The sequence below is a fragment of the Loxodonta africana genome, chromosome 24 (assembly GCF_030014295.1).
Source record: "Loxodonta africana isolate mLoxAfr1 chromosome 24, mLoxAfr1.hap2, whole genome shotgun sequence".
In the NCBI taxonomy this organism is placed as follows: Eukaryota; Metazoa; Chordata; class Mammalia; order Proboscidea; family Elephantidae; genus Loxodonta; species Loxodonta africana.
Window position 1 is genome coordinate 27,412,878 of NC_087365.1, and position 114,211 is coordinate 27,527,088.

The 114,211-nt window shown below is 46.4% G+C and overlaps 3 protein-coding genes and 5 non-coding genes across 11 annotated transcripts; 1 reads left to right on the forward strand and 7 right to left on the reverse strand.

Moving 5' to 3' along the window:
• Positions 1 to 8,803: 8,803 nt before the first annotated feature.
• EBF4 (EBF family member 4) lies at positions 8,804 to 68,459 on the reverse strand. Of its 2 annotated transcripts, XM_064275866.1 has the most exons (17): positions 68,323 to 68,459; positions 56,488 to 56,644; positions 56,203 to 56,266; positions 55,955 to 56,010; positions 53,952 to 54,025; positions 52,837 to 52,905; positions 17,629 to 17,710; positions 16,688 to 16,805; positions 16,463 to 16,596; positions 16,235 to 16,361; positions 14,549 to 14,637; positions 14,355 to 14,420; positions 14,065 to 14,242; positions 13,785 to 13,973; positions 10,188 to 10,385; positions 9,768 to 9,843; positions 8,804 to 9,532 (listed from the first exon to the last, which is right to left on the reverse strand). In XM_064275866.1, exons 1-16 carry the CDS (start codon positions 68,457 to 68,459, stop codon positions 9,773 to 9,775), a joined length of 1,809 nt encoding a protein of 602 aa, XP_064131936.1. In that variant the 3' UTR covers positions 8,804 to 9,532; positions 9,768 to 9,772. The 2 variants fall into 2 exon arrangements, with proteins under 2 accessions (XP_064131936.1, XP_064131937.1); XM_064275867.1 differs by lacking the exons at positions 8,804 to 9,532; positions 9,768 to 9,843 and having other exon boundaries at positions 10,184 to 10,269.
• A 17,867-nt stretch (positions 68,460 to 86,326) lies between these two features.
• IDH3B (isocitrate dehydrogenase (NAD(+)) 3 non-catalytic subunit beta) lies at positions 86,327 to 91,805 on the forward strand. 3 transcript variants are annotated; one of them, XM_010591570.3, is made up of 12 exons: positions 86,327 to 86,388; positions 86,498 to 86,578; positions 86,743 to 86,841; positions 86,940 to 87,060; positions 89,057 to 89,117; positions 89,194 to 89,326; positions 89,432 to 89,565; positions 89,659 to 89,761; positions 90,062 to 90,208; positions 90,459 to 90,553; positions 90,637 to 90,697; positions 91,678 to 91,805. In XM_010591570.3, the coding sequence occupies exons 1-12, from the start codon at positions 86,353 to 86,355 to the stop codon at positions 91,777 to 91,779; spliced, it is 1,173 nt and encodes a 390-aa protein (XP_010589872.1). In that variant the 5' UTR covers positions 86,327 to 86,352; the 3' UTR covers positions 91,780 to 91,805. The 3 variants fall into 3 exon arrangements, with proteins under 3 accessions (XP_010589872.1, XP_003411667.1, XP_023405854.1); XM_003411619.4 differs by having other exon boundaries at positions 86,328 to 86,388; positions 91,377 to 91,805; XM_023550086.2 differs by lacking the exon at positions 86,327 to 86,388 and having other exon boundaries at positions 86,401 to 86,578.
• Position 91,806: 1 nt separating this feature from the next.
• On the reverse strand, positions 91,807 to 97,179 carry NOP56 (NOP56 ribonucleoprotein). Its single transcript, XM_010591574.3, has 12 exons — positions 97,107 to 97,179; positions 96,863 to 96,952; positions 96,355 to 96,469; positions 95,517 to 95,678; positions 95,153 to 95,351; positions 94,626 to 94,813; positions 94,392 to 94,543; positions 94,125 to 94,225; positions 93,613 to 93,761; positions 93,266 to 93,387; positions 92,944 to 93,081; positions 91,807 to 92,269 (listed from the first exon to the last, which is right to left on the reverse strand). The coding sequence occupies exons 1-12, from the start codon at positions 97,107 to 97,109 to the stop codon at positions 91,889 to 91,891; spliced, it is 1,800 nt and encodes a 599-aa protein (XP_010589876.1). The 5' UTR covers positions 97,110 to 97,179; the 3' UTR covers positions 91,807 to 91,888.
• LOC111751152 (small nucleolar RNA SNORD57) lies at positions 93,151 to 93,221 on the reverse strand. Its single transcript, XR_002786239.1, has one exon. It is a non-coding gene; the product is annotated as a small nucleolar RNA SNORD57 (small nucleolar RNA).
• LOC111751153 (small nucleolar RNA SNORD56) lies at positions 93,475 to 93,545 on the reverse strand. Its single transcript, XR_002786240.1, has one exon. It is a non-coding gene; the product is annotated as a small nucleolar RNA SNORD56 (small nucleolar RNA).
• Positions 93,979 to 94,063, reverse strand: LOC111751161 (small nucleolar RNA SNORD86). Its single transcript, XR_002786248.1, has one exon. It is a non-coding gene; the product is annotated as a small nucleolar RNA SNORD86 (small nucleolar RNA).
• On the reverse strand, positions 94,918 to 95,047 carry LOC111751154 (small nucleolar RNA SNORA51). The gene has a single exon (XR_002786241.1). It is a non-coding gene; the product is annotated as a small nucleolar RNA SNORA51 (small nucleolar RNA).
• Positions 95,839 to 95,906, reverse strand: LOC111751162 (small nucleolar RNA SNORD110). Its single transcript, XR_002786249.1, has one exon. It is a non-coding gene; the product is annotated as a small nucleolar RNA SNORD110 (small nucleolar RNA).
• Positions 97,180 to 114,211: the final 17,032 nt, after the last annotated feature.

A 114,211-nucleotide genomic window follows, 5' to 3' on the forward strand; every position in this document is an offset into this window, starting at 1 on the left:
CTTTCAGGCTGGCAGGGGAGGGGGTGGAAAACTCTCTGGAGAAATGAGATGCTAGGATGCTGGAAGGAGAACTGGCAGCACAGTGGTTAAGTGCTTGGCTGCTAACCAAAAGATTGACAGTTTGAACCCACCAGCTGCTCCACAGAATAAAAATGTGGCAGTTTGCTTTTGTAAAGATTTACAGTCCTGGAAACCCTATGGGGCAGTTCTACTCTGCGCTATCGGATCACTATAAGGTGGAATCAACTCAAGAGCAATGGATTTGGTTTTTTGGGTAGGATGCTGAGCCTCAAAGAACAACAAACCTGCTACTTGAAGGCGTTTTTCCTTTCCGTTTTAAACATTTGGCTCCTTCTCTCTCAAGGAATAGAATAGTCAAAAGGAATGTGCAAAAACTGTTTTTACTGCCCAGCTTTTCTGCATCTTTAGAGTCATGAAATCTCTTTCTGTTCTGTCTCCAGTGGGCACCTGGGCACTCAGAGCCCTTCCACGGTTCCCCTTGGCAGTCCCTGCAGCTCCAAATCCAGAAACTCCCGCTCACCTGGAGGCTGCCACTCTGTGCTCCCTTTCAGGGAGGCTGAGCCAAGGAGGGGGAGGTTTGGAAACCTTGGCCTTTGGGAAGTGAGTGGAGGCAGCAGTTCCTGGATGAATGACCCACCGGTACACTTCTAGAATTCCAACAGAGAGGACCCAGAGCTAAGAGTTCAGCTGGGGAGAGACAGGTTACCACTGAGGTGGAATGGCTTAGTGAGAAATTCATTTGTTTGTCCTTTTTGTGTTTTTCCCTTTCCCACTTCAAGAAAGTTGCAGAGAGGCTGAATGGCAGGGTGAAGTGCTGAGGTGGTCTGCAGAGCTCTGGGGTTTGTTTCACAGAAGCCTAGCTTCTTGGGAAGAGATGGGAGGTGAGAAAGGGCGAGGGCCAGTGGGGTACCTTTGGGAGACAGAGAGAGAATGTGGCTACATGTTAACAATTGGTATAACTGGTATAGCCTGGGTAAAGAGTATACAAGAGTTTATCATTAAGCACATAATTAACCAGTTAATGCAATGGTTTAACATTAATGTAATTCAGTACATAAAAAAAAAAATGGAGAAAGTTATATGATCATCTCAATATATGCAGAAAAGCATTTCATAACATTCAGTTTACAATTAAAAAAACTTTTAGAAAATTAGGAATAGAAAGATAGTTATAAAATCAAACATGGTACTTAATGGTGAAGTGTTAAAAGTTTGCCTTCTGAGATCAGGAAGAAAATGAAGATGCCCACTATCACCACTTCTATTCAGCATTCTACTGGAGGTTCCAAACAGTGCATTTAGGCAAAAAAAAAAGAAACTCTTGAAGTGAAGAAATAAAACTGCCCTTATTTTTAGATGACATGATTGTTTACTTAAGAAAATCCAAGACAATCTATGGATAAATATCACTAAAGGGAGCTAATCAAGGTTCCTGTATACAAGTGAGACAGATAGGGTTAACTGTACTGGAGGAATAAAAACAGCTGTTAAAAGATTACCATCTAGAAGTTGGGAAAACAGGAATCACATCCTGTCAACATGAGATAAGGTTGAAACAACCCATGAATTACTGTCTCCTTCTTAGTGTTTTTCTAGTCCCTTCCCCTTTTAAGGAAACCCTGGTGGCATAGAGTTTAAGTGCTATGGCTGCTAACCAAAAGGTCGGCAGTTTGAATCTGCCAGGCGCTCCTTGGATACTCTATGGGACAGTTCTACTCTGTCCTATAGGGTCGCTGTGAGTCAGAATCCGACTGGACGGCACTGGGTTTGATTTTGTTTTTTTCCCCTTTTACAGGTTCCACATATGCAGAAGAACAAAGTGTGACCGCTGTTTAACCTTCCTTAGTTTGCCAAAGATGGCAATGTAGTGCCGAAGATCAGTGCGAAAGGGCTGCCGAGAGGACTCCAACTTGAGTATCAGCAGGCTCCGTCTTGGATTCCAGATGCACAAGCAACCTAGTTAGTATGTGTCGCCATTCTGAGAAGTACCCACCCCTTGAAAGAAACCCACTAAATATTCATTACTCTACTGTCTCCACCGAACCCATGTAAGCCCTAGCCTTGCTTCCCTTTTCGAGTCAGTCTTTTGGAGAGGCATAAGCCCCCACCGACTCCTTTTACTTGTCATAAGTAAAATAAACCTGTTAGAGCTAAATCCAAAGTTGTCTCCTCTGTGTATTCTTGCAAGAGAAACACAAGGACCTATTGAGTCCGGAAGGCCTCTGTTCCCTCAGCCCACAAGGTCGTTGTACAAAAAATCAATTGTATTTCTTTATACCTGCAACAAACAGAAAATGATATTAAGAAAATGATACCATTTACAACAGCATAAAGTAATAAAATACTTAGGAATAAATCCAATAAAAGATGTGCAAGACTTCCACATACTTATAAAATGCTATTAAGAGAAATTTTGAAAGATCTAAATAAATGGGGGGATCTACAATATTCATAGATTGAACTACTCAGTACTTTAAAGAAGTCAATTCTCCATTAATTGATCTATAAATTTGATACAATTCCAGTTAAATTCCAATGAGTTTTTAAAGAAATGAATGTTAATAAAGCATGTATGAAATTTGTTTGGAAATGCAAAGGCTCTAATGAAGCCAAGATAAACACGAAGTAGAATTAAGTTGGAGGATTTACCTTACTGGATATAAAAACTTACTAAAAATCTAAGATAGTTAAGATAGTGTAGTACCGGTATAAGGAGAAACAAAAAGCGCAATGGATCAGAGTAGAAAATCCAGAGCAGATCCACACATATATGCACATTTGACTTATGACCAAGGTGTTACTGCAGTGCAGTGGAGAAAAGATGGTCATGTCAATAAATGTTGCTGGGTCAATTGGCTACCCATATGAAAAAAAAAAAAATTAAACTTGACCCCTAGCTCACATCATACACAAAAATCAATTCCAGGTGGGTTGTGGATCTAAATATAAAAGCTAAAAACAATAAAGCTTCTAAAATATCTTCTTGATTGTGAGGTAGGTAAAGATTTTTTAAACAAGATATGAGCAGCACTAATCATAAAGAAAAGATTGATAACTTGGGCTATACTCAATTAGGAAGTCCTATTCATCAGGAATCCTATAATGAGAGTGAAGAAAAGGGGAATATTAAAGAAGTGATGGGGCAGATCTAAAGTCTACAGGAATGCTTAATGACCCATACCCATCAGGACCCTCATGCTGGGGGTCTTCTTGTGAACACCAGACTTGGCTTAAAGGAGGTGGCTCATTCCCTGCCATTACCCAGTAGGTGTTGTTACTGTCACTGAAGTGTTATCAGAAGAAGCAAGCTTGAGGGTGTAAGTGCAAAGGAGTGGATGGAGGTGGGCAAGGTGGCCGCTCTAAGCGCATTAGCTAGGAGCTTCAGAGAATCACCAACTGTGAACAGCCTATCTCTTCTTGGAGAGAAAGACACTATGATCTGTGATCTTTTTCCTATCTAGAAAAGTTATTTTAGGGAAGAGAAAAGAGAATTTAGGGTCCACTGGAACATTCTACTGTTGCCTTATTCTACACTTGGAGGTGTGGGTGGGGAAATAGACCTTAGAGGTCATTCTGGCACAAGGCTTCTAGACTATCTTCAAGAGCATGAAGCTTCATTGTTTTAGCTTTCACATTTAGATCCACAGTCTACCTGGAATTGATTTATTTTATTTTATCACTGTTGAAAATATACACAGCAAAACCCATACCAATCTGGAATTGATTTTTGTGTATGGTGTGAAGTAGAGGTCAAGTTTAATTTTTTTTTATATGAATGTCCAATTGACACAAACACCAGTTATTGAGAAGACCACCATTGCCTCACTGCACACAATTTCCATTTTTCTGGGAAATTTTTGTTTTTGAGAGAAGGTAAGAGCCCCACCAATATGGGTATGGATGAGGAGAAGGACCTCCTACAGGACAGTCAGCTGGCCTGTCTCCCCTTGACCAATGAGGCCTGTCCACAGTGGGCCCTGTCTGAGCCAAATGGAGCCTCAGAAGTTGCCCAACCCCCAGGGTGCGATGCAGAACACAGTGGCTTATTCTGCTGGGAAACTTTTGAGAAAGAAAAGCAGAGGATTTCCTGGAGATGCTCTCTCTGAAGGGTGAGAGGCCAAGTGTCTGACTCCCATCATGCTCATCTGCCACCTGGCCCTGTGGAAAAAAAACCCTGGAGGTGAGCTGACACTGAGAGGGTTTCCTTTGTCACCTGAAGATCTTGGTGCCTCAACTAGAAATAGCCTGGGCAGAATTTCTGTCACCTGGTCCCAGGAGAGGTGGAATCCACAGATAAAGGAAAACTCGTGACCACTATAAACTTCTTCCACTGGATGACTTCCAGAGGCCACCTCCAGGGAAGACTCTGGTGCACTCCACATATATCCCTCACCTTTACCTCTTCCGTGTACACTTGCCTGACCTTCAGCTGCCAGCACCTGCATCTCTTTGCCTGAGGACTTCCTCTAGCCACTGGGGGCTGTTTTGCCACCCACAGAGCAGACTGGAAGTGCCAAAAAGTTAGTGTTCCCTTTCCATTCCTCTCAGAAGCCTTCAACCACTGACTGACAGGAGTTGGTGTATAAATACCCCAGCTCTCTCACCTTTCAGGCGGGAAATCTCCAAAGCATGTGTTTTATACTGTCACTCAGGGCTCCCCAGTGGGATTAAGCTCTAGAAAACCCACAGTAGTAACTTTCTCAACAATACACTCTTCCCTTTCCTGTCTCACTTCCCTGCTTCCTTAATGATGCTTCCTGGGGTCGCCTCCCAAGTAAACTATCGGACTCAAATTCTTGTCTCAAGATCTGTTCTTGGGGGAATCTAAACTAAGGCAACTTCCATTCCAATGTGACTGGCACCATCGCGACCAATATAAACTCAGGCATTGGAGTTAGGACTAGGATATGTATCACAAGTCTGAGATGCTCAGCACCTATACAGATCAGTCTTGATGAGCCAATCAGTTCTATCTTGTGTACAAGGCCTCAAGGCTGTATCTAACCTAAAACCTGGCTCTCTGATAGCAACTGTTGGGTAGCGGGGTCTCTTCTATAGATTTATATAAGATCAAGGTTGAACTTCTGCCACTTAGCTTAACATCGTCCTCAGACTCAAGTTTGCTGGAACCACCATTTAAAATGGAACTCCATTTAACTAATGGGTGTGGGGAGTCCAGGAAGGTGTTCTACCTGTGAAGGCCAGAAAATGCCCCAGTTGTTTTGTTAGAGATGCCAGAGACCCAAACAGTTGCCCAGACTTTGCTAATGAGCTGATGTGTGACCCATGGTTTATGGTCCAGTTTGACTCACTTCTCAGTGATTTTTTTTTTTTTTTTTTTTGGCCACAAAAGGCCTGGTGTGATATTTACCCAATTTGGTTGACAGTTTTGATCTCAAGTGACAGCTGTGATCAGTGGGTGGTAGCTGTGTTGAAAAGGACTCTGTAATCCTGGTGGTTTTGTGACATAGCAGAGGCTGTTGGTGCCCTCCCCATGTGCCATTGGATTTGCTGTTCCAGTATTTGCTTCTGATATCCCATGGCAAGCATTGTGACTATCTAACTGGTGACTTTTTTCTCTATGCAGGTGGAAGGGACAGGGCAGAAGTGCCAGAGAATTAATTTAGGGTAACAGCCCTTACCCAATGACAGATGAGGGCTGGAGGTTCAATATCCCAGGTCTCTTCCCCTTGGGTGGGAAAATTCTGAGGTGTGTTCTACACTGTCTTCCAGAGTTCTCCAGCAGGGAACTTGTCTCTGGCTGTTTCTACGGGAACTGAAATGAAGAAACGTGGGAAAGAACATCATTGATTATGTCTACTGTGGTGAGGCAGAGGTCAGGGGTGACTCGAGTGGTGGCTTGAACACAGTGTTGTAAGATCTCTGAGGACAGATATCATATCTCATGTATATCAATCATATTATCTGACCCATCCCAGGAAACAGGGTGTGACCACCTGTCCCAAGAATAGACGTTCAAGTTACCACCTGGACCCAGCACAGAGCTTTCCAAGTGTTCAGACCGGGAGGGCCTGCTTGGAGCCTGAATGGAACAGGTCTTGGGCACATAGGCTTTGGGTTCTGTAAGAAGACAGGCTGGAAGCAGAAACTAAGCAGAAGGGCGGGGGAGCACTGAGAATCAGGCAGGATGCCCAGGAGGTTACCCCTGTGTGATGGTTAATGTTATGTGCCAGCTTGGCTAGGCTATGACTCTCCAGTATATAAATGGATGTTCTGGCAAGGCTCACTCTCTCTTGACCTTTTACTCCTCTTATTGTCTGATCTCCGGTTCTTGCAGAAGGCTTCAGCCTGAACACCAACAATAACCAAAAAAACGAGTGTATGGTCACATATGTATGTGTGTATGGATAGATGCAGGTGTGTACCTATGTGTGCACAGATATAAGTATCTGTATGTGCACATACAGATATGTGTGAGTTTGCATATATACTCATAGAGGACACAGTTATAGATACTTCTCAGACATAACCAAACATCTTGCGAGATTGGTTTTCTGGGTTAAGGCTTAAGACATCAGTCTCATAGGACAGCTCTGTCAACTGGCATAACATAGTTCACAGAGTTCATGTTCCGCATCCTAGTGAGGTGAACAGCATCTGGGCTCTTAAAAGCTTGCGAGCAGCCATCTAAAATACAACTATTGATCTCTACTTGTCAGTAGCAAAAGAGAAAGAAGGAGACCAAAGTCTCAGAAAAGAAACTAGTCTACAGGGCTAATAGACTACACGAGCCATGGTCTCATCTACACTGAGACAGAAGAACTAGATGGTGCCAGGCTTTCACTATTGACTGTTTTGATCAGGACCACAATAGATGGATCCTGACAGAATGAGAGAAAAACGCAGAAGAGAACTCAAATTCTTAAAGAGTCCAGACTTACCGGATCAGTTGAGAATAGAGGACTCCCTGAGATTATCACCCTGACATACTCTTTAAACCTTGAACTAAAACTATGTATCCTCTGAGGTCACCTTTTAGTAAAATAACAGATTGGCACACAAAATGAAACATATTACCCATGAGCACAGTGCTTCATTAAAAAAACATCTATATGAGACCAAAAGGTCAACGATCACTCTAAAGCAAAGAGGGGAAGATAGGGGGCAGCGAAACCAGAGCACTAGAAATGGAACAACCAGAACAGAATTAATGAGAATGTTGGCACATTGTATAAAATGTAACTAATGTCACTTAGAAATTTGTATACAAATTGTCAAATGGGAACATAGTTTGCTGTATAAACTTTCACCAAAAACACCAGTTTTTTTCTTTTATTGTGCTTTAGGTGAAGATCTACAGAACAAATTAGTTTCTCGTTAAACAATTAATACACATATTGTTTTGTGACATTGGTTGCCAATGCCATGACATGTCAACACTCTCCCCTTCTTGACCTTGGGTTTCCCATTTCCATTCATCCAGCTTTCCTGCTTCCTCCTGCCTTCTCATCCTTTCCTCTGGGCTGGTGTGCCCATTGAGTCTTGTATATGTGGTTGAACTATGTGTATTATTGTTTGTTTTATGGGCCTGACTAATCTTTGGCTGAAGAGTGAACCTCAGGAGTGGCTTCAGTACTGAGTTAAAAGGGTGTCCGGGGGCCATACTCTCGGGGTCTCTCCAGTCTGTCAGACCAGTAAGTCTGGTCTTCTTTTGTGAGTTTGAATTTTGTTCTACATTTTCCTCCAGCTCTGACAATAATAATAATAATATTAAAAAAAAAACGAACTCCAGCCTGCCACTTGAGCTGCAGATTTTGGCTTAGCCCACCTCTGTAACCCTGTGAGCCAGCAGAGGTCTCCAGCTTGCTGGCTCACCCACGAATTTGGGACTTGCTGGCCCCCACAATTGCATGAGCCATTTCACTGGCTTTGCTCCTCTAGAGAACCCAGACTAAAACACCCTGTCATGGGTCCCAGGTGAGTCCCAGGTGTTACCCAAGAACACAAGAGAAGGACCTGGAAGCCTCTGAAGGACAGGATCAGCCTTGGCAGGTGTTTGCCCAGAGGGCTTCAGGGCATGAACACACGGATCAGGGAAGCACAGGTTCTGAAGGCCAGAGCCAGGCAGCGCTGCCAGGAGGAGGAAGAGGAAAGCCTGAGGCCTGTGGCTGGACATCGGTCTCCCCAGAGTGTGGGCCAGACAAGTGGCTTCCAGGGTCAGACAGCCAGACTTTTGGGGTCCAGGGGAAATGTCTCAGAGGGATGACTCAGATTAAGTGCAGGGGGGGTGAATGGGTCTGGGAATCTCGCCTCTTCACCACCCTTCCTCCTAAACTCTGAGGTGGCTCAGCAAGAAGGTGCCTAGTCCTGAGGAGAGGGTGGTTGGAAGACGGCTCAGACAGACAGCCAAAAGCTGCCTGCTCACCCAGGTGAGGCTCAGCCTACATTTGGAACTGGACCTCACTTCTGGGTCTCTGCGCATCTGGGTAGTGTGTTCCCTGGTTCCCAGCAATGTCCTTCTGACAACCCCCACCTTGGCCCTGGCCAGACAGCTGGGACACTGAAGCCTCCTCAGCAGCCAGATCGTGCTCCACGGTCCCAGAGCTTCAGGGCCTAGCCCATCTCCTGGGTCCTCAGGCCTGGGGCCTGCCCCATCTCTGCCCCCCTAGTACCCAAGAACAGACACAGGACAGAGTATAGCTGCTCAGGTGAAGGTACAAGATGGCTGTCCAGCGGGCATGGTTTGGAGTGGCCCCATAAGAGCTGCAGAACCACTGAGAGACGAAGGCCCACGCCAAAAAAGCAGGCAAGACAAACCTAGTGGCCACCTGCAACTGTGTTTATTGTTCTGATTTCTCCAAACTCTGAAGAGCCAAGCATGAGGCCACCTGGGGGTCATCTTGGTCCATTCCATCCAAACTGAGTCAGTGTGTGTGGGCCGGATGCTCCCTCTTCTGCGCCCTCCAGGCCCAAAGTTCCCACTGGGAGTTATGATGTGGCAAGCATGAATGTTCAGGACTCAAAGAGAGTGGAGGCAGCCACAGAGTCAAGCGGCCTTGGGAAGCTCCATGGGAGCCTGGGCAGGCCTCCTAAGGCTGCTGGGCACCACCCTTTGCCCTGGAGAGAAGTTGGGATGCTGGGCCTGTTGAGATGGGTCAGATGCAAACAGGACCTTCCTAGGCCACCTCTCCCTGAGCTGTTCCATCCCATGCTCCCCTCACCCAATGGCCCTGGTCTGTATGAGATCCATCTCTTCCAGAGGAACCAACCCAGTAAGTGAGGCCCGACATCCCGGCTCCTCCTCCAGGATGCTCTCCTGCCAAGAGCATCAGCACAGTGTTGGGGCTTCCAACCAGCCCAGAGAAAGGGAGGTGAGAGAAGCCTGTGGAGCTGGTGGGACTTTGGGCATGGTGAGGAGGTCTCTCCAGGTCAGGCCCGGGGGTTGAGGTTGGCCCACGGTCCTGCATCTGCCTGTGCTGCCATCCAGGACATAGGTGTGAGTCCTGGAGGAACCTCTAGCCCAGGCTCAGCGGAGACAACACCTGCAGACCTGTTGGCGAGAGGGAGAGGAGGCCCTGGAGGAAGGCTGGCCAAGGAGGGGACAGGAAGCTACTTCTCTCCATCTGTTCAGCTTGGGCCACTCGCATGGGCTATGTGGCTCAGACAGTTGCCTGGATGAGCCCTGGAGAGGGAAACCTGGACCCCCAACCCCCATCCCTGCTAAGGCCTTTTGGATAGAGGGCCAATCCCAGGGCCAGGGGAAGTGGCAAGACTCAGAGACCTACCGTGATTAGGAGTATGCCAGGCCCTGAAGTCCCCGGGCTGGGGAGTGGAACTTTTCAGAATCCTCAAAAGGCTGGTCTGTCGTAACCAAGCAGAGAGGAACCATAAGCCATGTGCAGCCTGGGGACCTTACCTACCTGCCCCTCTCTGGGGTTGGGGCCAGTGGTCAGTTGGTAGCATCCCATCCAGAGTGCTGAGCACCCCAAGCTGTGAGACCCAAGAAAGCAGTGTCCAGATGGACTTCCCTTGGACCCCTATGGGGCTACCTGCTATGTACCCCCCAGGTTCTTCAAGGAGAACTGGTCAACCAGCATGAGTACTGGTGACATATGGTTGTTCCATCCCCATCCTTCCCCAAGCTCAGCTGCTCCCTTAGGGCTCCCCCCTCTGGCCACTGGAGAGGGGCAGTATGGGTCACTTACCTGGAAGTCCCTCTCCATGGGTTCTGGGGCAGGCCTGGGGCGGGGAGCCAGGTGGGCGCAGCACGGGGGCAAAGGCGCTCCTCTGTTTGACAGCGGAGATCATGTTGACAGGCGAGAAGGAGAAGACGCTGGTGGTGGGGGCAGCGGCCGGGAGGGACATGGAGGAGGCAGCGGCCAGCGGGGGGCTAGAGGGCATGACTCCGGAGCGGGGCGGGGAGGGGCAGGCGCAGCAGGGAAGGCGGTGGGAGACACAACAGGGAAACAGCACCAGAGTGAGCAACTCGGTTGGGGCCCTAACATGGACAGTGGGCCCCACATGGGCTGCTGACCTGGGCACCAGGCTCAGACCTCACTAGGGGCTGGTAGGGCTCTGGGGAGACCAGGACAGGAATGGGTCTGGAGGCAGGCTGGGAGCCTCAGGGGTCCTGGGAGGTTGTCCTTGGCTAACCCTCACCTTCTTGAGAGTTCTGTAGATCCTTCCTAGCCAGGTAAAAACAAAGCTAAAAGGCTCAACAAAACCAAATACTTGAGATGTCCCTGAGATGAGGGATGAGCAAGAAATGGAATAGGTTAGGATTTCTGCTGAAAACCATTGGGATTCTGAGATGCTAAGAAATATTTAAGGATCCTGGGGTTCAAGTCAAGGATCAAAATTCAGAGAGCTAGGGCAAGTGGTTCAGGTTGAAGTCTGGGGTACATACAGGCTCCTGTTATAAGGCCTCTCTATCCAGGACCACAGCCCACACAATGGCATCCTAACGTCCTTCACAAACATGTTTCCCTTACCAATATCCTCCACACTCTGTCCATCACCCTCCCCCTGACACTTTGTTCCCTTCCAGCTTAATAGCTTAAGGCAGGGTCTTGTCATCTTCAGCCTGGGACCTAGAGCTCTCCTTACCTTCCTCCTCCAGCTGGTCAATTAAAAAAAAAAAAAATAGTGCAGAGATCCAAATCATCTTCTCCAACCCTCTAGCTACCCAGGGCTGTGGATTCCCTCCTGGGCATCAGCAAGGAGCCTCCTGCACACATGTTTTGTCTGCCTCTCCTTCCTGTAGCCCCCTCTCCTGGAGGCTTCTGCCCAGGGCATCTCTGGATCCCACCTTTCTACACCCTTATCAAAACCAACTCCCTGCCTCTCTTCTAAATACCACTAAGGCTATGATTTGAGTGTTGCCAGCACTGGGGAGGAGGCGGGGGACACATGAGTTCCTGGAGGAAACCAACAGCCTGAGGGGACTGCCTTTGGCATCAGAACACTTCCCCATCCTGACACAATGGTGATTTCAACAGCTGCCCTTGTTGCAAATATCCTCACCCCCATGGATGGCCACCAGGAGGACAGAGCCTTTAAGACATTCTCACCACGGGTTGGTGAGGCCCATGCAGCCCCATGGAGGGCTTGAGCTTAAAAGTCAGAAAATGTACCACATCCCTGCAGGCTCAGGGATCACAGCCACATTTTACAGCTGCGATAGCCCTGGGAGTTGTGGGTTAATCCAGGAGGGGCCATTTGAGACCAGGCCAGAGATCCAAAGGGGCTAGAAGAGCTCGGGGCTGAGTGGCAGGGCTGCTGGTGGCCAAAGCAGAAGGCTGAAAGGAGGCCCAAGCAGACAGCCCCAGGTCCTCTGGCTGGGACAGTTCTGGATGTCATCTCAGGCACACCTTGGCAAATGAAATGGGAATGGCACCCTCTGGAGTTGTGCAAAAAAGCACTCTGCATACAGGGAGTTGAAGAGCTGGGTGAGCAGTGGTCAAGACAATTTCATGAAATGGGACTGACCCTTGGGTGAGTCCAGGGCATCTCCAGCCTAGGTAGGCACCAGCTCCAGCTGATGCTGGAACTGTGGATTAAGAGCTCTAGAATTGATGTCTCGTTGAGTAGGGAGGCCCTAGGTGAGCTGGCTTCTGCACTTTGGGGTACACACACTGTTCCTCCACTGCAGTGAGTAAATGGACTGGTGTTACAGACTGTACAAGTGTTGGTCCAAGAAAGCTTCTGTTTCTCTGCCCTGGGGAGGGCCCAGGGTGTGAGAGGCACCCAGAGGGAGGTTGTGAGTGTGCTCTCCCAGAGCTGAAGGGAAGTGGGGAGCAGTGAAGTCTGGCCTGAGCAAACGGCCAGGAGAGAGAGGCCTAAGAGGGACACCAAAGGGTCATGTCTAGGTGGATGCCAGTACAGTAGTCTGCGGGACCCAGAAGTTGATCCCAGGCCAGGAGGAAGGAGCCAGGCTCAAACCTGAAGCCAGGAAGAACAGCACCTAGGAGTCAGGAAGACTAGGCAGGTGGCCAGATCTTTTCATCCTCAGCAGTGGCAGAGGACAGGGGAGAGATGAGGAACTGCAGGCAAAGCCACACCCAGCTCTATTGCTCTGGCTCCATGGGTCTCCCAGAACTTGAGGGACACCCTCGCATATGACTGATAGGGAGACCCCTTGCAGGTGAGCAAAGGTGGAGTTACCCCTGCAACCCAGTGCTTTACACAGTCCAGAAAATAAACAAACCAAATCCATTGCCCTTGAGTTGATTCTGACTCATAGCAACCCTATAGGACAGAGTTGAACTGCCCCCATAGGGTTTCCAAGGAGGGACTGGTGGATTTGAACCGCTGACCTTTTGGTTAGCAGCCCTAGCTCTTAACCACTGCACCACCCAGGACTCCTTACACACAGTAGGTGCTTTATAAATGTCTGCTGAATAGTTTAACTTAAGGGTTGTAAACATGCTCTTCTGGAAGGTAGCGTGGGAAGGAGTGGCTAGCTAAAATGTAAAAGCATAAAAGCCCTGTTGCCCATCAGCCTAGTTCCGAGCTGCCCCACCCCAAGAAGCCAGATGGAGGGTGGTCAGCGACTGCAAAGTCACACGCTCTTTCTGAATTTTGTCTGGATCCCTTGCCCACAGCGGCACATTCTGACTTGAGAACAACCCTAGGTGGGGGTGGTATTAATGCCATTTTACAGAGAAGAAACTAAGGTTCAAAAAAGTACAGTAACTTGCTGAAGGCCACACAGCTCCCGATGTGGATAAGCACACTCTGTCTGACAACAGAGGACTCGTTTGGTCGGCCCTGTCATATCACAGGGAACCGTGCCTCTCTTATCGCGGACCCTGGCTCCTCGGACCAGGGCTACTGGGGGGAGTGGGTGCAGGAGGAAGCCGGCTTCTCTTAAACCTTGAGTTCCCAAAGGTTTCCGGCAGGGGGCGCTAGCCTCCACCCGAAACCCAGGCTTAAGACGGAAAGGTGGCGGTCAGCCGGGTTCCTGCCGGACGTCGCTCCATAAAGTCAGTTACAGGAGAATGGGAGGGCTAGAAGCTATGTGTACAACAGGGGTCAGCAAAAAGGACTAAAGGTGCGAAAACGACTCTGGCCCCAGGGCCCCAGAGTGTGCAGCCTCAGGGTGGGGTTGAGGGCAGGCGCCCAATGGCAGGGAGAGGTCGCAAGCTGGCAGGGCTGGGCTTGTGCCTGTGGGCAGGTCGGGTCGATCCCCATGGGGCAGGCGACGGAAGCCCACCCCTCGGGATGGCCTGGGGGACAGGGATGAGCCCCATTCTGATCCCCAGGGCCCGGATCCCCACTCCCCGCGGGCAGGGGACACTCACTGGCGAAGGGCGAAGTGGCAGTGGAGCCATTGAGGAAGCTAGGGGACCCGGGCACGCCGAGGCCGGCCACGCCCGGCGCCCCGTAGCCGCCGAGGCCAGCCCCGAGGCCGCCGCCGTAGCCGCTCTGCTGCGAGCTGGGGCTGGGCGCGAACCCGTGAGGGGACGCGCTGCTGCAGCTGCGCGCGTAGCCTGCGAGAGAGCGGCGGTCAGCGGTGCAGTGCAGGCAGGGAAGGGGCCGTTGGGGCGCCTAGAGGCTGCGGGGAGGGGCGGCGGGACGCACCCGGCTGGGGCCCCGACGTGGCGTCGCCGACGGCTATGGCCAGCGGGCTGCTGAAGGCGTTGATGCCCACGACGGCAGGGTGCGGGTGGCTCGGGGCCAGGGGTCCGAGAGGCGCAGGCGCCCGGGGTGCGCTGTACAGAGCCTCGGCCACATCGGCCGCACGCTTCAGGAGGAGCTCCTGCGAAGACAAGAGCAGGGCAAGGACCCGGCAGGCGCCGGGCCTGGGAAAGCCCCAGGTCGGGGAGAGCCTCGGGCCGGGCTGTGCGAGGAAGCGGACAGGGGCGCCATACCTGGTTACCGCTGGGCACTCCGTACAGGGCCTCCGCCAAGTCGGCCGCCCGCTTCAGCAGCACTTCCTGGGGGCAGGGAGGAGACAGCGGGACGGCAGGGCAGCCCCTGGGAGCGGCAGAGGGCCGGAAGCCCCTGCTCACCCCCTCCGCCCCAGGACACCTTCCCCTCCGCCCGGGTGCGCCCCTCAGAGTACCTTGGGCAGCCTCTCGGGGTCTCCAGGGTGTCTGGGAATGACTTTCTGTAGCCTCTGGAATCCGTAGTCAATGGTGGGCTCATTCAGGGCTGGAGAGAGGGGTGGTGTTTTCAGGACGCCTTCTCCCAGCGCCGAGACAGGGCACAAAATACGCAAAGGACTCCAGCAGCTAGTCCAGGAACCTCGCAGCACACCTCCTTTCCCGGGAGCCCAGCCCAAATCCCCGGGAAGACTGCCTCAGGGCGTATGGGTCAGCGAGACTCAGGGACGTTGCCTCGGTTCCTTCCTTCGTGCATTCATTCAACAAACATGCAGCATTCAGTCAACAAAAATGCACTGTGCCGGGCGCTTGGAGTTAACACACATGTAACTATATGATCTCATTTGTGGTTAGAAAAAAGGAAGCCTTATATACATACTAGCTTCTCCATTCCTACGGGCAGGACTGGAGGGAGAGTGTTCTATTTGGACTGGGTCTTACGGCGTGTTTAAAGTGCTTACTATGACAAAACAAACAAACCTATCAAACTCCATTTATTTCAGCTCAGGTGGACTCGGCAGCACATCTAATGGTCAGAGGTTTGCCAGCGTCCCGGGAAAAGGAATGGCTCACACCCAGGGCTCCAGGGAGGACGTAGCAGGCTCCAGACCCGGCCTGTCTCCTCCTCCTCCTTCTCAGCATGGCCCCGACTTAATTCACTAGCCTCGTAGACCAACTCCAACTCCAGATTCAGTGCATTTTCTTTAGTTTTCCCCAAAGCTAACATACTTCCGTTATCTGTGCACTTGCCCTTCCTTCTCCCTGGACTTCCCTTCCTCCCCATCTTTACCTTTCTAACTTCTATTCACCCCTCCAGTCCCAGTTTAGCCGACACCCCCTCCAGGCGGTTTTCTGTGCCCACCATTCGCCTCCACCGTGTCTCTCCACCACCCCACAGTGTGTTCACTGCTCAGCCTCCCCATCATAGGCTGGCGCACCCGACCTACAGGGTGTCCAGTGCCCCGCGAGCGGTTCGGTGAATATCCTTTGGGGACGGGGAGAAGTGGGTGGCTTGGGCTGGGGCAGGGCAGGAAGACGAAGGGGGCGAGATCCGGACCAGTGGCCAAATGAGCCGGGGATGGGGGAGATTCTACGCTGCCACCTCCAGGGACTGTTTCTCACGCATGTCTTGTGTAACGACTCGCCCTGGAGTCAAGCAAAGGATGCGTGGGGGGGGGGGTGTGGGGAGGGTGGGGGGGGGCACCGCGGGGTGCCTGGGGAAACCAAAAGACCTAGGGAAGATTTGTGGGCAGCGAGTCCATTTTGGGGCAGCTTTGGAAACAAACATCCCCCTAGATGTATGGCGGTGGGGATGAGAGGCCCTGGAGAGAAGGCCGGAGGCAGAGAAAACTTTGGAGCTGGGAGGGGATCTCGCGGCGCCCTGGGGAACCGAGGAGCGCTAGACCAGGAAAAGAAAGGTGAAGTCCCTGAAGAGAAGGTCCCGCGTGAGGAGGGGTCTTAGGGTTCCGGGTAGAGGTGGGCCGAGCAGCCGCCTCGGGGGGCGTGGCCAGGCCGTGGATTTTGCTCTCCGCGCACGTGGGGCGGAGCTGACTCCCAGGCCCCGGCGCCCTCCGGCGAGCCGAGCCAGGATGGGGCTTTCTCTGCCGACCCTAGGCCTCCCTCCCCTCCTCCGCCGGACCCTTTACCTGTGTAGACGAAGCGGCCGGGGGCTCCCTTGCAAAACTGCTTGGACTTGTAGGAAAGCGTCACTTCCACCACCCCTGGGATGTGCCGCGGGGGCGTCTGCACACGGATGGCGTGGGGCGTGATGAGCTGCGAGGGGAGAGGGGAGGCCTGTGGGTCCCGTCCTGGAGAGGGGAGGGCTCAGCCTTGAGGCCCAGAAGGCCCGGAAGAGACTGGTGGGGGTGGCCCACCTCGCTCCACACGAGCACGTTCCCGAACACGACCTGCAGCCCGTCGAAAAAGTTGTCACCGATGACAATGACGGTGGCTCCGCCCGTGGTCCAGCCCTCCCCGGGGCTGATGGCTTTAATGCAGGGGGTGGCAGCTGGGAAGCAGGAGAAGAGCCAGGTCAGATGCCCGCACCGAGGTCAGAACTGGGGGCTGGCGACGGCCGGGGCTGGGTTGGGGGTCCTGACCTTCGGAGGGGTCCAGGCGGCGCGCCCTGCGGCCATGCTTGGAGTTGTTGTGCACAAACATGTTGTCAGACACTGCCAGCACGTGTCCGTCCACGCTTACCGTCGTGGACACCACCACCTGCGGAGAGAGCCGAAGACAGCCTGGCTGGGGCCCTCAGGGGCTCCTGGCATGGGACTGTGGCAGGGAACCAGCAACTTGAGGCCATTGGCTGGATGCTGGAGTTCATCCAGCGCAGGGTTGCGGGTGGGGGTTGGGGGTTGGGGAAGAAGGGAAAAACTGGGCTTCAGGCCCTCAGGACTGGCCACCCTGATAGGATGGAAGGGGACTACCTGGGTCAGGCAACACCCCCAGGCTGCCCAGGGGAACTGACCCCCACCCCCCCCAGCAATAAAAATCAGGAAACCTGGGGAAAAAAATCTCTGGCTCCTTGGGCAAAGAGGGGCTATTATTTTTGCACACAGCTCCCTAGGCTGTATCCATGGGGCTCCAAGGCAGAAATAGAGTCTTAAAATGAGGGTCTGGATGGAGAAAGCCAGGGTGGGCAGCCTAGGGACCCTTCAGCTGGAACCCCCACCTAGTTCTGGGAAGGAGATTGGGGGTGCCTCCTTCTCCCTCCTCCCCCTGCACAAGGAGGGGTGTGCCGGTTGGGGAAGTGCTAAGGGCAGCTGCTCTCCGCTTCACGCTATGCAAATTACCTGGGTCGTTAATCATGTAAAAATGTCACAATTAGCATCTCCTTAAGTAGGACTCTAATGAAGCCTCCCTTGGCAGCCGGCATAAGGTTGAGAAGAAGCTGCCCCACCCCCAGCAGACACCAGGCCCTGGAGGCACTTGGCTGGGCAGAGACCTGCCCTCAGGCCCACAAACTTCTCCTCCCCTGGACTCCCCTCTACTGTAGGAAAGCACAAGTTTGCAGGGGGAGCCCTCTTCCCAAGCCCACCTGGAAGCGGCGCATGTCTCGGGGATTCCCTGCATTCTTTAGGCAGTTCTGGTTGCATTTGAGGAAGAACTTGAGGAAGAATCTGAAACAGGGTGGTCAGTGAGCTCAGAAGTCTGGGGGTTCTGGAAACAGATGAAAATCCCACTGCCCCCCACCATGCCCCTTCCAGGAAGGCGACTCCATCCGCCTGCTCTCACTCAGGCACACAGCCCATACTTCCATCACACTCTGCATATACTCATATACATGCCTGATACATGTGGAGTAGGTCCCTCACGCAAAGACTACGCTACACAGTGTGCGGACCACACAGTGCGTACTTGTCCAACAAAGTATACTCGTCACACACACGACATACATTCATCATAAAGAGTATATCACTATATATACTGTATATACTATTACTCACAAATTATACCCAACACACTGTATACTCATCACATACAATGTGTACTCCACAGATAGCATGTACTCACATATACCCAATGTAAAGTTATCACACAGTGAGTATATTTGTCTCACATAGCATATACCTATCACACTTATAACACAGCTATCACAGCATATCCCTCCCCTAGAGCATACCCATCACCTACACAATGGGTGGGTATGACGGCAATCTGCTGTGTGCCAGGGGGATCTTATCATAAAGTATATATAGGAACTAATCATTATATACACTGTGTGTGCCTTATATATTATTGCTCACAAAATATACCCACCACACACAGTGCATATCCACCACACTCAGTATACCTTTCACACAAGCGTATACAGTATGTACTCCACATATACAGTGTACTCATCACACTTATATAGCATACTAATTGCACACAGTGTTTACACCCATCATGCACAGTGTCCATGCCCATTACTCATAGTATATATGCAGAAACAATATGGAACAGAGTGTCCCATTAATACACCATTTTATGTTGTATGGGATTACCCAACCATAGAGTCATTGTAGGAGCCCTGGTGGTGTGGTGGTTAAGTGCTATGGCTGCCAACCAAATGGTCAGCAGTTTGAATCCACCAGCTGCTCCTTGGAAACCCTATGGGGCAGCTCTACTATGTCCTATAGGGTTAGAATCGACTCCATAGTAACTTTTTTTTTTCAAATAGTCATTGCAAGCACTGCACAGCCATCACACACAGCAGAGCCTCCTCCCATATAGCAGATTCTTCTCCCCCACACCAGATCCCCCCACATAGCAGATCCCTCCCCTCCACAACAGATCCAGTTCCACATAATAAAGCCCTCCCCTCCACAACAGATACTCCTCCCACACAGTAGATCTCTCTCCCACAGCAGATCCCCTCCCACAGCAGATCTCTCCTACAGCAGATACCTCTCCCACAGTGGATCCCCTCCCACAGCAGATCCCCTCCCACAGCAGATCCCCCTCCCACAGATCTCCTCCCACAACAGATCCCCCTCCAACAGCAGATTCCCTCCCACAGCAGATTCCTGTCCCACAACAGATCCCCTCCCACAGCAGATCCCCTCTTACAGCAGATCTCCCTCCCACAGCAGATCCCCCCCACGGCAGATCCCTTTGCACACATACATCCCCCTGCACAAGTAGATCCCTTTTCCTTCACATACTGCAGATCTCCCCCCCACATATTTTATCTATTATACACATAGCAAAAACCTAATCATCCATAGCTTGTACCCACTATGAGGGGTACATGTCAGACACACCTTACAGATACACAGTGAGTATCTTCTTTTCCCCATATGGTAATTGGAAAAAAGCACAGTATATGAGGTATGACTGCTTTTTAGATAAACCCTTGAGCACTTGAGCAGTCCTTCCAGGCAGTTGGCTGGGGTGGTGGGCCTTGGCCTGGCCACCCACCAGTAAGGTAACCACTGATGATGCTCTGGCTGTTGTACTATTAGTAAATGCAGGATAATATCAGTATCTGCCTTAGGCCCCTACAGCACTCACCCAGGGAAATGCCTGTTACAAACTGTGAGTGTGATGGGTCCTGGCATGTGGCTTTCTGGGAGCTCCTCCAGTCAGTTTCCTCATTTCACCAGCCCTCTTTGGTTTTAGACCTCAACTGTGAATGCCCATTTGATTCATCAGAATTGCCTCCAAAGTCTACAAACATGAAATTCACTTTCAGAGGAAGATTTGCACAGGCTCTGAAAGCCCAGTTCTCCAAGAGGAGGTCCCCAAGTGCTGGAGGACCAGGCACCACCCCTAGAACAGAGGTGTGCTAAGGGGGCAACCATTTATTGGGAGCTAGTAGCAGTCCTGCTCCTGGAGATACACCTCCCAGGGGACCCTGCCCCTGTCTACACTGCTGATCCCTCAGCACCTGTTATATTCCACAACACAATGGGCTCCCTCTGCAAACTCCCTTTACTTCTCTTTCCACAGAGATGTTACAGCAGTAAACATTTTCGTCTATAGGTAGATAAAACCTCCAGAAAATACTTCCATGTAGTACAGACATTCTATATATTCCTACAGGGCATTCTAAGGTGCAGACACCCCACAGGAACCCAAACAGAGCACACCCACAGTGTAGATACCCAAGATACTCCTACATGTTACTCTGACATGCAGACAGCTCATATGGCTCCAAACAGTAGTCATCACAGTGTAGGTGTCCTATAGGTCACCCCCAGGTGTGGACACCTCACATGCTTCCAGATAGGACACCCACACAGTGTAGACATCCATTCATCTAACAGTGTATGCTATAGTGGTCACCGACATGCAAATACTCCCTACAGGAAGGACATCCCATGACAGACACCTCTACACCCATAGTAGTCACCTCATACATATCCCTCATTTATATGACTTCTAATATAGACACCCTAATCATACACATGTCACAGACCAGTTCATTTAAATTCAGTATTCATGTGCTCAGGGCTTTACAAGGTGCTAGAAGGATGGCAAAGACCAGGATAGGACACGGTCCCTGTTCTTAAGAGGATTCATGTTAACTCTTGGAGACCACTAGTGATGCAACAAGCATGGGAATGCACCCTAAAATGACACACACTTCTCTGACATGTGCCCACTGCTCTCAACCCTACTCCCAAACCTACAGAATCAAGAGGAAGTGTCCGTGGATAGGGCTGGAGATGTGGGCTGACTCACTGTGTGGCCTGGGTAAATCCTTCTGCATCCCTGGGATCTGTCCTCATCCATAAACTGGGAGGGTAGCAGTGGGAGCGTGCGGAGGTGCCTTGCAGGGAAGCCTTGGGGACATCCTTTACTGCAAACTCCTGAAGCCTTCAGGCTGCTCTTTCTTGACAGGGTCCCAGCTTGCCCCAGGTGAGCCCTCTCATTGCCCCTTCCCTAAGCCCTTGCTTGTCCTTTGGATCCAGCACCAATTCCCACATCCTGTCTGGCCAGCCTTTTTGGGCCATTCCAGACTTCAGGGACTGCTTCTCCCTGAAAGCCCCAGGGCCCTGCCAGCACCTCCATCTGTGCAGATGTACCTCAGGACAGCTGTTTCTGAGCCTAGTTGCCATTACCTAAAAAGTGGTGAAGAATAAGAAGCAGCTAGAACAAGGCCTGGCCCTCCATGGGGGGTGTTGAGTCAGTTCCCTTTTCCCTCCCCTCTGAGTCTCTAGGTCAATGGTGCTGCTGCAGAAATCTCTCCCATTTTCACGAGGTTGCTCCCATGCAGCAGCCTGCCCAGTCAGACGCGGAGCCGATGTGAACGCTCTCCAGGAAGCCCACTGCCTACCCTGCCAGCCTGAAAGGTGTTAAGAAAAATCACCCCAATCTTGGAAATAAGGCAAAAAGATGGCTGTGTATCCTTCCAAACTCTCTAGAATAGTGGTTTTCAAAGCATCATTATCACCCGGGACTTGCTAGAAATGCAGGATCTCAGGCCCCACCTCAGACTTGCTGGATCAAGAGCTCTTCAGGTGGGGCCCAGCTACCTGTGTTTTCACAAGCCCCCCAGGCGAGTCTGATGCACCCTAAAGTTTAAGAAGCACTGCGCTGGAGCTGTGCTATCCAATATGGTAGCTGCTAGCCCCATGTGGCACTGAGCCCTTGAAATGTGGTTAGTCCGAATTGAGATGTGCCGTAAGTGTAAAATACACATCGGAGCTTAAAGACTTAGGAAAAAAGAATGTAAAACATCTTAATATTTTTTGGTATTGATTGCAGGTTGAAATAATATTTTGGATATACTGGGTCAAATAAAATATATTATTAAAATTCATTTTACCAGTTTCTTCTTGCTTTTTGAAATGTGGCTACTAGAAAATTTAAAATTACATATGTGGCTCACATTAAATTTATATTGGACAACACTACTCTAGAGTATGATGTTACAAAGCCACCTACGAGTCATCTGATTCTCTAGAGGAAAGTAACTTTGATTCATATTTACTATTGATTGGGGTCCAGTCTCTGTAAAATTAGGTGTTAATTTGCAGAAAACTGATAGGATGCAAATAATATTTGTCAAGAGGAGTAAATAATTTCTGTTCTGTAGAAATTAGCCCTAAAGTTTACAGCGTTATCATCCTGTGGACTTTAACTAGCATTGTACCTAATTTAGCAATCTTATTCCAGTGTTCTCATCTCATCCCTTCTGTCCTCTTTCGTTCTTTCCTTCCCTTCACTCCCTCCCTCTTCTTCTTTCTAATATATATAAATACAAACATTATATACTTAATAAATACATTCATTTAATATTTAAATTAAATTATATATATATACACACACACATATCTTTTAGGAAACCCTAGTGGTGTAGTGGTTAAGAGCTACAGCTGCTAACCAAAAGGTCTGTAGTTTGAATCCACCAGGCGCTCCTTGGAAACCCTATGGGGCAGTTCTACTCTGTCCTATAGGGTCACTATGATTTGGAATCAACTTGATGGCAACAGAGTTTTTTTTTAATATACATATCTCAGCCTTCTTTGAACCAGCTTTGTCGTTCTGGTTCCTTCATTAACGAGTTACAGAAAACATTGACACATGACCAGTATCAACTTGTATGAGAATTACGATTTTAACATCTTGAAGATTATGCCTTGACAAGGGCTACTGGCACCCAAAGGATCCCGCCCTCAGAGGCCAGTCTCAGAAATGCCACGTCTAGGCCCTGAGGTGGGGGAACCTCTGTTTTTGCCTAGGAGAACCAGGAGCAGTGCCCAACCCTTTCCCTGTCCCAACAGTGCCTCTCTACCCTCACCCTCCGGTCCTGTCTTTCCTCAACCCTGGAGACAAACGCACCTTCCATCACCGCCTGGAGGCTGAGGACCCCGGGGGCTCTTATATGAGGACAGCCCAGGCCAACATCCATGGGGTGACACTTTATTCCACCCTGAAGGTGGAGGAGGGCCTACAGCAACTGGGAAAGGATGAGAATGGAAAGGGAAGAGGAAGGAGGGGCAGCAGGTCCTCCAGGCCATGTCTGCAGCAGCCAGTTATGGGGAATTGGTGGGAAGGGGAACTGTAAGGAGACAAATTCACATGTGGATGTGGAAACTGAGGGACTGTGCTACCCTTGAAAGAGAGTCTGAGCAGAGTCTAGGTAAGTGAGGACAAGGTCCTGTGGCCCTGGACCACCCTACACAGACCTGAGGCACGAAGGAATGTACACATTGTTGATGGGTTGAGAAGCTCTACTGACCACCATGGAAGCAACCCCCCCGCCAAAAAAAAAGCCTGGATGAGCCTGCAGGTGTTCTTCAAGCAGTCCTCCCTGTCCCTGGCCCTCGGGGGCTGGATGAGGAGCCTGGGGAGCCCCTTTTCCACAGGCTGGGGGAAGTGAGGCCAGGCCAAGCCTGCAGCCCTGACTGCCCTGAGTGCCCCCACGGAGGATGAGAGTGTTATAGGATGCCCCTGAGTTGGGGCGGGACCTGTGCCCACTGTCATCCTGTGTAGTGAAGAATTAATCTTGTCCACAGAGAGGTCTAGCCTCTGTCCTCAGTTACTGGGACGTGATCTCTAGGCCTCTAGAATGTCCTGCCTGAGAAAAGGGTCTTTGTTTACCTGTGGGCATTGGGCCATGGCAATATCGGTTCTACCTCCAAAAGGGATTGGAGACTAATGGTCAGCCACATGGGCAATATTTGATCAAGCCCTAATAAAAACTCTGAACACCAAAGTTTGGGTGAGCTTCCCTGGTTGGCAATACTCCATGCATAGCATCACATGTCAATACTGGCAAAGTGATGTGCCCATGGCTCCATGGGGAGAGGACAGTGGAAGCTCTGTATTTGGTACTTTCCTGGACTCTGTCTTCCCTTGGCTGATAGTTCTGTATCCTTTTCCCGTAATAAGCTATAACTGTGAGTTGTATAAGTCCTTATAGTCCATTATCAAACTAAGGGTGATTTTGAGAACCCTCTGAACTTGAAGTTGGTGTCAGATGTTGAGGATGGTCTTGTGTGGACTGCTAGCCCTCTAATGTTGCAGCTGTCTAAGCTCTTGCACTTTCCCATTGATGGCCATGAGGCTCTCTGAAGCATGTCTCCTCATATGTGTCATGGGGAAGGAGGGAAGGAATACTTCTCTCACAGAAAGGGTGGTGACAGAAAAGTCAAGTCCCATGAGCTATCATTAGAATTACTTGAAGAAAACACTATAAATATAAGCACAAGTTACAAATAACATGCACCATGGAGGTAACTATGTAAAAAAAAAAAAAAAAAACGAAACATCTGTTATGGATTGAATTGTGTCCCCCCAAAATATATGTTGAAGTTCCTAACCCTGGTACCTGTGAATGTGACCTTGTTTGAAACAGGGTCCTTGAAGATGTTATCAGTTAACATGAGGTCATACTGGAGTAGGGTGGGTCCTAATCCAATATGAGGGGTGTCCTTATAAAAGGAGAAGAGGCACAGAAACCGAAACCGATATGGACACAGAGGGAAGACAGCCACGTGAAGATGGAGGCAGAGATCGGAGTAACGCAGCTACAAGTTAAGGAATGCCAAGTATTGCTGGGAACATGAAAAGGTAGGAAGAGGAAAGGAAGGACCTTCCCCTAGAGTCTTCAGAGAGAGCGTGGCCCTGTGACACCTTTATTTTAGGCTTCTGGCCTTTAGAACTGTTAGATAATACATTTCTGTTGCTTTAAGCTACCCATTTTGTGGTAATTTGTTCAAGCAATCCTAGGAAACTAATACTACGTCCAATCTACTGAGCACTTAAGTGTCTGGCACTCTGCTGAGCTGCCACTTGCATCATCTTGTTTAATCCTCTCACAATCCTGAGGTGGTATAGGTCTATACTCATTCCCACTTTCAGATGAGTAAACTGAGGATAAGCAAGAATAAACTGCAAAGTCACTGTAAGTGCCAAAGTCACTAACGCTGATAGAAGTCATGAAAAAGCCCCTCTCAGTGGGGACTCCCAGAGTCCAACTCTGCCGAGCCAATGATGTTGTCACTGTGGGCCTTTGTAACAAGTCAATGGGCTCCTTCAAAAGCAGCCCTGAGAGGCAGGCTGTGGAGAGACCAGTATAGCTATTTTATGGGGATTTCCTCAAGTTACAAAGTCCATTGCAAAGGAGAGGCTCAAGTCCCCTTGCTCCTGGTTTTGGGCTTGTGGCTCTTGTGACTGCTCCTCTCAGTCTGAGTAGATTTTCATGATTAATGGCCATTTGAACAGGATGAGCCAAGAGTTAATAATTGTTGAAGCTCAGTGATGAGTACCTGTGGTTCATTATTCTACTCTGCCTATATGGTCAACATTCTCCATAACAAAAAAGTTTAACAAAAGACCAGTTGAAGAACAGTGAATAATATTTAGCCAGCTAACAAAGCATTTAGAGGTGGTAGTTATGTGTCATGACTCTGACGCTTACGATTTATATGAAAGTTATGATAGGAGCAGTTCATCTGCACACCTATCTTCTCATATCCTGAACACAGTCTAACCTCCCTAATTGCTTCTATAAGTGTCTTTATTCTTTCCTGCAAAAACAACTCAAGATTAAATTAAAATGAATCTTCCTGTCAATGAACTATTCCCTACCACAGAAGCAAATGCTGGATTGAATATGACTCAAGTGCAAACATTTGACTTACACACAGCTTCTCAGGGGTGACTCTATTGCATAAAGAAAGCTCCTCTAGCACAGTGTTTTATTCAAGACACACTCGATAGATAAGAAAAACATGGGGTTGATTGATGGTAAGTGAGCCCACTGTTAAAACTCCGGGCTCTTACAGAAAGGGCCACATGAACCACAGACCACATCACCCTGAGACCAGAAGAACTAGATGGTGCCCGGCTACAACCGATGACTGCCCTGACAGGGAACACAACAGAGAACCCCTGAGGGAGCAGGAGGGCAGTGGGATACAGACCCCAAATTCTCATAAAAAGACCAGACTTAATGGTCTGACTGAGACTGGAGGGACCCCGGTGGTCATGGCCCCCAGAACTTCTGTTGGCCCAGGACAGGAACCATTCCCGAAGCCAACTCTTCAAACATGGATTGGACTGGACAATGGGTTGGAGAGGGATGCTGGTGAGGAGTGAGCTTCTTGGATCAGGTGGACACTTGAGACTATGTTGGCATCTCCTGCCTGGAAGGGAGATGAGAGGGTGGAGGGGGTTACGAAATGGACACGAAAAGAGAGAGTGGAGGGAGAGAGCGGGCTGTCTCATTAGCGGGAGAGTAACTGGGAGTGTGTAGCAAGGTGTATATGGGTTTTTGTGTGAGAGACTGACTTGATTTGTAAACTTTGACTTAAAGCATAATAAAAATTATAAAAAAAAAAAAAAAGACTCCGGGCTCTTAAGGGGTGGAGAGCCCGGTGGGATGAGTTACTCTTTGGAAGGCAGTGTTCAGCCTCTAGGTATGGTTGAGTGTTGGCTGTTAAAGAGTTCAAAGCTGCCCCTCTCCTATTGGAGAACTGCCTTCAGCCAAGAGTGTAAGCTCCTCACCAGCAGCCCACAGCCAGTGACAGACTATCACGGGAGTACAAAATCTTGGCTCCCTTGCCTCAAGAGGGACCAATTCTTGCTGGTATTCACACTCCAGAGCTTCCTGTGGAATCAGGCTGAGGCTAGACTCTGGCTGAGTCTACCTCCTAGCTAAGCCCCTTTCCTTGCCCTGTCCTGCTTCCCTTCCTCCCTGTCTTAGTCTCCTAGTGCTGCTGCAGCAGAAATACAAGTGGGTAGCTTTAAAGAACAGAAGTTTATTTTCTCACAGTTCAGGAGGCTAGAAATCCGAATTCAGGGCACCAGCTCTAGAGGAAGGCTCTCTGTCAGCTCTGGGAGAAGATCCTTGTCTCTTTCAGCTTCTGTAGCCCTGGCGTTCCTTGGTTCCTTGGTGATCTTCAAGCAGGATCCTTCCCCAGTATGTGCTTGCTCATCTCTGTGTCTATGCTGCTCCTTATAACTCAGAAGTGATTAGGTTTAGGACACGCCCTTTCCTGATATGGCATCATTAACATAACAAAGAAAACCCTAGGGGTTCAGATTCCAATACACATTTTTTTGTTGACACAATTCAGTCTATAACACTCCCTTTCTGCTGAGAGCTCTGCCTCCAATAAATCACCTTCATAAGAATCCACATCTCAGGCTCTGCTTCCTGTCGTAAATACCAGGTGGCAGAGCTAAGGCTTTCCTTGGCTTTTTCCTCCCTACTGCCCGATGAGGCACTCAGGGCAGAAATTATGTTCCCACTTCCAAAGAGAATGGTGTTAGTAATGGAAAGAGCTGGACTGACAGCTCAAGTGCTGTTTCAACTAAAGAACCATCAGGAGCAAGAAGAGAACGTCTAGATTTGAGTGCTGGCCAACTGGACTTTGTCCAAAACTACATCCATTAACCACACATGTCTATTTGAGCCCTTGAAATGTGGCTAGTGTGACTGAGGAACTAAAATTTTAATTTTATTTAATTTTAATTAATTTAAATTTAAGCTTAAATAGCCACATGTGGCTTGTGGCTACCATATTGGACAGTGCAGACCTAGAAAGAGGGGACAGATGTGAATGGATACATGGGTTAGGGCAGGGTGTTCAAAGCAGCACAGCATCCAGTGAAGGTCTTGGGAAAGAAAGCAGGTTGAGAGCAAAGAGCAGAAGGCAACAAAATTGTGTATTTATTTCCAACAACTAGGTTGCTGCTGAAGCCTGGGGCAGGGAAATATGGGGGTGGTGGTAGAGATTCTTGGCAAATTTTCACCCTAAAATCTTGTCTTTGAGCTCACGAGACTCAGGAGAAACGGAACATCTTCTGGGGCAGGGTCTGTGCTCTTCACTGTTTACATTGGTTGCTGCTCCCTGCCCCCAGGTGAAGAACAAAGGATAAAGATGACTGAATCATTCATTTGTTCACTCACACACACATTTAAAAAGATTTATTAAATACCTTCTAAACCCTGGTGGCATAGTGGTTAAGTGCTATGACTGCTAACCAAAGGGTCGGCAGTTTGAATCCGCCATGTGCTCCTTGGAAACTCTATGGGGCAGTTCTACTCTGTCCTATAGGGTCACTATGAGTTGGAATCAACTCGATGGCACTGGGTTATGAGCACAGGGGGCAGTGGTGGTTCAGTAGTAGAACTGTCACCTTCCATGCAGGAGATCTGGGTCTGATTCCCAGCCAATGGGCCTCATGTGCAGCCACGACCTGTCTGACAGTGGAGGCTTGTGTGTTGCTATGATACTGAACAGATTTCGGCAAAGCTTCCAGACTAGGATGGACTAGGGAGAAAGACTTGGTGATCTACTTCCAAAAATCCGTCAGTGAAAACCCTATGGATCACACTGGTCCGATCTGCAACTGATCATGGGCATGGTGCAGGACTGGGCAGGGTTTTGTTCCCTTGCACAAGGTGATGCCATGAGTCGGGCCTGACTCGATGAAAGCCATCAACAACATGTGCCAGGAAATGTGGAAAGAGAGGTGAAAAAGATCTTAAGGAAATCATAATAAGAAAGAGAAAGTCAAACAGCAACCAGTAAGACAGAGTGGTGGACATGACAGAAGAATTTTCCACGTATAATCTGCAGCAGCGCCTTATTTTGTCTGGGAGAGGTGGAAGGGTTCATAGAAGTCACATTTGATGCTGGGCATTTGGGATCTTGGAGACCAGGGGCATCTTTCCTTGCAGAGAAGTATGAGGCAAGGGCATTCCCTGCAAAGGGAATAACAGCCTCTACTAAGGGGCAGGTGGCATGTACACCCCCCTTGCCTGGTGGTGCCTGGCAAGACTGTGAAGAGGACAGCTGTGGGCCAGGGGCCTGGGGGGTTAGCACCAAATGGTGAGAAATTTGGACTGTGTGAGCAATGAGGAGTCGCAACAGTGTGCCTTACTGGCTTGTCATTTGGAAGAGTCATTTTGTTACCAGGAAAAAAAAGCAGGTACCAAAGGGATGAGGCTGGAGAAGGAAAGTAAATGAAGAGGCTGCTGCAATAGTCTAGGCCCATCTGGGAGTGGCCCAGGCTGCTTCCTGGTCTTGGCCTGGGACAGTAGCCAGGACAGAATGTCTCCAGGGCCAAAGCCACCTGCCAGGCCTGGACTGGGCCTCCCCACCATGATCCCCAACAGGGGCAGAGGTGGCTGCAGTGCAGATGGGCTGGGGGACTATAAATAGCCCAGGCGCATACATTAGCATGCCAATGCTCTCGCACCCCATCCTCTATGCTAATGGCCCACCATGCGCCTGAACACCTTCTGTTCCCCTGCATGCATTTGCATGCACAATTAGCATAATCTTGTATAATTAATGAACAGCGTCAATTTTAGCTCCTAAGTAATTTGATTAACATGTTGATAGGGCACTTACTAGGCTCTCCAAACCTTGGGGCTGGGCATGGGGCCTGAGAAGAGGGGGAGAAGGAGTGGAGAGATGGCTAAGGGGCCCCCAGCTGCCCATGAAGAGTGGTGGTGACTCCACTTCTCCTGAGGGAAGGGGGACTTGTGGGGAGGGGGGCAGAGAGGCTGTTAACAGAGGCCTCTGGGCATCCCCTGTGGAGTGGCAGGGACAGGCTGGAGCCTGGTGACAGAGGCAACCTGAGAATTATGCCATTTATGCCCATATGAACACTGACACACATACACATCCTCTGCATGTCCCCCCAGCCCAGGGATTCTTCTGAGCATGCCAGATATTGGACTCCATGGGAAGAGCAGAAGAGCAGAAGAGATGGAGAAAAAGTGGGAGGGACAGACGGATGGGAGAACAGACAAGCAGATGGAAGCTACAGAGGATGAAGGGTAGAAATGGTGTGCTTGTGAACAGTTTGGGGATGTCAAGGGGGAAGGTAGGGGTCCTGAGACTGAAGGAAAGAAGGTGTGCATCCTTCTGGTCCTGGGTAGAAGAGCTGAGTTCAAAGGCCTTAGACCTTCCTAACTGGTCCTCCTGATTAAGAACCATTTGAGGTGGCAGAGGTGGGGGGTTGACAAGGCCTATCATCTTTTACAATGCACCAAGCAACCCAGCGCAGAAAGAAAGGACAGAGTGGGGGATGGGGGGGAGGTGTTGGCCCCTTCCTATTCAAAGAAAGACCCAGTCCCAGCCCTGGACATCCAAGGGTCCCTGGCAGAGTCACACACTCCTCTCCTGTCCACCTTTGACTGTGGCCAGAGTGAGAAAGTTCTTACTTGGCTCTAACTGAACTTTTCTGCCACTGTCCAGGTTCAGTTGCACTTACTCTCTAAGATGGTCAAAGCGGGTGGAAGAGTGTGGGGTAAGAAATGATGTGGCAGGCACTGTGTTGGGCAGTGCATATATCTTACTTAACTTTGCAACATCTCTATCAGGTGGGGTTATCAGCCGATGACTCCATTTTACAAACGAGAAAACTAAAGCTAAAGGAGATGAGACCTTGCTTGCTCCAAGAACATGTCTAGACATCCCAACTTGGCTTCAGCCCTCAACCCGGAAGAGTCCTTCACTTTCTGAAGAGAGCTTATTCAAGTTGCAAACAGTTCACTTACCAACCAGCCTCCCTCTACCCAATTATGGTCCCTGGGCCTTCCCATGCCTGCATACCCTCTCTTCCTCCAACGTCCTCTGGGGAACGCTGCCCAAAGCTTCTTTCCTGACTCAGCATGGGGGCCACTCTGATTCCAGACTTGTTTCCAACTGCCCAGAAGTCTTTCCATAAGTTCTTGCTTTGAATTAGGAATGGTCACCATAAGCTGGAATTGACTTGACGGCAACCGGTTTGGTTCTTTGGTTTTGCCCTCGTGACTGGCATCCCAGCCCACATGCACCCCCCAGGGCACATGGGGGAATCTCTCCTGAACCCTTCTGCTTCTCCTTTCCTTAAATGCTCTGATCTCTGAAAGGGGGGCGGGGAGCCATTTATTTGGCTGACAAGAGCGAAAACCTTAGTCTCAAGTCAGCACTGGCCCAACAGGAAGGTTCTAGGACCTCACGAGAAATTGCCAAGATGAGGCCTGGAGTGAAATCTATACTTGCAGTATCAATGTAAAAGCAATGAAGATCTACTGGAAGGTGCAGAAGGGAGCTGACTATTGTGGGCTTGTTTTGTAACTGCAGAGAAAAACAGGGAATTTTGCACTGGCCATTGGGTTGGGGAAGGGGGCTGATTCCTTCATAGCCCCCTCAACCCTGTCTCATCAAATTGTATTTGTCAGGTTGTCCCTGACCTTGGGATAGGGGTCTAATTTTGTCCCCAACAGAACATATTAGTGTTTATCTCTGCCAGGTGGCCTAGACATGACCTGGTTCAACGGTGTCACTAAACACTCACTGTGCACCAGGTACAATTACATGCTAGATATGTGCATAGCCCACAGCTCCTGTCCACTCCTGGGAGCCAGAGAAGGAGAACTGTGGGTCTCCCACAGAAGGAAATCTCCCCCATCTACCTCCATTCCAGGGTCATCCTGGCCAATCAAACAAATATTTAAATTCTTAAAGCTGTGTTATCGAAAAAGGTAGTAACATGTGGCTATTTAAACTTGAATTAATTAAAATAAAAATTCAATTCCTTAGTTACAGCAACATTTCAAGTGCCCAATATGACTGGCGACTATATTTACGTATTGGTCAGTGCAGACTATTTCTATTACTGCAGAAAGTTGTTGTCTTAAAGCCTTACACTGCTATTTCCTCGTATTATGTAAAGGCAGACATGATTATGTCTTGTCTCCTCAATTGCTTTTTAAGTTCCCAGAGGGCAGGAATCATTGTTTAAACTTCTCTGTATTCTCCCTAGAATCTGTCACAGTACCTGCCTCACAGCAAGTACTCACTGATTTATGATGGATAAGTGCTGGACCAAAACCCTCAAATTGCTTTTAACAGGAATCAATGTAAAATCCTGTATTCAGGTTTAAATATTAATTGCAGGGTTGGGACTTCCAGAATGGCAGAGTAAGAACCTCCAAAACTCCATTTCTCCATAAAAGCAATGAGAAGAGTGGCAAAATTTGTCAAAATAAACTTTTTCAGAACTCTGAAAATTAACCAGCTTCTTGCAACGATCCAAAGAGTATTTATTCAAGAAAATGACTGAATCTTAGTAAGAATTGAGAGCTTTATGATGTTTTAACCTGCCCTATTCTCATCCTCCTCTCCCTAGCTCTGTGGTAGCCTTGAAAACCAGCAGCCTTGAAACCACGAAAGTTGTGAAGATGAGCAGCCTAGTAGCCAATGGAAGGAGCAGGCAGGGTTTGGAGCTTCTCAAAAGCACCTATCCCAAGGAAACTGTCACTATTTGATCAGTCTGGCAGTGCTCTGGAAAAGCTCCATTTGTAGGACTTCTTGTCATTTGACTTAACTGAGCTCTCGCTCAGTGGGAACACCCTATTCTCAAGGGATTTGTTGAAAACAAACAGTGGCAACTGTTTGATATTGCAGCTCCAGAGACAGCAGTTCTAGTTGGAGCAAACAAGAGATTGGCCACAAAATATAAATGAAAAACTGAGGAATGAAATGTCCATAATCAAAATATCTGCTGCCGTTGAGTTGATTCCAACTCATAGCAGCCCTATGGAACACAGTAAAACTGCCCCAATAGGGTTTCCAAGGAGAGGCTGGTGGATTTGAACTGCCAACCTTTTGGTTAGCAGCTGTGCTCTTGATCACTGCATCATGAGGGCTCCCAAGATGTCCACAGGGGGCTTTAAAGAGCTCCAACATGACCATGCACATGTGTGGGGCTGAGTATATGCCTACAGAAGTCCTGAGAAGGCTGTAATCTCTCACCTCTGTCTGACTCTGAGGCACTGCACAAGCAGGAAGTGAGGCTAAGGCAGAATATAAATTGCCTGAGTACTAAAGGTATGACACAACATGTGCTCACACACACACACAGCCCCTTGGCAAAGGGTGGAAGATTTATTGGTTAAAGGCATTTAAGGCAATCTCTGTCCATTCATGAGATTACCAATAAGCTGACCGAGCATAGACTTCAGTGGCCATGCACGACAAGAAATATAGACTTTACAGTATTTAACCAGGGAAGTCACTAAATAAACAGCAGCAGTAAAAACAGCAACAACAAACCTCGGAGAGGAGTTTCTAATTTCCAGAGTTGCCATATTAGATTATTTTAAAGGTCCAGTTTTCAACAAAATATTATGAGACATTCAAAGGAATAGGAAAATATAGCCCATACACGAGGGAAAAAAACAGTCAGTAGAGACTGTCCCTGAGGAAGCCCAGATGGTAGACTTGCTAGACAAAGGTATTATATCAGCTATTTTAAACATGTTCAAAGAACTAAAGTAAAGCATGTGTAAAGAATTGAAGAAAAGTATGAGAACAATATCTCACCAAATAGAGAGCATCAATAAAGAGATAAAAATTTTATGTACATAAAAGAACTCAATAGCATATTTTAGTTGGCAGAACAAGAAGGAAAAAAAAAAAAAAAAAAACAGTGAACCTGAAGATAGGTCAATTGAGATTATCCAATATGAAGAACAGAAAGAAAAAAGAATGAGGAAAGGTGAACAGAGGCTTAGATCTGTAAGACACCATCAAGTGTATCAATATACACATAAAGGGAGTTGCAGAAGGGGAGGAGAAAGGGAAAGGGGTAGAAAGAATATTAAAAAAAAAAATGGCCAAAATCTTCCCAAATTTGAGAAAAACATTAATCCACACATCAAAGAAGCTCTGTGAACTCCAGATAAGATGAACTCAAAGAGATCCACATCTAGATATATCATAGTTAAACTGTTGAAAGACAAAGACAAAAAAAAAGAATCTTGAAACCAGTAAGAGAAACACAATTCATCACGTACAAGGGAGTTTGAATAAGAACAGTATTAGAAACCAGTGGGGTCAAAAGTCTGTGGGATAACATACAGGCATACCTGGTTTTATTGTACTTTGCGGATACTAACTTTTTTTCTTTTTTTACAAATTGAAGGTTTGTGGCATCCCTGTGTTGAGTAAGTCTATCGGCGCCATTTTTCCAAAAGCATGGGCTCATTTCGTGTCCCTGTGTCACATTTTGGTAATTCTCACAATATTTCAAACTTTATTATTATTATTATATCTGTTATGGGGATCTGTGATCAGTGATCTTTGATGTTACTATTGTAAATGTTTTGGGGCACCATGACCTGTGCCCACATAAGAAGGCAAACTTAATAAATGCTGCGTGTGTTCTGACTGTTCCCCTGACTGGCTATTCCCCTGCCTCTCTTTCTCCCATTGGCTTTCCCTATTCCCTGAGACACGACAACATTGAAATTAGGTCAATTCATAACCCAACAATGGTCTCAAAGTGTTCAACGGAAAGGAAGAGTAGCACATCTCTGATTTTAAATCAAGAGCTAGAAATGATTAAGTTTAGTGAAAAAGGCATGTCAAAAGCTGAGATAGGCCAAAAACCATACCTCTTGCACCAAACAGTTAGCCAAGTCGGGAATGCAAAGGAAAAGTTCTTGAAGGAAATTAAAGTGCTACTCCAGTGAACCTGAGCACGATAAGAAAGTGAAACAGACTTATTGCTGATACGGAGAAAGTTTTAGTGGTCTGGATAGATCAAACCTGTCACAACATTCCCTTGAGTCAAAGCCTAATCCAGAGCAAGGCTCTAACTCTCTTCAATTCTATGATGGCTGAGAGAGGTGAGAAAGCTGCAGAAGAAATTTTGAAGCTAGCAGAGGTTGGTTCATGAGATTTAAGGAAAAAAGGCGCCTCCATAACATAAAAGTGCAAGGTGAAGCAGCAGTGCTGACGTAGAAGCCGCAGCAAGTTCTCCAAAAGCTCTAGCTGAGATAACTGATGAGGGTGGCTACACGGAACAACAGGTTTTCAATGCAGATGAAACAGCCTTAGATTGGAAGGAGATGTAACCTAGGACTTTCATAGCTAAAGAGAAGAAGTCAACGCCTGGCTTCAAAGTTTCAAAGGACAGGCTGATTCTCTTGTTAGGGGCTAATGCAGCTGGTGACTTTAAGCTGAAGCCAATGCTCATTTGCCATTCCGAAAATCCTAGGGCCCTTAAGAATTATGCTAAATTTATTCTGCCTGTGCTGTATAAATGGAACAACAAAGCCTGGATGACAGCACAGCTGTTTACAACATGATTTACTGTTGAGATGAGACCTACTGGTCAGAAAAAAAGATTCCTTTCAAAATATTACTGCACATTGACAATGCACCTGGTCACCCAAGAGCTCTGATGGAGATGTACAAGGAGATTAATGTTGTTTTCATGTCTATTAACACAGCATCCATTCTGCAGCCCATGGATCAAGGAGTAATTTTGACTTTCAAGTCTTATTACTTAAGAAATACATTTTGTAAGGCTATAGCTGCCGTAGATACTGATACCTCTGATGGATCTGGGCAAAGTAAACTGGAAAGGATTCACGATCCTAGATGCCATTAAGAACACTGGTGATTCACGGAAGGCATCAAAATATCAACGTTAACAGCAGTTTGGAAGAAGTTGATTCCAACCCTCGTGGATGACTTTGAGGGGCTCAAGACTTCAGTGGAGAAAGTAACCGCAGATGTAGTAGAAATAACAAAAGAACTAGAATTAGAAGTGGAGTCTGAAGATATGACTGAATTTCTGCACTCTTGTGATAAAACTTTAATGGATGAAGAATTGCTTCTTATGGATGAGCAAAGAAAGTGGTTTCTTGAGATGGGCTCTACTCCTGGTGAAGATGCTGTGAGCACGGCTGAAATGACAACAATGGACTTAGAATATTACATAAACTTAGTTGATAAAAGAGCAGCAGGGTTTGAGAGGATTGGTTCCAATTCTGAAAGAAGTCCTACTGTGGGCAAAATGCTATCAAACAGCATCACATGCTACAGAGAAATCTTTCATGAAAGGAAGAGTCTATCGATGTGGCAAACTTCATTGTTGTCATATTTTAAGAAGTCTCAGCCACCCCAACCTTCAGCAACCACCACCCTGATCAATCTGCAGCTATCCACATCGAGGCAAAACCCTACTTTAGCAAAAAGATTGTGACTTGCTGAAGGCTCAGATGTCAGTTAGCAATAAGGTATTTTTTAATTAAGGTATGTATATATATATATTTTTTAGACATAATGCTATTGCACATTTAATAGACTATAGTATAGTGTAAACACAACTTTTATATGTGCTGGGAAACCAAAAAATTCATGTGACTCACTTTATTGCGATGTTCACTTTATTGCGGTGTTCTGGAACCAAACCTACAATATCTCTGAGGTATGCCTGTATTCAAAGTGCTCAAAGAAAAAGACTGTCAACCAAAAATTCTGTATCCAACAAGCCTATCCTTTAAAAACAAAGAATAAGTTAAAACATTCCCATATAAACAAAATCTCAGAGAATCCATCAGTAGCAGATCTGCCCTATAAAAAATGCTAAAGGAGTCCTTCAGGCTGAAATGAGAGGACACTAGACAGTAACTCAAGTCCACATGAAGAAATAAAGAGCAGTGGTAAAGGTAACTACAAAGGTAAATATAAATTATAAATGTATTTTTTTTTTTGGTAACTCTTTTCCTATCTAATTAAAAAAGACATCTACACAAAATAATTAATGGGCTTATAATATATAAAGATGTAATGTGATTGGCAATGATAACACAAAGGAAAGGAGAAGGAATGGAACTATATAGGATCCATGTTTTTGTATACTATTGAAATTAAGTTGGTGTCCACCTGAACTAGATCGTTTTAAACTAAGGTGTTAATTGTAGCCTGCCAGGGCAACCACAAAGAATATAACTAAAAATATACAGTAAAAGACACAACAAAGGAATTAAAATGGTGCATGACGAAAGATTTATTTAACACAAAAAGGCAGTGATAGAAGAATAGAGAAAAAAAAGATGTAGAAAACAAACAACAAAATGGCACACTTAAATCCTACCTTGTCACTAATTACATTAAATTTAAATGGGTTAAACATTCTAAGTAAAAGGCTGAGAGTGGCAGAATGAATAAAAATGAATTAAAAAAAAATAGCCCACTATATGCTGGAATGGCTATACTAATATCATACGAAATAGACTTTAAGACAAAAATTTTTACTAGACACAAAGGACATTTTTTAACCATGAAAGTGTCAATCCATGAGAAAGAAATAACAATTATAAACATATATGCACCTAACAACAGAGCTCCAAAATACATACAGCAAAAACTGACAGAATTGAAGACAGAAATAGATAATTCAAATGTAATACTTTGAGACTTCAATACCCTATTTTCAATAATGGAAAGAACTACAATGCAGAAGATCAACAAGGAAAGAGAAGACTTGAATACCACTATAAACCAACTAGACCTAACAGGCATATACAGAACACTCCACTCAACAGCAGCAGAATACACGTTCTTCTTGAGTGCACATGAAACATTCTCCAAGATATACCATATGTTATGTCATAAAAAAGCCTCAATATATTTATAAGGATTAAAATCATACAAAGTATCTGTCTTAGTTATCTAGTGCGGCTATAACAGAAATACCACAACTGGGTGGCTTTAACAAACAGAAATTTATTCTCTCACAGTTTAGGAGGCTAGAAATCTGAATTCAAAGTGCCGGCTCTAGGGGAAGACTTTCTGTCTGTCAGCCCTGGAGGAACGTCCTTGTCTCTTCGGCTTCTGCTTCCTGGTTCCTTGGAGATCTCCATGTGTCCTGGCATCTATCTTACTCCACCTGCTTGCTCATTTAATCTCTTTTATATCTCAAAAGAGATTGGCTCAAGATACACCCTACACTAATACTGCTTCATTAATATAACAAACACAACCTATTCCCAAATTAGATTATAACCACAGGCATAGAGGTTAGGATTTACAACACATATTTCTGGGGGGCATAATTCAATCCATAACTGATCACAATGGAATTAAATTAGAAATGAATAACTGAAGGAAATTTTGAAATTCACAAATATGTGGAAATTAGCAAACCATCCCTAAATAAACCATAGGAAAGAAGAAACCACAAGGAAAAATAGGTAATAAAAACACAACATACCAAAACTAGATTTTTGGGTGCAGCTAATGAAGTGCTGAGAGGGAAATTTATACCTGTATAATGCGTAAAAGAAAAAAAGAGTTCAATTCAATAACCTAATCTTCCACCTTGAGAAACTAGAAAAAAAAAAGGAAACTAAACCCAAAGCAAGGAATAAGAAGGAAATAATAAAGTTTAGAGTAGAAATAGAGAATAGAAAAACAATGGAGAAAATCAATGAAATTATAAGCTGACTTTTTGAAAAAATCAACAGAATTGACAAATCTTTAGTTATGTTGAAGAAAAATAAAAGGCTCAGATTACTAAAATTAGGAATGAAAGGAGAAACATCATTACTGATTTTACAGAAATAAAAAGGATTATAAGGGAATACTATGAACAACTGTAAACCAACAAATTGGATAACCTTAGACAAATTCCTAGAAAGACACAAACTACCAAAAATGACTCGAAAAGAAGCAGAAAACATTTATAACAAGAAAAGAAATTAAATTAGTAACATAAAAGCTTCCACTAAGAAAAGCCCAGGCCTAGATGGCTTTGCTGGTTAATTCCACCAAATGTTCAAAGAAGAATTAATACTAATCCTTTACGAATTCTTCCACAAACATTCTATGAGACCAGTATTACACTGATATCAAAACTAGACAAGGAAATCACAAGAAAACTATAGACTAATATTCCTTATGAATATAGACACAAAAATCCTCAAAAAACTACCAAGTCCAGCAAGCTATAAAAAGGGTTATACAGCATGACCAAATGGAATTTATCCTAGGGATTCATGGTCGATTTAATATTTGAAAATCAATCAATCTAATACACCATATGAATAAAGAAAAAAAACTTCACACAATTACCTCAATAGTTGCAGAAAAAACATTTGACAAAAATCCAATACCCTTTCATGATAATAACTCTCAATAAACTAGGAATAGAAAGCAACTTGCTCAATCGGATAAAAGGCATCTATGAAAAATCCAAATGCTTTCCTCCTAAGATCAGGAACAAGACAAGGATGTCCATTTTGGCACTTCTCTTCAACATTGTACTGGAGGTTCTAGCAGGACAATTAGCCAAGAAAAAGAAATAAAAGTCACCCAGAATGGAGAGGAAGAAATACAATGATCTCTATTCTCAGATGACACAATCTTGAACATAGAAAACAGCAAAGAATCTACTAATAAACTATTAAAAAACCAATAAACAAGTTCGGTAAGGTTAAAGGGTGCAAGATAAATATACAGTATTTTTACACACTAGCAATGAATACTCTAAATATGAAATTAAGAAAACAATTCCATTTATAATAGCATGAAAAAGAATAAGATACTTGGGCATAGGCATTTAATAAAATACTTGGGAATAAGTATAAATGGAAAGAAATTAAAGAAGATCTAAATAAATAGAAAAAAAAATCCCATGCTCATTAACTGGAAGATGGCAATACTCCCCAAATTCCACATAGATTCAATGCAATTCCTATCAAAATCCCAGATGCCTTAATTTTTTTTGTAGAAATTAACAAACTGATACTAAATTTTATACAGAAATGCAAGAGACCTAGGATAGCCAAAATAACCTAGGGGAAAAAAAACACAAAGTTAGAGGGCTCATACTTCCTGATTTCAAGATTTACTACAAAGGTGCAGTAGTGGAGACAACGTGGTACTGGTATAAGGATAGATATAGAAATAATGGAATAGAATCAAGATTCCAGAAACAAACCTTTACGTCTACGATCAATCGATTTTTGAAAAGGGTGTCAAGGTAATTCAATGGGGGGATTAATAATCTGTTTAACAAATAGTGTTGTTTCTAGATATTGACATGCAGAAGAATGAGTTTGGACCCCTACACTCATACCACATGCAAAAATTAACTCGAAATATATCATAGACCTAAATATAAGAGCTGAAACTGTAAAACTCTTAGAAGAAAACATAGGAGTATATTTTTGTGACCTTGGATTAGGCAACAATTTCTTAGATATGGTACCAAAAGCACAAGCAATCAAAGGAGAAAAAAGAGAGAGAGAGAAAAGACATGTAATGTACAAATGAACAAAGATAAGTATGACATTAGATTTCTCATTAAAAATGGAAGAGAGAAGCCAGTGGAACAGTATCTTTAAAAAGCAACAACAAAACTGTCAACCTAGAATCTTATACCCAGTGAAAATATCTTTCAAAAATAAAGGTGAAATAAAAACATTTTCAGAAAAAAATTTGAAAGAATTCATCAACAGCAGATCCATACTATGAGAAAAGTTTAAAAACGCCCTTCGGGCATAATGAAAACATATCAGATGGAAATCTGGATCTGCACAAAGGAAAGAAGAACAATGGAAATAGTAACTACATGGGTAAATACATATTTTTCTTATTATTTAAATCTATTTTAAAAATTGATGGTTTAAACGAAAATAATAACAATGTGTTGTGGGTTTTATAATGTATAAAGGTAAAATGTATGACAACATTAACATACTGTATGTGAAGTGGTATAATATCACTTGAAGATAGATTGCAGTAAGTTAAAGATGTATACCATAAGCACACAAAAAAAAGCCCTAAAGCAACCATTAAAATAATAAAATAAAGCATTATAGGTAATAAGCCAACAAAGGAGAAAAACGGGATAATAAAAAATAACTGAGTAATCCAAAAAAGGCAGGAAAAGGAGAACAAAAAGAGACAAAACAAATGGAAAGCAAATATCAAGATGATAGACTCAAACCTAACCATGCCGGTAATCACATTAAATGAAAATGGTGTAAACATTCTAATTTAAAGGCAGAGATTATCAGGTTGGAAAAAAATAAAATAAGACCCAATTATATGCTGTCTACAAAACCAAACCCATCACCGTCGAGTTGATTCCAACTCATAGCAACCCTATAGGACAGAGTAGAACTGCCTCATAGGGTTTCTAAGGCTGTAATTTTTACAGAAGCAGACTGCCACATTTTCTCTGGTGGAGCACCTGGTGGGTTCAAACCTCAGAGCTTTTGGTTAGTAGCCGAATGCTTAACTACTGTGCCACCAGGGCTCCTCACAAGAAACACATTTGAAATATAATGATAAACATAGATTAAAAATTAAAGGGTGGGAAGATATATCATGTTAATACTAGTCAAAAGAAATCTGGACTGACTACATTAATATCAGGCAAAGCATATTTCACAGCAAAGAATATTACCAGGGATAAATAAGGTTATTTCATAAGAATAAAGGGGTCAGTTAAACACTAAACAAAAACACTAGGACACAATAATCCTCAATATCTATGTACCTAATAACAGACCTTCAAATAACATGAAGCAAAAACTGATAACTTAAAGTGATATAGACAAATCCACTATTTTAGCCAGTTATTTCAATACTCCCTCTCTCAACAACAGAATATAAAACCAAAACCCAACCACAACTACCACAGCCTCCACCAGACTGAACCCAGTACAACTAGATGATGCCTGGTTACCACCACTGACTGCTCTGACAGGGATCACAACAGAGGTCCCGGACAGAGCTGGAGAAAAATGTAGAACAAAATTCTAATTCACAAAAAAAGAACAGATTTACCGGCCTGACAGAGACTGGAGAAACCCTGAGAGTACAGCTGCCAGACGCCCTTTTAGCTCAGTAATGAAGTCACTCCCAAGGTTCACCCTTCAGCCAAAGATTACACGGGCCCATCATGCAAAATGAGACTAAATGGGCACATCAGCCCAGGGGCAAGGACTGGAAGGCAAGAGAGGAAAGGATAGCTAGTAATAGGAAACCCAAGGTCAAGAAGGGAGAGTATTGACGTGCTGTGGGGTTATTAACCAATGTCATAAAACAATATGTGTACTAACTGCTTTTTTTAAATTTTGATTGTGCTTTAAGTGAAAGTTTACAAATCAAGTCAGTCTCTCATACTAAAATTTATATACACCTTGCTATATACTCTTAGTTGCTCTCCCCCTAATGAGACAGCACACTGCTTCTCTCCTCCCTGTGTTTCCATGTCCATTCAGCCAGCTTCTGTCTCCCTCTGCCTTCTCATCTCCCCTCCAGACAGGAGCTGCCCACTCTATACTAACTGTTTAATGAGAAATGGGTTTGTTCTGTAAATCTTCACCTAAAGTGCAATAAAGAAAAAAAAAAAAAAACCCAAAACCCAAACCCACTGCAGTCGAGTTGATTCCAACTCCTAGCAACCGAATAGGACAGAGTAGACCTGCCCCATAAAGTTTCCAAGGCTGTAATCTTTATGGAACCAGAGTGCCACATCTTTCTCCTGTGGAGCAGCTGGAGGGTTCAAATTGCCAGCCTTTCAGTCAGCAGCCGAGCTTTTATCCACCGCACCACCAGTAGGCAGATAATAGAAAGAATATATTAGAGTCGAACAACACTATCAACTATCTTGACCTGTTTGATATTTATAGGACACTCCATCCACCAATAACAGAACACACATAAGTGCATATAAAATATTTACCAAGAGAGTCCATATTCTGAGCCATAAAGCAAGTCTCAATAAATTGAAAAGAATTCAAGTCATGCAAAGTGTATGTAGTGTGACCACAATAGAATTAAATTCGAAATCGATAGTGGAACGATCCTAGGAGAATCCTCAAAATTCTGGAAACTAAATAAGACATTTCTAAATAACTCATGGGTTAAAGAATAAATCAAAATTAGGGATAATTTTAAACTGAATGAAAATGAAATCACAACATATCAGAATTTGTGGCATGCCACTGAAGCAAGTACTCGGGGAAAATGTAAAGCACTAAAAGCCTATTTTAGATGAAAAAGAAAGGTCTCAAATCAATGACCTCAGCTTTCACCTTATAAAACTTGAAAAAGGAGAGGAGATTAAACCCAAAGCAAACAGAAGAACGGAAATAATAAAGATCAAAGCGTCAATCAATAAAATAGAAAACAGAAAAACAACGGAGAAAATCAGTGAAACCAAAAGCTGGTTTTTCCAGAAGATCAATAAAGTTGATTAACCTGCAGCCAGACTGATCAGGAAAAAGAGGGAAAAAACAATTTACCGATGTCAGGAATGAGAAAGGTGACATCACTACAGAGTCCACAGATATTAAAAGGGTTATAAGGAATATTATGAAAATTTTCTGCCAAAAAATTTGACAACTTAGAAGAAATGGACAACTTCCTTGAAAGATACAAATTACTAAAGCTTACTCAGGAAGAAATAGATGACCTCCTATATATATTAAAGACATTGAAATTTTACTTTTAAAAACCTTCCCACGAAGAAAACCCCAGGCTCAGATGGCTTCACTGATGAATTCCATCAAAAAATTAAGGAAGAAATAATACCAATTCTGCGCAAACTCTTTGAATAAATTGAAAAGGAGGAATACTTCTCAATTCATTCTATGAAGCCATCATTACTCTAATACTGAAACCAGACAAAGGAATTAGAAGAAAACTAGAGACAAACATTCAACATGAACATAGATGTAAAAATTCTAAACAAAATTTTAGCAAATTGAAACCAACAGGATCTTAAAAAAGTAGTGCATCATGACTAAATGGGGTTTATCCAGGGAAAGCAGGGATGGTTTAACATTAGAAATGCAGTCAACGTAATTCACCATATTAACAAACTAAAAAACAAAAACAAAACCATGATCATCTCAATATGTACAGAAAAAGCATTTGACAAAATCTAATATAAATACATTCCTGATAAAAACTCTCAGCACACTGAAAATAGAAGGGGACTTCCTCCACCTGATAAAGGCACCTATGGAAAACTTACAAGTAACATTGTACATAAGTGAAAGACCGAATGTTTTCCCCCTAACATGAGGAACAAGACAGATGTCTGTTCCCACCACTACTATTCAGCACTCTACTGAAAGTTCCAGACAGTACAATCAGGTAAGAAAAATAAATAAAGACATCTAGATCAGAAAAGAAGAAATAAAACTATCTTTATTTGCAGACAACGTGATTGTCTATGTGGAAAATCCAATGGAATCTAAAAGAGCTACTAGACGGAGTTTGGTATGGCTGCAGGATACAAGAGCAAGATGCAAAAATTATCTGCATTTACGTATAATAGAAACAAACAATTAGAACTAGAAATGTAAAATAGCATTTACAATATCGGCAGAATATAAAACACTTAGGGAAAAATCTCACAAAAGCGTGAAAGATCTGTACATCGAAATCTATAAAATATTGATGAGGGAGATTAACTGAGACCTAAACAAAGAGATATACCTTATTCACAGGTTGGAAGACTCAATATTGTTAAGATGTCAATTTTCCCCAAATTGACCTGTAGATTCAACATAATCAAACTTCCAGTGGGCTACTTTGTGGAAATTGACAAGCTGATCCCAAAATCCAGATGGAAATGCAAAGGACCTAGAATAGTCAAAACAATTTTGGTAAAAAAGAACAAAGTTGGAGGACTTATACTACCTGATTTCAAGAATCATTATAAAGCTACGATAATCAAAACAGTGTGGTTTGGCATAAAGATAGACTAAAAGATCAATGGAACACAACAGAGGGTTAAGAAATAAACCCAAACACATACGGGCAAATGATTTTTGACAAAGGAGCAAAGGCAATGCAGCGAAGAAAGAAAAACTAAAAAAAAAAAAAAAAAAAATGGTGCTGGAAAAATTGAATCTATGTATATGCAAAAACTGACCCCAAAACGGATCACAGACCTAAATATAAAACCTAAAGTTACAAAACTTCTAGAAGAAAACATAGGGGAAAATTTTTGCGATCTTAGGTTAGGCAAAGATTTCTAAGGTACAACACCGAAAACACAATCCACAAAAGAAAAAATCGATAAATTAAACTTCATCAAAATGAAAAACTCAAATGCTTAAAAAGACACATTTAAGACAATGAAAAGACAAGTTATTGAGTGGGAGAAAATTTTTGCAAAGCATGCCCTGGTGGCTCAGTGGTTAAGTGCTCTCCTGCTAACTGAAAAGTTGGAGGTTGGAAACCACCAGCCGCTCTGTGGGAGAAAGACGTGGCAGTCTGCTTCCTTAAAGATTACAGCCTTGGAAACCCTGTGGGGCAGTTCTACTGTGTCATATAGGGTTGCTATGAGTCAGAATCGACTCAATGGCAACAGGTTTTATATCTGATAAAGGACTTGTATCCACAGTATATAAAGAACTTTCAAAACTCAAAAAGAAACAACCCAATTAAAAAACAGGGAAGCGGGAGATTTGAACAGACACTTCACCGAAGAAGATATATAGGTAGCAAATAAGCACATGAAAAGATGCTCAACATCATTAGTCATTTCAAAACCCAAATGTGTTGCTGTCGAGTTGATTCTGACTCATAGAGACCCTATAGGACAGAGTAGAACTGCCCCATAGGGTTTCCCAGGAGTGGCTGGTGGATTCCAGCAGCTGACTTTTTGGTTAGCAGCTGAATCTTAACCACTGTGCCACCAGGGCTCCTCATTAGTCACTAGGGGTATGCAAAATAAAATCACAGTGAGATACCACTACACATCTGTTAGAATGGCTAAAATTAAAGACAGACCATACCAAATGTTGACAAGGATGTGGGGAACTACAACTCTCAGATATTCCTGATGAGAATGTAAAATGGTATAATCACATTGAAAAACATTTTTGGCTGTTTCTTATAACATTTAATAATATATGATCCAACAATTCCACTTCTAGTTATTTATTCAAAGGAAATGAAAGTATACAAAAACTTGTATACAGATGTTTATAAAGCTTTATTTGTAATAACCCAAAACTGAAAACAACCCAAATATCTCTCAACAAATGAATGGATAAACACTTTTTGGTATGTCCATACAAGGGGATACTACTGAGAAATAAAAAGAAATAAACTACTGATGTATGCTCCCAGATGGATGAATCAGAGTGAAAAAAATTATATTGAGTGAAAGAAGCTAGACAAAAAAATAGTACATAGCGTGTGATTCTTTTATATAAAACTCTAGAAAATGCAAACTAGTCTACAGTGACAAGAGGAGAGAGGGAGGGATTGCAAAGGCTTATGAGGAAAGTTTGGGCGGTAGTGCTGAAGGATATGTTTACTACTTTGTGGTCATGGTTTGGTAAGTGTATACATATAACAAAGTTTTTCAATGATATACTTTAAATACGTGCATTTTATTGTATGTCAATTATACTTAAATAAAGCTATTTTTAAAAAGAATAAAAACGCACAGCTCTAAATAGCCCATATGTTAAAGGAGAAATCATAACAGAAACTCCAGTACTTGAAACTGAGTGATAATGAAAATATGAGGTACAAAAATGTAAGATATAGGAAAAGCAGGACTTTATGGAAATGTCATAGCCTTAAATTATATTAGTAAACAAGAAGGGTTAAAAATTAATGAGCTAAGCATCCCACTTAAGAAGGTAGAAATAAAGAACAAATAAACCAAAAAGGAAGAAGAGGGAGATAATAAAGATAAACACAGACCATTAATATAATGCAAAACTAATACACAATAGAAATAGATGAACCAAGCTAAAAGTTGGTTTTTAAAAAGGGCTAAGGAAAGGGACAAAACTCTGGCCAGACTTATCAAGGAAAAAGATAAGATATAAACAATTAATATCAGGAATCAAAAAGGGACACAGCTAAAGATACAGCAGAAATTAGAAAAAAAAAGATAAAAGAATACTATGAACAACTTTACGGAAATGAATTTGAAAACATAGATACAATGTACAAATTCCTCAAAAATATAACTCATCTAAACAGAATCAAGAAGATATAGGAAGCCCAAATAGTCCTACAATCATTAAAACAATTGAATCTATGGTTTAAAAATCTCCCCCTCGAGGCCGGCCCGAGATGGCGGAATAGACAGACGCTTCCAGCAAGCCCTCTTACAACAAAGACCTGAAAAAACAAGTGAAACGAGTATATTTATGACAAGCTAGGAGCCCCGAACATCAAAGGCAAAGTTAGAAAACGAAATGAGCAGCAGAGGAAGGAAGAGATGGTTCGGAAGTGGAGAGGAGTTACCGGACCTGAATCGCCGGGAACCCTCAGGCATCATTGCCGGGAGTGGCTGCAGCGGACTGGTGGTAGCGTTTGGCTGCAGTTTCCTCAGGGAAAAGCAGTCAGCCACACGGCGTACTCACACCTCTGGAACCAGAGAACAGCGCTCTCGGCAAAAGCTAAGTATTTGCGTATATTTTACTACGCGCCCCACCCCTAAGCTGGCTTCAGTGGCTGTTGATTTCCCTGGGTCTGATGTAGGCCCTGTTGAGTGACTAGAGCCATCCTCCTGGCCTTGGAGAAGGAATAAATTTGCAACTGGGGGAAAAGATAATTTGCCAGCTCCACTAACTGGGGGAGCTCAGGACAGAAGCGGCTCCAGTCCACGCATAAATGGTCGATGGACTTTGAGTACCCTTCCCCCCTGCCTGGACCTGTGTGGGTCTATTTCAGGAGAAAAGGCCCATGCTGGCAGACTACAACTGTTTCAGCTGTGCGGTGGAGAGGTGGGTGTTTGATGTTTGACACTGCTTTGCCTATTAAACAGGGTCCTCACCTACCCACATCAGGGGCATAAGGACTGGTGGCTCCACTCAGGTCACTCAGCCACCAGCGATAGGAGTCCAAGGATGACTACTTCCCAGTCCTTACAACCAAAAACATTGGGTGCCCATGGTCTGTCTGCAGAACCCACCCACCTGTATGTTCTAGGGAAGAGGGACATGCTTTCCTCAGAGACACTTGAGGGATGATTCTCAGTCCCCTGCCTTGTTCAGAGTGTGACCCCCTGCTGCAACCAGATACCAGTACCTACACCAATCACCCCTGCCCCTCTAAGACTGTAGGACAGAGCCTGTACCACACATTGATGACCAGTTACCTGGACACCTGAGTTGAATTCATACAAGAAAACTGAATGGACTCCTAGACTGATACACCTGATAACAGCTCTAGTCATCTGGGGACAGAACGTCAGAGCTCCAAAGGCAAAAATAATCAAGCTAGCTCACTCAAGCAACCCATTTGGGCATATCAAAACAAAACAAAGCAAGAAGCTATGATACAGTAAGCAAACATAAACTAATACAATAACTTATAGATGGCTTGGAGACAACAGTCAATATCAAGCCACATAAAGAAACAGACCATGATCGCCTCAACAAGCTCTCAAAACAAAGAATCAAGGGATCTGCTGGATGAAAGTGCTTCCCTGGAATTACCGGACGCAGAATACAAAAGATTAATATACAGAACCCTTCAAGACATCAGGAAGGAAATGAGGCAATACGCAGAACAAGCCAAGGAACACACAGATAAAGTAGTTGAAGAAATTAAAAAGGTTATTCAGGAACATGAAAAAAATCTAATAAGCTGGAAAAATCCATAGACAGGCAGCAATCAGAAATTCAGAAGATAAACACTAAAATTACAGAATTAGACAACGCAATGGAAAGTCAGAGGAGCAGAATTGAGCAAGTGGAAGGCAAAATTTGTGAACGTGAAGATAAAACACTTGGCATCAATATATTTGAAGAAAAATCAGATAAAAGAATTTTAAAAAATGAAGAAATCTTAAGAAACATGTGGGACTCTATCAAAAGAACCTACGAGTGATTGGACTACCAGAACAGGGAGGGATAACAGAAAATATAGAGAGAATTGTTGAAGATTTGTTGGCAGAAAACTTCCCTGATATTGTGAAAGATGAGATGATATCTATCCAAGATGCTCTTCGAACTCCACATAAGGCAGATTTTAAATGAAAGTCACCAAGACATATTACAATCAAACTTGCTAAAACCAAAGATAAAGAGAGAATTTTAAGAGCAGCTAGGGATAAATGAAAAGTCACCTACAAAGAAGAGTCAATAAGAATAAGCTTGGACTTGGACTACTCAGCAGAAACCATGTAGGCAAGAAGGCAGTGAGATGACTTATACAAAGCATTGAAAGAAAAAAATTTCCAACCAAGAAGCATATATCCAGCAAAACTGTCTCTTAAATATGAAGGTGAAATTAGGATGTTTGCAGATAAACAGAAGTTTAGGGAATTCATAAAGACCAAACCAAAACTACAAGAAATCCTAAAGGGAGTTCTTTGGTTAGAAGATCAATAATATCAGGTATCAACCCAAGACTAGAACACTGGACAGAGCAATCAGATGTCAACCCAGACAGCGAAATCACAAAAATAAATCAAGATAAAAAAATGCTCAAAACAGGGAAACAGTGATGTTATTATGTAAAGGAAGATAACATTAAAACAATAAAAAGGGACTGAGAAATGTAGTCGTAGATCTCTCATATGGAGAGGAAGACAAGGTGATACAAAGAAATAAAAATTAGGTTTAAATTTAGAAAAATTGGGGTGAATATTAAGGTAACCACAAAGGAGACAAACTATCCTACTCATCAAAATAAAATACAAGAAAAAAATAGAGACTCAGCAGAAACAAAATCAACAACAACGAATATGAGGAAAAGGTGATATATAAAGATAAACTACTTGGCACAAAAAGTTAAGTGGGAAAAAGAAACTGTCAACAACACAAAAAAAGACATCAAAATGAGAGCACTAAATTCATACGTATCCATGATTATGCTGAATGCAAATAGACTAACTGCACCAATAAAGAGACTGAGAGAGGCAGAATGGATTAAAACACACGATTCATCTATACAAATCTCCCCCTCCCACACACACACCCTCAAAGAAAATCCTAAAAAGCTTTCCAGGAACAAACCATTCCAAACTAATGCAAACTAGTCCAATGAACAGTAAAAGACAGAACATGACCATCCAATTATTGAAGCTGGTATAACACTGATGTTAAATTCATGCAAGGACATTACAAGAAAAAAAAATTTTTTTAAAGAAAAATACAAGCCAATCACTGATGGAATAAATGCGAAAACCATAAACAAATTATTAACAAACCCAATCCTGCAGCACGTGAAACAGACCATCATCAAGTTAGCTTTCTACCAGGAGTAACTCTGCAGTAGAAAACCCATCAGTGTAATTCAGTACATTCATAAATTAAAGGAGAAAAGCTATATGGTTGTCTTAATCCATGGAGAGAAAAGCAACATATGAAATTCAATATCCATTCATGATTTAAAAACAAAACAACAAAAGCAAGACAAAACTAAACTCTTAGCAAACTTTCTTAATCTAAGAAAAAGCAAGACGAGAAAGCACAGCTACCAAATAAAGTTAACAATACTCTTAATAGTGCAATATTGGAAGCATTTTCTTTAAAATCAAGGCAAGATAGGAATACTCATTACCGCTGCTTCTATTCAAGGCTGTACCTGAGGTCCTAGCTAGTGCAATAAAACAAGAAAAAGAAACAAAATGTTTAAGGATTGACTAGGAAGAAGAGTCATGTCTGCAAATAATGGCTATGTGGAAAACAAAACAAATCTAAAGACAAAGATCCACAGGCCAAAATCAATTGCATTTCTCTATGGTACCAATATAGAGTCCCTGGCTGGCACTAACAATTTGCACTTGACTACTAACCTAAATATTGGTGGTTCAAACCCACCCAGCAGCATCTCGGAAGAAAGCCCTGGAGATCTGCTCCCATAAAGATTAGTCGAGAAGACCCTATGCAGCAGTTCTACCTGAAACACATGGGGTCTTCATGCATCAGAATTGGCTTCGTGGCAACAGGTTTGGTTTTTGGCTTATCATACCAATAGAATTAGAAAATATACTAAAAGATATCATTTACAATAGCAACAAAATCTTCCCCCAGGTACATACACGGCTCACTACTCACTTCCCTCAGGTAAATGAGGGGCTCTTTAAGCACTTTATCTAAAATTGTAATACACCCTTCTCTAGCACTTCCTAATCTCCCTTCACGGTTTTATTTTTCTCCTTTGCCCTCATCACCATCTAACGTTCTGTACATTTTATTCACTTAATTAACTTATGCCCATCTCCTTCCTCTACTAGACAGTAAGCACATAAACACAAGGCCATTTATGCATTTTGGTCACTGCAGAGTTCTCAGCATATAGAATAGACCCTGGCACAAAGCAGATGCTCAAAAATTATTTGTTGAATGAATGAATAAACCACTTAATTGGCCAGAGTGTGGGAAGAGACATTCTTACAGTTGCTGGTAGTAATGTCAATGGGTATCACCTTTCCAGAAAGCAAACTGGCATTAACTATCAAAATCACAAATACATGTATCCTCTCACCAATCAGTTCTACTTCTAGGAGATAAATTCACATGTACTTGAAATGACAAAGTTATTCATGGCAGCATTGTTTATCCTTGAAAAGAAAGAAAACAGCCAAAACTCCTATCAATTGGAGACTCTTTCAAGAAATTATGGTCCATCCATACCATATACATAAAAAAGAAAAAGACTCCTTGTGTCCTGATTGAAATTGAGCTTCCAGATGCATACTGTTTAGTGAAAAAAGAAAGGTGTTCAAAGTGTGTTTAGCATGTCACCATTTTTACAAAAATAAAAGTAACCAAAAAACAAACCCAGTGCCATCGAGTCGATTCCAACTCATAGTGACCTTATAGGACAGAGTAGAACTGCCCCACAGAGTTTCCAAGGAGTGCCTGGCGGATTCGAACTGCCGACCCTTATGGTTAGCAGCTGTAGCACTTAACCACTACGCCACCAGGGTTTCCAAAATAAAGGTAAGGGGTACAAAAATAATATATGTCTGTATTTTCTTGTATATGCATAGACGATCTCAGAAAGAACACACAAGGAAGCAGTAACAAAGGCTGCTTATTTGGAGGGGAATGGATGGGGGGGAAGCAGAGGTGTTTTTGCTGTAAATCCTTTTAAATTTCTTCAATTTTTGAACCATGTGTTTTATCTATTAAAAGGATAAGACAGTGGCTTATGTTCTAATACGGAATGGTCTCTAAGATATATTGTTACCCAAAAAAAGTAAGGTGTAAAAGAATGCGTAGAAGGTCCTTAGTTGGCACACGTGGTTTGTGCTTAACTACTAACCTAAAGCTTGGTGGTTGGAACCCACCCAGCAGTGCTGAGGAATAAAGGTCTGGCAGTCTGTTTCTGTTAAGATGACAGCCAAGAAAACCCTTTGGAGCAGTTCTACTCTGTAACACACGGGGTCTCTGTGAGCAGGAATGGACTCCACAGCATTGGGTTTGGTTTGTTGTTGTTGTTTTTTGAAAGAGTGTGTACAGTATGCTACACATAGGAGTGGGAGGCTGGCTTCCTTTTCACTTACTCTTTTGTACCTTTGCAATTTTGTACTTTGTATATGAACCTCCTATTCAAAAAGAAATAACTTAAAAAAATTCTGGTGGGACAATGCATTTTCACATGCATCATCTTGAGAGTCCTATGATTGAAACCTGTCAACTATTTCTCCCCTTTTCAAATGAAGGAAGTGGGCATTCAGAAAAGTCACGTCTAACAGTGTCCGGTGATGGTACCAAAACTAGAACCCAGCTTTCCCTGCCTCCCCAGCCTCTCTCCGTACTCCCGCCCCTCAAATGACCTTCTCCAATCCCTTGCCTTCTCAGAGCTCCCCCATCAGGGGATGCAGCTTCTAAACCCAGGCCAGAAAGTTTGCCACCAGGGGCCTCCCTCAGGGGGCCATGGCTGTTTGCTCCCTGGTCCCTGACAGTTTCCCTCCATTCAGGGCCCACCAACATGGGGCCCTGGTGGATGGTGGGCAGCTCAGCTCCTCCCTGGAGCCACTGTGCTCTGTAGCTGAACCCAGCTGACCTGGGCCCTGCAGCTCCCAGCCTGGCTCACTCCCCCAGTTGTACCTGTCAATAATGACGGGGTCTGAGGGTGTCTCATTCCGGTTGCCACAGCTCTTCCGGTCACAGCACCGACTAAAGGTAGGATGAGGAAGGAGGGAAAGAAGGAAGGCAATGAAGAAGAGATTATTCTGTGTGTGTGTGTATGTGAAAAGGGGGTTAGCCTTTCACCAGGGCAGCCAGGGGTAAGGATGCTGATGTCCTATCTCAAGGTCCAGAATCCTGGGGCCAGGGGGACAAGGACAGTGAGGGTCCCTCACAGGGACTTCAAGAGCCCAGCCCTGGAGATAAGGTTGTCCAGGAAACCCTTGTCCCAAAAGCATGTTTCTCCTGGACGATCCAGGAGGGCAGACCGCAGGCCACTTGCAGGGCCTCTCTCTATACACTTTCGCTGAAGCATGATCTACACAGTAAAGAGAGCAGGTGGCTTGATGACTTATCACAAAGGAATTTCACCCATGTAACTGGTAACCAGATCGAGAAATACCATGTGACCAACACCCCAGAAGCCCCTATGCCCTCTCCCTGCCACTACCCTCTCGAAGGGTAGACACAGTCCCAACCACACATTCAAGAACACTCTTCTCTTTTCTACGCATAAGGAGCTGCCTCTGAGGCTCCTGTGTGCTGGGGAGGCCCTGCAAAACTCTGGGGTGATGGGGATGAGGGAGCCAAGAGCTGTGTCCCCCCGGAGCTGCCCACCTTCTCTGTGCACTGAGGTTCACATGGGAAGCAGCAGCTTCCTTCCTCCTGCTTCTGAGCTAATCCCTGTAGGCAGCGGCCCTGGGGTGTCACTTGGCTCAAGCCCTGCCTCCACCTCCCCAGTGAGCCCCTCCCCCGAGCTTTATTAGTGAAGTTTAACAGTATCAGCAGGAGGTCTCTCTTACAACAACACTTGGAGAAGCCACATAAACAGGCCAGGCTAATGGGGCCTCAAGGACCCTGGCCTCTGCCAGCGCTATGCCCAGGGGCTTACTTCTCTCCTGTGCCCAGTCTTCCCCAGGGAGCAGCAAGGAGCAGAGGCACAGGGCGCAGGGCCTGTGGGAGTCCTTGGCAACATCTTGGCAAAGTGATGAGGTGATCCCTCCCTCCTTCTAAACCCGTGACCCAGCCCATCTCACCTGCACATGATCTCGTGGGTGAGCAGGACTCGGCACATCTCTGGGTTCTTGTCCTGCCCCTCATAGATGATAGCCTGGGAAGGGGGAAGTGCATGGGCTCGAGTGGATGAGCCTAGGGGAAGCCCTGCCCCAGGGGACGATTATGCCTTTCAGCTTGCTGTGGTGGCCCAAGAGAGCAAAGCAGGAGCTTGGAGCTCTCTCCTTAAACCAGGACCACTGCCACTGCGGGCAAGAGTGGCACATGGTCTGCAGATTCTGTTTGTCTGCAGGTAGCTCCTTCCAGGGGCAGCTCTGCGTGGGCACAAAGAGGTTCCCAGATCACAATCACCAAGGTCAGAGTTGTTGGTGGGGTGAACACCCTCCTATTCCCACCCTGCATCATGCTCCTCCCCTCACCCAAGCGTCCTCCTGTGTGTGCAGGCTATTTCCATGTCCCTAGTGGACCTCTGCCTCCTGCTCACAAGTGTGGTCCCTTTCGGCTGTCCCTGGCAGCTAATCAGTCCCTAGAGCTCCCACTACTTCTTTCTTCCTTCCCATCACCTCAGCCCAGGCCAGCACCTCCCTTTTGGACTGTGGATCAGCCTCTTTATGGGCTTTCCAGCCTCCACTTTCTGCTCTGAAGAAAGGAGTTAGCTTCCTAAACTGCGAATTGAACTTCCCAGTTTATAATCCCCTGGGCCTCCCAGCCTTCTCCTATTTGTGTCTCTGCATGGCACAAATGATTAAGTGCTCGAATACTAGCCAAAAGGCTGGTGGTTCGAACCCAGCCAAAGATGCATTGGAAGACAGGCCTGGCGATGCTTCTGAAAGGTCACAGCTTTGAAAACCCTGTGGAGCACAGTACTACCCTGCACACATGGGGTTGCCATGAGTAAGGGCTGACTCGAGGGCAATTAATAGCAAGAATTTTCTCCCTGGACTTGCCCTCCCCACAGAGACCGCAGCTTTTCTGAAAACAAACCATTTCTTCCCTTGTGCTGGGGTTGGGGAGAGGCTGCCAGGAGACCCTGCCTCTCATTCCAGGACGGCTAATCTGGCCCATTGGAGACCCAACCCCCCTCCTTACCAGCATGTGCAACTTCCCTGAAAAGCCCTGAGATTTGGGGCCCTGCCTGGGCAGAATCCATTAGGTCTTACTCAGGTTTCAATTTCCCAGAACTCCTTAGGCTGTGCTTGGCACACTGTAGTGCTCCATAAATGCTTGAGAAGGAAGGAAGGAAGAGAGGAAGCAAGCAAGAAGCTCTGACTGTCCCTAAGACCATCCCAGACCACTGTGATTTCTCCTCCTTTTGAGAGCTGGCCCCCCCGGGCCTCCTTCTTTGGATTTTCCTCATCATCAAGGTGATGAGGGTCTGTAGTAGAAGCTTTTGGGGCCCCACTCAGATTCCCGTACGGGACCAGGGCACCCACCTCTCAGCTGCACTTAGCATGGGCTGCTAAGAGCTTTCTCTTGAGAACTGCTCTCAGCAGATGGGGGCTGCCCTGTCTGAAATGTCTTGGAGGTATACCCTCCCCTTAGGAGTGGTCCCCAGCCAAAGACTGGATTCCTTTCCCCAAGGGGGATGACTGTAATACAACTCCTTCTCCAGAATTCTCACAGAGGCTAGACTCCAACTGAGATCATACCCTTGCTCAGCCCCTTCCCCTGCCCTGTCCCGCTTCCCCCACTCTTCTTTTCCTGAGAGCACTCCAGCCCACCCCAATAAACCATGTGCACCTGAATCCCCATCTCTGGCTGGCTTTTAGGGAACACAAGCTAACACAGGGTCTTTGCTCAAATGCTGTGTGTTTCTAATCTAAAGGGCAAGAGCCACATATCCTCCTGCTGTGGGCTGGGGCAGGAATGGGTGGGAGCTAGATTGGTGGGGATGGAGGGCACAGGGGAGACGAAGGCAGGGACAAGAATGCACACTCGGATCAGGGGTGCTCCCCCGCCCCGACCCTGGAGCCTGGAGTCCAAGCAGAGGGCAGGATGGGCCTGAGCATCCCCCAAGGTGGCTTACCTGTTTGGACATGGAATCGATGAGGCGCACATAGAGGTCTTGTTCTGTCCGAAGTCCTAGCGGGGGAAGGTGGAGAGGGCTTGTTGTGTGGGAAGATCTGTGGCCTCTGAGGGCTGGACCACACTCCCCACCGTACCCACCTGGCACCCCAGGGGGCCTCCTCACCCCTGACCACGGGGACATTATGTGTCACACCAGGTAGCCAGGTTTCCTCTGGGTCAGTGGGAGGGGCAGTGGGCTCCACTCACCGTTGTTGTACACCAGCCGGAGGCGGTAATGGATCCCATTGTTTGTCTTCTCGGCTCCATGCTCCTGTAGGGACAAGATGCAGAGGATGCTCAGGTGCTCCCTGTGACCCTCCATCCTCCGCCACCCCACACCCTCCTCCCTAGCCCGCCCTTCTTCCCTCCGTTCACCCACCCTTCTCCACCCATCCATGCGTCTATCCATTCACCTGGCCTAGTGGAAGGGGGTCCCTCAAGCCCTCCCATCCCACCCTGTGCTCCGTCCCAGCAAGCCCACGAGCCTCTCACTCGGTCCTTCTCCACGAAGTCAATGAAGGCTGTGCGCTCCACCTCCACGGGCTGCCCCTGCCGGTCATACATGGCCAGCACAAAGTGGAAGAAGTTGGATTTCCTGAGGTTGGAGGGGGGCTGCTTCTCAAAATGTGCTCGTGCCAGGCCCACGCCACTGTGAGGAGGAAAGGAGCTGGAAAACCACCCTCTCTGTTGAGGAAGATCCCCAAGCCTCTGGCCAGGTAGGGGGCTGGCCCAGACTTAGCTCTGACATGTGAAGAGTTTGGGCAAGAAATCAAACTAGACAGGCCCTTTTCACCCTGGCCAGCGCCATCTCAATTCCAGCCAGAGACCTCCCAGGACCAAGGTCACTCCCACCCGCTCCCTTGGGAACAGAGCTACAATAGGTAGCGGCAAGGGAGGCATCCCTGCCAGGCCCTTTCCCAAGCCTTTCTCCTGGGTCTCATATTTGGAAAGGCTGATCTCCAAAACCAAATGGATGAAGCAATCCATCAGTTCATGTTCTCATTTCTTGCTGACCAGAGGCTTCTGTGACTGCCCATCGCATACTTTTAGGGCACCAAGGAGTAGCTAAAGGTTACTGGAACAAATATCCCACTGTGCCCCAGCCAAGGCTGAGATTTCCATAAGCCTGTGGTGTGGCCTAGGCAATGATGATGTCCACCAAGCTCTCAGAGACGTTAAGTTGGCTCAGGGCCACTAGTCTATATAACCTGTACCCGGGGCTATGACTGGATGTAGGGAAGACCCTCCCTAGGTAAAGAATCAAACCAAAACCAAACCCATTGCTGTCAAGTCGATTCCGACTCATAGCGACCCTATAGGACAGAGTAGAACCTCCCCATAGAGTTTCCAAAGAGCGGCTGGTGGATTTGAACTGCCAACCTTTCAGCTAACAGCTGTTGCACTTAACCACTGCGCCATTCACAGGTATAGAGGACCCTCCAAAAGACTTGGGGGAAGACAACCATTGTCTCCCTTGGGCAGGAGGACCTTCTATTCTGCTTTGCCCAGGGCTTTCTCCTGGCTCATGAGAAACCATTCCCAGAAGCAAGGCCAGAGTGAAGACAGAAGGAAGAGAAGAAGCAAGGCCCTATTCCACAAATATTTCCTGAACTCCAATGACTTACTAAGCAATCAGGGGGGCTGGAGGTAGATGCCTGGAAGGGGAGGTAAGACAGATACAGAGCTGTAACATAAGACTAAGTAGTAGGTGCTCCCCAAAAGATATTGCTATATAAAAAACTATAGAAGCAAAGGAGGGAAAATTAATTTTTTCTGTGAGCAATGAGGGGAAGGCTTCATGGCTATGGCGGTCTTCTCCTTGGATCTGGAGGAATGAATAGGAGCTCAACAGGTGGAGGACGCGAAAGGGTAGAACAAACAGCGTAAGAAATGGCTCTAAGCGTGAGGAGTTGGTGTCACTGGACCATAGATTTCAAAAAGTGAAATGAGGAGAACAGAGTTTGTATTGGTAAGTTCATGTCAGACCATGCAGGGCCACAAAAGCCAGGCCAAGGAGTTTGGACTTTCTTTGGACTTTCCTCTCTGAGCCAAGGTCTTCCAAAGTGTGTTTCTTAGATCTCTCGTGGCTCCAGATCCTCCTCTACAAAAGAGTGTTGTGACCATAATTATTGGGAAATGTAGATTCATAGCACACATAGGTGTATATAAGGCCCTGGGACACTCTCCAGGATTCGGCCCTGTTGGACTTGGCTCAGGCCAGTGCTCCCCATGTTGGGTAGCCAGCCTCCAGGATGGCTTCTAATGATCCCTTCTAGTATTCATGCCCTTGTATAGTTCCCTCCCATATTGTATCAGGATTGGTCTGTGTGGTTAGTAGAATTTAGCAGAAGTGATAGCATATGACTTCTGATGTTAGATCATAACAGACATGGTGGCTTCTGCCTTGTTCTCTCTCATGAATCACTTGTTCTGGAGGAAGCTAGCTGCCATGTGGTGAGGATCTCAAGCAGTCCTATGGAGAGGTTCACATAGAGAAGAACTGAGGCCTCCTGCCAAGAGCCAGCACCAACTTGCCAGTCATGTTAGTGAGTCATCTTAGAAGCAGATCCACAAGCCTCAGTCAAGCTTTCAGATGACTGCAACCCCAGCTATCATCTTGACTACAGCCTCATGAGAGATCCTGAAGCAGACCACCCGGATAAACTGCTCCCTGATTTCTGACTCGGATGAACTGATATCTATTGTTTTAAGCTGATAGATTATGGGGTAATTTTTTTTTTTTTTTAATAGAGCAATAGATAACTATTACACCATGCTTCTTGACCACAGAGCACTTTTGCTGGGAACATGGTTTGGGGAATATGATGAAAGGCCAAGGGAAACTTCTGAAGCTGGGCAGTGCACAATGTCAGGCTGGGCTTACGAGATTCTGCAGGTGGACAGGGTGTAGTAAAAAGTAGTAGGGTAGGCAAATGAGAGGTGGCTGCAGGGATACTGGGGAGGGGATGAGGACAGCGGAACCAGCTTTCCCAGATTCCCATCGTGGACATGCCCCTGTGACAACTTCTGCCATATTCATCACTATTTAATGTTTTTCTTATATCACTTTAGGTCAACTCACTCTTTTACTTGGCATCATGCTGAGCCCTAATATCTGGGATGTAATGGGCTCGAGGTGCTTATTATGCTTTTACTCACAGAGATTACAGTAAATACAGAAGTCATAATGTGAAAGCTGTTCCTCCCCCTAAAATCTGGCCTTGGAGCTCCACTGGTCCATGGGAAATGCTGATTTACAAGGCAGAGTGATGGGTCTTGCTTGTCGCTGATCAAGATGAGGGGGCGGGGAGGCCCATCCACCCTTTCTCTTCCCCATTAACCAGTTGTGTGAAGTCATCTTCGACTCATGGTGACCCCATGTGTGTCAGAGTAGAATTGGGTGCCACAGGGTTTTCCATGGCTGATTTTTCGGAAATAAACCACCAGGTCTTTCTTCTGAGGTGCCTCTGGGTGGCCTCAAACCCCCAACCTTTTGGTTAGCAGCAGAGTGCATTAACCATTTACACACCCAGAGACACTTCTTTCTCCAGGGACTTCACCCTACGTGCATCCTCTCCCTCATCCTGCTTCCTTCTCCCCCTTAGGCTGCAGGTCTTTCAGTCTAGCCTTGACCAGCTCTACCCCCACTTCCCGTTTGCTGAGTGCCAGGGAAGCCCGAAGAGGGCTTTCATTCACAGCAGGCCCCTGATTACTGTTGATGAATATGCTAACGAGGCATCAGCCCTGTGCTCCTCCCTCCTGCTCCCAGGACAGGCTTAACTTGAACTCCACCAGGGACAGGTTTCAGGACCACCCAGGGGGAGGGAAGACCAGAGAGGGTGGGCTTGTGGAACAATCCTAGATCATTGTTGTCCTTTGTCCTGTCATCTAGCTCAGGAAAGTGCCTGCCTGGACGGCTTTCAGACACCAGGGAGGCAGGAAGAACGCCTTGGCAGAGGAGGGGCTGATCACCAAGGCCTAGCCATTTGGATGCTGAGAAAATGGAACCCTCTAGACCACTCAACGTGCTCCTTCTACACACAGACACCCCACACTCTGGCCAGGCCAAATTCCAAATTCACCTGCCATCGACTCTATTCCGACTCATACAGTTTCCAAAGCTGTAAATCTCTAAGGAAGCAGACTGTCACATCTTTCTCCCGTGGAGCCGTTGGTGGTTTCGAACTGCTGACCTTTTGGTTAGCAGTCAATCACTTTAACCACTGCACCATGAGAGTGCCTCAAAAAATGAGTACCCCGTGAGTAAATCTATGGGGTTGACCTGAGCCGTAGGCAATGCTTCTTCTCCCACCCAGCAGCCCCCCTTGGCAAACATCAGTCTATCCCTGAACCTGGCTGCCTGCCAGTTCCTGCCAGGCTCCTGGGGACTCAGGACCAGACTTGACAAGTTTGGCCTAAGCCCTAAGCCAAGCTCCCTTCACCCTCCCTTCAACTCTGTTCACAGGAGGGGATTCCTGGGGAAGGAGGGCACGGGACCAGAGGAGGGAGAAGAGAGTAGGTACCCCTGGGGTCTGTGGACCAGTCTCAGGTGCTGCCAGCTGAGGGGGCACAGAGGGGCTCCCCTGTCTCTTATGCCTGTGCCCTACCCCAGAGCCAGGTCTGGCTCAGTTCTACGCCCCTGAGCCTTTACCTGCTCTGCCTGCAGACCCTGGAGCATCACCCTGCCCTTCCCTACCATGGCTCACCAGGTCCTACCTGGTTTACAATGAAAGGGAACCCTGGCTGGGGGTGGTCAGAATCTCCCTAAGCCCATCCATGCAAAGCAATGGCTAGTTTTTCACCTCAGAGGCAGAATCACTAGCAAAACAACAGAACAATATTAACATGGCCCAGCCCCTGCTGACACGGCCAGGGCTGCAGGATGGGTGGGACCCATGCTGGGCACACACAGGGGTAGTCATTGTCTGTGGATGTCTCCAGCTTATGCTGTTCATACCCCTGCCCACTGAGGGATTTGGGGGCAAATCAAGGTAAAATGAGAAAAGGTTTTGCTTTAATGACATCCTAGTATTTCCCAAGAACAAGAGACAGAAAATGACATAGGAGCAGCTGGCTGGGAGGGATAGGAGGAGTAAGAAACGAGAGGGAGAGAGAGGTCTGAACTATCCCTTCCTTCTTCTGGTGTCCCCACAAGGCACCTCCACTCCCAACGTGCAGCAGGTGACCAATCAATAGCTGCTGAATGGAACTGCAAACCCCAAAAGGAGGGGAGGGAGGAGACAGTTTTGTTCTTCTCCCCCTTGAGAATAGCTGACGCTGTTGTCATGAGAAAACAAACCAAGATTAAAGAACAGGAAGAAAGCATAACAGAGATGTGCTCAAACAACTGAGGAGATAGGCACAGGGGCTGCCAAGCAGTTGAAGCCCCTGGGTACGTCCTGGGTGCAGAGATGTGTGGGCTACAGGTGGGAGGTGGGGGCCACTGTCTGCTCTCCAGCTGGCTTTGGAGGCAAAGAGATGGATAAAGTCCAATGACTCTGATCCAGTGGTGTCCAAAATGGGCCTCTCCAAGACAGCCACGGGGCTGTGGGGAAAAACTTGGAGGATGTCCACTGATAACATATCTTTTATCCAAAAGAAAGCTGAAGGGCGCAGGAAGAAGAGTCTCTGAAGTCAGGAGAGGCAAGTGTTTTATTTGGTTTGCCCAGAAGCATAACCTGAGACAAGGATTCAAATGCAAGTAGTTTTAAGAAACATTGGTAGGGGCTTGGGGGAAGTGAGGGCGACAGGGAGGCAAATAAAGAGGAAGGGCCTAGTGATCTGCTTCTGAAAGGTTGCCTATGGAGGGTGGTTCTACTCCAAAACACAAGAGGTCACCATGAGTCAGAACAGACTCGATGGCAACTGGTTTGTTTTTTTGTATTTATCAACAAGTTACCACTGTGGGCAACTGGGGTTTGATCCCACTGGGGAACTCAGACAACAGTACAGAACATGTGCCTCAGAGTCATCCCACTCCAGGGAAGGGTGAAGAAGCTGGGGTATTTACCCACCAACTACCTGTTATCCACCAAGTACCTGTTAATTCTCAGATACTCCTGGCCTGACCTGGTGGTGCAGTGGTTAAGAACACGGCTGCTAACCAAAAGGTCAGCAGTTCAAATCCACCAGCCACTCCCTGGAAACCCTATGGAGCAGTTCTATCCTGTCCTATAGGGGTCACTATGAGAACAGCAGTGAGTTTGGTTTTTGGTTTTGGCTCTGGCCTACCTGCAAGTGGGCAGAGCAAGCTCTGGCAACCTGAGAAAGCCCTTAGGCAAAGGGAAACAGATGCTCGCAGTGGAAGCAGGCCCTCTACCAAGGGTCCTGAGGATCCCTGAGTAGTGCTAACCGTTAAGAGCTGCGAAACAAAAAGTTGAAGGTTCTAGTCCACCCAGAGGTACCTCAGAAGAAATGTCTGGCAATCTACTTCTGAAAAATTAGCCATTAAAAACCCCTAAGGAGCACAGATCTACTCTGACACACATGGGGTCCCCAGGAGTCAGAATTGTCTTGACAGCTACTGGTTTTCAGGGATATGGGTAGGGTACCAACTGTACCATCTATCCAGAGGCCTGGCCTACAATGGAAACCAATAAAGGTACAGCCTGGAGGGCCTGAGTGCAACTGGGCAGGTATCAGCTTATGACAAATAAAAGTCAGCTCTGCCCACCTGGCACATGTATTCATGGAGCCCGTAATTCAGAAATACCTCGTTCACTTAGCACCGTTAGTGAACAAAGCAGCCCACAGAAGCACCTTTTTCAGATAAATGCAGGTTACTTCACTGAGTGATGAAAACAGCTACATTTAACCACTTTTGTAAGACTCCAAAATGAGTTACACATTTCCTTGCTTTCTTAAAAAGATTGTTTCTGACAAAATGTTTACACGTTTCCCTGTCAAGTCGGGAGAGTGCTGAGGTGGTGGGCCATTTGCTCCTGAACTAAAGAACACAAATTTTAGAGAAGAGGCTGTTCATTTTCATATCTCCACCACGCCTCACTAGCCCCTTCCCATGGTCTGTTCTGAAATAGACCAAACGTTAAAGGAGACTGTTTGTGACCCAGGTAAGCTTTAGTTTGCACAGATACTTTTTGGTTGGAGAAAAGCTGCCGTGTAGCAAGCACGGTTGTGCGCCGGCTTTGGAGTTCAGGTTCACATGAACATCAAGGGCAAGCTGACCTTCAGAGCCTGGGCCATTCTGGTAGCCTGTGCGCCAGAGTACATGGAGTGCCTGTGGGGACACACTGGGGCAGTAGAGTTGTCCAGCTGCTATTGTTCCTGAAGAGCTTCCTTTGAAAGGCGAGCAGGATGCCCCAGGCCCTTCTCATGGCAGCCACTGGACTCTGCCATACTGTCTAGCAGAGACCAAGCCCCCCTCGGAGCCTCTGCTCTCTCCTCAGAAGACAGCTTGTGTTCTTGACATCCTTGACTACCAAACCAAACCAGACCAGTTACTGTTGAGTTGACTCCGACTCGTGGCAACCCCATATGTGTCAGAGTAGAACTGAGCTCCACAGGGATTTCAAGGCTGTGACCTTTCAGAAACAGACTGCCAGGCCTTTCTTCTGAGGCACCTCTGGGTAGATTTGAAATGCCAACCTTTTGGTTAGTAGTCAAGTGCTTAACCATTTGCACCACTCAGGGGCTTTTCCTTGACTATACACTTACTATAAATAAGATCAACTTAACCAAGAACCATCCCAACTCCCAGAGAGGACAATGGGCAAGGCTGGAAACTTGGAGTCCACCCAGAGGTACCCCCAGGCCTCCCGCCTTCCTCCCTACCTCAAATCCTAACTCTTGACAGCCTTGACGGCCCAAGGTTCTTAGCTTAGGCCTGATCAGTCTAGAGTCTGAGATGCTGGGGAGATGGGGGCAAGCCCTGAGGTCATGGACAATGTTGATGTCCCCTCCCAGCCCATCCCACCCCCACCAGAAGGTGGAAGGAACAAAGAGTGTATGTCTCTTGCATCTCACCCCTTGCCTCTGATTTCTCTAAAGTCTCTCTCTGCTAATCCAGCTCTCCTTTTCCCCCCGTCCTGGTATAACTTCTATGTCCCCTCCTTCTTGGTGCTCCTTCCCTTCCTTTCTTCTATATCCTCCCTTCCTCCAAGCTTCCTGCTGGCACCTGCTCTACTCTGCAGGCATCTCCTGGGCTCCTGGGATGGCTGATAATCAAGCTAGACCTGATGATTCCTACCCCCAGCCAAGACCCATTGGTCTAGCCCTGCCCAGCCCCTGACATGACCAGAGCCTGACTGAGCTGCAGACCAGGGAAGACAAAAGCAGCAGCTAACTGGGGCACACCCATCTCAGCAATGCAGGAGGAGGGAGGGCCTAGTGTTGGGGCAGCTGTCCAGATCCCATATCCAGAGGGTCCTGCCGGAGAGGAGGCTTCAGGGCTTGGGGAGGCTTCATAGTCCCTCTTCCCACTGCTCCAGGAAATGCCTCTGCTCACCTGCCCCAGGAAACAGTCTCAGTGACCAAGGTCCCTGGAGGAGGTGAGGGGGCAAGGGAGAGGGTCTCACTAGCCTGCTCTCCCGCTCTTCCTCTTCCCCTCACAATTGCCCTCCATCCCACCTAAAGACTGACTCCCCACTTCTTTCTGCCCACCCTCCCGCCACCCACTCACAGGCTTGCCTGCCAGGCCCAGGCTGAGGAGCAGCCATTAATTATTAAAGCAAACAAAAGCATTTCCTAGCAGGCAGGCTAGCCTGCAGCTGCTTACAGGAAAGCAGCCCCAGCTGGCTTCCCTCTCAGGGGCCCTGCTCCCGTGCTGGGGCTGGCTCAGAAGGAGGACTGGCCTGGGTCTTCCAGGGGTCTCTTCATGGGGAAGGGCTGGCCTGGGCCCACCAGGGGTCTCCCTAAGCTAAGAAGCACATGGGAAGGAGAAAAGAACTATTTCTGAGCTGAGCCCCCCAGCAGGAGGCTTGGGTCTGCAGGGAAGCCTGGAGAAGGTAGACTGGGACTGGGTATGAGTCACAGAGATAAAGTCCGGTGGCTCAGTGCAGGACAGTCACAGCAATGGCCAGGGGTCCTTTTGCAGGGCACCTTGTCCCTGGCTCCCTATAGGGAGACCCTACTGGCCTTCAACACCAGCTTCTTGTTGCCTCCATTTTAAGAGTATGCAGCCCCCTTCTCTCCCTGCCCCTCTTCTGCTAGAACTTTCCTTCCTGCTGGCAGAGCCTCCCTCACTGATCTCAGGCTCTGGGCCTTCTCCTCCCCACCCACCTTTTGTAAGACCTTGGCATTTTAAAACTGGGCAACAGTAGCTGCTCCAATACCTGGTTCCTGGGGGTCAGGTAAAACCTGGAGAGCACCAAGGTGGTGGGAGAGCCCAACAGAAAGGGATTTCAGGAGTCTTCCAGAAGGTACTCCTGCTTTCTCCAGAAGACATTCACGGACCCCCTACTGACTGCTCAAGCCTGTCCTAGGTGCTGGGAACACCAGGATGAATAAGCCACCACCCTTACCCTAGAGGAAGGCCCAGGCTGGCAGGGCAAGGAAACCAGGACAGGAGACTCTGGCCTGTGGAAAGCATCCTCAGGTAGTACTAAGAACCTTTCCACTGCATAGGAGAGGGGAAGACACAGAGAAGACTGGGGTGGGGTGGGTCCTGAAGGCTGGTAAGACTATTCAGTGGGTGTGTGGGTGCTGGCCATGGGGGACTGGTTCTCGAGAAGATAGGACTTACTATTGCAACAGTTAGTTCTTCACATTGTTGGATTCCAGGTATCACAGAGACGGGGAAGGAAAGTTGGGGTCAGACTGTGATGGGCTTGAATGCTGAATATGTGGGAGGAAGTAAGGAGTCACTGAAGGTTTCAATCAGGGAAGAGACATGATTAGGAAAATTCTCTGGAAATCCTGCTCTGGTCCCAGGTGCATGGAAGATGGATTGGAGGAGGGGTGAGAAGCTGAGGCCCGGCAATAGGCTAGAGGCTTCGGTGGTAAGCCAGGGCAGTTATCCTTTAAGCCAAGGAGGAAGGTAGTGGAGGGCCAGGATGTTTCACTGGTAAAAGCAGTGGCTGTGGGCATTGAGATTGGGAGTAAGATGCAGAGGGAAAATCCATAAGCCTCGACAACGAGACAGCTGTCAGATCCTGAGCAGCATTGGTGATGGTGGTGGAAGGGTGATCCTGTGAAAGTTTCCCAGAGATGAGAGGGAGGGATTGAAGAGGGAGGTGGGGACAAAGAAACGGATTTTTGTTGTTACTGTTTTAGGGTGCAAAGACCTGAGCAGAGGACCGACTGGGGATTAAGATACAAATGGGAGAGACAACAGGCAACAGCAATAAGAATGAGAAAGGATTAGATCGTTCTTCTGTGGAAGAAGGGGGCCCTAGAGTCACCGAAACATGTGGAGGGCCCCATCTGTGTCCTGACACAGAGGAGTCTCTGGATTTGGGGATGAGCAGCTCAGGCCTGAAGAAATTCCTGTATTCAAAATAGTGAAGCCCGCTCTGTCCCAGAGATGGAAACCCAACCCCAGTACTGCCAGCAGCCTGAGCTTCTGGGGTGAACTTCACCTCTACACTCCCTGTACCCCACACAGGCTATCAGGGCACTGCCTCCTTTGCACCTGCTCTGCCCCCCACCCCCATCAAACCTGCTGGCTCAGGGTGGGAATAAATCCTAAAAGCAGCAATGGACCTTCCAACCTATTCTTACCAGGAGCTCTTACCACCTAGCCAGTGATGGGGGTGAAGATGGGGCCATGTTAAGAAAATGACGGTCTCAAATAAAAAACCAGTAGAAAAACAGAACTGGACGCATAGCACAAGGAAAACGTTAATGGAAAGAAAGAGGGGAAGGAAATACACTAAAATGTTGACAGTCCTGTTTTTTTACACAAGTAATGCCTACTTCTACATTCGTTTGCCTACTGCTCCCTCTCCCAGCAAGGTATTCTTAGGGGCTGCTATGCTTTTTTTTTTTTAAAGATGTTGCCGTAAAAAAATTAGCATAGCGCTTATGCAAATACCTCCAGAGGGGAAGGAGCAGTTCGCAAACTAACGTAGAAGGTGCACGTTATTTGCGTAAAAATTACAGTGGTTATGCTAGAGAGATGAGACTTTGTTTTCCATTTTCCAGTTTTCCTGGGATATAGTTATATCATTTGAAAAACTTCTGGAAATCCATTCATTTGTCAGACCCTTCGTGGTCCTGAAGAGATGAGCTCCACACCGAGCCCCTGGGGCACTCCCTGAGACTCAGCCATGAAAGGACATGCGTGCAGGAACACGGTTTCATGAGTATGAAAAAAAGTCTGTGTCTGTGACCAGTAGAAGGTGAGGTGGTGGCTGGACTAAGTGGTTCCCCCGGGCAGGACTGGGGATGTGAACGTGTGGCCCACATTCCCCTCTGATCTGCCCTGGCAACCCCTTACCAGAAGCTGTTCAGGCTGCTGGACAAACAGCTGCTCAGAACTTCTGGAGAGCCTAGTTCCCACCCCGCCCCAGCAGCCTCCAGAGTCAGCATCTCCCTAGTCCTAACCACTATGAACTCCCCATGGGCTGTCTCGACATCCCCCCACTCAGGTTCACAGCTGGGGGTACAAAGGCCCAGAGTCTGGGCACTGTGGGAGCACGGGTCAACAAGCTTTTAAAGTTTCCTTCCAGATGTGGAGCCCATTCTTCCAGAGGCTACCTGGCCCGACTCCCGAAAAGGAGTCAGAGGAAACAGTTGTGACTACTCGGCTCCCAATGACCCCCTGCCTTCAGCAGGACCCACCAGAAACACATCTTGAGGAGACGCTGGACCTGAGCGGCCCTGCCCCATTCCCAACCCAATCACTTCAGCAAAGCCAACTGCCCACCTCATTCCTTCCCCACTCTTCAGCCCCCAACGGCTTCTCTGGCTCCGTGCACCCCCACCCTCCAACTCTGAGGGGCGTGGGAAAGGAAAGAGGAGCCGCGGAATTGGACCAGGGAAGGTAGAGGGACTGCCCAGAAAGGAGGGGTGGCAGTTCCTTCCACGGCTGGTATCTGTGGGTCAAGGCCCACGGGTAGCGGGCAGCGGAGATACCTCCCTCTCCTGTGCCGTGGACGGCCAGAGCAGGTGGCGTTCACGGCAGCGCCCCGGGAGCAACAGTCAGAAGTCAGAGCCCGGACAGCCCCGAGTGGAGGCGGAAGCCCCGCCCCGGCCCGCCCCGCATTCTCAGGAGGAAGCGCAAGCGCTCGGGACAGGGTAGGCGGGAGAGCTTGTCCGGACTGTCCAGAGTTAGGGCTCCCCCCACCCGCCGCCCTACAGCTGAGCAATCCGAGCGAAGGCAGTGAAGAGCCGTCTAACTCGCGCGCCGGGTCCTGTCCGCCCGCTTACCTCTGCGCCGCGGTGCTGGCGTCCAGGATGCCCGCACCCTGCATCCAGGAGCGCACCGAGCCCAGGCCGGCGGGCAGCAGCGGCTCCTCCTTCAGGTTGAGCCCGCCGCGGGGCAGAGCATCCTGCGCGGGGAACATAAGGGCGCGCAGCGGGTGAGCGCCCCCGCCGCTGGGAGCCGGTCCCGCGCAGGCTGCGGGGGGCGCAGCTCAGCCCGACCCGACGGCACCGGGCGCCGCCAGGAGCGCAGCGCAGCGCAGCGCCGAGTCCCGGCGGCTCAGTGCGCGCTAGCCTCTGGGCGCTCCCTCGGAGAAAGCGGGTCCGCAAGCGCCGCTCTGTCCCCTCCCCTCCCGGGGCGCGGGGCGGGGAGGTGGAGGGATTCCCCCGCGGCCTGAGTGACTGCGGGCGCGCGGGCTGCAAGCGGGCGGGAGGGCGGGAGCAAAGCCCGCACCGGGTCCGCGCGGAGGCGCCCCAGAGGCGCGCCCTGGCGGCTGCCCAGGGCCGCGGTCGTCGGAGGGGGGGCCCAAGCGCCCCGGGAGCTGCCTCCGGCAAGGCGGGGGAGCGGGGCCGCCCGCCCTCTCCCCCCGGCCCCCCACCTCCCGCCCGCCCGCCCGCCCGCCCGCGGCGCCGGCGCGGGGCGCTGATTACCATCCGGGAGGCGGAGGCTGCGGGAGCGGAGCTTGGCGGCGGCGGTGGCGACAGCGGCGGCAGCGGCGGCAGGAGCAGCAGCAGCCGCGCGTCCCGGGGAAAGGCTGGGGGAGCGCCGGGCCAGCCGCCGCCGCCCGCGCCCCGTGCGCCCCGGCGCCCCGGCCCTGCCGCAGCCCCGGGCGGCAGCACCTGGAGCAGCAGCAGCAGCAGCCCGGCCGACTCCCCCCGGGGCCCGGTTCCCGCGCTGCCCCGCCGCGGCCGCCGCCGCCCGCCGCTCCCCGGGGCCTGGCCGCGGGCCCGGGCCATCCCGCCGCCGCCGCCGCCGCTCCCGGGGGAGCAGGAGCCGAAGGGAGGGAGCGCGGGAGGGAGGAGGGCTGGCGGGAGCGGGAGGGCCCAGGGGACTGGGGGCCGGGGGAGCGGGGGCGGGGCGGCGCGGCCGGCCGAGGGGCGGCCAGGGACGTGACATCATCGGGGGAGGAGCGGCCGGGCCCGGGCCGCGGCGGCGGGGCGGACCCTGGCGAGTCGGTCGCCGAGGTTGGGGGCTGCGGCCTGCCTGAGGCCGCGGGAGGGAGCTGGAGGGGCCGGCGAGGGCCAGGGAGGCCCGAGCAGGGAGGATCCGGGGCTGCGCGGCCAGGGAGCCCAGCCGCAGCCGGAGGAGCGTGCCACGCCACGCTCTGGAACCTCTACTGCCTCCCCGTCGCCACCGGACGAGGCTCCGGCGTCTTCGTGGCTTAGTCTCCCTTCCCCAAGTGCCTGCCGTACTCTCCACGCTGATGCCTTGTTCCTGGATTTGCTGCTAACTTTGACGCCTTCAACCCTTGACTCTGTGTTCTTCGCCCGCATTTCTCCTGGCGAACTTGACCTCGGTTTAACCGCAGCCTAGGACTCAAACCTTTTCCGGTCGTAGGCTGGGGCCCCAAATAAGCTGAGCAGCTCTCCCCAACCCCCATCCCTATTCACTGCCCCTGGGTTGCCTAAACCTAAAGCCTTTCCGATACTAACATGTGCTCTTCAGAAACCTCTTGATTTCCGGTAGCAAGTGTCCAGTGGGAGCCCAGCTCAGCCCCTCTTCCTCCCCAGCCGTCCCCGCCTTTCGGATCTCATTCCTTTTCTGTTAGTTCCACGTCTGCCCTTGACCATGGGGCAGAGCCATTTCTGCTGCTTCTCTCTCACATTCTGGCCTGGTGTGTCCTGGCCAGGCTTTCAACAAGCCTAGAATGAGTCCAGCACTTTCCTGCCCCTGCCTTCTGCTTTCACTCTCAGCCACCCCTGGAGTATCACTTTCCCTCCCCATCTGACTCCCATCCTCATTTGGGCACCCTCCAAGTGTTCGGTTAGTGTCCTGCCACCAGATGAAGGCTCTCAGGGGTGCTGCCTGGCCTCTTACCACCCTAGAGGTTCCCCTACCTCCTCTCCTGACCTCTTTCCTCTTTACCATCCCTCCTATCTGTCCTCCCCCCACCACCATCACCTGCAGAGAGTGTCACTCCCACCCAGACTCCTCAAGGTCTCAGGTTTTACCCTAAATGGAATTATCAAAGACAGGTCTCTTCTTAAGGTGAATTCTTCCATCAATCACTTTTTCTATCTCCTTATGTTCATCTGACTCTCCAAAACCTTGCTCCTCACAGTGTGGTACCTGCACCAGCAGCACCAGCAGTACCTGGGAACTTTTTAAAAATACAGAATCTCAGGCCCCATCCCAGACCTGCGGAATCAGAACCTGCATTTTAACAAGCTCCCAGGTGATTTGTGTACACATTACATTTGGGAAGCGTTACTCTAGAGAAATTCCTCCAAACTGTTCCACACTTACTCCACCCCTCCCTGCAACCTTAAGACCTACCTCTGGCTTTCTAATTTCCAGCAGCACTCTGCCTTACTTGGTGGAGAGGATACGGGCATCTTGGTAGCACCCTGCCAGCTCTCAGCCCCTTTGTGCCCTTGTCTCAGTCTTGTCACCCAGTCTCCTCTGCCCTGGGAAAGGATTTGGACTCGGGCCTCTTGGGTTGGTCCCAGCTCTAACACTGATGTTGCTCACAATCTTCTGGTTTTATCTTGATCCTCCCTCTTTCCTCTGCTCAGACCTCCCCATTCTTAAAAAGAACCCTTCCCTTGTACCTGCCTCCTTCTTCAATGGCTGCCCCTCCTGAGAAGGTTCACTGGAGATCTCCATCTGAGGATGCCTTGCCAGCATCCAGCGAGCCACTCCCAAACCCTCATGATCAGGCTCCCTTCCAACTCACCTGCTCCTGCTGTCAGATCCCAGGCCAGGCTCTCTGACCTTCCTGCAGCAGTGGGCTCCCCATGCAGCTGGGAAGCCATCCACCACGGTGAGAGCAAACTGTTTCTACCTTACCCTCTGAGCAGACCTTTAGGCTGCTGTGCTCCCTTCTCGCCTCCTTCCCTCAGAGAACTCCTGCTCCATCACAGCCTCAGAGGCCATCTGAGGGGAACAGCTGGTGAGAACAAAACTGGGCTTGACCTTAGGGAAGTGGGGAGCACTTGCCTGGGAGTGGGGAGGGTCCTCATTACAAGTGGCTCTGCCTCTGGACCCAGGGTGGGACCTTTCATCCACATGCCCAGGCCATTTGTCTATCCCTGTGTCTATCCATGGCATCTCTGATAATCTCCTCGCCTTGCCCCCATGCCACCTGTTTGTCAGGTCTTGCACAGATTCTCCTTCCCATGTTCCTCTCCCTATCCCCGTGTCTACAGCTAATATCTTTAACAGTAAAACTGTCATGTCTTCCATTGTGTTCTACTCTGGCTGGGAGGAGAATTCTGCCCCAGTTCTGGCCATTGCCTCCTATCTGTCTCCCTGTCATCCTCCATCCTCCTGCCAAAAGTTTTTAAAAGTATTGCTTGAATTAGGCCATCACCTGCTTAGAAACTTTCAAATGTCTCTCCTGCTTGCGCCCAAAAGAGGACCGGCTCAATTTAGGGGCATTTGAGAACCTTTGATGCCTGATCCAAACCTCCCTTCCCAGCCTGCCCTCCACTCCCTTGCTGTGTGCGTTTCTTGCTCATCTGACAGGGAAACTGTCACCATTTCCCAAACACATCTTCTATGCTCTCAGCTCCATACCTTTACTCTGGCTTTTACCTCCAGCTGGAATGCCTTCACTTTCAGCACACCTTTCTTCCCTGGGAGGCAACGGGGTCTACCTTCCTTTTCATGATGATTGAAGTACTTTGGTGTTGCAAATGATCATGGTTCTGGAAGGCTCTTTCCAAAGTAGATTTGAGGGAGAGGTGCTCAGAATGACCCTAACTGGCCAACCTGGGAAAGTGACATTGAGCTACGGCTCAGTCATAAACTGGAAGGAACTCTGGACTTGTGTGAGTTTCTATTCTCTTCTAACCACATGGGGTAGAAAGAGACACACCAGGATGGTGTTCGAGGCTTCCTGGGGCCTGCAGCCCCGGAGAGCTTCTGGGTTAGAGCCATTGAACCAAGGGGCAAGGCCTCTGGGTGATGAGGGCACCCCTTGGGCCCAGCAGGTAGAAGGCCAATGAGCAAATTCTGGGTCAGCCCTTGGAGTCAGAGGTTAGAATCTCTGCTTTAAACCTAGTCAGAAACCTTTTTCCTGCAACTTTTTGTGCGTGCTTTTATTTTTGCATTATTTAATACCTTTGGTAAATGTCACATTTCAAACTGCTGCAGCTTCTCCCTGAGAAAGGGACTTTAGGGACCTGTTGTGACTATGGCCACAGAGAACTGGAGGAGTGATGGTGACAGATTGAGGTTGAGTCCAAACCGGCCGAGAATGCCAGTCCTGTCTGGTCCAAGCAGGGGCTCACCCCAGATCCCCAGCCAGAGCCTCTGACCTCCTCTTTCTCCTTCATGTGTCATAGGCATTCATGTCCATGCCCTTGGGAAGGGCTCTTGCCATGTGCCCAGTGCTGGAGAATAAGCAAAGAATAAAACACAGGCCATGCCCCTACGGAGCTCACAGCCTGGTGGTGGGAGGCTTGCAGACACTCAATGCTGCTCCAGGGTCCGCTCCAGAGTGACCTGGGTGCTAAAGAAGCAGGGACGAGTACAGAAGGAGAGCCTGAGCCCTAGGGGGAAGGGTGGCTCAGTGGAAGGATCAGCACATGTAAAGCATAGCAGAGTGGGTTGGTGCATTTGCTTCAAGGTGGAAGTTTCTAGCATCTGGAGCATCATGCTGGCACCTAGTATGCCATGCCAAGGGGCTCGGAAGTTTTCTTTAGGCCTTGGCTTTAAAACAATGTTTTTTAATCAGCAAAACTATTCCATTCTTTTGTCTTCCATAAGGGATGCAAGAGCATAGAAAACAAATTCAAAGTGGTGCGTTAGGCTGTGGCGTGCCTGGCCAGGCTGTGTGTTGGGCTGTATCGCCCCCTGAAGGCCCCAGAATGTCAGGCAGGCACTTGACTCCCCTTCCTGTCAAGTCCCCTGATGGGAATTCAAATGTAGAAGGAATAGAAATACTAAAAAAAAAAAAAAAAATTTTTTTAAAGCACACACTAAATACGGCTATTCATATAGTCCCATGAAGAAAAAAAAAGGGGGGGGGAGGACCATTCCAGAAGGTTGCCTGGTGGACACGCCCCAGTCCTTGGCCTTCCTCCCTTTTGACTTCTGAGCTCTCTTCACCTGCATCAGGAAAATCCCACTCCACAGGTGTTAGTCTTGCTTTAGGATCCACCCCATTCCCCGCATCTAGGCTGAGTTACTCAGTTTTGATAGTAACACAATGAGAGCCATAATGGTGGACACTCTGGCAGGAGAGTCATGTTTCAATCTTCTGAAAGACCTATGGGCAAAGGATGGATATGCCCCCTCATTATTTCTGTATGTCCACACCCCTCCCAGCCACAAACATCCTCAAAGGCAGCCAGTCAACTGCATTTTCCTCAGTGCAGCAGGGCCTGTCCATTTCATGCTATTTTGCCTTCTGTGTCCATCCTCCCGCTTTCAAAGAGGATCCTGCAGGTTTGTAACCTGAAGCTGTAACAGCACCCAATGATAGTCCTTCCAGAGCTCCTTGCAGTGTGTTTGCATGGTTCTATATACTTTGTTTTCATAATTTTGTATTTTTTTTTTTTGTAAAAAAAGAACCCTCCCAATTCCTTCTCCTTCCCAACCTAGCATCAAAACTTTAGCGCCTATGCAAGCTGGTTTCAGCAAACTCCTGTATGGGTCCCAGTCGCTGAGGTCCCCCCTCACTTGAACAAGAGTGCTGGACGATGGGGCATCATATTCTGTGCCAAGCTGTATGTGGGTAGTTCTTTTTGCTGGCAAGATTCTTTCACGTGGGTAAAATGTATATGGATGATCAATTTGGCCCAATACCTGTACTTTTTATTCTTTTTAAAAGTTTTCCAACTTATTTATTTGCTTTTATATTGCGGTAAAACTTATATACAGTAAGGTGCACAACTATTGCTTGTACCCACCAATAAATTTTTATAATATGTATATACCCATATGGAGCCCTGGTAGCGTGGTGGTTAAGAGCTCAGCTGCTAACCAAAAGGTCTGCAGTTCCAATCTACCAGCTGCTCTTTGGAAACCCTATGGGGCAGTTACTCTGTCCTATAGGGTTGCTATGAGTTGGAATGGACTCGATGGCAATGGGTTCAGTATACAGCCATATAACTACCATCCAGGTTAAGATACAAGATACATTTATATGTATAAGGTGCTTATCTAATATCCCAACAGCCCCTCTCATGCCTTCTCCCAGTCAATACATGCCCCTCAGAGGTAACGCCTCTCCTTGCTTCTAACACCATAAGTTAGTTCCCATTATTGAAGTTCATATAATTGGCACCATACCCTGTGCAGCTTTTTGTATCTATCTTCTCTCACGCACCATTAAGTCTGTGAGATTTATTCACGTTGTTGTGTATAAGGGCCACAATGGGGTGGCCAGAGTTCTCCTGATCAGACTAGAGCAGCAACGTCACAACCTGAAAATGTGTCGACAGCAGTGAGACATCAACAATAACCCAAAGAATGGGTCAACGGTCTGATATAGTCAATCCTCCAGGAGCAGATGGGGTAATACACTGTGTAATGTGTCCTCCTTTACTGGGAGGCAAATGATCCAACTTTTGGCAGAGTCACAAGTCTGGAATGTTGTGGTGGCTTCTGTCTGCATCAGAAACATATACTTTGGACTATGGACTTGGTGTCCAGTCCCTGATGGTGAATGTGTTGCCATATCTGGTGTGATGATGGATCAGGCAGTGATGGTGATGGTACGGGCAATGCAGTTTGGATTAGAGGCTTGATTTCAGTTGGTCTCAGAGAATTGGTCTTTACCGTAGGCACCTCCATGAGTAACCCAGGCTGTTCAATCGGCAGCTGAATTTGTTTCCATAGTTCACAGCCCCAAAGATGGATGACTTTAATCTGCCAGTCTTGCAGACCAGACAGCTAGACTGTTGGCAACATTCAAGTCAGTGAAATTGTGGCAAGGTTCATCAAGGGGAATATTGGCTAGGGCTCTGCACTGGCTTGAGTCCTGCCCACCGAGCAGAGCGACCATGTCTGCTTTCAGTTCTGCATAGCTGGCACTGAGGTTGAGCATGAATACCACCAGGTGTCAACTTAGCCAACCCACCAGGGAACCAGGCTCAGGCACTTAGGGGCACCTATGTGATTTGAGGGCCCTGTTTAGCCAGCAGCTTTGTTTCTGGTGATGGAGTGAGGAATAAAGTTTCCCATAAAGGGGTTGCCTCCAGTTTTGCATATAAAACAGAATAATATTAGGGCCAAGTCAACATGTTCTTGAATATACCATTTCAATTTGATGAATAAGTCTTTGTGGGCCTTTCCCTTGATCACCACCAAATCCAAGTTGACTTATCCCAAAATAGGGATGTCAGATTGGAGAGTCACAAGTCGTTCCCAAATAAATTCCAACCCATGGTGACCCTGTGTGTGCAGAGTAGAACTGCACTCCATAGGGTTTTCAAGGTTGTGACCTTTCAGAAGCAGATCACCAGGCCTTAGTTCTGAGGTGCCTCTAGGTTGGTTTGTACCACCAACCTTTTGGTTACTAGTCCAGCGCTTAACTACTTGCACCACCCAGGACTCCTTGATAAATAGATTAAAAACAAAAACAACAAACCCATTGCTGTTTAATCGACTTCGACTCATAGCAACCCTATAGGCAGAGTAGAACTGCCCCAAAGAGTTTCCAAGGAGCGTCTGGTGGATTCAAACTGCTGACCTTTTAGGTTAGCAGCCATAGCTCTCACCCACTATGCCACCAAGGTTCCTGATAATAGATTAGTTGGTTGCTTTTTAAAAAAAGGGATGTACTTGGCGACCAGGTCAGGCAGGTGGCGCTGTTGTACCGGAAAATGGCCTTTCTGAGGCCTCCAGCAGTCTAAGTCTTTAATGATCAGATTTCCGTTTCTTCTTTTGAAGTCTCTGCTGTTTCTTTGGAAACCCTGGTGGTGTAGTGGTTAAGTGCTATGGCTGCTACCCTAAAAGGTCGGCAGTTTGAATTCACCAGGCAGTCCTTGGAAACTCTACAGGGCAGTTCTAGTTGGACTTGATGGCAATGGGTACTGATTCTTTTAGACCATCGGAGAGGGTTCAGAAATCACCTTTCTCCATATAAAACCAAAACCAAACCTGTTGCCGTCGAGTCTATTCCAACTCAGAGGACACAGTAGAACTGCCCCACAGGGTTTCTAAGGAGCGGCTGGTGGATTCAAACGGCTGGCCTTTTGGTTAGCGGCCATAGATAGCTCTTAACCACAGCACCACTCGGGCTCCTTTCTACATATAACCCAAACCCAGTGCCTAAGGCAGTTCCTAAATGGGTGAATCCTTTCTGACACTTAAGGACATTCACGGTACAAGCAGATACAGCATCAATACCGCTTACACAGTAACAGTATATTGAATTGGCCCAAGGCCCCACCACCTATAAGGGTACTTTATTTTCCAGAAGAAACCATTTATGATTTAAAAAAAAAAAAAAAAATTGTGTTTTAGGTGAAAGTTTAGTTTCTCAAAATTTATACACAAATGGTTTTGTGACGTTGGTTGCAATCCCAACAATGTATCAGCACTCTTCCTCTTTCCACCTCAGTTCTCCATTTCCATTTGTCCAGTTTTCCTGTCCCTTCCTGTCTTCTCATCTTTACATTTGGGAAGGTGTTGCTCATTTGGTCTCATATACTTTATTGATCTAAGGAGCATGATCCTCATATATGTTATTTCTTGTTTCATAGGCCTGTCTAATCTGGCTGGGAAGACCAAAGATGAATTGATGCCTTTGAATTGTGGTGTTGGCGAAGAATATTGAATACGCTATGGACTGCCAGAAGAATGAACCAATCTGTCTTGGAAGAAGTACAACCAGAATGCTCCTTAGAAGCAAGGATGGTGAGACTGCGTCTTACATACTTTGGTTTTCTTCATTTTTCTTTGCTCTGGATGGAATGAGACCAATAGATGTGTCTTAGATGGCTGCTTGCAAGCTTTTAAGACCCCAGATGCTACTCACCAGAGTAGGATGTAGAACATTGCCTTTATGAACTATGTTATGCCAGTTGAGCTAGTTTTCTCCCGAGATCATGGTACCCAGCCTGTAGCCCCAGTAACTCGGTCCCTTAAGGTGTTTGGATGTGTCTAGGAAGCTTCTATGACTGTGCCCCCTTTGTGCTCTATTATATATGAATATACAATGTACATATATGTGAATATACATGCTGTACCTACAAATATTTATGTAAAAATATGCACAGCCTAACCTATATATGTACATGGGAAACCCTTATTTCCCTATGTATCTTCCTAAGTCTTTGGGCAAGAGCATGCACTAATGAATGGCAGGGAGTCTTTTCATTTCCCGTAATCTGGCCCATGGGACCCTCGTCTCTCCTCTTCCAGAAAGCCGTCTCTGTCAGCATCCCAGCCTTACTGTCAAAACTGTCAGAGTCTGGGATTTAAATTTACCCTACTTATAAGCTATGAGTCAGAATCAACTCGATGGCACTGGGTTTTTTTTTTTTAATAAGTGAATGGGAAACCCTGGTGACGTAGTGGTTAAGTGCTATAGCTGCTAACCAAAGGGTCGATAGTTCGAATCCGCCAGGCACTCCTTGGAAACTCTACAGGGCAGTTCTACTCTGTCCTACAGGGTTGCTATGAGTCGGAATCGACTCTATGGCACTGGGTTTAGTTTGGTATAAGTGAATGTAAATATAGGGTCACTATGAGTCGAAATTGACTTGATGGCAATGTTTTGTTTTTTTTTTTAATAAGTGAATAATTAGCCTTTTACTGTTTCATTGATGCTGGATAAAATGAGACTTCTGGGTCAGAGGTAAAGGGGTTTATTATTCATGACACAGCAATCAGCCTATGCATAATGTTTGCATTGGCTCCCTTGCTCCCTAAGTCCCACAGGGACAATGTGGAGGGGCCCAGTAGATGTTCTATATGCAGTGGACTTGTGTCACAGCTGAGGGACACTGAGCTTGGGGGAACCCACCTCTTCTATAGCAGGAAATAAACAAGCTTGCTCTTTGTCCAGGAGGAAGGTATTACCTCATTCCTCAAGGTTTCTCATTGCAAATGCGAGCCAGAGAAATGGCCTTGCCAAAGAGCACTTACCAAAAGAAACCAAACCTGTTGCCATTGAGTTGATTCTGACTATAGAGAACAGAGTAGAACTGCCCCATAGGGTTTGCAAGGAGCTTCTCCGGATTTTGAACTGCTGGCCTTTTGGTTAGCAGCTAAGCTCTTAACCACTGCAGCACCAGGGCTCAAAAGAGCACTTAGGGCCTTGCATTCTTGGCATTCACAGTGAGAATGTGCAGGGACAGTCTGGGCCAATGGCGGATTGCTTCTCTGAATAATGCCTATCTCAGGGATGTTTCCCATGTCCACTTTGGGCCATAGCTGCTTTTGTCTCTTTTTACAAAGCCCTGCTTCTCACTCCTGATGCCCAAACTGGATGATGGCAGCAAAAGCAAGGAAAAGAAAAGTCCAAGATCTTTTAAGATCTTAGATATGAATGACTTAAATAAAATATTAGCAAATCCAATTTAGCAGTATATTTAAAGAATAATATCTCATGACCAAGCAGGGTTTTCCTAAATATGTAAGGAAGCCTCAACATTAGAAAGTTTATTAATATGTATTAACAAAGTTAAGGATAAATTTTATTCATTCGATTAGAAAATACTTATGAGCCAGGAGATGACAAAAATGACAAAATCCTACCCCTTGTGCATTAGAATAGTCACAGTAGCACTGTTCATAGTAAGCCCAAATTGGGAACTATTGAAATGTTCACGAACAATTGAATGGATAAAGAAGCCATAGTATATTCACGTAACAGAGTATACACAGCAGTGAGAATGAATAAACTGCTACAGGCAGCAATATGGGTGAATCTCACAAGCAACATTGAGTGAAAAAAGTCAGACACAAAAGAAACATATGATTCCCTTGAGATAAAGTTCAAATCAGACAAAACTGATTTCTGATGACAGAAGTCAGGATAGCGGTGACTGATGGGGCACAGTGACTGGAAGAGCACATAGCAGTGGCAGGGGCAAGGGGAGAGGGCTTCTGGAGTGCTGGTTATATTCTTTTTTGATCTGGTTTCTGGTTACAAAGGCATGTTTAATTTCTAAAAATTCAAGGAGCTGTAGAAGTGTGGTATGTGCTCTTTATGTGCTATGTTTCAGTAAAAAGTTCTAAAAATATTACCGATAGTCGTCAGAAGAAGGAAAATAGATGTGGGGTCAGGATGGTGGCCAGAGAATGTGCAGCAGCCAACCCCTCCCTTACCAAGCCAGGGGAAGACCTATCACTTTTTCTTCATCAGAAAGAGAGATATCTGGAGGAGAAAAATGGTGGTGGATGGTAACAGCGATGTGGAGGTGGGGACTACGGAGTAAACAGGGGACAAGATGATGCACTCGGTTTTTGATTTGTTTCGTAGGATAGATGAGTGAAGATGGAGGAGTATGTTATGTTAATATTATATATTAATACATTACATTAACTATAATATTAGTAATAGCCTTACATTTACATAGTACTTTTCATTTGTTCAAGGGTCTTACACACTTTTATCTGATTTAATCTTCTTATTCTACTACTGTCATGGAGAATTCCTCACCTATATGAATACAGAGAAGGAGGCACAAAGTCTGTGCTTGGACCCCAAGATCAGAACCACTGAACCCCCTCCCTTGGTCTGGGAGGATACTCTGCCACCTTTTTGGATTGATGAGGTACACACATGATGTACTTATCACACAGAGAACCTAGCTAGTGGTTCTTAAATTTCAGTGTGTATTATCTGGGAGAGCCTGTTAAAAATATAGGCTCTCCTCAAAAAATTAAACATTGAACTACCATATGACTCCACGATTCCAATTCTAGGTATATACTCAAAAGACCTGACAATAAGTACTCAAACAGATACTTGTACGCCATGTTCACTGCTGCCTTATTCACAATAGCCAAAAGGTAGAAACAACTCAAGTATCCATCAAGAGATGAAGCGATAAATAAAATGTAGTATATTTATACAATGGAATATTATTTAGCCATAAAGAAAAATGAAGTTCTGATACGTACCATGACATGGATGAATCTTGAAGACGTTAGACTGAGTAAAATAAGTCAGGCATGAAAAGATAAACGTCTGATCTCATTTATATGAAATACCCAATCGACTCAATGGCACTGGGTTTAGAACGGGCAAATACATAGAGACAAAAGTTCATTAGCGGTTACCAGGGGCTGGAGTCCCTGGATGGCACAAATGGTTAAGCGCAGTGACTACTAACTAAAAGAGTGGTGGTTCAAACCCACCTAGAGATGCCTTGGAAGAAAGGCCTCGCGATCTGCTTGTGAAAGGTTACATTCTCAAAAACCCTGTGGAGGGCAGTCCTACTCTGACACACATGGGGTTACCATTGAGTCGGAATCCACTGGCTTAGGCCAATCTTTCTGTGGCATTTTGCTTTTAGAGGTGCCACTTGTGAACAGCACCATTCTGGAATTAAAAAAAAAAAAAAAAGATTCGAAATCACCCCTTTAGGCACACTTACATGTTTGAACTAATTTCTGGGCCTCCTCAGGAGACTTCAAGTCTGGGAATCACTAGTAGGGAAACAACCATCACAGCAGGGAATCAGACCATATCCCACCCCTGTGCCGTCGAGTCGATTCCGACTCATAGCGACCCTACAGGACAGGGTAGAACTGTCCCATAGAGTTTCCAAGGACCACCTGGTGGATTCGAACTGCCGGCCCTTTGGTTAGCAGCCGTAGCAGTTAACCACTACGCCACCAGGGTTGGAACAGTAGCTGTAAAAATGGTGTGGCAGCGGCATCTGACTGATTTAGGAGATAAAATTGGAGCCATTATTCCTTGTCCTTGTGTATAAAGAATGTGATCCAGCTGGAGTTGGACTCACAAGAACTCACAAGGACATATCAACTGGGCCCTGAGGTATAAAAATAATAGCTAGGACAATCTTTTTTTTTTTTTTTTTTAGGACAATCTTGGAAAACATCTTTTAGGGAACCTTTCCATGAACAGAGCACAAAAGACCCACATATTTTCCACTCTTATCTTTTTCCTATTAGCATTTCATAAACAGTAAGATTTGCTGGACCAATGAAAACCCTCCTGACTGTCCTTACTGAAATCTGTACCAGTGATTATTAAGACAGTTCAAAATATAGAATCACGGTGATTTAGCAGTTTTTAGCCAATCTGTAAAAAGGTGTAACTTTTAGTGACTTTACCCATTTGCAATGTTAACATATACTGATGATTCTGTAATGTTGCATGGTCTCGGACAGACATGGCTTTGGCAGCATGCTTGTCCATTTTCCACTTTGGCCTCTTGGAACACATGCTGAATAAAATCTTACTTTTTGCTTTGCCGCAACTTTGTGGCGATGTTACCTGAGGTCAGATCTCCTCATCTAACTTCACAAGGGGGAAGGAGAATCAAAATCAGTAACCCAAGGCTGATTCTTACGAGGGAGAGGTTAGACATGCCTCCTTTCTCCGCCATCTTTACCAGTTCTGACACCAACCGTCCCTCCCATGGCACTCTGTACTTCTCTGCTGGGTTCAATAATTTGTTGCAATGGGAATACAGAATTCACAGACCAGACTCACGGTTTTGGGGTTTATTAGGGAAGTAACAGGTTACAACTCAGGTTCAGGAATGCTCAGGATACAGTATTTCGATCAGGACAGCATCTTGTCAGCTGTGCCTGTAGGCAGGTCCCTCCCTGGCCCTCAGCCTGGCCTCTGCCCCACTTGGGCAAGTGTTACAAAGCTCTTTCAGCTCTGCTGATAAGAACCCAGAGGCACCCCACTCCACCAGTAAGCCTTGGCTGGAAGGTGCTCAGGTCTAGCTCTTCATGTTGGCAACCCTAGCTCCACCAAGTGCTTGGAGGCACCCTACTCTGCCAGCAAGCCTTCTGCCCCAAAACACTCAGCTTTCTCCCTCAGTGGGTCGGGAAGCCCACTGCGCTGTCTCTTGCTGGTCTCCTGGTTCTGCTGCCGCTGCTTCTCTGCTGCTGCTTCTTACTATCTGCGGTGTTACAGCTCTCCCTCTCTGTCCTGGTTCTGCTGCTTCTGTCTTCAGTGTTACAGCTCTTCTCCCTCTCTCCGTGTCTCCCTTTAAGCCTAGTGGGATGGCACAACTGACCAGTTCCCTTATTAAGGTTCCATACACCATATTTGCATGGTCCCACCCCCACAAGAAAGAAACAAAAATCCTCACAACTGGGTCAATAAGCAACATCATGATAAATGGAGAAAAGATTGAAGTTGTCGAGGATTTCATTTTACTTGGATCCACAATCAACACCTATGGAAGCAACGGTCAAGAAATCAAAAGACTCTGACCCCAACAAGGCTAGCACTAATCGAAAAAATACAAAATAATAAATGTTGGAGAGGTTGTAGAGGGACTGGAATACTTAGGCACTGCTGGTGGGAATGTAAAATGGTACAACCACTTTGGAAATCGATTTGGTGCTTCCTTAAAAAGTTAGAAATAGAAGTACCATATGATCCAGCAATCCCACTCCTTAGAATATATCCTAGAGAAATAAGAGCCATTACACAAATAGATATATGCATACCCATTTTCATTGCAGCAATGTTCACAATAGCAAAAAGATGGAAACAACCTAGGTGCCCAAAAACAAATAATGGTACATACACACAGTGGAATACTATGCAACAATAAAGAAAAATGATGAATCCGAGAAACATCTCACAACATGGATGAATGTGGAAAGTATTATGCTGAGTGAAATTAGTCAGTCGCAAAGGACAAATATTGTATGAGACCACTATTATAAGAACTCAAGAAAAGGTTTAAACACAGAAGAAAACATTCTTTGATGATTACGAGGGTAACAAGGGAAGAAAAGGGGAATTCACTAACTAGATAGTAAAAAAAATAGTAGGCAAGAATAATTTTAGTTGAAGGGAAGGACAATACACAATACAGGGGAAGTCTGCACAACTGGACTAAACCAAAAGCTAAGAATTTTTCTGAATGCAACCAAACACTTCGAGGGACAGAGTAGCAAGGGCTGGGATCTGGAGACTATATGGCTTCGGGGACATCTAGGTCAATTGGCATAACAAAGTTTATTAAAAAAATGTTCTGCATCCCACTTTGGTGAGTGGTGTCTGGGGTTGTAAAAGCTAGAAGCAGCCATCTAAGATGCATCAATTGGTCCCAGTGGACCTGGAGCAAAGGAGAATGAAGAATACCAAAGACGCAAGGAAAATATTAGGTCAAGAGACAAGAGGGCCACATAAACCAGAGACTCCACCAGTCCGAGACCAGAAGAACTAGATGGTGCCCAGCTACGACCAATGACCATCCTGACAGGGAACAAAACAGAGAGTCCCTGATGGAGCAGGAGAAAAATGTGGAGCAGAACTCAAATAAACATAAAAAGACCAGACTTAATGGTCTGACTGAGAATGGAGGAACCCACAAAGCCATGGCCCCTTGACGCTCTGTTGACCCAGAACTAAAACCATTTCCAAAACCAACTCTTCAAACAAAGATTAGACTGGACTATAAAATATAAAATAATACTTGTGAAGAGTGTGCTTCTTAGTTCAAGCAGATACATGAGACCAAACGGGTGGCTCCAGTCTGGAGGTGGGATGAGAAGGCAGGAAGGGACAGAAGCTGGTTGGAGGGACACAGGAAACCCAGGGTGGAAAGGTGGAATATGCTGTCACATTATAGGGATTGCAACTAGTGTCACATAACAAAATGTGTATAAATTTTTGTATGAGAAATTAACATGAGCTGTAAACTTTCACTTAAAGCACAATTAAAAAAGAAATGAAAAGACGCATTGCATTGGGCAAATCTGCTGCAAAAGACCTCTTTGAAGTGTGCAAAACAAAGATGTCACCTTGAAGACTATGGTGCACCTGACTCAAGCCATGGTGTTTTCAATCACCTCATATGCATGCGAAAGCTGGATGATGAATAAGGAAGACTGAAGAAGAACTGACACTTTTGAACTGTGGTGCTGGTGAAGGATATTGAATATACCATGGACTGCCAGAAGAATGAATAAATCTGTCTTGGGAGAAGTACAACCAGAATACTCCTTAGAAGCAGGGATGGTGAGACTACGCCTCACATACTTTGGACGTGTTATCAAAAGAGATCAGTCCCTGGAGAAGGACATCATGCTTGGTAAAGTAGAGGGTGAGTGAAAAAGAGGAAGACCCTCAACAAGATGGATTGACACACCGGTTGCAACAATTGGCTCCATTGTGAGGATGGCACAGGACCAGGCAGTGTTTCCTTCTGTTGAACATAGGGTCACTATGAGTCAGAACTGACTGGGTGGCACCTAACAACAACAACAACCCCACAAGGGTGCCATGCATCTTATTTACATTATTAGCAAGCTATCTAATCCCCTTGGTGGGCCACGAGCATTTCATTTGTATAGTCCTCCCCAGTCATTTTGTGGGAGTTACAAAGATTATGGCTGGAAGGGCCATATTAAGTAATTCACTGCACCACAGTAGCTAACAACAACAATTGGGCAGGCTAGGCGGTTGAAGGAGAAACCAGACACACACCTTCTCCTATGAACTGTGTAGTGTTACTTAACGCCTCTAGTGCTTGACACATAGTATTAGTAAGTATTAGTTAACAGAATGACAAATATGTAGCAACAAAAACATTAGGAAAAAGCACAGATACTTCAGTATTGTTACTCAACTTCTTACTAAACTGAGGCCCTTGTTTGATAAACATGAAACCTCATATTCTCCTTTTATGTCATTTTTAAGTTTGTTGTAGGAGAAAAACATCACAAAGTACAGTAAAGCAAAAAGAATTTGGCATATATTCAAAAATAGTAAAGCAAAAAGAATTCAGCATATATTTAAAAAGACAAAAGTTGAGAAGCAGGCAAGCATACTGCCAGAGCTAATGTCTGCCCAAGTCCAAGGAAATAATACAGAGTAAGGAAGAATGGGAAAATGGACAAGCACGTTTCACAGCCATGTCTGCCCGAGTCCGAGGAACATTAGAATAAACAAGAATGGGAAAACAGACAAGCATGCTGCCAGACATATCTGTCCAAGTCCAGAGAATATTACAGAATAAACAAGAATGGGAAAACGGACAAGCATGCTGCCACAGCCATGTCTGTCTGTCCAGAGTCCAAGGAATGTTACAGAGTCATCAGTATATATTAACACTACAAATGGGCAAAACCATTGAAAGCTTCAACTTTTCACAGATTGGCTAGAAACTGTCATCCTACATTTTGAGTTGACTTCCTTAAGGATCGCTGGTGCAGGTTTCAGTAACGACAGTCAGGAGGGTCTTCATTGTTCCAACAAACTTCTATTCACTAAATGTTAATAAAAAAAGGTAAGAGTGGAAAGTCTTTTGTGTTCTGGCTTATGTGAAAGGTTCCCTAGAAGATATTTTCTAAGATTATCTATTGTCTTTATCTCAGGGCCCAATTGTTGCGTCCTTTTGAGTCCTTGTGACCTCTTGTGAGCCCAACTCCAGCTGGGTCACATTCTCTACGCTCAAGTACAGGGGATAATGAGTCCAATATTATTTCCTAAATCAAATTTCAGCATAATTAAATATAACTAAAAATAAGCAATGACAAAGTGCTTATGTGTCCCATGACCTTCTCTCTCAGCCTCCAAAGGAGTGGTAAGTAGAAGAAGATGAAAGAGAATGCAAAACAGCCAAGGGCAGATACTTTTGAAATGAGGCAGCAGACCCTCCACGCTCCTGAAGACAGGCCGGAAGTCCGCGTACTGGGCTGCGCCACGCTCTGGCGTCACTTCCCCGCGACTTCCTGCGCCGGAGATCATGGCGGCACTGAGCAGTGTCCGCTGCCTGACCCGAGTGAGGCCCCGGGGGTTTCTAAGAGGGCAGAGTCACTGCAGTATTCGGGGCCTGAGGAGGTGGGGCAGTCTCCGGCCCGACCTCACGGGCTTGTGTGTCTCTGTCGCAGGCGTTGGTCGCCGCACCGAATCCTGGGGTATGGAGGGGCCTGGGCACCTCGACGGCGACTGGTGCTGCTTCGCGGAGCCAGGTAAGCGCGAGTCCGGCTGCGTCTCTCTCACAACCCTCTCATCTCCTCGCGGCTCCCTCTACCAGCTTCTTCCCTACTCTCCCCGCTTTTCTCTCCCACCCCTCCTCTGTCCCCGAGAACCTACGCCCCTGCCGCAGCTTAAGCTTTGCTAACCCCGCCCCCAGGGTGAGGACGTGAGAGTGGAGGGCGCCTTTCCCGTGACCATGCTGCCGGGAGACGGCGTGGGCCCTGAGCTGATGCACGCTGTCAAGGAGGTGTTCAAGGTGAGGGACCTGGGGCATAAGCCAGCAGAGAAAATGGTGTGGGTTGGAAAGGATTTACTCCACCTTGACCCAGCAATTTTTGGGATCTGCCCCTAAAGGCTGCTGCTGTCCCGGTGGAGTTCCAGGAGCACCACCTCAGTGAGGTGCAGAATATAGCGTCTGAGGAGAAGCTGGAGCAGGTGCTGAGTTCCATGAAGGAGAACAAGGTGGCCATCATTGGTATGTGTGCTCCCTTGTAGCCTTCCCTTGTGTCACTTAAAATCAAATGAACAAACGTTCAGTAAACCCCCTTCCTCACATACTAATACATTGACTTCCCAGAGCTCCCCCCACAGATTTGTGCACATTTATCCCTTCCTGTTGGGAGCCCAGGAGTTCAGAGATCATGTCAGCTGAGAATGTAGGAAAGCTCTATGGGTTTGGAGTCTGTCAGGCTACATCATCAGTCTTCAAGCCTTGTTAATTGTTTTTCTAGGCTGCCACTTTTTTTTTTTTTTTATAATTTTTATTGTGCTTTAAGTGAAAGTCTACAAATCAAGTCAGTCTCTCACATAAAAACCTATACACACCTTGGTACATACTCCCACTTACTCTCCCCCTAATGAGACAGCCCGCTCTCTCCCTCCACTCTCTTTTCGTGTCCATTTCGCCAGCTTCTAACCCCCTCTACCCTCTCATCTCCCCTCCAGGCAGGAGATGCCAACATCTAGAATGCCACTTTTAACTACCCTTTTTCTTCCGTCTTCCTTCTGCTGCTCTACTTTAATCTCCTCATTGGATTTCTTGGTTTCCAGTTTTGCTTCTGCAGACCATCTCCCACATCCCTTCTCTTGGAAAGACCAGCTTGACTTTGCTAGGCCCAGCTTTAGCATAGGAAAGTAGGTCCTTTATAAGCTGGCCCTCAGCTTTTTTGCTTTGGTTTCCATGATACTTGTTCTATGCTTTGGCCACACCAGATAGTGTGTTAGTTTCTAAATACATGTACTATTTTGACTCATGCTGTTCCCTTTGCCCAGAATGTTTTTTTTTTTTTTTTTTGCTGCTTCCTGTCAGAATCTAACTCACAGTATTAGTTTTCTAGGGCTGCCATAACAAATTACTGTAAACTAGGTGCCTTGAAATAATTTATTCTCTCATAGTTCTGGAGGCCGGAAATTAGCAAGGCCACACTCCCTCTGAATTTTCTAGAAAGAATCCTTCCTCGCTTCTTCTAAATTCTGGTGGCTCTTCCTTGGCTCTTCCGGCTTATTTTAGATGCATCGCTCCAGTCTCTGTCTATGTCTCTACATGGCTTTCTTCTCTGTGTCTCTGTGTCCCCTTCTTTTCTCTTATAAGGACTTGACCATTGGATTTAGGGTTTATCCTAATCCAGGATGATTTCATCTTGAGATCCTCAACTATATCTGCAAAGACCCCCCCCCCCAAATAATTTCACATTTATAGGTTCTGGGGTTAGGACATAGACATACTATTTTTGGGGGGCCACCATTAAATGCACTACAGTCAGCCCTCTGGTCCCCCAGAATTCATGTCTCCCATGTGCAAAACACATTCACCCTATCCTTATGCCTCCAAAGTCTCAACCCATTATAGCATCAACTCTTGATTTCCTTCTCAGCTGTCACCAGAATTTAGGCTGTGTCTATTCTGTGCCTCAGAATTCTTCCAGTCTCTACCCATTACTCAATTTCAAAGCGGTTTCCACATGTTTAGGTATTTGTTACAGCAGTACCCCACTTCTTGGTACCAAAGTCTGTATTAGTTTCCTGGGCCTGCTGTAACAAATTACCACAAACTTGGTGGCTTAAAACAATAGAATTTTATTCTCTTACAGTTCTGGAGGCCAGAAGTCCAAAATCAAGGTGTTGGCAGGGCCACGTTCCCTCAGAAGGCCCTAGGGAAGATCCTTCCTTGACTGTTTCAACATAGGCTCTGCTGAATAAAAAACCTTATGTCCTCCTTTAGGGTCATTTTGAAGGTTCAACCTAAATAGACATAAAGCAGTAGATGAATTGTTTTTAACTTCATTATTTTCCTGTGCCCCTTGCCCCAGGGGCAATTAATGGTCAGTATTTTTTTTTTAATTTGGAAGTGGGAGATGGGGAGTCGGGGTTGCATTACTCCCCTGAGGGGATTGAATACTGGTCTGGGTTGCCTTGGGTTGGCTTGTGCTGACATGCCCCCTACAGCCCCTGCTCCTGACTCTTTTACACAGGAAAGATCCACACCCCGATGGAGTATAAAGGGGAGCTAGCCTCCTATGACATGAGGCTGAGGTAGGTGGTAGCGGGCAGTGGGTCAAAGGGGCACTGGGGCACTAGGTGCAGTGCCAATGCTCTGTACCACCCACAGGCGTAAGTTGGATTTGTTTGCCAATGTGGTCCATGTGAAGTCACTTCCTGGCTTTAAGACCCGACACAACAATCTAGACTTGGTGATCATTCGAGAACAGACAGAAGGGGAATACAGCTCTCTAGAACATGAGGTGAGGCCCGAGAAATCAGGAGGGTAGGGATGGAGGTTGGAGAGAGGCCTAGCTACTCCACCATGCCCCTCCCAGTCACTCAGATACTTCTGTCTCCTCGCTCAGAGTGCGAAGGGTGTGATTGAGTGCTTGAAGATTGTCACTCGAACGAAGTCTCAGCGGATTGCAAAGTTTGCCTTTGACTATGCCACCAAGAAGGGACGGAACAAGGTCACGGCAGTGCACAAGGCCAACATCATGTGAGGGACATGGCTTTGCTGTGGGTTGGGCTCCTGGGAAAGTAGCTTCCTGCACTCTCTTGGCTGAATCTGTTCCTTTTCACCCATGGACAGGAAGCTTGGGGATGGGTTGTTCCTGCAGTGCTGTAGGGAAGTTGCTGAACTGTACCCCAAAATCAAGTTTGAGACAATGATCATAGACAACTGCTGCATGCAGGTGAGTCTCTTGGTGCTCAGCGAGGGTGTGGAGTGAGTGGAATTCACTTCCTTTCTCTATGCCTGTAAGGAACCCTGGTGGCGCAGTCGTTAAGAGCTTGGCTGCTAACTAAAATGTCAGCAGCTCAAACCCACCAGACACACCATGGGAGAACTATGTGGCAGTTTGCTTCTGTAAAGATTTACAGCTTTAGAAACCTGTGACAGTTCTGCTCTGTCCTGTCGGGTCCCTATGAGTTGGAATTGACTCGATGGCAGTGGCCTTTTTTTTCCCCCCCTCCATGCCTGCGTTTGTCCCCAGCTGGTACAGAATCCTTACCAGTTTGATGTGCTTGTGATGCCCAACCTCTATGGGAACATTATTGACAATCTGGCTGCTGGTCTGGTTGGAGGAGCTGGTGTGGTTCCCGGGGAGAGCTACAGCGCCGAGTATGCAGTCTTTGAGACGGTGAGTGAAGTTACTTCTCCCCTCAACTCTTCCTGCTTGCCCTTCCCTGGCCTCACGTCCCGCCATGCCTCTCGCCAACTCCCTCTGCGGAGTGATCCTTGCCTACTTACCCCCTGCCCCACAGTGCCTCTTCTTAGTGACCCTGGTTTGCCCTCCCTCTGATCCCAGCCTCTCCCATAATGCTTCTCCCTGATCTCAGTCTCTCCATAATGCCTACCCTCATGACTCTGGCCTGCCTCTACCCCCACAGGGCGCCAGGCACCCATTTGCCCAGGCAGTGGGCAGGAATATAGCCAACCCCACGGCCATGCTGCTCTCAGCCTCCAACATGCTGCGGCATCTCAAGTAGGCTCATGGGAGGCTGGGTGCTGTCAGGGAGTTCTGGTTGGGGCCGGGGGTCTCAAGTTTCTTCCTGTCCACATTCACAGTCTCGAGTATCACTCCACTGTAATCGCAGATGCAGTGAAGAAGGTGATCAAAGTTGGCAAGGTATGTTTAGAAAGGCTGCTGGGCTCAGGGTCTTGGCACTGCTCTCTGGGGAACCTGAATTGAGGTCTCCTTTTCCTCCAGGTTCCCAGAATGTCTGTTCTGTGGTCTTTCCCTCCCTTGACTGTTTCATTTTCTGGATCTTCCATCCCCTCTTCCTGCTTCATCCACTGCTCCTTTCATGGGATTTATCTTAACCCAGAACTCGCAGCCATCTTCTGGGGGTCAGGGGGGAGAGGAGGGTATGGGAGGCACTGGATGGGGGGGGACAGGCAGGATGAGACACCAGCTTCAGTTTCTCCATACCAGGGAGTCCCATCTTCATTCCTCTACCACCTTTGCCTTCCACCTGGTCCTTCTCAGAATTTCCTCCAAGGCAGCTTCATCCTGTCCTTGATTTGCATTTTACCATTTCATGGCATGCCCCATCTCTTACCCTCCCCAGGCAGTAGCACAGCTCCAGCAGCTGTTCTGGTCTCCAGGAGGGCAGAGTGGGAGCGTGCTGGCCCACTGTTTGTAAGCAGGTCCATGCTTACAAACTTCTCCTTTCCTGCAGCATCTTTCTGGCCTTCTGTCACCTTCTTGGATCCTTGAAATCAAGGGCTTCCTTCATCACACTATCCTGCACCCCTCTTCATGGGCTCTCTTTTCTTCCCCACTGCTCCACTGGTGGGGGCTGTAGGTACGGACTCGAGACATGGGCGGCTACAGCACCACATCTGACTTCATCAAGTCTGTCATCGGCCACCTGCACCCCCATGGGGGCTAGAGCCCTCTGTTCCTTCCAACTCCCAAGGACCATACTACCTACACATCCCTTCAGTACATTGGACCAGAAACTTACCTCTAAACAGCGGACCATAAAGTCACCTTTCTGGGCAGAGCCTAGGTTGCCCTGGGTCTGGTTTCCTTAGGAACTGTCTGGTGGGGTTTTTAGGGGTAGGGTCCAGGTCACAGATTATGATGACAGTTCTCCCCCACAGGTTCGAACCTCTGACATGGGTGGTTATGCTACCTGCCACGACTTCACTGAGGCTGTCATTGCTGCCCTGCCCCGCCCACAGGTCCCACCTGCACCCATGTAAGGTGCTCAATAAAACATGTGTATCAACTTTTGTGAATTTTTGTTTTTATTGGGAGATGGGTTGGGAAGTCACCTTGGGTATACCCCCCAGGGAATATCCATTGTCCATTCTAATTTTCTTGGGATATTTTTTTGAGTTTTTTCTTTTTCTTGGAGCTACTGCTCTTGCTGCCAGCAGCCTCTTCAAGTCCACTGCTGAGTGGCTCCTCCTTGGAAGAAAGTTTCTTTTTCTTCTTGGGGACGCTGCTACTGTTAACCACCTCTTCAGGATCACTAGCTGGTTCCTCTTTCGGCAAAGATTTCTTCCTCTTGGGGAAACCTGTGCTGACAGCTGTCTCTTCGAGATCACTACTAACCAACTCTGCCTTGGAAAGAGACTTCTTTTTCTTGGGTTTGGGGAGAACTGAGCTAGATGAGTCCTCCATTCCATTTTCCTGTGGAGCCTCCTGGGGCCTTTGCTTTTTCTTCTTTCTGGGTCTTTCAACCGTCTCCTAAAGGGGAGAGAGAACATGAGAACAGTGTCATCCAGTGGATGAACACACCCACCCACACAGGATCAGTGACGAAGGAGTCAGGGCAGGAAGACTTGTAGAAGCACTGCTAGAATCGCTCAGTATTTCTGGGATTTTAAAAACTTGTATGGACATGACTTGCAGATTCACCCCAAAGGCTATCACCACTAGGGAGACCATGTGATGAAAAAATATCTAAACCCACTGTTTATCTTATAGAAGATCCACCATACTCAGTAAAAGAAGCTAGTCAGAACAGAACCTTTTATCATCATGCCAGGTTTCAGAGGAGCCCTTGAAACAAGTTAACAAGCTGGGCACTCACTGGCAATCTCTGGAAGAGGATTCTGCTAGCATGTTGAAAACCTTGCCCCTATCCCCACTGTATAAGGCTACCACCTCTAGACCTGATAACAGGCATAGCAGGACTTCACACTACCCCCTGATTGAGGACTCCCGGGAATAGGTGGGAAATACAACTAACTCTCTGGGCTCTCGAGTAAGTTCTCTCGGCACCTTTGTCTTTTCTATACAACAGAGATGGTTTTAGAAGTTTCAATCCAAAAGCCTGGACTCAAGACCATGGCTTGAGGTATCACACCCTTTGTTTGGCTGCTGAAGGAGCTTCACCTGGGGCTGACCTGCCCACTGACCTCACACTCCTCAGGAGTACTACCGCTGTTTTCTGAAGCCATGAGTGCAATCGCAGCCAGTCGCTTCTTTTCCTTCTTCAAGCGTTTCTTCTCCTGTTTCTCCAGCTTCCTAGCAATCTCCACAGCCACTTCCTCTGCCTGGCCAGAGAAACAGTGCTGAAAAGGACGGGAAGCCCCATCCCTGCAGGCTGCCTTCCCCACCTCGTTGGATCAGGCTCATTAAATCAGTTTTTTGCCTCCACTTTACAAAGTCAGGCTAAGACAGTTCATCACTTCCAACAGTCAGCTGTGGTTCTTCCTGCCCAACAAAGCCCAAACTGACCTGAACCATTGCCTCCTTCATGACATCCAGATTCTTTCGTGGAATCTCTCCAGTCTCATAGAAGGACAGCCGCTCCTCGACTTGCTCTCGAAGCTTTTCCCCAAATACACTCGTGGGCACCTCTGGATGTGTATGGGGGTAAGCAAAGCCTGTCAGCTCTAGAAGGGATGAACTACCCATCTGCCGTAGTATTCCCTCTACCCTCAGCTTTACTCAGACCCAAAGTATCAACACTCACTGGGTGAACTGCTGTTGACGAAAAATATTGCCATCATTGTAGAAGCTAAGGTAGTCAGCCTCCCCTCCCCCCGGGCCCCCTCTCCCAGCCCTCTGTCCCCCACCCATACCGGAGAAACAATCAATTCGGGAGGCAATACTGCATTTGTTTGCCAAGTATCTGGAGATGCGGCCTTTGTTTTTGGCAGCTGCTCGGCCAATGAAGGTGGAGTGGAAAATGAGTCCATATTTGGGAGTGTTTCCCCTTGTCTTCAGGGCTCTGAGAGAAGAATGATCAGCAGAATGTAAAATCAAACTTCAACTGCAATAGTCAGGCCAGCTCCTTATCTCCCGCTTTCCCAAGTCTTCTGAGTGAGTCTCAGGCTGGGATTGGCTCTTCCCCCACCTCACACCAACCCACAGCTCCCAGAGGCAGGGGGTACAAAGGCATCAATGTCGCTGACCTGGAAGCTTGGTCCCTTTTGCTGGGCCCTGGGAATCACTCAGACACCAGGACTGGCCATCACCCCCATAGCAGAGGTCTGTATAGGTCAGGGGCCCTGGTCAGCCATCACTGTGATACCCAAACAAGTAGTGGGCACCAGAAGTGGCACCTGAAGTGGGCAGGTGCCCTCACTGGTACCTGAACAGGGCTTTTTCTGCCCCAAGGATCTGCACTGTGGATGCTGGATACTTGGCCAGGTTGGTGAGGCTGCCAGCATGTGCAATGAGACGTGCACCTACCTGGAGAAAGACACAAAGAAGTCAGAAGCTGAAACTGCTGACCTAAGAATTACATAATCCCTGCTTACCTCCTCCCCATCATGCACAACTAGGGAAGATATGGCAAGTCAGAAAATACAGCAGCGCAGACTTACATGGTAACATTCCCGAGCCCCCCATGACATACCGCTTCCCCAATGAGAGCTGACAAGCTGGGGGCTACTTGGCTCATCTTGGAGCGCAGGTAAGTATGTAAGCTCTGGCGGTATTCTGATAGAGACACCACTCGGCTGGAGAAGCTCTCGATGTTTATCAAGTCGATGGCAGATATGTCCATGCCTAGAGAACACCAAATGTGAATGCAGGAACCAGACATTCAAAGCCCCACACGTTACACCTGGCTGCCAGGCTCTGCACTGACCCATGGAAGACCGTGAGGCATCTAGAATGGCCTTGGCCTTGGCACCGTCCATAGTCAGTTCCTCCAGCTTCTCCAACTTGTCTTCGTTCAGCTCTTTGCGGTTTCCAATGAATTGGGCAAGGCGGCAGTACGTGGCATTGTCATTGACAATCTTCACCAGCTCCGGAAAGTGATAGCCATACCACTCCCTGCAAGGAGCCACAGTCACTCCCTAGACCAGCTACCACATCTCCCCTTATCTACTACATGTCTGAAAAAAATGGGACCAGTCAGATTTAAAGCCTCCTCAATGCCATGTTGCCCCATTCACAATACAAACCAGGCACAAGGCCTGGGCTGAGGTGTATATGGGGTACTTTATCTGCCTCCCCTTTCTATACAGTCAGTGCAAAAACACAGCCTGTGGTAAGCACAAGGAGGCCAAACCCCTACCCCACCTGGTTCTTCCCAGACCTGATCTAAGGATTCAAAATTAGCTAAACTACAGGCCAAAGACCCCACTTTCTGGGACTGCCCCTGTACTTTACCTGACACGCATAGAGAAGGTATTGATGTCTTTATCCAGCTGGTCCAGAAGGCTAATGGACTGAATGATCATATTGTCCACCCGGTTCACATTAAACTTAACTTTGGCACGAGAGTAGCTGTGTCCTAGACCAAGCTGAGCTTTACAAGCAGACAGGTCAGTCAGACCCTTCACCAGATTATGGAAGTGCAGGCGAATTCCTGGAGAAGGGTAGGGCTATGAGCATGGAAAGGGCCTGAGCTAGCTCCGCACCCATCAGGCAAGCAAGGCCTCCAGAAGTAATCTTAAGCACCTTCAGGACGCCACCCCCCCGCCTCCCCGGCCAAGTTTGTCAAGAATGGCATAAGTGCCACAGATGTTCTCACCTCGCAGGATCTCAGCTATCACACCTCCAGTCTGGCAGTTGTACCCTAACTCCTCCTGTATAGCAGCACCAATCTTGGGGTCCCCAACTCCCAAGACTACTTTCTTTTTTTTGGATGGCAGGTATGTCTCCAAGAACAGGCGAAGATCCTCATGAACAACACCTCCGGGTAAAAAAACAGCTCTTACTAACATGCTTTAGGACATTTAAAGTATAGAAGGGATCCTGTCTTGTTACAGAGCTGATTAAGTGATAGCAGATCTTAAACTGGTTCTGCAGAGCATGCTGGGATGCCATGCCTAGGCACCCTCCCCCTTCAGGCATTGCTCAGAGACATGGAGACATCAGTGACTGCACTCAGGGGATTGACAGACACAAGTCATCACTGCAAAGCCTGGCTCAACTAGGGGAGGAACAGGGCTCAGGTCCAACAGCACCAGTTTGGAATATACAAATAAAGCTTAAAACACAAGCTCCAGCATGATAAAAGCAGCAAGTATCTTATTTGTCTCCTGGGACCACAACTGTTTCAGAACAGTCTTCTTGGCTTACATGTATTCAACTACATGAATGATGCAGCAGGGAACCCTTCAGGTGACTGGGTTTAGGCAAGCTTCGGGCACAAATGGGCTTTAAACCGGGGTCCCCCACCCACCCAAGATTTCATTTAAGAATTATTTACCACCCCAATACTCGTAAGAAAACAAAATCTCGATTCTAGAGATAGCTTTAAATATGACAGCATTTCGTTTTTTTTTTTTTATCACAAATCCCCCAAGAGAACTGCAGCAGGAATCACATATCCTATCTCCCCTAAAACTTCGGGGTGGCCAATTCACCTTCGGACACGGCGTTGGCATTTTCCAAGGCAACGTGGGAGGAGGCGAAGGGACAAAAGGCCACGAGACGAACGATGTTGTGGAACTTGCCCAGATTGAGCACGCACTCCTCCACCTGGGGTGGGAGAAACAGGATGAGCGGTTTCCTCCCGACACTCTTTGACTATTTTGACTCTAAACCGCAGTGAAGCCGAGGTTCTCAGCCTTGGACACATCCAAGAACCACCTAGAAAGCGTTTAAAACACAGGGATGCCTGGGCTCCATCTCTCAAGGTTCTGCTTTAGTCCGTAATGGAAAAGAAATGGCTTATCTAAAAAAGCTCCTAAAGTTATTCTTGTCATGAACCAAGGCGAGGACCCTGGCTCTACAGCTCTCCAGGCCCGTTCCCCACCCCCACCCGACACAGCCGACCACGTGGGAACGCGCGGTGCATGCTGGGGCCTGCGCTGGGACTCGCCCGACCGCGCTGCAGCCCCTCCGGCTGCCGAACTCACCGGTTCCACTCACCTGCGGCAGCAGCAAGCTGATCTCCTCCACCTCCTTTACCGCCAACAGCGCGTAGCCGACCGCGTGCTCAAACAGCACGTGCAGCAGCACCTGGAACGGAAGCCGGGGCTCGAGCATCAGCGCGGGCCCAGCGTTCGCCGGGCCCCCGATCCCAAGGCAGACACCGGCTGGGCCTAGGTCCGCGCCAAAGCCTGGGCCCAGGCCACGGCCTTCGCCTCGCCCGCAACCCACAACCAGCCCTCACCATGGCGCTCGCTCCTTGCCCGGCTCGCAATGCGGCGAGCGGGCTCCAGCGCGCGGAACCTGGCCCCGGAGGCCACGCCCTCGCCGAGTCAGCCAATCAGAGGCCGAGGACGGCACCATTTCGGGTCCTCCGGAGGGGTGCATCTGGGATGGTATCGCCTAGAGGGCGAGGGCGGCGTGTGGGGAGAGTGGCGCCAAGGGGTAGCCGGCCTTTTCCGGCCTTGCTGCAGCGGGCTGGCGCGGTTGCCGGGGCTGAGCGGGGTGAGGCCGGGCGCTGCAGGCCGCAAAAGCGCTTTTTTCTGGATAACAGTCCAGGTTCTTCATGTTTTGATCATATAAGTTACAGGCAGCAGAGCTCTGTGAAATAGGTGTGGGCTGCACTGCATGGGGCGTGGCGACCATCCCTACAGAAACGGTGGCGGAGCCCGCTCTGGGCTCCACGGGTGGTCTTGGATCCCATACCCCTCCTTCCACGTCCCGCAGGGTTCTCCGTACCCGCCTGCCCTTCAGGGGCGACTCTCCCTCCCCCAGCCCGCCCCCCAAGCCCCGCAGGCCGCGCACCTTTTCCTCCTTCCCGGGACTGGAACCGGGTTTGGGGCCAGCCGGCGTAGACCCTGCAAGAAACGTGCCTCTTGGGGTTGTTTTTTTTTTTTATGTTTAAAAAGCAATTGTAAACTTATTATTGTTGCTTTTAATGAGGGTGGCAGTAAAGTAGAAAAGACCATACCACTTGTTGCTGGGACGGTTTCCTGCTCCCCAGCTCCTTTTGCAGAGCCACGTGTTGCTCGCCCGCGTGGACGGTCCTAGATTCTTCACATCCGAGTGAGGCGAGCTGCTTTCCCGTACTCCAGGGAGGCTTTGGGGCACGCAGAAGACTGTTTTGAAATTACTCTGGCTTTAATAGTTAATTTTAGAGTTATAAATCGTCCCTTAAGTAGCAAGTTTCCTGGTGAATTTAAATAATAATTTCAAGGGAACTTAATAATTTAAAGTTCCCACAATTAGACTGCATTTATAAATATAAGACATTTATTTTCTTCTTAAGCGATTAAGTTACTTGACAAACAGAACCCATGGAACTTAAAAATATGGGCAGTGATTTTTAAAACTTCATAATCTCAATATTGCTTTTGAAATGTTTGCATTCTGTGTGTTTACCAATTTATCACGAGTCTGAATTAGTTTATTTCACATTTTAGAATGGAGTTGCAAAAATGGATTATTACATAATCCGGTATGTTAAATTCTCTTAAACCGTATAAAAAAAATGTATAAAATAGATACTTAAAATAGCAAATTAAATAGATGATTCCAAAATGTAGTGGAGAATATTAATGCAGTGACTTTAATTTAGTGTATTACTTCTATACTTCATCCAAAATCTTCCTGGAGTTTCAGGTGTTTCTTTACTGGGGCTGAGATTTTCAAACCAGAAGTCAGAGTCCATTAATGGATTGCAGAATTAATTTACTCAGTCATGGCCAGCATTAAAAAAAAAAAAAAAAAGATTAAAGAGAATAGAGTAAGGGATAGTGATTTGGAAAACTTTTGCCTCAGCAGTCATACAAATGTATATATGTGTATATGTATGTATGTGTATACACTTACATGCATACATACAAAGGAGTCCCTGGGTGGTGCAAAGTTTTCAAATATACCTAGAGTGCCTCGGAAGAAAGGCCTGGTGATCTGCTTTTGAAAGATCACAGTAAGTTCTACTCTGAAACACATGGGGTTGCCATGACAACTGGTATATTCTGGTACATATATATATATATATATGCACACATTACTGTGTATTAGGTCAGGATATAAAAAACTAGAGAGTCACCCACTGGGCTCAAAGTTAATTAGTCATATTTGGGTTAGATTCACATCCTCTTGCTGTGAAGTAGCTGTGCTGAAATAGTTTGCTGATGACTGTAGAAAAGTGCACTTCAACTAGTACGTTACGAATGCTAACAATTAAATGTGATTATGGCCTAAATGCCACAAATATTCCTTTGGCTTCCTCTCTCCCATTGCCCTCCCCCGTGCTTCCTAACCCTGCCCCAGATGGCGTCTCCACACCCTGGGACGTTACAGACCACCTGTCCCCTCCCCGCAGACTGCTCACTGAGCCCACCGCTCCTTGCCCGCTTCAGGTCTTCACCACCAAAGTGTACTTTCGCAAAACCTTTGGTTTCCCCTTCTCCTAGCCGTCTTCCTCTCCATTGCCAGAATGATCTTTCCAGACAGAACATCCAGTCATGTTCTGTTTGTGAGTACTCATAGTGGCAGGAAGAAATGGAAATGTTAAGGGCCTTGGTATCATGGAATCACCTATGGTAGCTAGTTTCCAAAGAAGGCCGCTAGTGGTCTGTGCCTCCTCGTATCATGGCCTTGTTAGTCCCCTGCTCTTCCGCACGTTTGACTGGGCTGGTTCTGTGACTTACCCTAAGTGTTCTAAACCAAGCTTTAACCAGAATATGATTCTCTGCCAGCTCTAGGCTTCAGCCTTTTGCATTATTGAGAGCCTTGAGTTGCTTTGGAAGTTCAGCTACTCTGCTGGAGAGACCACATGGAGAGGGGCAGAGGTCTACCTTTCCCAGTGTCCAAGCTGAGCCCATCCTTACAGCCATCTAATATACGTTAAAGTACAAGACCTGCAAGTGAAGCCATTTGGGATGTTCCAGTCCCTCCTGCCATCTATCTGACTGCAGCCCCATGTTGTTGTTGTTGTTAGGTGCTGTTGAGTTGGTTCCAGCTCTTAGCAACCCTACGCACAACAGAACAAAACACTGCCCAGTCCTGCATTGTCTTCACAGTCGTTGCTATGCTTGAGCCCATTGTTGCAGCCACTGTGTCAATCCATCTTGTTGAGAGTCTTCCTCTTTTTCACTGACCCTCTAACAAGCATGATGTGCTTCTCCAGGGACTGATACCTTCTGATAACATGTCCAAAGTGCATGATACGTAGCCTTGCCATCCCTTCTAAGAAGCATTCTGGTTGTACTTCTTCCAAGACAGATCTATTTGTTCTTTTTGCAGTCCATGGTATATTCAATATTCTTCACCAACACCACAATTTAAAAGTGTCAATTCTTCTGTCTTCCTTATTCATTGTCCAGCTTTCCATGCATATGAGGTGATTGAAAACACCATGGCTTGGGTCAGGCACACTTTAGTCCTCAAGGCGACATCTTTGCTTTTCAATACTTTAAAGAGGTCTTTTGCAGCCAGTTTGCCCAATGCAATGCGTCTTTTGATTTCTTGACCACTGCTTCCATGGCTGTTGATTGTGGATCCAAGTAAAATGAAATCCTTGGCAACTTCAAACTTTTCTCCATTTGACATGATGTTACTTTATTTGTCCAGTTGTGAAGATTTTTGTTTTCTTTATGTTGAGGTGTAATCCATACTGTAGGCTGTAGTCTTTCATCTTCATCAGTAAGTGCTTCAAGTCCTCTTCTCTTTCAGCAGGCAAGGTTGTCATCTGCATATCGCAGGTGGCTAATGAGTCTCTAATCCTGATGCCATGTTCTTCTTCATATAACCTGGTTTCTCGGATTATTTGCTCAGCATACAGATTGAAAAAGTATGATGAAAGGGCACAACCCTGACGCACACCTCTCCTGATTTTAAACCACTCAGTATCCTCTTGTTCTGTTGGAATGACTGCCTCTTGGTCTATGCACGGGTTCTGCATGAGCACAATTAAGTGCTCTGGAATTCCCATTCTTCGCAATGTCATCCATAATTTGTTATGATCCACACAGTTGAATGCCTTTGCATAGTCAATAAAATACAGGTAAGCATCTTTCTGGTATTGTCTGCTTTCAGCCAAGATCCATCTGACATCAGCAGTGATAACCCTTGTTCCACATCCTCTTCTGAATCTCACTGGAATTTCTGGCAGTTCCCTATTAAGGTACTGCTGCATTTTTGAATTATCTTCAGCAAAATTTTATTTGCATGTGATATTAATGGTATCGTTTGATAATTTCCACATTCTGTTGGATCACCTTTCTTTGAAATGGGTACAAATATGGATCTCTTCCAGTTCGTTGGCCAGGTAGCTGTCTTCCAAATTTCTTGGCATAGATGAGTGGGCACCTTCAGCGCTCCATCTGTTTGTTGAAACGTCTAAATTGGTATTCCATCAATTCCTGGAGCCTTGTTTTATGCCAGTGTTTTCAGTGCAGCTTGGACTTCTTCCTTCAGTACCATTGATTCTTGATCATATGCTACCTCCTGAAATGGTGGAATGTCAACCAATTCTTTTTGGTACAGTGACTGTGTATTCCTTCCATCTTATGATGCTTCCTGTGTCATTCATTATTTTGGCCATAGAATCCTTCAGTATTTCAACTCGAGGCTTGAATTTTTTTCTTCAGTTCTTTCAGCTTGAGAAATGCCAAGTGTGTTCTTCCTTTTTGGTTTTCTAACTCCAGGTCTTTGTACATTTCATAATATTACTTTATTTTGTCTTCTCGAGCCACCCTTTGAAATCATCTGTTCAGCTCTTTTACTTCCTCATTTCTTCCATTTGCTTTAGCTACTTTATGTTGAAGAGCAAATTTCAGAGTCTCTTCTGACATCTATTTTGGTCTTTTCTTTCTTTCCCGTCTTTTTAATGACCTCATGCTTTCTTCATGTATTATGTTCTTGATGTCATTCCACAGTTCATCTAGTCTTTGGTCGTTAGTGTTCAAAGCATCAAATCTGTTCCTGAAATGGTCTCCAGATGCAGATGGGATATACTCAAGGCTATATTTTGTTTCTTGTGGACTTCTAAAATTTTCTTCAGCTTCAACTTGAACTTGCATGTGAGCAATTGATGATCTGTTCTGCAGTCAGCCCCTGGCATTGTTCCAGCTAATGATATTAAGCTTTTCTATCGTCTCTTCCCACTGTGTAATCAACCTTGTGTTTTCCATCCGGTGAGGTCCATGCATATAATCACCATTTATATTGTTGAAAAAACCTATTTGTAATGAAGAAGTCGTTGGTCTTGCAAAATTCTATCATGTGGTCTCTGGCATTGTTTCTGTCACCAATGCCATGTTTTCCAAACACTGATCCTTCTTCTGTGTTCCCACCTTTCGCATTCCAATAACCAGTAATTATCAATGCACCCTGATGGTATGTTTGATTAATTTCAGACTGCAGAAGTTGGTAAAAATCTTCAGTTTCTTCATCTTTGGCATTAGTGGTTGGTGCATGGATTTGAATAATCGTATTAACTGGTCTTCTTTATAGGAGTATGGCTATTATCCTATCACTGACAGCGTTGTACTTCAGGATGGATCTTGAAATGTTCTTTTTGACGATGAATGCGACACCATTCGTCTTCAATTTGTCATTCTTCGCATAGTAGACCATATGATTTTCCAATTCAGAATGGCCAATACCAGTCTACTGCAGCTCACTAATGCCTAGGATATCGACGTTTATGCATTCCATTTCATTTTGGATGACTTCCAGTTTTCCTAGATTCATACTTCATAAATTCCGAGTTCCTATTATTAATGGATGTTTGCAGCTGTTTTTTCTTGCTTTGAGTTGTGCCACATCAGCAAACGAAGGTCTCGAAAACTTTACTTCATCCATGTCATTAAGGTTGACTTTGAGGAGGCAGCTCTTCCCCAATTGTATTCTGAGTGCTTTCCAACCCGAGGGTCTCATCTTCCAGCACTATATCAGACAATGTTCTGCTGCTATTCATAGGGTTTTCACTGGCCAAAATTTTCAGACGTAGATTTCCGATCCATCTTCTTAGTCTTAGTCTGGAAGCTCTGCTGAAACCTGTCCACCATGAGTGACCCTGCCAGTATTTGAAATACTGGTGGCATAGCTTCCAGCATCACACCAACATGTAAGCCACCACTGTCTGACAAAGTGACAGATGCTGAATTCTGCTCATTGAGAAAAAATAATCATCCCTGCAATTTTGTGGTATATATAATTTATCATGTTAAGGAAGTTCCTTTCTAGTTCTTAAAAATTTTTTCTTTGTTTTTTAAATCATGAAAAGATGCTGAATTTTATCAATAGATTTTTCTGCATCTATTGAGGTGGTGTGATTTTTGTCTTTTAATCTATTAATATGCTGATTTATGTTGACTTATTTTGAATAGTAAACAACTTTGCGTTCCTGGAAAAAATATATCCCTGGGAAGGGTTCAGCCACTCTATATCATCTCTCCTCCTTCACTTAGCTCAGATTATGGCTAGCTGTGTCATTTTGATGTAAGTTAGCCCAGAATTTTTACTTTGGATGCCATCAGTAGGGACTTACAGAAATGGAATGTGCTATTTTAATTCCAGTGAATAGGGAGAGCTTCAAAAAAGGAAAGTATGTAAAAATATAGCCATAATACATTTTTAAATGAATGCTATATGTATTTAGGTAATATTTTACATAGAGTTTTACACTGATGTTCATGAGTGAGATTACCCGTAATTTTCATTTCTCACATTGCCCTGTACTAGTCTTGGTATCAGGGTATCAGGTTCTTAGAGGAACTATTATTTATTTCCTCTTCCATCTCTTTGAAAAAAATCCTGCCACCCACCTCTGTCTGTTAGCACCCAGGTTTGCATTGTAAAGGACATGACTTACCTTTTGGGTGAATAGGCAAGAGGCTATTGAGCAAAACAATTTTGGAGAGCCACAAGCTGGTGAGCTTCCTAGCCTCAGATTTACTATCATGATTATATTATTCCAGGTTCTGTCAACTTCAACCCAGTTTTTCTTTTTTTATTTTTATTGTGCTTTAAGTGAAAGTTTACAAATCAAGTCAATCTCTCATATAAAAATTTATATACACCTTGCTATATACTCCTAGTTGCTGTCCCCATCATGAGACAGCACACTCCTCTCCACCCTCTATTTCCATGTCCATTCAGCCAGCTTCTGTCCCCTCTGCCTTCTCATCTCCCCTCCAGACAGGAGCTGCCCACATAGTCTGTGTCTACTTGATCCAAGAAGCTCACTCCTCACTGGTATCATTTTCTGTCCTATACCAAAAAAACGAAACCAAACCCAGTGCCGTCGAGTCGATTCTGACTCATAGCGACTCTATAGGACAGAGTAGAACTGCCTCATAGGGTGTCCAAGGAGCCCCTGGCGGATTTGAACTGCCAACCCTTTGGTTAGTAGCCGTAGCACTTAACCATTACACCACCAGGGTTTCCTTCTGTCCAGTCCAATCCCTGTCTGAAGAGTTGGCTTTTGGAGTGGTTCCTGTCTTGGGCTAACAGAAGGTCTGGGGACCATGACTTCCGGGGTCCTTCTAGCCTCAGTCAGATCATTAAGTCTGGTCTTTTACGAGAATTTGAGGTCTGTATCCCATAGCTCTCCTGCTCCCTCAGGAGTTCTCTGTTGTGTTCCCTGTCACAGTAGTCATTGGTTGTAGCCGGGCACCATCTAGTTCTTCTGGTCTCAGGCTGATGTAGTCTCTGATTTATGTGGCCCTTTCTGTCTTTTGGGCTCATAATTACCTTGTGTCTTTGGTGTTCTTTATTCTCCTTTGCACCAGGTGGGTTGAAATCAATTGGTGCATCTTAGATGGCCTCTTGCTAGCATTTAAGACCCCAGATGCCACTTTCCAAAGTGGGATGCAGAATGTTTTCTTAATAGATTTTATTATGCCAACTGATCTAGATGTCCCCTGAAACCATGGTCCCCAAACCCCAGCCCCTGCTATGCTGGCCTTCAAAGTGTTCAGTTTATTCAGGAAACTTCTTTGCTTTTGGTTTAGTCCAGTTGTGCTGACCTCTCCTGTACTGTGTGTTGTCTTTCCTTTCACCTAAAATAGTTCTTGTCTACTATCTATGAACGGGCACTTCACTAAAGATGATATTCAGGTAGCTAACAGATACATGAGGAAATGGTCATGATCATTAGCCATTAGAGAAATGCAAATTAAAACTGCAATGAGATTCTATCTCACTCCAACAAAGCTGGCATTAATCCAAAAAACAGTCTCCTTCCCTCCCTACTCTTGTAACGATCAAAGAATATTATCTTCTCTGTCTAAACTATTTCTTGAGTTCTTATAATAGTGGTCTCGTAACAATATTTGTCCTTTTGCAACTGACTAATTTCACTCAGCATAATGACTTCCAAATTCCTTCATGTTATGAAATGTTTCACGGATTCATCATTGTTCTTTATCGATGCATAGTATTCCATTGTGTGAATATACCATAATTTATGTATCCAGTCATCCATTGATGGGCACCTTGGTAGCTTCCATCTTTTTGCTATTATAAACAGTGCTGCAGTGAACATGGGTGTGCATATATCTGTTCGTGTAAAGGCTTTTATTTCTCTAGGATATATTCCAAGGAGTGGGATTACTGGATCTGTGGCAATTCTATTTTTAGCTTTTTAAGGAAGTGCCAAATTGATTTCCAAAGTGGTTGTACTAGTTTACATTCCTACCAGCAGTGTATAACCGTTCCAGTCTCTCTACAAACTCTCCAACATTTATTATTTTGTGTTTTTTGAATTAATGCCAGCCTTGTTGGAGTGAGATAGAATCTCATTGTAGTTTTGATTTGCATTTCTTTAATGGCTAATGATCATGAGCATTTCCTTATGTGTCTGTTAGCTACCTGAATGTCTTCTTTAGTGAAGTGCCTGTTCATATCTTTGCCCGTTTTTTTTTTTTTAATTTTTTTTTATTGTACTTTAGATGAAGGTTTACAGAACAAACTAGTTTTTCATTAAACAGTACAAATATTGTTTTGCGACATTGGTTACCAACACCACGATGTGTCAACACTCTCCGTTCTCGACCTTGGTTTCCTTATTACCAGCTTTCCTGTTCCCTCCTGCCTTCTAGTCTTTGCCCCTGGGCTGGTGTGCCCTTTTAGTCTTGTTTTGTTTTATGGGCCTATCTGATCTTTGGCTGAAGGGTGAACCTTGGGAGTGACTTCATTACTGAGCTAAAAGGGTGTCTAGGGGCCGTACTCTCAGGTTTTCTCTAGTCTCTGTCAGGCCAGTAAGCCTGGTTTTTTTTTATGAGTTAGAATTTTGTTCTACATTTTTCTCCAGCTCTGCCTGGGACCCTCTATCATGATCCCTATAGAGCAATCATTGGCGATACCCAGGCACCATCAAGTTGTACTGGACTCAGTCTGGTGGAGGCCATGGTAGATGTGGTCCATTAGTCCTTTGGGCTAACCTTTCCCTTGTATCTTTAGTTTTCTTCATTTTCCCTTGCTCCTGAAGGGGTGAGACCAGTGGAGTATATAGAGAGAGATGTATATCAAGGAAACAGCTCACACTATTATAAAGACTGGAACATCCCAAGTCCATGGATCAGGATAGAGGCTTCTCCTGATTCACGTAGCTGTAGGGGCTGGCGAACCCAAGATTGGCAGGTTGGAGAGCAGAGCTCTTGCTCACAGGATGCGAAGATTGATGAATCCCAAGATTGGCAGGCAAGTCTGCAAAGCTTCTTCTGATTCACATAGCTACAGGGGCTGGTGAACCCTAGATCAGCAGGTTGGAGAGCAGGACTCTTGCTCACAGGCTGTGAAGATCAACAAATCCCAAGACTGGCAGGTAAGCTTCTAGCTCAAGTCCCAAGAATAGGAGGTCAGATGAACAAGAGGCAGCTGCAGGATCCAGAGCAGGCAAATACCAGAACATCCACTTATATTCAGAGGCAGGCTACACGCCCAAGGAAACTCTCTTTCAACTGATTGCCAACTCACATCATGGGGGTGGTCACCTGGGGGTGATCACATATAAACACTGATAATCATGACCCAGCCAAGTTGACAATCTTACCCATCACAGCCCAACTCCTGTCAATTTGGCACCTGTACACATCTCCCAAAACATACATAATCTCTGAATGAAGACAGTTACAAAGTCATACTTACATCCAACATGATACAACTAAAACATGCCCAAATGAAAATGGGGCACTAGCTCCGTTTACATCTTATATTTTATAAGTGAAGAAAACAAAAACATTTGGTGCACACATACAAAGCAGAAATACTCAGAACATTTATAGTCCTTGTTTCTGCAACTGGTCATATGGCCATAACTGGTATTTAGAACTACCTCCTTCCACCACCCATTCCATATTCCCTTTGCCCTCAGAAAGCACCTCCCCCGGTCGTGGTTCTTTACCTGGTGGGGTGACCCAAACTTTTATTCCCAAAGGGTCTGGGCCATTACTAGTCATGTTGGAATTGGGTTGCTATCGTTTTCCATTGACTTTATTCGCAGGGCATGATAGTACTAGAGGACGCCCTAAGGGATCTCCTGCACTCCAGACATGCTTTTCTTTACCTCCGTTATATAACATCAATCTGATTTCCTCTTGGTAATCAGGATCAATCACACCAGCCAGTATGGTAACTCCCTTTTTTGCCTGTTGATTTGGAGGCATAAGAAGCCCAACATGGCCAGAGGGCATTCTTAGCTTCCAGTTCAATGGAATCAGTGTTGTGTCTCCAGGTGGGAGCATTCCTCCCTTTGGAACTAAGACCTCTAGACCTGCAGAGCATAAGGACTCGGGGACAGGGAGCAAAAATCTTGCGAATGACTCACTAGGGGTAATAATGAGTGCTGCCACTCCTATTTCCACCCGTTGATTCCTGGAGCCATGAATTCTGGCTATGGGAGAAATGGCATCATATATTGGATGCTGGTTTAGAGCATATACAGCCTCCTGGGAAACACTTCCCCAACCCTGAAAGATATCGCCAACTAGCTGGTGCCTCAATTGTGTATTTAGGAGGCAATTCCATCATTCTATCAAGTCAGCTGTTTCAGGATGAATGGAAACACGGTTAGACCAGTGGATTCCATGAGCATGGGCCTACTGCCACACTTCATTTGCTGTGCGGTAAGTCTCTTAATCAGAGGCAATGCTGTGAGGGATACCATGATGGTTGGTAAGACTTTCTTTAAATCCACAGATGGTAGTTTTGGCAGAAGCATTGAGTGAAGGGAAGGCAAATCCATATCCAGAGTAACTGTCTATTCCAGTAAGGACAAAATGCTGCCCTTTTCATGATAGAAGTGGGCCAATATAATCAACTTGCCATCTGGTCGTTGGTTGATCACCTCGCGGGATGGTGCCACATTGGAAGCTCAGTGTTGGTCTCTGTGGCTGGCAGATTGGGCAATGGGCAATGAGCAATGGCTGTAGCCAATTCAGCCCTGGTGTGTGGAACTCTGTGTTGCGGGGCCCATGCATAACCTCCATCCCTACCACCATGGCCACTTTGTTCATGAGCCCATTGAGCAATGACAGAAGTAGCTGGGGAAAGAGGATGACTTGTTTCCACAAAACTTGTCATCGTATCCACTTGATTGTTAAAATCATACTCTGCTGAGGTCACACTTTGGTGAACATTCACATGAAACACAAATATCTTCACTTCTTTGGCCTATTCAGAGAGGTTTATCCACGTATCTCTTCCCCATACATCCTTGTCTCCAATTTTCCGATCATGTTCCTTCCAAGTCCCTGACCATCCAGCCAAACCATTGGCCACAGCCCATGAGTCAGTATACAACCATACATTTGGCCACTTGTCCTTTCAAGCAAAGTGAACAACCAGGTGCATTGCTCAAAGTTCTGCCCACTGGGAAGATTTCCCTTCACCACAGTCCTTCAGAAAGTTTCCAGAAAGGTCTTTGCCCGTTTTTTAATTGGGTTATTTGTCTTTTTGTAGTTGAGTTTTTGCAGCATCGTGTAGATTTTAGAGATCAGACACTGGTCGGAAATGTCATAGCTAAAAACTTTTTTCCAGTTTGTAGGTAATCTTTTTAGTCTTTTGGTGAAGTCTTTGCATGAGCATAGGTGTTTGATTTTTAGGAGCTCTCACTTATCTAGTTTCTCTTCTGGTGTTTGTCAACGCAGTTTTTTAAGTGGTGGTGTGGCCCTGACAGCTGGCATCACTGTATGTGCTTCAGGCCCAGAACATTTGCTTTAATCTGCAGACCTAACAGACATGAAGATTGGAGTGGTGGTAAGTGGTGTGTGAACAGAGAAATTAGCTCAAAGCCACATCTACTAAAGTTCTTAGAACTCAAATTAGCCAATTTGACTCAGTGGTCTTTCTTGGGCCCCTGAAAACATGAATGTTTTGAGCTAGAGGGCTCCTTAGAGACTGTGAGATCCAACAGTCTCCTCTTTTACAGATGAGGAAATGACTATCAACTCTTGATGTTGAAGAAGCTACAGAATCGATCAATCAGAAAAGTTTTGCATGCCTGTTTCATGCCACAGATCTTTCTAGGTGCTGGGGATAAAGCAATAAATAAAGCCAAGTCCCTTCCAGCAAGGGGTTTACATTCTAAAGAGGGAAATGGATGATCAAGTAAATACGTAGCCCGTCAGATGTGAATAAGTGTTAAGGAATGTCACATTGTTGTATAAAAGGCCTCAGTGTAGAGGTGACATTTAAGCAGAAGACAGCCTTGTACTCCTGAAGAAGCCTTCATAGCTAGAAAGAATTTTATATATTCATGGAATAATGTATAGGTCATGTAGAGATGGAGAGAGGATGGAAGCAAAAGCCAGAAATAAGAGAAAAACTGCTAGAGACTTGGAATTCAACCTGGATAGTTGGACAGAAGACAGAAGGATCCAGAACATAAGAAAGCTTGCATGAAAGCCAGGATGTGTGGTTTTGAGTCTGATGAAACTCTTGATTCTCCATCAGCAGTGTCTGACTGGAGATTAATTTGGAGGCGATGTGCAAGGAGGCCAACTGGGAGGTTGTCCTGCGTGGGCAGGAGGTCTGATGGGAGTGGTGGGCTTCCAAGCTCCAGGTCAAGATTTAGAGCCGTGTCGCACATGGCACCCTTTTCTTTTTCTGTGTATATAAAACTCTTCACCCACTGGGAAGGAATCAGCCACTATATATCATCTCTACTCCTTCACTTAGCTCAGACTATGGCTAACTGTGTCATTTTGGTGTAAATTAGCCCAGAATTTTTACTTTGGGCACCACTAATAGGGACTTGGAAACCTTGGTGGTGTAGTGGTTAAGTGCAACAGGTGCTAACCCAAGGGTCGGCAGTTCAAATCCACCGGGCGCTCCTTGGAAACTCTATGGGGCAGTTCTACCCTGTCCTATAGGGTTGCTATGAGTCGGAACCGATTCGACGGCACTGGGTTTGGTTTGGCTCTTTGGTTAATAGGGACTTACAGAAATGGAATGTGGTATTTTAATTCCAGTGAATAGGGAGAGCTTCAAAAAATGAAAATATGTAAAGTAACCACAAGGTGGCAACACCTCACGCTCACTTTGCAAAAGAAAATCTTCAAATAAACATTGAAAAGGCTTCTAGTGTTCCTGAAGCCTTTTCTAAAAAGTAGAAAGAACTCTCACAACTTTCTTTGGTACTGTGTTACATGTATATACCATATTTTAAACAACAGACACAGAAGAATGAAAAACATCCTGGAAGATCATTTAGCCCAGCATTTCTCATCCTTTTTTGGAGTGACTACCTGGCACAGCTTCCGAAGCCCAGCAATTGATTAGGGTTATAACGTAAAAAAGTTCTGTTTGTAATATTTGCTACTGTTTGTGTTCATAACCTGAGCCTGAGGATATTTGATCTTATGCATGCCAGGGATAATATGTATTATTTATGGAGCACTTAACAAAAGCCTTGGCACTTAGTCTTACATGCATTAACTGACTGAATCTTCACAATAGAATTTGGAGGTTGGGTTTATATGGCCCAGTTTCCAGACACGGTTAGGTGATGTTGTGTGCCGTTGAGTCGATTCCAATCTTAGCGGCCCATTATGTCAGAGTAGAACTGCCCCCAGGGTTTCCTAGACTGTAATCTTTATAGGAGGAAGGAGATCGCCAGGTCTTACTCCCACAGAGCTGCTGGGTGGGTTCAAACCACCAACATTTTGGTTATCAGCCAAGCTCTTGAGCATTGCACCACCAAGGCTGCTTGGTTAGGTGATAGAGGTACAGTAAAACCTGCAAAAGCCGGAGCCGGTGTAAGGTGGAAATCTGGGTTACTGGGTGGAAGCCCCAGGTTCTTGATTGGCATGACTGATACTGGCCAATAAATGAGAGACCGAGGTGGGAGAACAGGAAAGGCACCTTTATTCATCGTACAAGGAAAAGGAGTCAGTCGGAGCTGCTGCCGCCAAGACTGCTCCCCAAAGGCAGGCAGGCAAGTTACTTTTAAGGGGCTGACAACAAGGGAGTTCATGCAAGTTACGGCAGCAACGTTCTTAATCATACTACGCGGGTGCACTGGGGTTTAGGTATAACCTCCCAGCAAAATACCCACCAGCAAAAGCAGGATTCAAATGCAAAGCTGGCATGTGGGGAGCCCAGCAAAGGCAACAGGATTTTTAATACAACATTGTGGGGGCTGTGTCTCACCGTCAGAGGAGGAAAACTAAAATATTTGCCACCAATAGAGAATGACAGGAAAGGGTAAGACTGCACCCTCTCAAAGGCAGAAAATTTGCGAGACCTGGAAAAACGAGGCAACCCCTTTGAATTCCTGCTCTGACATGTTCCACTGTATATGCTGTGTGGAATGGAAACCCTGGCAGCGTAGTAGTTAAGTGCTACGGCTGTTCATCAAAAGGTTGGCAGTTCGAATCTGCCAGGTGCTCCTTGGAAACTCTACGGGGCAGTTCTACTCTGTCCTATAGGGTTGCTATGAGTCAGAATCAACTTGACGGCAGTGGTTTTATACCTCACTTGCTTCAACTCTGACCCTGGCACTTTCTTCAGCTTTTCCAAACCAGTACTGCATTGAAGAATAAATTATATCACACTAGACTGCAGAGAACTATCTTCAATAGCAGTCCTTAGCACCCCAAAACAAGCCCGGCTTACAAATGTGATGGCACTCACACACCTGCTAATTTTGTCCTTGAAGATCATATTTCAGTTTTTTTTTTCATTCCCTAGGAATCAAAAGGAATAAAGTTCCTGCCCACTCTGTTCTTTGTTTTGTCTTATTTTAAATTGTGGTTTTATATATATATATGTCATGGATTGAATTGTGCCCCCCAAAATAGCTGTCGACTTGGCTAGGTCATGATTACCAGTATTATGATTGTCTAACATTTTATCATCTGATGTGATTTCCTTATGTGTTGTAAATCCTATCACTATGATGTAGTAAGATGGATTAGCTGCCGTTACATTGATGAGGTCTACAAAATTAGATAGTCTTTTAAGCGAATCTCTTTTGAGATAGAGAAGCCAGCAGAGAGACGTGGGAACCTCATCCCACCAAGAAAGCAGCTCTGGGAGCAGAGCGCATCCTTTGGACCTGAGGTTCCTGTGCTGAGATGCTCCCAGACTAAGGGAAGACTGATGACAAGGACCTTCCTCCAGAGCCGACAGAGAGAGAAAGCCTTCCCTTAGAGCTGGCACCCTGAATTTGGGCTTGTAGGCTACTGGACTGTGAGAGAATAACCTTCTCTTTGTTAAAGGCATCCACTTGTGGCGTTTCTATTATTGCAGCACTAGATGACTAAGACAATATATAAAACAAAACATTTGCCATTTCAACTTTTTTTTTTATTGTGGTAAAATACATGTAAGAAATCATTTCAATAATCTTTTAGTGTACAATAAGTGACAATTACATTCACCATGTTGTGCAACCATCATCACTGTTTGTTTCCAAATTTTCATCATTTTTAACAGAAACTCAGTGTCCCTTAAGCACTAACTTCGCATTTCCCCCTCCCACCTGCACTTGCTCATCACTAATAAAACTTTGATCTCTATGCATTTGCCTATTCTAGAAATTTCATGTAAGTGGGATCACATAGAATTTGTCCTTTTATGTCTGACTTATTTTACGCAGTATAACGCCTTTCAGGTTCATCCATGTCATAGCATTAGTGACTCACTTCTAATGAACAGAATGTGGCAGAATTGGTGGTGTGACTTCTGAGACTAGGGCATAAAAGGCGTTATGAATTTCTCCTTCCTCTCTCACATGCTGTGGGGGAAACCAACTGCTTTGTTGTGAGGACATCCAAGCAGCCGTATGGAAAGGTCCACGTGGAGAGTAATTAAAGTCTTCTGTCAATGGACGCAAGGAACTGAGGCCTCCTTTCAATAGCCATGTGTGTTTGCCATCTTGGAAGCATATGCTCTAGCCTAGTCAAGTCTTCCAATGACTGTAGCCCTGGCTGAGGTCTTGATGGCAATATTCAGAATTTCCTAGCCAGGCCACACCCTAACAATTGATCAACAGAAACTCTGAGATGATAAATGTTTATTATTTTACGCTGCTAAATTTTGGGAGTAATTTGTTATGCAGCAATAGATAAATGCATTTCCTAACATAAACTTACTCTTCATCAGAATGTAGGATAATTTGTGTATGTTTGTGTCAGGTGTTTAGGTATATTAGCAACCACCGGAGGCCTGGCAATAATCACTAGGAGGCCAATGCCTCAGGCACGCTCCCCACTCTTGTTCCTTTCCCCAGGGGCTGGCATAATCCTAAGGCAGCATAATTTTGAAGGCCAGGCATCAATGTGGTGGCCATCTTTGGGTCTTTCAGGCCTCATTGTATTAGATTGCCTACTGAATGCGAAGCAGGCTTTGCAAGGCCAAACATAACCATCCTCATGTGGTCTGCTAGTTTACTACAGTTTGCTAAACCATCCTTATGTAAGTTCTTGGCATGTAGCCACTATTTTCCATCACCAATATAAAACATCTGCCCTCCCACTGCAGGGCACAGAGATCTGGTCTGGTCCTGCTGCCACCCAGAACTTGGCCTTATATGTAAGTCTCCCCAGTAGACTCCTTTTCCACCACACTGGAGTTGCCTGCCTCTTTCTTCAGTCTCTAGGTATCCTCCATTTTTGGAGGCAAATTTCAAGTTACTGGTCCATACCTAGACACCTGGATTCCTGTGTTGAGATCTAGCTAGGTTAGTTTAGGGCCAGAGATTTTCCTCCTAGAAGAAGGTATATGAGACACAGGCAGTTTTGAATTTGGGATTTGGACCTGGCTTCTATGGAGATGAGGCATTTAGAACATCTTTTTAAATTTTCCCTGAAGATAGACAGGGGTGAGATAATTTATCCTGTCTTTTTGGAGAAACTCCATTCTAGATTT

What these genes read in the sequence shown, in the direction of transcription:
- EBF4 (XM_064275866.1), bottom strand. Translation starts at nt 68,459, where the DNA reads ATGTTCCCCGCGCAGGATGCTCTGCCCCGCGGCGGGCTCAACCTGAAG. An exon ending in TCGATTCCATGTCCAAACAG is followed by an intron (nt 54,026 to 55,954) that starts GTAAGCCACCTT and finishes CCCCCTTCCCAG; the next exon opens with GCTATCATCTATGAGGGGCA. An exon ending in GAGTGCCCAGCGGTAACCAG is followed by an intron (nt 14,243 to 14,354) that starts GTATGGCGCCCC and finishes TTGTCTTCGCAG; the next exon opens with GAGCTCCTCCTGAAGCGTGC.
- IDH3B (XM_010591570.3), top strand. Translation starts at nt 86,353, where the DNA reads ATGGCGGCACTGAGCAGTGTCCGCTGCCTGACCCGA. An exon ending in GTGTCCGCTGCCTGACCCGA is followed by an intron (nt 86,389 to 86,497) that starts GTGAGGCCCCGG and finishes TCTCTGTCGCAG; the next exon opens with GCGTTGGTCGCCGCACCGAA. An exon ending in TCCTATGACATGAGGCTGAG is followed by an intron (nt 89,118 to 89,193) that starts GTAGGTGGTAGC and finishes TACCACCCACAG; the next exon opens with GCGTAAGTTGGATTTGTTTG.
- NOP56 (XM_010591574.3), bottom strand. An exon ending in TGCCTCACGGTCTTCCATGG is followed by an intron (nt 94,544 to 94,625) that starts GTCAGTGCAGAG and finishes GGTGTTCTCTAG; the next exon opens with GCATGGACATATCTGCCATC. An exon ending in CCGAATTGATTGTTTCTCCG is followed by an intron (nt 93,388 to 93,612) that starts GTATGGGTGGGG and finishes ATACACATCCAG; the next exon opens with AGGTGCCCACGAGTGTATTT.